The following is a 134,688-nucleotide window of genomic DNA, read 5'->3' on the forward strand; positions in this document are numbered from 1 at the left end:
TTCCAGGCAGGATCTCACTATTAAAAGCAGGGCACCTCCTAGAAACTACCATTTCTTGGTACACTCAAAAGCATATACTGGCATAACATCTTCCAAGTACACTAATGTGTAGAGGCCCCTTTCAGGGATACCTTTAAATCCTAGCTTTGTTTTTAATCTAAAGCAAGCCTGAGCCTGAAAGACAAGAGCTATCTATCTTTTACATGTAATTGTGAGCTTTATACAGCTCACAAAAGAAAGGCAAGATATTTATCTGACAGAAGCAAAGAGACAATTTCAAGGTGGGAATCTTTCAGTGATAAAAGGATGCCTCACAGTGTTGTCTGGCCAATAACCAAACAAACTCAGAGGTACTCCATTGGCCCCTCCTTAGATTCCATCTTAAATTAAATATATAGGAGTGGGTAGAGTTAGAAGGTATCTATTTGATATGATTTGAAGAGGCCTGAAATGTAATCACTAATCAAAATTACTTTCCCCACTGGCCCTGCCATGAGGCCCACAATTCCCCATTAATCATTTCTTTCAGGTCAACACATCTTTGAAAATATAAGTGCTACCTTTAGCCACTATACATTATACTTATTAGTTTATTACTTTCATTGTAATTGCCAGACAGGTATGGGATACAGGGCAAATGATTTTGAAGGGGAAGGCTGAGGGAAAGATTCAATGTAATGTATGATGGCATCTAGAGTCCAGTGGGGCCAAACTGAGACTCAAGTACTGAAGAGATAATGTTATAAGTCGTACGTGCCCATATATAATTCAAGATAAAGATATTACATGTAAAATAAGCATAAGATGGTTCAACAAAATCTGATCTTTCCCATAATCCTACTGTAATTCATTTTTATTGCCATACAATTCACTATTTAAAAGTGTACAATTTGGCCTGGCTGCATAGCTCGGTTGGTTATAGCATCGTCCCCATATGCCAAGGTTGTGGGTTCAATCCCTGGTCAGGGCATGTACAAGAACCAACCAATTAATGCATAAATAAGTGGAACAACATATCTCAACCTCTCTCGCTCTCTCTCTCTCTCACCTCTCTCTCTCTCTCTCCATTCCCTTTCTACCTCCCTTCTTTTCTCTCTCTTTAAAATCAATAAATATATCCCCAGATGAGGGTTAAAAATAAATTTAAAAATTTAAAAATTGTACATACAATTCAATGGCTTGTATTATATTGAATTACACAACCAGAATCACCACAGTCAATTTTAGAACATTTTCATCATCCTCCCCTCACACACACAAAAAAAGCTCTATATCAGTCACTCCCTATTTCTCCTGTCCCTTTCCCAGCCCTAGGAAACCATGAATCTACTTTCTGTCTCTGTAGATTTTCCTATTCTGAACATTTTACATAAATGGAATCATATAATATGTGGTATTCTATGTCTGGCTTCTTTCACTTAGTATAATGTTATCAAGGTTCTCCCATGTTGTAGCATGTATCAGTGTTTATTCCTTTTTTATTGCTGCATAATATTCCACTCTATGGTTATGCCCCCTTTTAGAAAAAATGTTTGTAAAATTTTATTTGAGCCATACTGATGACATATTTCAGGGAGCAAAATGTCAAATGCTCTGGAGAATAGCAGTTTTGCAGGTTTTTTTTATGCATTTGAAATTAAGATGGAAAAAAGCAAAGCAGGGATTGGATTACTGAATAGTTAACAAGATGATGTGTGTTCATTCATCATTTGATAGCCATTTGGGTTGTTTCCGTTTTGGGGCTATTATAAGTATTAGGGCTATGAATACCAGGGTACAAGCTTTTGTCTGAACCTATGTTCTCAGTTCTTTTAAGTATATACTTAGGAATGGAACTGCTGGGTTATAGAGTAATTCTATACTTAACTCTTTGAGGAACCACCAGACTATTTATCAAAGTGGCTCTACCATTTTATATTCCTACCAAGCCGACACTTATTATTGTCTGTCTCTTTTATTATAGCCACCATGGAGGGTATGAAATGGTACCGCATTGTGTCAATCCTTTTTTGAAATATCAAATATATAACTCTTTTAAAAAATCTTTAATACCCCTATTTAGCTGGTTTCCCAAGCATATGCTTGATCTGCCTAATATTAGGCCATCCATGACTGGAATCAGCTTGAATGGATCTGGTTCCTGTGGTTGAAGGGCATATTCAGAACAGCTTACTGTGTAAAACATTTCCAACACCAAACCAACGTACAAAGATGACTAATCCATACTGCCTGTCTACCAAAACAACTACAAAAAAGGAGAATAGAGAAGTGTTATAATAAGGTGATGGAAGTACAGAGTGGTGTTAGGGCACACCAGGCTCAGTTCTCCTAAAGAACCCTGCTAATCTGCCTCCAGTGCCTTCAGAGCAGGCCAGCCCTCCAGCCACAGCACAAAGCCCGAGTCTTCTCAGAAATGGCCATTAAAGCAGAGAACAAGGCTCTTAGAGTCATACTGTTCCATACTTTTCCTCATTTCAATTACTATTCATGCTTACTACCCACTGGCTGACTCTTTCAGACAGGGTCTCATCACATTTAGTCTTATGTCAACGTGTAGGACTGCACTGAAGAGTGGCTGTGAAGTGCTTTGTAATTCTAAAATGCACTGTAAATAATAATCTCCCACTACAACCTTCTTACCCACAACAAACAAATCCTACTCCAGTAGTTCCTCACTGCTGTTTCTCCAGTCTATTTTACCTGAATTGCTCCTACTACGCCTTTTTGCATCAGTGCACCTGAACTTCTAGAGATAATGCTTACCATCAGCTAAGTCTTCAGAGAGACTTTGCAGTCATAGAAGCACTGTGATTCAATATTTTGCTTTGGAAATAGAAAGGAAGACAGAGAGATTGCTCCCATTTCATCATGGAGATGCTGAGATTAAGTGACCCAATAATTTTCTTTAAAATCATGTTATCAGACTGAAAGTCTGAGTGTCTTCCCTGTATTACCTCTGCCTCTACCCATGAGGAAGCCGCAGCTATTAAAGTTGTGGGTTTGGTGTACCTACTCCCCAGGTTCCAAGCCTTTCTCCTGAGAATAGCAAAGAGTAAGCAGGCTTCCTGGGCACAGCTAACTCCTATTCAACAGACCAGAGAATGCAATTTCACTTTTGAACTCCTCTCTACTTTTCTGAAGTGGGACTCAGTTGTGCTTGAAAATGTCAAGCACAACCTAATTGTCCTCAACCATCTGTCTAAACCCTTCTTAGAGCAATTGGCTGGGGCCTTGTAAAAACACATGACTCTGTCTGAGGATGGACTGATTCCTCTAGGCAATGGGGTATTCTAAGTAGATGAAACATGATCCAATCCATGTTTACCATGAGAGCTATGATGAGTATGGAGGCTTGAGCGGTATAAGTAAGGAGATAATTTAGGAGGGTCTAGCAAAGGGCTAGATAATAAATGAGAGCCATTTCTAGGGTAGTGGTAGCAGGGAATGAAAAGTAATAGACTTGAGAGGAGTTGGAAGATGGCAGAGGAGTGAATGGGAATCACGCTGACCTCCTCTCAAGACAAAACTGGAATTGTGACTAGCTAGTGGAGAAATCACCTGGGAAACAACAGAATGATAGAGGGAAAGGAGACTTGGAGCCGCGAACAGACAGTGGAATCAACTTTCACACATCCAAACAGGTGAGAAGTGTGGTGGAGGCTCCAGAGGGTGGGCTGGGCACTCAAGAGCACCAGCACCAGAGGGACATTGAAACAGCCAGTTGGATCCCCCTGAGAAGAACAGGGTCTGAATTATAAACAGGGACCCCTAGACTACATCAGGTGAAACCAGGAAAACACACAGACAAAATGCAACTCTGAAAAGCTTAGGGGTACTCTCTGCCAGAGACAAGCAGCTGAAGATGCAAAGAGACATTTAAAGGGCCAATGCAAAATTTTGCAGTGGCAGCCACCTTCCTTGATCTCTGGGTAGAGGCGGCAGCAGAGTGGGCTGGTGCCTGAGGAAAGATTGGTGAGGAAAACTTTGTGAAGAGAACTGAGACGGTGGCCAGCAGAGCCCCGGTGATAATACACCTCCCACTCTGCAGCTACCATCTCACTCAGGCATAAATGAATCAATAAACCTGCCTTCTGCGTGCTCTGCACACAGCTTGCACACGTGTGGGCTGGGGTGCTGAGTGCAGAGTGGCTGGAAGAAATAGAGGATCCCTGGCCAAAGGGACACAGAGCTGCCTAGAGACCTTTGAGAGGCTGGAGATAGAGGCATTTGGGAAAGAACTGGAGGAGTAACCAGGGAGTCCCAGAGCTGACTCCTTCCCCTTTCCATAGTCTCCATTTTGTGCAGGCAGACCATGCCCCAAAAGAGGCAGCAGCGGGAAACAAAATAATAGCCCTGCCCTCAGGACAATCCAGCATGGACAGGAGTTGTGTGCTGGCATTGGTGCTGAGTGCAGAACTACCTGCAGAGATAGTGGACCCTCAGCTAAAGGGGACACAGAGATGCCTAGAGACTCTTGAGGAGAGACTGGAGACGGAGGTGTTGGGGAGAGAACTAAGGGAGTAGCCAGGGGGGATCCCGATGCTGACTCCTTCCCCAGTCCACGTTCTCCATCTTGCTCAGGTGGACCACTCCCCGTAGTGACAGCAGCCTATAAGGACAAGATAATCCCACCATCAGGAGGCACTGCTCAGCCCTGTAGCACCTAAACCGGACAGATGAGGACAGAGTGACCAGATTGACAACTGCAAGACATAGACACAGACAGTAGATTCTTAAAAGGCTCAAACAAATGGCCCAAGGTCAGACAGTGTTAACAACTGACATCATAACAGGCAGACCCAGAAAGAAAAGAAATAATAAATAAATAAAAAGACCTGCTTACTACCATAGAGGATTAATCCACAAAGTCAGGAAATCTAGACAGAGCAATTGAAGCAGAAGCAAAAAAAGATTCTCACAAATAACTGGAAGGAAAAGAAGTTCCCTCCAAATAAGGGGAAAGGAGGAATCTCCACACAGAGAGCTAAATGAAATAGAGACAAGTGCACTGTCAGATATTGAATTAAAAACAATGGCTCTAAGGAAGCTAAATGAGCTCATCCAGCTCAAAGATAACTATGAGAAACTGCAGGGAAACTACCAGGAACTTAGGGCAAATTATATGACCCTGGAAGAGGACATAGAAACTATCAAGAAGACACAAGAGGATAGGAAGAATACCATTTCTGAATTGAAGAACACAGTAGAAGGAATCAAAAGCAGGCTAGATAAAGCAGAGGATCGAATCAGTGAGCTGGAGAAAAAAGTAGCTCCTGGAAAAAATAAGAAATTGTAAAAAGACTCAAAAAGAGTGAAGAGGCATTTAGGGAAAGGCAGGACAACCTGAAACTCAATAATATGCGCATAATAGGGATACCAGAAGGAGAAGAAGAAGAGCAAGGGATAGAGAACCTGTTTGAAAAAGTAATGATGGGAAATTTTCCCAATTTGAGGAGAGAAAAGGTCTCATAGGTCCAGGAAGCACAGAGAGTCACATTCAAGAGGAACCCAATGAGGCCCACTCCAAGACACATCATCATGAAAATGGCAAATATCAAAGACAAAGAGAGAATCCTCAAGGCAGCAAGGGAGAAACAGGTAGTAATAACAAGGGAGCCTTGATATGGCCAGCAGCTGACTTCTCAACAGAAACACTACAAGCCAGAAGGGAATGGCAAGAAATATTCCAAGTCATGAAAAGCAAAGGCCTACAACCACGGCTCTTCTACCCAGCAAAGCTCTCAATTAAAATAGAAGGGGAAATAAGGAGTTTCTCAGACAAAAGAAGGCTAAAAGAATACGTCTTCACCAAAACAGCTGAAGGAAAAGAGTGAGAAAGAGAGAAACGCAGGTACAAAGACATAAAATGAATAATTTTCTATCAATAATAACTCTCAATGTAAATGGACTAAATGCCCCAATCAAAAGACACAGGGTAGCTGAATGGATAAGAAAACATGACCCACACATATGCTACCTACAAGAGACCCACCTCAGAACAAAAGACCTACACAGATTGAAAGTAAAGGGATGGAAAAAAAAATATTCCAAGCAAATGTGCAAGACAAGAAAGCAGGGGTAGAAATACTTATATCAGACTAAATAGATTTCAAAACAATGGCCATAAAAAGAGACCCAGAGGGACACTTTATAATACTTAAAAGAAGAATTCATCAAGAAGACATAAACATTGTAAACATATATGCACCCAACATAGGAGCACCCAAATATATAAGGAAAATCTTGGATGACTTGAAAAAAGATATAGACAGCAACACACTGATAGTAGGGGATTTTAACAACCCACTGTCAAAAATGGACAGATCTTCCAAACAAAACATCAACAAGGATATTGTCGAGCTGAATGATGCAGTGAATCAAATGGAATTAACTGACATATATAGAAACTTACATCCCAAAGAAGAAAAATATCCATTCTTTTCAAATGCTCATGGAAGTTTTTCAAAGATAGACCACATGATAGCACACAAAGCAAGCCTCAGCAAATTCAGGAAAATTGAAATAATACCAAGCATTTTCTCAGATCACAAGGGCTTGAAACTGGAATTCAACCTCAAAGAGAAACCTCAAAACCTTGCAAACTCATGGAAACTGAACAGTACACTATTAAACAATGAATGGGTCAATAATGAGTTAAGAGGAGAAATCAAAAAGTTTCTGGAAACAAATGAAAATGAACAAACAACAGTCCAAAACCTATGGGACACAGCAAAGGCAGTCCTGAGAGGGAAATTCATAGCATCACAGGCCTACCTAAAAAAAAAAGATAGAAACATTTCAAATAAAAGACCTAACACTACAACATCAAGATCTGGAGAAACAACAAATACATCCCAGAGCAAGAAGAAGGAAGGAAGTAATCAAGATCAGTGCAGAAATGAATGACATGGAGATGAAAAGAACAATTCAAATGATTAACCAATCCAGGATCTGGTCCTTTGAAAACATAAATAAAATCATCAAGGCTTTAAGCAGACTCATCAAGAAAAAAAGGGAGAGGACCCAAATAAATATCACAAATGAATGAGGAGAAATAACAACTGATACCACAGAAATACAAAGGATTGTCAGAAACTACTATGAACAATTATATGCCAAGAAATTTGAAAACCTCGATGAAATGGAGAAATTTCTAGAAAAGTATAATCTTCAAACACTGAAGGAAGAATAAGCAGAAAGCTTGAACAGACCAATAACAGCTGGGGAAATTGAAACAGTCATCAATAAACTCCTGGCACACAAAAGCCCTGGGCTGGACGGTTTCTCAGGAGAATTTTACAAAACATTTAAGGAAGAGCTAACCCCTGTCCTTCTCAGATTATTCAAAAAAATCCAAGAGGAGGGAAGACTCCCAGATTCTTTTTTCGAGGCCATCATCACCCTAATCCCAAAACCAGATAAAGACCCTATAAAGAAAAACTACAGACCAATTTTGATAAAGAACATAGATGCTAAAATCCTCAACAAAATACTGGCAAACCACAGCCAGCAATACATTAAAAAGATTATCCACCATGATAAAGTGGGATTCATCCCAGGAATGCAGCGATGGTTCAATATATGTAAAGCAATAAAAGTAATACATCCCATAAAAAAAAAGGAAAGACAAAAAGCACATGATCATCTCAATAGATGCAGGAAAAGCATTCGATAAGGTACAGCAGCCATTTATGATCAAAACACTCAACAAAATGGGAATAAATGGGGCATTCCTCAATGTACAAAAAGCCATATATGAAAAACCTACAGCCAACATCATACTCAATGGGCAAAAACTGAAAGATCTCCCACTAAGTTCAGGACAAGACAAGGGTGTCTGCTTTCCCCACTTCTATTCAACATAGCATTCGAAGTCCTAGCCACAGCCGTCAGACAAGAAAAAGAAATAAATGGCATCCAAATAGGAAAGGAGGAAGTAAAATTATCATTGTTTGCAGATGACATGATAGTGTACATAGAAAACCCTGTAGACTTCACTAAAAAACTAGTCAACCTAATAAGTGAATTTGGCAAAACAGCGGGATACAAAGTCAATATTCAGAAATCAAGGGCACTTTTGTACCCTTGAAATGAAATTTCAAAAATGAAATAGAAGAAGAAGAAATAAAAAAAATGCCTTTTGCTATAGCAATGGAAAAATAAAGTACCTAATTATAAATTTAACCAAGGAGGTAAAAGACCTGTATACAGAAAGCTATTGAAAATATTGAAAAAGGAAATTAAGGAAAACACAAATAAATATTGAAAAAGGAAATTAAGGAAGACACAAATAAATAGAAGCATATACCGTGCTCATGGATTGGAAGAATTAATATCATCAAAATGTCCATACTACCCAAAGAAATTTATAGATTCAACGCAATCCATATTAAATTACCAATGACATATTTCACAGAAATGGAACAGACATTTCAAAAAGTTATATGGAACCATAAGACCCCAAATAGCCGCAGCAATTTTGGGAAAGGAAAACAAAGTAGGAGGGATCACAATACCGGACATCAAACTCTACTACAAAGCCACCATACTCAAAACAATCTGGTACTGGCACAAGAACAGACCCATAGACCAGTGGAACAGAATTGAAAGCCCAGAAATAAGCCCAGGTCTCTATGGACATCTAATATTCGACAAAGGGGGCAGAAGCATAAAATGGAGCAATAACAGCCTCTTCAACAAATGGTGTTGGGGGAGCTGGACGGCTACATGCAAAAAATTGAAATTGGATCATCAGCTGACAGCATACACAAAAATAAACTCAAGATGGATAAAAGACTTAAATATAAGTCACAACACCATCAAAGTCCTCGAGGAGAACATTGGCAGGAAACTCTCAGATATCCCACGCAGCAATTTTTTCACTGATATGTCTTCTAAAGCAAGGGACAAAAATGAAAGAATAAACAAGTGGGTCCTCATCAAAATAAGAATCTTCTGCACAGCTAAAGAAAACATCAGCAAAATGAAAAGGGAGCCCACCATATGGGAAAATATATTTGTTAATGATACATCAGATAGAGGTTTGATCTCCAAGATATATAAAGAACTCACATGACTCCACTCCAAGAAGACAAACAATCCTATCAAAAAATGGGCAAAGGACCTGGGCAGACGCTTTTCCAAGGAGGCGATACAGCGGGCCCAGAGACATTTGAAAGGATGCTCGGCATCACTAGCCATCAGAGAAATGCAGATCAAAACCACAGTGAGATACCACATCACACTGGTCAGAATGGCCATCATAAACAGATCAACAAACAACAGGTGCTGGCAAGGCTGTGGAGAAAAGGGAAGCCTAGTACACTGTTGGTGGGAATGCAGACTGGTGCAGCCATTGTGGAAAGCAGTGGGCAATTTCCTCAAAAAGCTAAAAATGGAACTGCCTTTGGATCCAGTGATTTCCCTGCTGGGAGTATACCCTAACAGCACCAAACGCCAGTACAAAAGAACCTATGCACCCCAATGTTCATAGCAGCACAATTGGCAATAGCCAAGTGTTGGAAGTAGCCTAAATGCCCATCAGTAGATGACTGGATCAAAAAACCATGGTACATTTACACAATGGAATACTATGCAGCAGAAAGAAAAAAAGAACTACTAAACTTCATGACAGCATGGATGGAACTAGAGAGCATTATGCGAAGCGAAATAAGCCAAGGGGCGAGGGACAAATATATGATCTCACCTATAAGTGGAACCTAACCAAGAAAACAAAGATGCAAGGAAAATAAGACCAGCAACACTGAAAGAAAAAAGAAACCACCCGAGAGAAGAGGGAAGGAGGGAGGGGTGCATGAGGAAAAGGAAGGGAAGCATCAAGTCAAGGAATATATAGCAAGGACTCATGGACAAAGTCAAATTGGGGAAGGATTGAGGGAGGGAGAGCTGGGAGGGGGGCAGGGAAAGTGGTAGGGGGGAAGGCAGAGACAAATGTATTTGAAAAAACATACATACATACATACATACATACATAAATAAATAAATAAAAGTAATAGACTTGAAGGACACTGAGAAGAAACGGTGTGCTGGTAAACAACTGGATCTTTAGAAAATTTTTTTTTTAACTTGATTTATAGTTTGTTGATGTCCATTGTGTAAATACTTCCCCATGGCTCAAATCAAGCTACCAAGTAGACATCATAGATTGTAGAGTTTGGAAGAGATGTGATCAGTTGGCTCTCTCAATCCAATGTGAGCCAGAACGCTACTACAAAATGACAAAGTAGATGTGGAGAAAGAGGGAACAAAATTAAAGATGATGAATGTGTCTAATTTAGATGACTCATTAGATTTTAAGTTAAAGAGGACAGGGAACACAGAAGGAAAAATAGACATTGTTTATCTGTTTGGGGTGTGGAGGATTAAGAGGTAAGAGATATACCAGAAGGGAATTATGACTTTGGTTTTGGACATGTTGAGTTGGAAGTACTAGCCCTGAAATTTAATTATCAGTGAAGCTCTTTCTTCTAACAATAACTCACATTAATAACATATTTACAGTGTGCTAAGCACATTATGTAATGTTATGTTCTTTCAGCTTCACAACAATGCTATGGATTTAACAGAATAGCTGGCACATAGTAGTTGCTCAAAACATATCTATTAAATAAATTAATGAATTAGGCATTGTTGTTTTCATTTTACAAATAAAAGAAATGAGACACAAATTGATTAACTTGCACAAGGGCAAAGAGCTAGGGCTCAAACTCAAGTCTGCATGATTCCAGAACCACTCTGCTATATTGTACCTGTGTGCTAGATATAAACCCTGGCAGGGATCTTCTCTTTTATTTTTCTAACTCTAGTCTACCACAGTGCCTATGCATAGTGTTATGGACTGACTGTTTGCCCCCCCACTCCCATTCACATGCTGAAGCCCTAACCTCTAAAGTGACTTATGTAGAAATAGGGTCTTTGCAGAGGTGAATAGGGTTAGATGCAGTCATAAATGAAAAGGTGCCAGAGTTCTCTCTCTCTCTCTTTCTCCATGTGCATACACCCAGGGAAGGCCATATGAGGACAGAGTGAGAAGGTAGCCATCTGCAAACCAAGGAGAATACTCTGAACAGAGGTTGACTTGGCCAGTATCTTGATTTTGGACTTTCCAGCCTCCAGAACTGTGAGAAAATAAATGTCTGTTGCTGGAGCCACCAAGTCTCTACTATTTTTTTGTGGTAACCTGACCAAATTAATACACATAGTACAGGATCATTAAGTATTTGTTAAATGAATGAGGACTGATTCTAACATTTATATTGGAATTACTATTTTTCAGAGATAAGACCTAGTGAGACATCAGGAAGAAATACAAGTAAAAAGAGGCTCCACACTAGACTTTTGGAGGTGGATTTTTCTCTGATGGAAGCTTTTCTCTGTGGGACCAGTGAGAGGTTTCTTGCCAGGATTACCATAATATCACTAACCAAGGTTTTGATATTGATGTACGAAACAAGGTGTGATCTGAGGCTAAATTAATAAAGTAGGTAACATTAGGTAAAATATCAATGAACTAGAAGGCATGTTGTAAAGAATGATCAAGACAGTAATGGCTTAGTTGTTTACACTCTACTGGAAAGGAGAAAGCTTGGAACATAGAAGAAAAGGAGCCACAGCTGTCTTAAAATGCTTAAAGAACCACCATGTATAAGAGGAACTGAACTTATTCTCCACAGTTTCAAAGGGCAGCATTAGGACCAATAGGAAGATGGTATAAATAACTATATTTTAGCCATTGTGTCCTTGTATTCTTGTCGTTATCATCCTATAAAGTTATTGGAAACAATCTGTTCTAATAGGTAGGCTGCAGCAGTTTACCTAAATATGGACAAACTAAAATGATCTGTATGGATAGTTGCCTGAACCAAGTGTTTTTAAATTTAAAAAAATACATATAAAATAAGCTTTCTTTTGAGAGAGACCTTTCAGGTGGAGCAAACAGAGGCAAATCGATAGAAGTGATAGCCTAGGAAGTACAGTAGATATTGACAATATGAGTCATGGGTTCTAAGTAATATAAAGACTTCTGAATTGGAAAATTAAGATGTCATTTGAGTTTCACACAACAGGATTTTTTTTGTATCTTTTCCATTACCATTTAACACTTTATACCCTCTTCCACCTACACCCCCTCCACAATCACCACCTTGCTGTCTATGTCCAACAGTCCTTTTTAAATTTTTCTCAGTCCCTCCACTCTATAACCTGCCCATACCACAGAGCTGTCAGCCTCCTCTCAATCTATGAGTTTGTTTCTATTTTGTTTGTTATCTCAGTGTGCTCATTAGATTCCACATATGAGTGAAATCATATGGTATTTGTCTTTCCCTGGCTTATTTCACTTATGTAATATTCTTCAGGTCCATCCATGCTCTTGCAGAGGGTATAACATTCTTCTTTTTAATGGCAGAATAGTATTCAATTGTGTGAATGTTGCATAATTGTTTTATCCATTTATCAACTGATGAACACTTGGGCTGCTTCCATATTTTGGTGATTGTAAATAACACAACAAACATGGGATGCTTATGTTCTTCTGAATTAGATTTGAAATTCCCTTTGGATAAAGTTCCAGAAGTGGAAACACTGGGTAAAAAAGGCAGTTCCATTTTTAATATCTTTGAGGTATCTCCATACTGATTACCACAGTAGTCGCACCATTCTGCATTCCCACCAACAGTGAAAAAGGGTTCCCCTTTTTTGACATCCTCACCAGCACTTATTGTTCCTGGATTCGTTGATGATAGCCATTCTGACTGGTGTGAGATGACATCATATTGTGGTATTAAATGGCATTTCTCTGGTGATTACTAATGTTGAGCATCTTTTCATATGTCCACCAGCCATATGTAAATTCTCTTTGGATAAGTGTCTATTCAGTGGGTCAATAATGAGATCAAAGAAGAAATAAAAAAGTTTCAGGAAACAAATGAAAATGAACAAACAACAGTCCAAAACCTATGGACACAGTAAAGAGAGTCCTAAGAAGAAAGTTCATAGCAATACAGGCCTACCTAAAAAAGATAAAAGCATTTAAAATAAACGACCTAACCGTACATTTCAGAAACTGGAGAAACACCACCAAAAAAAGCCCAGAGCAAGTAGAAAGAAGGAAATAATCAAGATCAGCACAGAATTGAATGACATAGAGATTAAAACAACAATTCAAAGGATCAACAAATCCAGGAACTGGTTCTTTGAAAAGATCAACAAAATCTACAAGCCATTAAACAAAATCCTGAAGAAAAAAGGAAGAGGATCCAAATAAATATCAGAAATGACGGAGGAGAGATAAAAATTGATACCACAGATATACAAAGGATTGTAAGAAATTACTATGAACAATTATATGCCAAACAATTTGAAAACATCAATCAAATGGACAAATTTCTAGAAAAAATATAACCTTCCAACACTGAATGAAGAAGAAGCAGAAAGCTTGAACAGACTGATAATAGCTGGTGAAACTGAGCAGTAATCAAAACACTCCCAGCACACAAGCCCAGGGCCCAACAGTCTCATAGGAGAATTTTACATAACATGTAAGAAGAGCTAACCCCTGTCCTTCTCAGACTATTCTAAAATATCCAAGAAGAGGGAAGACTCCCAAACTCTTTTTATCAACCCACCATCATCCTAATCCCAAAACCAGATAGAGATACAACAAAGGAAGAAAACTATAGGCCAATATCGCTGATGAACATAGACCCTAAAATCCTCAACAAAATATTGGCAAACCACATCCAGAAATACATTAAAAAGATTATCCACCATGATTAAGTGGGATTCATCTCAGAGATGCAAGGATGGTTTGATATTTGCAAATTAATAAACTTAACACATTACATAAACAAAAGTAAAGACAAAAATCACACGATCATATCAATAGCTGCATAAAAAGCATTTGATAAGCTACAGAACCCTTTTATGATAAAAATACTCAACAATGTGGGAATAAAGTGGGCATACATCAACATAATAAAGGTCATATATGAAAAACGACAGCCAACAACATATTCAACGGACAAAAACTAAAAGCTTTCCCACTAATACAGGGAACAAGACAAGGGTGTCTGCTTTCACCACTTCTATTTAACATACTACTGGAAGTCCTAGCCACAGCGATCAGACAAGAAAAAGAAACAAAAGGCATCCAGATTGGAAAGGAGGAACTAAAGATATCATTGTTTGCAGATGACATGATAGTGTGCACGGAAAACCGCCAGACTCCACAAAAAAAACCACATAGCCTAATAAATGAATTTGGCAAAACAGCGGGATAAAAAGTCAGTATTCAGAAATCAAAGGCATTTTTGTACACCAAAAATGAAATAGAAGAAGAAGAAATCAGAAAAATAATACCATTTACTATGGCAACAAAAAAAGTACTGGGAAATGAACTTAACCAAGGAGGTAAAAGACCAGTACACAGAAAACTACACAACATTGTTGAAAGAAATTAAGGAAGACACAAATAAATGGAAGCATATACCATGTTCATGGATTGGAAGAATTAACATCATCAAAATGTCCATACTACTCAAAGCAATTTATAAATTCAAAGAAATCCCTATTAAAATATCAATGGTGTATTTCACAGATATAGAACAAACATTTCAGAAATTTATATGGAACCATAAATGACCCTTATAGCTTCAGCAATTTTGAGAAAGAAGAACAAAGTAGGAGGGATCACAATACCTGACATCAAACTATATTACAAGGCCACTGAAATCAAAACAGTGTGGTACTGGCATAAGAACACATAAATTAATGGAACAGAATAGAGAGCCCAGAAATAAACCCATGTTTCTATGGTCAATTAATATTCAAAAAAAGGGGCAGGAGTATAAAATGGAGTAGAATTAGCCTCTTCAACAAAGGATGTTGGGAGAGCTGGACACCTACATGCAAAAAATTGAAATTTGACCACCATCTTACACCATACATGAAAATAAATTCAAGATGGATAAAAGACTTAAATATATATCACGACACCATAAACGTCCTAGAGGAGAACATAGGGAGGGAACTCTCAGATATTCCACGTAGCAATATTTTCATAGATATGCCCCCTAGAGCAAGGGACATCAAGGAAAGAATAAACAAATGGGACTTCATCAAAATGAGAAGCTTTTGCATGGCTAAAGAAAACATTAGCAAAATGAAAAGGGAACCATCCATATGGGAAAATATATTTCCAATGATACCTCAGACAAGGGTTTGATCTCCAAAATATATAAAGAACTCATATGACTCCACTTCAGGAAGACAAACAATCCGGTTAAAAAACAGGCAAAGAACATGAACAGACACTTTCCCAAGGAGGTCATATGCAAGGCCCAGAGACATATGAAATGATACTCAGTATGACTAGCTATCAGAGAGATGCAAATTAAAACCACAATGAGATACCACTTCATAGCTGTCAGAATGGCCATCATAAATAAATTAAGAAACGACAAGTGCTGGCAAGGTTGTATATCAAAGGGAAACCTAGTACACTGTTGGTAGGAATGCAGAGTCATGTATTCCCTATGGAAAACAGTTTGGAATTTTCTCAAAAAGCTAAAAATGGAACTGTCTTTTGACCCAGTGATTCCACTGCTGGTATTGTAACCTACAAATCCCAAATCACCTATTCAAAAGAACCTAAGCACCCCAATGTTCATAGCAGCACAATTTACAATAGCCAAGGGCTGGAGTAACCTAAGTGCCCATCAATAAATTAGTGGGTCAAAAAACTATGGTACGTTTAAACAATGGGATACTATGCAGCAGGAAGAAAGAAAGAGCCACTACCCTTCGTAACAGCATGAATGGAACTGGAGAGCATTATGCTAAGCAAAATAAGCCAGGGGTGAATGACGAACACCATATGATCTCACCTGTAAGTGGAACCTAATTAACAAAACAAACAAGCAAAAGAAATATAACCAGCAACAATGAATGAAAAAACAAACCAACAGTAGTGAGAGGGAGGGAGAATGGGGGTAAAGGGGAACGGAAGGGAAAGGGTCAAGTCAAGGAGCACGTATAAAGGACCCATTGACAAAACAAAAGTGGGGAAGGATTGAGGGTGGGAGATGTGGGTGGGTTAGGCAGGGGAAAGTGGTGGTGGGAAAACGGAGACAAATATATCTGAAGAATTAAGAAAAAGAGAAGTGTCTCTTTAGGTCCTTTTGTCAATTTTTAAATTGCTTGTTTGTTCTTAGTGTTGAGTTTTATAGGTTCTTTATAAATTTTGGGTATTAATTCCTTATCAGATATATGGAATGTGTTCTCTCATTCAGTGGGTTGTCTTTTATTTTGTTGATGGTTTCTTCTGCTGCGCAAAAATTATTTAGTTTGATGCGGTCTTATTTGTTTATTTTTCCTTTTGTTTCCCTAGCTTGAGGAGATTATCAGAAAAAATATTGCTACAAGAAGTCTGAGATTTTACTGCCTATGTTTTCTTCTAGGAACTTTATGGTTTCAGGTCTAACATTTAAATCTTTAATCCACTTTGAATTTATTCTTGTGTGTGGCATAAGAAGGTCGTCTATTTTCATTTTTCTGCACTTCTGTCCAATTTTCCCAACACCATTTATTGAATAAACTATCTTTAGCCCATTGTATGTGCCTGCTTCCTCTGTCGAATATTAATTGACTCAAAAGTTTTGGGTTTATTTCTGGGCTCTCTACTCTGTTCCATTGATCTACGTGTCTGTTCTAATGCCAGTACCATGCTGTTTTGGTTACTATTTGTTGGGGAAAACCCTGCCTGGTTTCAGGGACTGTAGCTCCACCAACAGGCAAGAGGGCCCCAAGACTGGAGCTAATCAAGGAGGCCTTGGGAAAAACAGGCCACCAAGGTGATGAAACCTGTCCCCCTGGCAGGGGCACAGCCCCTGCCTCCCTCACATCACCCTACTTGGCCCTGGGATGGTTGGTTGTTGATGTCGGGTAAGTTCTCTCATGAGGAGAGACAACATAAGACAGACATCAGCCAGTATGGGCAGTGGGACAAGGACTTGGGGTGACAGGGAGAAAGGGAAAAAAGGCCTGCACCCCTCAGCTCGTCTTGGACATGGCCAGAATCCTCATTCTATCTGAAAGTATTCTCCTTATCTCTTGGTGGCTCTACCCCACCTGCCTGGCTCAGGCATGAAACAATACTAAACAGAGGCACAGCCCTAAACTGGATTGGCCAGTTCCTGGGGACAATCAGGCCTAGAAGTAAGTTCCTCTAAGCATGCTTTGTTCTTCCCTCAAAAGCTATGATAACTGGCTCATACTGGGAAGGAGATTTACATTATTCATAGACACTGACCTCAGGCAGATCTCTTGTGTTCCTCCAATTGCTATCCATGATCTCTATTTGTTTTCTGTTAACATAGCCTTTGACATTGATTGATGAGCTTTGCATCCATATCCCTGTGCATATGGTTCTCAATAAAAGCCTTAGGACACAGGGGTTCAGGGCCTTCTCCACTGGAGGGAAGAGGCATGTCCCCTCTCCTGGCAGACATAGAAGTGTTTGCGATGACTTGTGTTTATTCCACCCATCCGTGACAACCCTGGGATGGGCTCTGCAGGATTCAGAGTCTCGCTCCCTCTTCAGCTGGTTCTGGACAGTAACCCTCAGACCCAGGAACCCCCAGCATAGTGCTCCCCATGACAGATGGCGCCCGAACAGGGACAACTATGGTCTTATAGTACAGTTTGATATTAAGTATCATGATTTCTCCAACTTTGTTCTTCTTTCTCATGGTCGCTGTTGTTCTCTAGGGCACTTGTGGTTCCGTATACATTTTTGAAATATCTGGTACAGTTCTGTGAAATACATCAGTGGTATCTTGATAGGAATTGTGTTGTAGTATGGACATTTTAGTGATGTTAATTCTTCCTGTCCATGAACACTGTATGTGCTTCCACTTATTTGTATCTTCTTCAATTTCTTTCTTCAGCGTCTTATAATTTTCCAAGTACAGGTTTTTCACTTCCTTGGTTAGATTTATTCATAGGTATTTTACTCTTTTTGAAGCAATTGTGAACGGAATTGTTTCCTTAATTTCCTTTTCTGACAGTTCATTATCAGCATATAAAAATGTAACTGATTCCTGGATACTAATTTTGATACTAATCCTGCTACTTGCTGAATGCATTTATCAGTTCTAGTAGTTTCTCGCTGGACTCTTTAGGGTTCTCTATGTACAATATCACATCATCTACAAATAAACACAGTTTCATTTCTTCCTTTCCAATTTGGATGCCTTTTATTTCTTCTCCTTGTCTGATTGCTATGGCTAGGACTTCCAGAGTATGCTGAGTAAGAGAGGTGAAAGAAGACATCCCTGTCCTGTTTCTGATTCAGGGGAACACTTGTAGATTTTGACCACTGAGTAGGATGTTAGCAGTGGGTTTGTCATATATATCCTTTATTAAGTTCAGGTATATTCCATCTATTCACACTTTGCAGAAAGTTTTTTTTTTTTTTATCTATCATAAATGGTGCTGGATTTTATCAAATGCTTTTTCTGAATCTACTCATATGATCATGTGGGGTTTTATCCTTCATTTTGTTTATGTGGTATATCACATTTATTGATTTTCAAATGTTTAGCCAACCTTGTGTTCCTGGAATAAATCTCACTTGATCATGGCGTATGATCTTTTTGATGTACCACTGTATTTAGCTTGCTAATATTTTGTTGAGGATTTTAGCATCTATGTTGATCAGGGATATTGGCCTGTAATTTTCTCTTTTTTTGTAGTGTATTTATCTGGTTTTAAAATTAGGATAATGCTGGCCTAATAAAAGTGTGCTTGGAACTCTTCCTTCCTCCTGAATATTTTTGAATTGTTTAACAGGGCGAGGTGTTAGTTCTCAGAATGTTTGGTAAAATTCAGCTGTGAAGCCATCCAGTCCAGGGCTTTTGTTTGTTGGGTTTTGTTTTTTTTTTAAATTATTATTGCTTCAATTTCCCTAGGTATAATCTATCTATCCAGATTCTCTGATTCTACTTGATTTAGTTTTGTAAGATTGTATTTTTCTAGGAATTTATCCATTTTGTACAGGTTGTCTAACTTGTTGGCATATAGTTGTTTGTAATATTATCTTACAAACATTTATATTTCTTTGGTGTTAGTGATTTATTCTCTTTCACTTCTGATTTCATTTATTTGGGTCCTCTCTCTTTTTTTTCTTGATGAGTCTGGTTAAAGATTTGTCTGTTTACAAAGAGCCAGATCTTCAATTAATCGATCTTTTTTATCTTTTTTTAAGACTCTCTTTTTTTTTTAATATCTGCTCTGATCTTTATTATTTCCTTCCTTCTTTTTCACTTTAGGTTTTGTTTGATATTATCTTCAAGTTCCGTTAAGTGTAAAGTTAGGTACTTTATTTGAGTTTTTCCTTGTTGTTTTGAGATAGGCCTGTAATGCTATGAATTTCCCTCTTAGGATTGCTTTCCCTGTGTCCCACAGATTTTGGATTGTTGTTATCGGTTTCGTTTTTTAAGTGTATCTTATTAATTATGTTATTAAAATTGTCCCATATTTTTCTCCCCTGTATCGCCCTCTGCCTTGCACCACCCCCTGCCACCAATAATTCCCTCCCCTCTTAGTTCATGTCCATAGGTCGTACATATAAGTTCTTTGGCTTCTCCATTTCCTATACTATTCTTAACCTCCCCCTGTCTATTTTGTACCTACCAATTATGCTTTTTATTCCCTGTACTTTTTCCCCCATTCACACCCTCTCCCCTACCCTGATGATGATCCTCCATGTGATCTTCATTTCTTTGATTCTCCTTCTGTTTTAGTTGTTTGCTTAGTCTGTTTTTTTTTTTTCGTTTTTTAGGTTCAGCTGTTGATAGTTGTGAGTTCATTGCTATTTTACTGTTCATAGTTTTGATCTACTTTTTTTCCTTAGATAAGCCTCTTTAATATTTCATATAATAAGGACTTGGTGATGATGAACTCCTTCAATTTTACCTTATCTGGGAAGCACTTTATCTGCCCTTCCATTCTAAGTGATAGCTTTGCTGGGTAGAGTAATCTTGGATGTAGGTCCTTGCCTTTCATGACTTCGAATACTTCTTTCCAGCCCTTTCTTGCCTGCAAGGTTTCTTTTGAGAAATCAGCTGAGAGTCTTATGGGAAGTCCTTTGTAGGTAACTCTCTCCTTTTCTCTTGGTCCTTTTAAGATTCTCTCCTTATCTTGGGTAATGTAATTATGATGTGTCTTGGTGTGTTCTTCCTTGGGTCCAATTTCTTTGGGACTCTCTGAGCTTCCTGGACCTCCTGGAAGTCTATTTCCTTCACCAGATTGGAGAAGTTTTCCTTCATTATTTTTTCAAATAAGTTTTCAATTTCTTGCTTTTCCTCTGCTCCTTCTGGCACTCCTATAATTTGGATGTTGGGACATTTAAAGTTGGCCCAGAGGTTCCTAAGCTTCTCCTCATTCTTTTGAGTTGTGTTCTGGTTAAGTGTTTATTTCTTCCTTCTGTTCCAAATCATTTATTTGAGTCCTGGTTTCCTTCCTTTCTGTATTGGTTCCCTGTATATTTTTCTTTATTTCACTTTGCATAGACTTCACTTCTTTCTCTATTTTGCATCTGTATGTATTCATTTCTGTGAGCATCCTGGTTACAAGTGCTTTGAACCCTGCAACTGATAGGTTAGCTATCTCTTTGCCGCTTAGATCTTTTTCTGGAGTTTTGTTCTGTTCTTTAATTTGGGCCATATTTCTTTGTCTTGGTGCACCTGGTACATAGTAATGGGTGGAGCCTTAGATATTTTCCAGGGTAGGGCAATACACTTTGCTGAATTGCGGCACTGTATGTGGGGGAGGGGTCAGAGAGGGAACAGTGCTGCTTGCTCAGCTCTCACGTTGCTTTTGGTCACTTCCTGTGCTACCCAGAATCAAATTGAGCACTTCTGGTGTTGATTCCTGGGTGGGTGGATGGGTTTGTGTACATTCTAGGACCCCATGGGCACCTGAAACAGACTCTCCTATGAAGCTAGAGGTTCTCCTGCCACTGTAACTCCCACAGGTTTTTACAGTCAGATGTTTCGAGGCTTTATTTTCCTGCACTGGAACCCTGAATTGTATGGTCTTTCTTACTCTGCAGTTGTTCCTCCTGGCTTATCCACACACAAATGTGGGACTACCCAGTCCATCGTCTTGTCCTGTGTCCTCTGCAACAGGGCTTCCTGTCTCTGTCCCTCTTACCAGTCTTGATGAATATTTCTTCTTTAAGTCCTTGGTTGTCATACTTCCATACAGTTCAATTTTCTGGCAATTCTGGTAGTTTTTTTTTTTTGTTTGTTTTCAAATTTGTTGTTGTCTCCATTTTGGTTGTGTGAGGAAGCAAAGCGTATCTACCTACGCCTCCATCTTGGCTGGAAGTCTGTGTTTTCACTTTCATTTGTTTTGAGGTATCATTTGATTTCTTCCTTGATCTCATTGTTGACCAATTCATTGTTCAGTAACGTTATTTAGCTTCCATGTCTTTGTGTATTTTTCAGTTTTCATCTTGTGACTGATTTCTAGATTCATGGCATTGTGGTCAAAGAAGATGCTTGATATGATTTCAATCTTCTTAAACTTACTCAGTCTTGTTTTGTATCCTAACTTGTGGTTTATTCTAGAAAATGTTCCATGTGCACTGGAAAAGTATGTATATTCTGCCGCTTTGGGGTGAAATGCTCTGTAGGTATCAATTATATCCATTTGATCTAGTGTATCATTTAACCCTGCAGATGCCATGGGTCATCTGAGAGATACAAACAGACTCTTTTCTTAAATTTTGGAACATATATCGGGTGTATAAGTCCAAGGTCATGACTAGGTGTGCATTTGTACATGACTAATGTTAAGCTATAATGTTTAAGCTGTCAGTATGGTTATAACATGTTTTGTAAGGGTATATGATAGTCCATAGAAAATTGTATCTGAGAGATACCACAAACTCCGCAGTCAGTATTGGTATAGCGTGTTATTTCATGAACTTTAAAGTCAGTGTTGTGCTTTTTTTAAATTTACCGTTGAAGATGGCTGGGAAAATATATCAATTTGACCATCCAAGAGATGTTGGAAAACTTTAGGAAATGCTACTCAATGCCAATGATGAGCATGATAGACTCGAACGTGAAAATGAAAGTGATCTAGAAGATGAAGATTATGTGCAAGTTCAATCAGAATATTCAGATACTGAGGAAGATATTGCTCGTGAAGAAAGTGAAGATGAATTAGACATGAATGAAGAATATTTTTTTTGAAAGAATGAAGAATCAAAATGGAAGAAAAATCAAATAAGAAGACAAATTAGAAAACAGTTGCAGAATATTTTGTGACAACTTCTGTTAGTTTGGCCAAATGCAAAAATTGCCATGAACTTGAAACTTGGAACTGCTTTATCACAAATGACAATTTAGATTTAATCTTAATATATAAAAATACATCAATTCTATCTCAAGCCAACTTTCACAAGAAAAAGATGCTAAATTAATAGACAAAAACCAAATTGAAAGCGTTTTTAGGCCTCATATCTAGCTGGTATACATCACAGCAATTGGCTAAATTTACAGGATTTATAGGCTACAGATGATAGTGGGATTGAACTTTTTAGATTCATGATATCGTTGTGGAGATTTAATTTATTCATAATTGTTTTATTCATAATTGTATCAGGTTTGGTGACAAATTAGCTGCTTAGAACACCTGAAAGTGGATAAATTAGTGCCTGCAAGAGACATTTTCTCAGCATTTGTATAAAATTGTAAATTATGTTACTGTATGGAACTGAATGTAACAATAGATGAAATGTTACCTGGATTTAGACACGAATGTGGAATTAAACGACATACTCCACCCAAGCCCAGTAAATATGGTGTGTGTGTGTGTGTGTGTGTGTGTGTGTGTGTGTGTAAAATTTTTTTTGCTATGGTTGAATAAAACTTATTTTACACAGGAAATCTTGAAATACATGCCAGTAAGCATCCTGAAGGTCCTTACTTGATTAGCAATAAAGCAGCAGACATAATGAAGAGAACTGCAGAATCCATTTACTCATCAGGATGTAATATTACAGCAGGTAACTGAATCATTGATATAAATCTTATCTCCAACTTGAAAAAGAAGCAACTTTCATATGTGGGTACTGTTGGGAAGAATAATCCCCAAGTATCCCCTGAATTTGTGTTTTCTGAAAACAGGCCTGAAAAACTTCAATTATTTGCTTTTAGTTCAGATTGCGCACTTGTATCTGATATACCTGAAAAAAGGAAAAATGTAATTTTAGTTTCAAGTATGCACGTCAATGATGCTGTAAATTCAGATTTGCAAAAGCCTGATGTAATAGAATATTACACCAAATGAACTCAGGAGTTGACACTGTGGACCAAATGATAGATACATAGATTGTGGATAGGAACACCAGAAGATGGCCTATAGTTATAGTCTACACAATTTTGAATATTCTAAGAATAAATACTCAGACTATTCATATGCTGGAGAGTAAGTGAATATAAGGTGAATAATAATTATTAGAAATCTCATAATATGGTGTCACAACAAAAAAGAAGGCATTCAGAAATCTCTACAAGTGTGCACAAGCCTTTACACCTGAAACTTCATCAATTTCAAATACAAATTGGAGGAATTTCTAATGATGACATAGATACAGCTTCCTCAACAAGCAGAAAAAGAAAAAGATGAGTTAAATGTTGTGCATCCAAAATGAGTTGCTTATCAAATATCTTTGCAAGTATTGTGAAAAGTATTTTTGTCCTGAGTGTAGCAATATCGTTTGTGATTACTGTTACATTTTGCAAATCCAACTATTGAAGATTCTGATTAATATTAATGATGTTTTTGGTTGTACTTTTAAGCAATATCCGTTTCTGTTATTTGAAAGGAAAAATTTATATTCTTTCTGTTTATATTTGTTTAATAATTTCTAGATTGTAACTAAAATAAAATACCATGTATTTTATTATATAAATGTAATACATGCAAATGTGCAGTTTTTATTTATTTATGTTTTTTGCATTTCAGCAGAGTTGTAATGAATGAGTCTCTCAGATACATGCAACCTACACTGTATATATTTTTTACTGCAACTTCTGCTGGTTTAAGGCCATTGTCTTCTTGTTGGTTTTCTGTCTGTAAGATGTACCCATTGAAGTCAATGGGGTATTAAAATCACCTACTATGACTGTATTCCTGTTGCTTCTCCCTTTATGTCCATCAAGATTTTCTCTACATATTTAGGTGCTTTTATGTTGGGTGCATAAATATTTAGTAGTGTTATAAGCTCTTGTTGGATTGTTCCCCTTATCATCATGTAGTGTCCTTCTTTGTCTCTTATTATAGACTTGGTATTAAAGTCTACTTTGTCAGATGTAAGTATTGCTACCATTTTTTCCACTCATTTACTTTTAGTTTGCATGTATCTTTTGTTCTGAGGTGGGTCTCCTGGGGACGGCATATATATGGGTCTTGTTTTCTCATCCATTCAGTTACCCTAATATTTTGAATGGAGCACTTGAGCTATTTACATTTAAAGTGATGACTGATAGATTTTAATTTATTGCCATTTTATTTAACTTTTTTCTTCCTTTTTTTTTTTTTTCTTCTTCTTAAAGCAAGCCCTTGAACATTTACTGCAGTACTGGTTTGATGTTAACAAATTCCTTTAGCTTTTTCTTGTCTGGGAAGCTCCTTATTTCTCCTTCAATTTTAAATGATAGCCTTGCTTGGTAAAGTAGCCTTGGTTGTAGGTCCTTGCTTTTCATCACCTTGAATATTTCATGCCAGTCCCTTTTTGGCCTGAAATGTTCCTGTTCAGAAAACAGATGGCAGTCTAATGGGAGCCCCCTTGTAAGTAACTGCTTTACTCTTTCAGCTTTTAAGATTCTCTCCTTGTTCTTTAAGCTTTGCCATTTTAATTATGATGTGTCTTGGTATGGGCCTCTTTGGGTCCACTTTGTTGGGACTCTCTGTGCTTCCTGGACTTGTGTCTTTTTCCTTCACCAGTACAGGGAAGTTTCTGGTCATTATTTCTTCAAATAGGTTCTCAAATGCTTTCTCACTCTCTTTTCCTGGTGTTCCCATGAGGCAGATGTTTTTACGCTTTATGTTGTCCAAAATGTTTCTTAAGCTCTCCTCATTTTTTTAATTCTTTTTTCTTCTTGCAGCTCTGCCTGGATGATTTTATCTACCTTGACTTCCAAATCACTGATGTGATCCTCTGTTTCATCTAACCTACTGTTTATTCCTTCCAGTGTATTATTTATTTTAGATATTGCAGTCTTTATTTCTGGTCCTTTTTTACTGTTTCTGTCTTTTTTCATGTTGTTGAATATCCTTATAATCATTACTCTAAACTCTATACCTGATAAGGTGCTTACCTCCATTTCATTTAGCGCTTCTTCTGAAGAATTTTCTTGTTCTTTCACTTGGGCCCCATTTTTTTGTCTTCCCATTTTGGCTGCCTCTGTGTGTTTGTTTCTACGTATTAGGTAGATCTGCACAGGCTCTTGTGCATGCCTAAGTCAGATGCTGCCTGTGACTTGCCCTGGGCAACCTATTTGGAGCTGTCAATGATCCACAGCTTGTGGTTCCCCTGCTGGGTCTGGGTGTGTGCAGAAAGAATAAAGCTGCACATTAAAGGTGGATTTTTACCAGCACCAGGTCCAGGGGAAGTTTGGCTAATGTGTCAGAGCTCCCAGCGATTCACCTTGGTCTGCAGGCTTTCTGTTAGGCTTTGTCACTGAAATAACCTCCAGCTGTACTCATCAGCCCTGCTTAAGCTCCACAGGGCAGGGTGAGAAGGATTCCTGTGGGTGGGACTATTGCTTCCCTTCAGGCTGATGCTACATGGAGGGGAGTGCTCTGCCTGAGAAAGATGGCTTCTGCAGGATGGGGAATGACTCAGCACAGGGATCCTGGCAGCTGACCATTTCAACTCTCTCCTCAGAGCCACCAATCCCAGACTTCCCTCCCTCATCTCTAGTCTGCTCTGCCATCACTCTTCTGGAGCCCAGGGTAAATGGTTGCAATCAAAATTTTGTGTATTGGTCCTTTAAGAGGCTCTCTGCATCTCTAGCCATCTCTCCCTGGGAGACAGAAACCCTGCTGCTTTTCACGGCTGAATGTTATTTGTGTTACTTTTCTGGTTCTGGTGCTCTAGGCTAGGGAACGCAGCTTGGGGCTTAGACTCCACACTTCTCAGCAGGGAAGCCCCACCCCAGCTGTTGAAACATCCCTCTATAACTTCCCCCGCTGCCCATAGGAGCCCAGCCAACCCTCTCGCGCCTCCACTCTTCCTAGTAGTCTCATTGTGGTGGTGTTTTTTTTCTTCCATAAATTCTTGGTTATAAGGCTTCTCTGTGGCTAGTGTTCAGTTGGTTATTCAGGGTGATTTTTCTATAATTTAGTTGTAATTCCAGTTTGGTCCTAGGAGGAGGTTAGTGTAACTTCCACCTACTCCATTACCATGTTGGATCTTCTCTACACTACTCTTAAAAATCAATTACTGTAATAGGTAATGTTGGAAATTTTTCTAACAAAAAAGTGTCCTCAAATATATAAAGTTAGAGGAAAAATGGAGAAGACATTTCTCTGTGTGTGCATGTGTATGTAAATGTTATCTGTGTTATAGACTTATGAAGTTCAAACAAGATAAGGTAAATATAAGCACTTCAGAAACCCTAAGGTGCATTAAACTAAGGTGAGATTTAAAAAAAAACCCACAAAGTTTCAAAGAACTCTCAAGGAAATCAACCTGAAATCCCAAACCAGGATTTAGTTCAAATAATTTTTCAGAAATGAGACTCCTAAAAATGTCCTGGTTAGACTCTTGAACAGAATTAAAGACATAAGAAGATTTAACCTGAGGGAGTTAATTTTGTGAATAATAAATAAGCATTAAAGGGTATACAATTAGAGTTTAGACCATCAGGTCAATATTTTGCTAAGGATAACCCTCTTCTTGTCTACCACCTCCTTAAATACACTACCAGAGGTTTCCCTTTTATAGGTCTGCCAAAACACTAAAGGGATTGCTTAAGTGGTAATTGTAGAGATAACTGATAAACAAAGTGGTTTTGTTAAAATTTATTCCCAAATCTAAGCACACTAAAGAAAGAGGTATAGAATCTGATGTCAATAGTAAACAGTAGAAGAAAAAGCTCTCTCAAAGCCTTCAAATTCTAAGATTTTGGTAAGAATCTCAGTCATATATAATAATATGAATACAAAGATTTCAATTATACCTCTTTCAATTTCCTATTAGCCATACTATGATACCCCATTGTACTTATGTGTGTGGGGGGGTGATGGAGACAGAAAGAACACAGTATTTTTTAAACATTTCATTTCTAACAGAAAAACCAAGTAAATGAAGTTTGGTGTGTCATTTTTTGTGGGGTTTTTTTTTGAGGTTAGAGAAAATAAAAAGACAGAAAAGAAATAAAAGAATGTTATTTAAAAGTTGAAGACAGAAAAATCACAAAATATTGCTAACATAAAAAAAAAACCCTAAATAAGTAGATTGGTATATACTATGTTCATGAATTAGAAAACTCAACATTTTAATATGTTAATTTACCCAAATTGATATATAGATTCAATACAATCTCAATAGAAATGCCAACACTTCTATTGAGGAGTTTTATTGTGGAAATCAACAAGATTATAAAATTTATATGAAAATGCAAAGGTCTTGGAAGAGTCAAAGCAATCTTAAACAAAAACAAAGCTGGAGGGCTTACACTCTCAGATATCAAGATTTGCATTATTATGTTACAATGATTAAGACAGTGGGGCAGTTGTGCAATAATAGTCAGATAGGCCAATGGGAAGAATGATAGCAGCAAGATGGCCACGTAAGACATCCTTTGCTCATATTCCCCTCTTAACATCAATTTGGAATCCATCTATAAACCAAAGTGCCTTTGTGGGAGCTGTGAGTTCTAAATAAGAGACTGTAAAAGCCTTTTGCTGTCTAACAATGCAGAGAGCTGTTTTAAAAAGACAGGGCCACGCCCAGGCTGCTTATTTGCCTACCATGGCCCCAGCTATAGACCCAGAAACAGCTCTGTACTCCTGAAGACTTGACTACTGCCCCATTTAGCTTTGGTTCTGTCACCAGCACCATACACAAAGGGAAAGCTTTGCATTTAAACTATACTAAAAATCAAATAGACCTAAAAGGCATACACAAAACATTCTATCTAACAACGGTAGAATATACATTCTTCTCAAGTGCTAATGAAATATTCCCCATAATAGATCACACGACAGGTCACTAAACAACTTTTAGAAATTTAAGAAGATTGAAATCATACAAGTATCTTTTGCAACAATAATGGTATAAAATTAGAAGCCAATTACAGGAGGAAAAATGTAAAATGAACAAATGTGTGCAAATTAATGTATTCTGAACAACCAATGGGTCAAAGAATAAATGAAAGGGAAATCAAAAAATATCTTGAAACAATGAAAATGGAAACCCAACATACCAAAACAATGGGATGCAGCAAAAGCTGTTCTTAGAGAGAGTTAATAAATGCCTACATTAAGGAAAAAAGTGATCTGAAATAAAGAACCTAACTTTATGCCCTAAGGAATTAGAAAAGGAAGAACTAAGCCCAAAGTTAACAACAACAACAAAAAAGAAAATTACAAAGAGTAGAACCAAATGAAATAAAGGCCAGAAATAAACATAGAAAAGATAAAAAACTAAGAGCTGTTTTTTTGAAAAGACAAAATTGATAAACCTGTAGCTACACTAAGAAAAAAAAGAGAGAGAAGACTCAACTAAACAATATGAAATATGAAGGAAGAATCATTATAGCTGATACCACAGAAATATATAGGACCATAGAGACTACTATGAAAATTATATGCCAAGAAATTGGGTAACCTAGAAAAAATGGATAAATTCCTAGATACATACAACCTACCAAGCTGAATCATGAAGAAGTAGAAAATTCTGAACAGACCAATAATGAATGAGGAGATTGGATCAGTTATCAAAATCCTCCCCAAACAGAAAAGCCCAGGACCAGATGGCTTCACTGGTGAATTCTACTGAACACTTTCAAAAATAGAAGAGGGAGAAATTCTATGAGGTCAGAACTACCCCAATATCAGAAAAGACAAAGATATCCCAAGAAAACTACAGACCAATATCACTTATGAATACAAATGTAGTAAATCCTCAACAAAATACTAGCAAATCAAATCCATCCACATATAAAAAGTATTGCACACCATGACCAAGTGGGATTTGTCTCAGGAATGTAAAGTTGAGTCAACATACAAAAATCAATCAATGTAATTCACAGTGTTATTAGAATAAAGAACAAAAAATAAACCATATGATCATCTCAATAGATGCAGGAAAAACACCTGTCAACATTTAACCATCTTTTATAATAGGAGTTCAGTGACTGAAGGACAGGAGGAAACCTCCTAAACTTCATAAGGAGCATCTACCACATATCCACATCTAACATCATGCTGAATTCTGAAAGGCTGAAAGCTCCAGCCCTGAGATCATCAACAATTAAAGGATATCCTCTTACCCTATTTCCATCCAACATTGTCCTGTTGGTTCTATTAGCCAGGATAATTAGTCAAGAAAATAAAATAAAAGGTATCCATATTGGAAAAGAAGTTAAAATATCTCTATTTGAAGATGACAATCTTATATATAGATGTACAAATAAAGCCTGTACTAAACTATTTGAACTATTAAATGAGTTCAGCAAAGATGCAAGATACAAGGTCAAAATACTAAAGTCAGCTGTTATTGATATGCTACAACTCCATAGCAAAACAAACAAACAAACAAAAAAAACACCCTAAAGAAACTGACATTTCTCTAAAGAAAATATACAAATGGCTGACAGGTATATGAAAAGGTGCTCAATGTCACTAATCATCAGGGAAATGCAAATCAAACACAATGAAATATCATGTCACACTTATTAGGATGGCTATTATTTAAAAAATCCGAAAAGATAACAAATATCGTCAAGGATATGGAGAAAAGTGAACCCTTGTAAACTGCTGGCAGTGATGCGCATTGGTATAGCCACTACAGAACAGTATGGAGGTTCTTCAAAAACTTAAAAATACAATTACTATGTCTTCTAGAAATCCTACTTCCAGTTATATATCCAAAGAAATTAAAATTAGGATCTTGAAGAGATGTCTACACTTCCATGTTCATTGCAGCAATATTCACAAAAGCTAAGACAGAGAAGCAACTTAAATATCTATGATGGATGAATTAATTTTTTAAAAATGGTATATATATCATTAGTAGATGCATACATAAAACAACTATGTGACATTTACACAATGGGATACTACTCAACCATGAAAAATAAGAAAATTTTATACTTTGCCACAGCATGGATGGACCTTGAATGAAATAAGCCAATCAGAGAAAGACAAAGACCATGTGGAATCTAATGAACAAACTGAACTAACAAACCAAACAGAGACAGAAACAAAGAGAGCAGAAGGATAGCTATGGGTGTGGATTTAGGGGATGGAGATATTGAGCAAAAAGGAAAAAGGTCTCATGGACATGGACAATAGGATGGTATTGTGGGGGGAGGGGTGTTTAAGGGGGATAAATGGCAATGGAAAAACACAATATAAATAAATAAATAAATAAATAAATAAATAAATAAATAAATAAATAAAATGGTATATACCACAATGGAAATCATCCTGAATAACCAACTGAAGACTAGCTGGGGACAAGCCTCATAACTACAAACAAAAGAAACCACTTAACTATAATAAGACCGGTAGGGAGTTTGGGAGAGGCGCAAGAGGGCTGGCTGGGCTCCCAGAGTGGCAGCTGAAGTATAGGAGGGATATTTCAGACTGGGGGTTCCCCCTGAGAAATGTGGGGTCTAATCCCCAAGCTGGAATCCCCAGCCTATTGCACTAGAGCCAGAGAGGAACCCATATAACATGCAGTTATCAAAAGCAGCAGGGGTTCTGTCTGCCAGAGACCGACCACTGGAGAGGCAGAGAGCCTCTTAAAGGGCCAATGCACAAAATAACTTTTGCAGCCACTTACCCGTGGCTCTGGCAAAGGGGTGGCAGGGTGGAATAGAGATGCCTGAAGAGATTCTGGGGTCGGTGGCTCTGAAGAGAACTGAGGGAACAGCTGCCGGATCCCTGTGCTGAGTCATTCTCCATATCGCAAAAGCCATCTTTTTCAGGCAGAGGACTCCCCTCCCAGTGGCATAAGCCTGAGGGGAAGCAATAGCCTCACCCCCAGGAATTACTCAGTGTCACCCTGTGGAGCTTATGAGGGACTGCTGATTATACCTTGATTAGTTTAATGCCTGACTGGCTTAACAGCTGATTAGTTTAAAAACTAAGGGGAAAAATACAAAGCAGCAAAAATGGGAAGACAAAGAAGCAGACCACAACTGAAAGAGTAAGAGAATTCTCAGGAAGAACTAGATGAAATGGAGGCAAGCAACTTATAAGACAGAGAGTTTAGAGTGATGGTTATAAGGATATTCAATATCATGAAAAAAGACATAAAAAACAAACAAACAAAAAGGCCAGTAAGAAATAAAGAATGCAGCATCTGAAAGAAGTAATACCCTGGAAGGAATAAACAGTAGGTTAGATGAAACAGAGGATCACATCAATGACTTGGAAGTCAAGGTAGATAAAACCACCCAGGCAGAGCTGCAAAAAGAAAAAAAGAATTAAAAAAAATGAGGAGAGCTCAAGAAATATTTTGGACAACATAAAGTGCAACAACATCTGCATCATGGAAATACTAGGAAGAGGAGAGTGAGCAGGGGTTCAAGAACCTATTTGAAGGAATAATGACCAAAAACTTCCTTAATCTGGTGAAGGAAATAGACTCACAAGTCCAGGAAGCTCAAAGAGCCCCAAACAAGTTGGACCCAAAGAGGCCTACACTGAGACACATAATAATTAAAATGACAAGACTTAAAGAGAAGGCGAGAATCCCAAGAGCTGTAACAGAAAAGCAGGGAGTTACCTACAAGGGAGCACCAATTAGACTTTCATCTGATTGCTCAACAGAAACACTTCAGCCAAGATGGGAGTGGCGTGAAAGAATATTCAAGCTGATGAAAAGCAGGGACGAACAACCAGGGTACTTTATCCAGCAAGGCTATCATTTAAAAGCGAAGGAGAAATAAGGAGCTTCCCAGACAAGAAAAAGCTAAAGGAGTTTCTTAACACCAAACCAGTGCTGCAACAAATATTAAAGGGCTTGCTTTAAGAAGAACAATAGAAAGAAAAAGAAACAGAGGAAAACAGTCTAACAATAAAATGGCACTACATATGTACCTATCAATAATCACCTTAAATGTAAATGGCTTAAATGCTCCATTCAAAATATTGGGGTAGCTGAAGAGATAAGAAACCAAGACCCATATGTGTGCTGTCCCCAGGAGACCCACCTAGAACAAAAGATACACACAGACTAAAAGTAAAGGAATAGAAAAAGATATTTCATGGAAATGGAAAGAAAAAAAAAAAGCTGGGGCAGCAGTATTTATATCCAACAAAATAGACTTTAAAACCAAGGTGGCAGTAATAAGCAAAGGACAGTAGATAATGATAAAGGCAACAATCCAACAAGAGGATACGACCCTAGTAAACATTTAAGCACACAACATAGGAGCACCTAAATATGTAAAGCAAACCTTGATGAACATAAAAGGAGACGTCAACAAAAATACAGTCATAGTTGAGGATTTTAACACTCCATTGACTTCAATGTATCGATCTTCCAGACAGAAATGCAATAAGGAGACACAGCCTTAAACACCACACTAGATCAAAAGGATTTAATGATCTTCAAAGCATTTCACCCTAAAGCAGCAGAATATATGTATTTTTCAAGCATACATGGAATATTTTCTAGGATAGACCACATATTAAGACTCAAAATAAGTGCCAATAAATTTAAGAAGATTGAAATCATATCAAGCCTCTTCTCTGACCACAATGCTATGAAACTACAAATCAATCGCAAGACGAACACTGAAAAACACACCAAGACACAGAAGCTAAATAACATGTTAATAAACAACGAATGGGTCAACAACAAGAGCAATGAAGAAATCAAAAGATACCTTGAAACAAATGAAAATAAGGACACAATCCAAAATCTGTGGGATAATAGGAAAACAATCCTAAGAGGGAAATTCATAGCATTAGAAGCCTATCTCAAAAAGCAAGAAAAAGCTCTAATAAACAGTCTACCTTCACACTTAAAGCAACTTGAAAAGGAAAAACAAAAAAAGCCCAATGTGAGTAGAAGGAGGGAAAAAATTAAGATCAGAGCAGAAATAAATGAAATAGTCTAAAAAAATGGTACAAAAGATCAATGAATCCAGGAGCTGGTTCTTTGAAAATATAAACAAGATTGACAAACCTTTAACCAGACTCATCAAGAAAAAAAGAGAAAGGACCCAAATCAATGAAATCAGAAATAAAAGAGGAGAAATAACAACTGACACCAAAGAAATACAAAGGACTGTAAAAAACTACACTAATCAAGACTGGTACTGACATCAGAACAGATATATAGATCATCAGGACAGGCTTGAAAGACTACAGATAATCCTATAGCCAATTGATTTTTGACAGGGATGCCAAGATAATTTAAAGGGGGAAATCATAGCCTTCTAAATAAATGGTGTTGTGACAAATGTATCTCTCTATGTAGAGGAATGAAGTTGAATCTCTAACTAACACTGCATAAAATAATTATCTCAAAGTGGATAAGGGACCTAAATAAAGGAGCTATGGCTATAAAACTGAGAAGAAAATGGTGTAAATCTTCATGACCTTGGATTAGGCCAGTTTTTTATTTTATTTTATTTTATTTTTTAGGCAAGGTTTTTAGACATGACACCTAACGCACAAGCAACTAATGAAAAACTAGACTGGATTTCATCAAAATTTAAAATTTTTGTGCAATACATAGTGCACTATCAAGGAAGTATAAGGGCGACCCACTATTTGCAACTCATATATCTAATAAGTATATTGTATTCAGAATATATAGCTGTATTACAACACAACAACAACAAAAACAAACAGCCTAGTTAGAAAATGGGCAAAGGACTCAAATAAGCAGTTCTCCAGAAAAGATACACAATGGCCAACAAGACACACAAAAAATAGTCAACATCATAGTCCTTAGGTAAATAAGAAGCAAAGCCACAATGAGATACCATTTGAGACCCACTAGCATGGCCGTAACTTAAAATATGAAAAATAACAAGGGTTAGCAAAGTTGTGGAAAAATGGCACTGTTATACATTGATGATGGGAATGTAAAAGGATGCAAACACTTTGAAAAACAGTTTGGCAGTTCCTCAATAAGTAAAATATAAAAATACCATATAACTCTGCAATTCTATTTCTAGGTATATATCTAAAAGAACTGAAATACAAGTGTTCAAATAAAAAGTTGTATCTATAAATCTTCATTGCACCGCTATTCACAACTGCTAAAGGTGGAAACAACCCAAACGTCCATCAACAGATGAATAAATAACAAAATGTTGCATATTCCTGCAATGGTATACTACTCAGTCAAGAAAAGGAATGAAGTACTGATAAATGTTGCATATGTTAAAATCATTATGCTAACTGAAAAAAAGCCAGATACAAAAGGCCATATATTGTATAATTCCATTTATATGAAACAGTCAGAACAGGCAAATTCATAGAGACAAAAATGATTAGTGATTGCCAGGGGCTAGAGAGAGGGGGACTGTGGAGTAACTGCTTAATGGGTATGGGGTTCCCACTAGGTGTGGTGAAAATTGTAGAACTAGATATTGGTGTTGGTTGTAAAACATCGTAAATGTGTTTAACGCCTCTGAATTGTAAACTTTAAAATGGTAAATATTATGCCGTGTATACTTTACAAGAGTAAGAAAAAGTAACGGAATGTGGAGCAGTGTACAGTGAAGTGGAGGCAGAGTGGCTTTGCGAGCTCCTCTCCACTTTTCCATAGAGAAGCCCTGGCAGGCCACAGAGGGCGAGACACAGAGATGTTCTCATAGCAGGTGATCCTGCAAGGTGATTATCATATGACAAAGGCTTTGCTGTAGTTCATTTCCTCCTTGTGTACAGTCCATTTGCTTTCTGGGTTGGTAGAGAAGTAAGTGGAAGGGACCACTCTGTAATTACAACTAAATTGTGGAGAAATCATCCAGAATAAACAACTGAATAATAGCTGGAGAGAAGTCTTATAACCAAGGGTAGACAGAAGAAACACCTTCTCCACATGACTGGTACAGAGTGCAGAGGAGATGTGAGAGCTGGCTGGGCTCCCACAGGCAGCAACTAAAGACTAAAGTGCTGGAAGAATATTTAGTGGCCAGGGGCCTCCCCCTGAGAAGTGTGGGGTATAAACCCCAAGCTGGGCTCCCCAGCTTATAGCGCCAGACCCCAAAAAGACCCCAGATAACATCCAGCTGTGAAAAGCAGTAGGGTTTCTGTCTGCCAGGGACAGATGGAGTCACACACAGCTCTTTAAAGAGCCAAAGCATAAAATTTAATTTGCAGCCATTTACCCTGGGCTCCAGCAAAGAGGGGACAGAGTGGACTAGAGATGATTGAGGAGAGACTGGGGACAGTGGCTTGGGAAGTGAATTGAGGGAGCAGCCACCAGGATCCTGATGCTGAGTCAACCCCCATAATGCGGGAGCCATCTGGCTCAGGCAGACCGCTAACATCCAAGTGGCATCAGCCTGAGGGGAAGCAGTAGCCCCCTCACAGAATCGTACTGCCCCACTCTATGGTGCTTAAGCCTGACTGCTGATTACAGAGTAACTAGATTAACAACTGAGGGGGTAAGCCAGAAGCTGTGGATCCCTGGTAGTCTCAAACAGGCTGCCTAAGGCAAGACTGGGACATCTTCTGGCATCACCAGGGGAGGATCCAGAAAAGAAAATCTAGGTGCAACAGAGACGAAACCCACTGTGGTCTTCCCCATGATTTGCGATATATTCTTTCCTGCAGTTTTTTAACATTCATTTCTTGTCCTTCAAGTTTGTGCATAGTAAATCACTAAATCTTATATTATAGTTTATTTCAATTCTCATATTTTGCTTTTCCTGTTACCTCATTTTACCTTCCTTCCTCTTACAATTTTAAGTTTTCTCTCTTGCTAAACTTGTTTGCATTTTGCACTCTGTTTCTCTCAAAACAATTATTTTTGTCAATGGTCATGTCACATTCTTTTCCCCACTTTTAAAATACCCTTGTTCTCTCTACACTTTATTCAATTTTTGCTTGTTGGTTGTCGATAGGTTGGTTGTTGTTGCATTTCTTTAATTTTATCTCCAGACCTCCACTATTTTGATATTTCAAATCTCATATTTTACTGTTCCCCTCTCTTATTCCATTCTACCTACCTCCCGCCCTTTCTTTTTTTGTCTCAATTTTTAATTTTTCCATCTTAGCCTGGTTTTCATCCCTGACTCTTATTATTCCTTCTCCTATAATCTCAAAATCACTTCCCTTTCCTCTAGACACTTAAGCTTTTCTTTCTTTTTTTCCTCTTATTTTCATCCCACCTATATTGATCTTACCTCATTTGTTGTTAGTGCTGTGGTGAATCTTTTTCTCCAGTTTGGTTCCCATTTTTTTATTGATTTACTTATTTTTTTTCCTTTTTATCTCTCACGATATTTTTAAAAATTTCTGTTTAAACCTAATCCTATACACTTTCCTTCTCTTGCTCCATTCCTCTTTCCTCATTCCCTTTTTTATTTCTGATGTAAATTTTACTTTCCTTCTCCCATCACCTTGCCTTGATTCCCAACTCTTTCATTGCTCCACCCTCTCAAAGTAATTTTTCTTTCAGTTACTCATCTCATATTCATTTCTCCTTTCTTATAATAGTCTTAATCTCTTTATACCCTTATTAATACAGGCTTGTTTGCCATAGATAGTGTGATTGTGGGTATGGGTTATTTTTGTGGATGTGGGTTTGTTTCCTAGGCTGTGTGGTTTTGTTCTGGCAGCACCTGCACAACAATATACCAGATGTGATGGGAGGAGTGACTCTCAGTCAGCCACCCGGAAGGAAGGACCCAGCAAAGAATGACCCATTAACAATCAAAACCCAATTATAATCAGGGAGCCAACATAAATGGCATAAAGAGCATCCCAAGAGCATCAAGTTCAGGAGATCAAGGAGACTATACTAATGAATCCCACAGATTTCCTACCGCAGAAATTCACACCACAAAGACAGGGAGTCAAAGCAGATCAATCTAACAAGAAGAAACAAATAAGAAGAGTACCTAAAATGAGGAGAAAAATAATCAACCCTGATTTAAAGGAAAGAAGGAATGCCAAGAAAGAGTGTTAAATGAAAAATAGGCAAGGAAACTGTTAGACACTGAGTTGAAAATAATGGTTATAAGTAAGCTCAATGAGCTCAGTGAGAACTACAAAGAACTACAGGGAAGCTACAAGGAACTTCATATGAATTTTATCAGGATGAAAAGGACAGAGAAACAAACTATCAGTAAGAGCAAGGGGGAAATGAAAAATACAATTTCTGAATTGAATAAAACAGTAGAAGGAATTAAAAGCAGGCTAGATGAAGCAGAAGATAAAATCAGTGAGCTGGGGGACAAGGTAGAAAAAAACTCCCAGACAGAGCAACAAAATCAAAAAATACTCAAAACCAATGAAGAGTGTTTAAGGAAGCTGCAGAACAACATGAAAGTTTATAATAACTACATTGTAGGAATACCAGAAGAAGAAGAGGAGCAAGGCATACAAAACTTGTTTGACTATAAACAAGGACCAGGAAGAAATGAAGAATACAGTATCTGAAATAAAAAAAAAAAACAAAACACTAGAAGGAATTACAAGCAGGCTGGATGAAGCAGAGGACCGAATCAGTGAGTAGGAAGACAAGGCAGAAAGAAATACCCAGATACAGCAACAAAATTAAAAAAGACTAAAAAATATGAAGACAGCTTAGTGGAACTACAGGGCAACATGAAATGTAACAACATTCACATCATAGGAATATCAGAAGGAGAAAAAAAGGAGCAAGGGATGGAAAATATGTTTGAAAAAAATGACAACAGAAAACGTTCTGAACCTGGAGAGGAGAAAAGCCATGCAAGTTCAGGAAGCACAGAGGGTCCCAATCAAGATGAACCCAAAGAGGCCTACTCCAAAACACATCATAATTAAAATGCCCAATGTTAAAGACAGAATCTTTTTTAAAAGATATTATTTATTTATTTTTAGACAGAAGGGAAGGGAGGGAGAAAGAAAGGGAAAGAAATATCAATGTGTGGATGCCTCCCAAGCGTCCCCTACTGGGGACCTGGCATGCAACCCAGGCAATGTGCCGTGACTGGGAATTGAACCAATGACCCTTTTGTTCGCAGGCTGGTGTTCCATCCACTGAGCCACACCAGCCAGGGCCAGAGAGAGTCTTAAAAGCAGCAAGGGAGAAACAGATAACATATAAGGGAGCTCCAATAAGGGTAGCAGCTGATTTCTCAAGAGAAACACTACAAGCCAGAAGTGAATGGCAAAAATATTCCAAGTAATGAAAAGCAAAGGACTGCAACCAAGACAACTCTACCCAGAAAGTCTTTCATTTAAAATAGAAGGTGAAATAAGGAGTTTCCCAGACAAAAGAAGGATAAAAGAATACACCTTTACCAAACCAGCATGGCAAGACATGCTAAAGGGATTACTTTAAGAAGATGAAAGTATAGAGTGAGAGAGAGTGGAACACAGATAAAAAAGGAAAAAAATTGGCAATAAATAAGTACCTATCGATAGTAATCTTAACTGTAAATGGATTAAATGCTCCAGTCACAAAACATAAGGTAGATGAATGGATAAGAAAATATGACCTGCACATATGCTGCCTACAAAAGACCCATATCAGAAGAAAAACCTACACAGACTGAAAACAAAGGGTTAGAAAAAAAAAAATATTCAAAGCAAATGGACAGGGGAAAAAAAGCCAGGATAGCAATACTTATATCAGACTAAATAGATTTAAAACAAAGGCAATAAAAAGAGACAAAGAAGGTTATATCATAATTCTAAAGGGAAGAATATACCAGGAAGACATAAACATTGTAAACCTATATGCACCCCACATAGGGGCACTTAAATATATAAGGAAAATCTTGGAGGACTTCAAGAAAGATATAGACAGCAACACACTTAGAGGAGGGGATTTTAACACCCCACTGTCAACAATGGACAGATCTTCCAGACAAAGAATCAACAAGGACATTGTGGCAATGAATGATATGGTAAATCAAATAGGCTTAACTGATATATACAGAAACTTTCACCCCCAAAGAAGCAAAATATATGTTCCTTTAAAATGTACATGGAACATTTTCAAAGACAATCCACATGATAGGACACAAAACAAACCTCAAAAATTCAAGAAAATTGAAAGCATATCAAGCATTTTTTTGGACCAAAAGGGCTTGAAACTAGAAACCAACCTCAAGGAAAAAACCAAAGACACTCAAATACATGGAGAGTCAATAACAGGTTACTAAATAATGAATGGGTTCACAATGAGGTCAAGGAAGATATCAAAAGGTATCTGGAAACAAATGAAAATGAACACACAACAGCTCAAAACCTATGGGGCATAGCGAAGGCAGTCCTGAGAGGGAGGTTCATAGCAATACAGGCTTACCTGAAAAAGATAGAAAAATTTCAAATAAACCACCTAACACTACATCTAAAAGATCTAGAGGAACAACAAGAAACAAAGCCCAGAGTGAGTAGAAGAAAGGAAATAACTGAGACCAAAGCAGAATTAATGAAAGTGACTAAAAGAACCATCCAAAGAACCAGTAAATATAGGAGCTGGTTATTTGAAAAGATAAAGAAAATTGCCAAGCCTCTAACCAGACTCATCAAGAAAAAAAGAGAGAGAACCCAAATAAATAAAATGAGAAACAAAAGAGGTAAAATTAGAACCAATATGACAGAAACACAAAGGATCGTAAGAAATTACTACAAACAAGTATATGCCAAGAAATTTGAAAACCTAGCAGAAGTGGACAAATTTCTACAAACATATAATCCTCCAAAACTGAGTCAAGGAGAAGCAGAAAGCCTGAATAGACTGATATCAGCTAGTGAAATTGAAGCAGTAATCAAAAAACTTCCAGCACACAAAAGGTCTGGGATGGATGGATTCACAGGAGAATTTTACAAAACATTTATAGAAGAGCTAACCCCAATTATTCTCAAACTATTCCAAATAATCCAAGAAGAGGGAAGACTCGCAAACTCTTTTCATGAAGCCAGTATCATCCTAATTTTCCAAAATCAGATAAAGACACAACAAAGACAGAAAACTACAGGCCAGTATCACTGATGAACACAAATGCTAAAATCCTCAACAAAATATTTGCAAACCGAATCCAGCAATACATTAAAGAGATCATACACCATGATTAAGTGGGATTCATCCCAGGGATGCAAGGATGGTACAATATTTGCAAACCAATAAATGTAATACATCACAATAACAAAATGAAAGACAAAAATCACATGATCATGTCAATAGATGCTAAAAAAGCATTTGATAAAATACAGCAAACATGTATGATAAAAGCACTCAGCAAAGTGGGAATGGAGGGAGCATAACTTAACATAATAAAAACCATAAACGAGAAACCTACAGCCAATATCATACTCAATTGGCAAAAACTAAAAGCTATCCCCCTAAGATCTGGCACAAGACAAGTATTTCCACCTCCACCACTTCTATTCAACATAGTATTGGAAGTTCTAGCCATAGCAATCAGACAAGAAAAAGGAATAAAAGGCATCCAAATTGGAAAGAGGAAATAAAGATGTCACTGTTTGCAGATGACATGACAGTGTACATAGAATACTCTATTGACTCCACCAAAAAACTACTCAAGCTAATAAATGCATTTGGCAAAACGGCAGGACACAAAGTCAACATCCAGAAATCAAAGGCACGTTTGCATACCACAATGAAATATCAGAAACAGAAATTAGGAAAATATCCCATTTACTACAGCAAGAAGAAAATAAAATACATAGAAATAAACTTAACCAGGGAAGTAAAAGACCGTACTCAGAAAACCACACAACAGTGAAGAAATTAAGGAAGACACAAAAAATGGAAGCATATGTTGCATTCATGGATTGGAAGAATTAACATAATTAAAATGTCCATACTACCCAAAGCAATCTATAGATTCAATGCAATCCCTATCAAAATACCAATGACATATTCATAGATATAGAACAAATATTTCAAAAATTTACATGGAACCATAAATGACCCCAAATAGCTTCAGCAATTTTGAGAAAGAACAAAGTAGGAGGGATCACAATACTAGATATCAAACTATATTACAAGGCCACTGTAATCAAAATAGTCTGGACCTGGCATAAGAACAGACACATAGATCAATGGAACAGAATAGAGAACCCATAAATAAACCCAGGCCTCTACGGTCAATTAATAGTTGACAAAGGGGGCAGGAGCATAAAAATGGAGTAAAAATAGCCCCTTCAACAAATGGTGCTGGGAGGTCTGGAATTGTACATGCAAAAAAAAAAAAAAATGAAACTAGGCCACCAACTTATACCATACACCAGAATAATCTCAAAATGGATAAAAGACTTAAACATAAGTTGTGACACCATAAAAGCTCCTGAGGAAAATACAGGCAGTAAAATTTCAGATATCCTATGCAGCAGTATTTTCACCAAAACATCCTTTAGGGCAAGGTAAACACAGGAAATAATAAAGAAATTGGACTACATCAAATTAAATAGCTTCTGCACAGCTAAGGAAAACATCAACAAAAGGAAAAGGGAACCAACCGTATGGGAAAACATATTTGCCAACGATACCTCGGACAAGGGTTTGATCTCCAAAATATATAAAGAACCCCTATGGCTCAACACCAGGAAGACAAACAATCCAATTAAAAAATGGTCAAAGGACCTGGGCAGACGCTTTTCCAAGGAAAAGATATAGAGGACCCAGAGACATTGAGAGGATGCTCAACACCACTAGCCATCGGAGAGATGCAAATTAAAACCACAGTGAGATAGCACCGCATACCAGTCAGAACGGCTATCATTAACAAATCAACTAGCAGTTAAGTGTTGGCGAGATTATGGAGAAAAGGGAACCCTAGTACTCTGTTGGTGGGAATGCAGACTGGCGCAGCAACTGTGGAAAATAATATGGAATTTCCTCAGAAAACTCAAGATGTAAGCGCTTTTTGATTAAGCGATCCCTCTGCTGGGATTACATCCTAAGAATCCTGAAACACCAATTCAAAAGAACGTATGCAGCTCAGTGTTTATAGCAGCATTATTTGCCATAGCCCAGTGCTGGGAACAGCCTAAGTGCCCTTCAGTAAATGAGTAAATCAAAAAACTGTGGTATATAATGGAATTTACACAATGGAATACTACTCAGCAAAAAGAAAGAAGGAATTCCTACTTTTCAGGATAGCATGGATGGAACTGGAGGGTGTTATGCTAAATCAAGTAAGACATGCAGCAAAAGACAAATATCATATGATCTCACCTGTAAGAGGTACCTAATGAACAAAACAGATAAATGAGCAAAACAGAACCAGAGACATGGAAACAAGGAACAAACTGACAGGGACCAGATGGGAGGCAGTTGGGGATAAGGGAGGAAAGAAGGGGAAGAGTCTAGTTAAAGAGCAAGTATAAATGACCCATGGACATGGACAACAGGGTGGGATTGACGGTGGGGATGTGGGTGGGGCAGGAGAGGCCAACAGGGGAAAATTGGGACAAGTGTAATAGATCAATGATAAAACTAAATTAATAAATTTAAAAAGTAATGAAATGTAAAACAAAGAGTCATCTTATCAAAAGTCTCCTTAAAAAGTGCTTAAAGAAACTAATAGAAAAATACAAAATATGATGCATTTAAGAAATCAAAGTTAAATCTATTGGTGATAGAAAAAGAAAAAATGGTAAGAAAAAATTTAATGCTCATTAATGTCAAGGAAAAATTCAAGATCTAGACCAAAAAGAGCTAATAAAGTTAGTTATTAACTGATATATCTACTCTTATATAGGAGCAGGGTTTTTCAAGAAGTGTCGATCCCAGCAAGACTCAATTACTGCCCAACACCTAGAATCTAATTCATAGGCCAAGAATTTCCTTCAGCTCAATTCATTTCCCAACACAAGGGAAATGGCTCTTTGAAGTCAGGAAGGGCAGAAAACCAGAATAATTGTACTCTAGCCCCCTATTCAGCTCAACTTATTAATTTTCCCTACTCTGGTTTTCTCTGGACTCGCAAAGACTCTAGGTTGCAAAGGGGGGAGACTTACTTCTTTGTAGTGGTGTAAATGTCCAGCAGAGGGAGATGCTAAGGTTATCCTAGATTCTGTAGTAACATGGAATTCTAAACATGACTAAGATTTTTTACATAGAGCATATTAAAAACTGGGTTAAATTACTGAAATGAGCCTAAATTTTACCATTCTCACCTGAAACTAAATAGAATACATTTTTTACAATTATCCATTTAATACATGAAAGTTTCCAAATTCTATTTAAAATATTCAGCTCAGCTCTATCCTCAATTCAGAATAGGGGAAATTAACTAAATACTTTGTTAAAAATCTAGTTGTGCTTTATTTGCTTGAATATAACCATTATGGCTATATTGTATATTTTATTTTTGGTAGAAAAATATGCAGTTGTCTCTCAAAGCACACAAAAAACTTTTTAAAAAGAAATATTATGGTGATTTTTACCCACAATTTCAAAACCTACTTTCCTTTATTTACCTATATTAAAAAAAAGATTTTTATTTATTTTTACGGAGAGGGGAAGGGAGGGAGAAAGGAAGGGAGAGAAACATCAATCAGTTGACTCTCGCATGTCCCCTGGGGACCTGGCCCACAACCCAGGTATGTGCCCTGACTGGGGATTGAACAGGTGGCCTCTTGGTATGCAGGCTGGCACTCAATCCACTGAGCCACACCAATCAGGGATATTTATCTATATTTTAGAAAATCAGTACACTGTACTATTTTCCTTATTGACTCTTAAACTATCTCAAATAAATACGTAAATCTGTTTGCCTTTAAGAATTCTTAAAAGTACTTGATAGTGGCACAATGACATCATATAATTTTCTTTGCATATTCACTATTTCCTAGAAGAGGACAAAATATGAGATAGAAGAAAATGATTTTATGACTATAATTTTTCTAAAATTATGTCATTGTCTTGGCTAGTGTGGCTCAGTGGATTGAGTGCCAGCCTGCAATCAATGTATCCCTTGCACTTTGATGTTTCTCTCCCTTTCTTTCTCTCTTCCCCTTTCTCTTAAAAGTAAATAAATTAAATCTTTAAAAAAAATAAGTGTTATTATACAAGATATTCATTATGCAAACATAAGATCTGTAAGATTACTCATCTCATCATTTTCCAAAACTCTTCATATGCTTTTAACTTCAGTGACATAATAACATAAAATTCATCCACTTAAAATTAAATAAAATTCAGTGGCTTTTATTATATTTACAGCATTTACAAAACATTTATCATCTTTAAAAGAAACCTCATATCCATTGGCAGTCACTATCTGCCTTAGTCCATTGGGGTTGGTATAACAGAATACCACAGACTGGGTAACATAAACAACAAAAATTTCTGTTTTGGAGACTGGGAAGTCCAAAGTGTTGGCAGATTCAGCGTCTGGTGAGGGATGCTTCCTGGTCTACTGACAGCCATCTTCTTGCTATAACCTTTCTTGTTGAAAGGGGTAAGGGAGTTCTGTGTGTGTGGCCTCTTTTATAAGGGCATTCATTCCATTCATTAGGGCGGCTCCAACCTCATGACCTAATCACCTTCCACATGTCCTACCTTCAAATATCATCACACTGGACATTAGGTTTCAACATATGAATTTGGTGGGGGACACAAACTTTCAGTATATGGTACTCCCCAGTATCTGCCACTCTATTCCCCATGAGCCCTGGACAACCATTTAACCACTTTGTCTTTATAGATTTACCTGTTGTGCATATTTCATATAAATGGAACCATAATCTATGTGTTCTTTTGTGACTGGATTATTTCATTTGCATTATGCTTTTGAGGTTTGTCCACATTACAATATATATCACTTCTTCATTCTGTTTTTTTTTTGGGGGGGCAGTGTTCCATTATATGGAAATAGCATATTTCATTTATTTATTCATCCATTGGGCATCTGGGTTGATTCCACTTTTGGCTATTATGAATAATGCTATGAACATTGGTGTACAAGTTTTTGTGAGGACATGTTTTCATTTCTCTTAGGTATATACCCAGGAGTAAAACTGGCCAGTCATAAGATATTTCTATGTTTAAACTTTTGAGGAACTGCCAAACTGTATTCCAAAGTGGCTACACTATTTATAGCCCAGTCAGCAATGCATGTTTCAATTCTCCACATTTCTCACTTGTCTTTCTTATTATAGCCATTCTAATATGTGTGAAGTGGTATCTCATTGTGGTTGCTTTTTTAAAAGAGAAACGTATTTTATTTTTTATGAATATTTTATTTATTTTTAGAGAGGGGAAGGAAGAGAGGAAGAGAAACATAAATGTGTGGTTGCCTCTCATATGCCCTGCTACTGGGGACCTGGCCCACAACCCAGGCACTTGCCCTGACTGGGAGTCAAACCGTTGACCCTTTGGTTCACAGGCTGGCACTCAATCCACTGAGTCAAACCAGCCAGGGCTCACTGTGGTTTTGATTTGACTATCTCTAATAAGTAATGACATTGAGCATTTTTTCATGTTATTATCCATTCACATACTTTTCTGGGGAGAAATATGTATTTGGATCCTGCCTATGTTTTAACTGGGTAGACTTTTTATTATTGAGTTGTAAGAGTTTTTTTTTTAATATATTCTGGATAGAAGATGCGTATCAGATATTCTATTTGCAAATAGTTTCTCCCATTGTGTGCATTTTCTGTCCACTTTTTTGGTGGTCTTGTTGAAGCAGTTTTAAACTTTTGATGAATTTAAATTTGTTTTTCATTTATTGTTTTAGCTTTTGTTATCATAGCTACAAAATCACTACCTCAAGGTCGTGAAGAATTACTCTTATGATTTGTCTAAGAGTTTTAAAGTTTTAGATATTACATTTAGGTTTGTGATCCATTTAAGTTAATTTCTATATATGATGTGGCATAGGGGTTCAATCGGATTCTTTTGCATGGGAATATCCAGTTGTCCCAGCACCACTTTCTGAAAAGACTGTTCTTTCCTCATTGAACTGTCTTGGCGTCCTTGCTGAAAATCAAATTGACCCTAGATGAATGGATTAACTTTTAGACTCTGAATTCTATTCCATTGGTGTATGTGTATCCTTATGCCAGTACAGCACTGTCTGATTAGTGTAGCTTTGCATTAAGCTTTGAAATTGGGAAGTGTGAAGCCTCCAATCTTGTTTTTTTTAGAATTGTTTTGGTTATTTGTGGCACCTTGCATTTCCATTTTAATTTTATGATCAGCTTGAATATTTCTGCAAAATGCCAGCTGGGAGTAGATAGGGATGCACTGAAACTATAGATCAATTTGGAAAGTCTTCCGATCTATGAATATGAAACATCTTTGCATTTATTAGGTGTACTTTCTTTAAATATTTTGACATGGTGCATTGATGTTAAACCAACCTTGCATTACTCAGATAAACCCCAGTTCTTCACAAAGTATAATCCTTTTTATATGTTGCTGGATTTGACTTGCTGGTATTTTCTTGAGCTTCTTTAATGTGTAGGTTTTCATCAAATTTGGGGCATTATCAGACATTATTTCTTCAAAGTTTTTTCTGTTCCTTTGTCTCCTCCAGTTATACCCTTTATGACTGTTTGTGTACTTAATGGTGTACCACATTTTTTAAGGCCCTGTTCATTTTTCTTTACTGTTTTCAAGTCCAGAATTTCTATCTGGAGTTTATGTACTCTATCCTTTACTGATATTTTCTTTTTGATGAGTCATTGCCATCATACACTCCTTTAACATTGCTTCTTCAAGTTCTTTGAACATATTTATAATAACTGCTTTAAAGTCCTTGTCTACCAAGTTCAATTTCAACATCTGATTCCCCTCAAAGGCAATTTCTACTGTCTTTTTTTCCTGTGTATGGGACACACATTCCTGTTTCTTTGTATGCCTTATAACTTTTTATTTAATCTGAACAGTTTGGGTAATATATTGTAGCAGCTTTGGATATTTATTGTCCCTGCTGTGAGGTTTGCTGTTGTTTAGTATCTTGGCTAGACTAGATCTGTGAAATCTATTCCCCACAAGTGTGCAACCTTCAATTTTCCTATTAAAATTTTTTCTTGTTTTATCTTTAAACCTGGCTTCCTATGAGCCACCTTTTGGTCAGTAGTTTAGCCATCAGCCACTGATAGATCAGCATTATGATTAAGACACTGAATCCATAACATTTTCAGGTACTGCTGTTTGGTATGTGTGGCTTGGACACTGCTTTCACACTTCAGGGATTTTACAAGTTTGTCTTACATTTACTCAAGGATTAATATCAAAGCAGTTTTCTCTCCAGTTGCTCCTGAGAGTGTGGCCTTAGGTTTGTGCACATTCTTCCACATCACCAGGCCTCCTTTGCTATCTTTTTTCTCTGATTTCCCTGATAAGTTTCTGGCTGGTCTGGCTCTATCAGTATCATACCATGCTTTTGGCCTCTACTAATTGTTAGCTGACTTTTCTTTTGGACAATTCCCAGGAGGCATAAATTGTGCCATGGTCCAAATAAAGTTAGGCTCCTCAGGTAGAGCCAGGGTGTTGCCAATCTTTGAGGTGTTCTCTGACCCCATCCTTGGCAGAATCTCTGTTATTATGGAACCATACCTGGGAGAGAGGGGAGCTGTCACTTGGCTGCCAAGTCCACTGGAAAACCTCTTTTGCAACACAGAGTTGGGTGCAGAGATGGGTGTAGCCACTAGCTCAGTAGTTACAGACTCCTACTACTATTACTGGTTCTACAGATTGTGAATGAATTGTTTTCAATTCATTGCAAATCCTTTTAGCATTCTCCAGAGATTCAAATGACTCTTTCCTAATTTTGACCAAGTAGACAGATACTTCTCTGGGGAAAAGTTCTACTGAGCTCTGCATATTGCCATCCATCAGTTTACCACATTACAACTTTCCAGTGACTATTCAGAAACTGATCAAGTTTGTGCATTTAACTTGGTCTACGAAGCTGATTATAACAGAAAAATGATTCATATCTAATTTTTAAAATTTGAAATTAATATCTAATTTTTAAAAATTATATACTTTATTCTCCCTCATTACCTCAGGTACTAAAAAGTTGTGTACTGATAGATACAAGGGGAAAGTGCAACATATAAAAATTTCAGTATTAAATAACACATGAACACACATATTAACTGTGCTATTGTAACCAGGGCTGGAATAATCATAAATGCCCAGGATGTCAAACTATTAAATAGGTGCTTATTCATGCATACTTTCAGCACTTTTTCCAGAAAGGCTCAGGCAATCCCTGTTCACCCAGAGGGTAAAGTATAGAAAATGCACATTACCCCAGTGAGCTACTGCCTTCTGGACAGTTTTCAATTGCATTTCTTTAAGTTGTATTTTGATTGTATATACTTCAAAAGTTGGAAAAACTTTTATATATTTTTCCCTTTTTGGTGTCTCAATGAAATTTTACAGATTTCCTATCATTTTATATGCCAAACCTTTGAAAAATAGATATTAAAATAGAGATTTTACCAAAGACAGACTCAAAAGGCAAAGTACTTATGCAATTTCGAAGGTCATACAATTAATTAATGACAAACCTAGAACTGGAAACAGCAGAAGGACTCCTTGACATTGAGCCTTTAGCTCTGTATACCAAATCTAGTTAGATAAACTAATATTCTTCCTGGTAGGTTGAAAAAATTTGTTTTCCTATGACATACTCAAAAGCAGACTTTAATTTACATGTACTATTTTACTACTTGGGAAGATATCCTTTTCTGAGTATTATAAAAATAAGTCAGCCCTGGCTGGTGTGGCTGAGTGGGTTGAGCCTGTGAACCAAAGGGTCACCAGTTTGATTCCCAGTGTAAGGCTCATGCCTGGGTTGCAGACCAGGTCCCCAGCAGGGGACGCATGAGATGCAACCACACATTAATGTTTCTCTCCCTCTCTTCCTCCTTCCTTTCCCCTCTCTAAAAACAAATAAATAAAATTTTTAAAAAAGAAATAAAAAAAATAAGTCATTGATAATTCAGATTAACAATTTATTCTGTTAAGCACTGTTGCCAACTGTCTTAGATCAGGTTGCTATAACAAAAATGCCATAAACTAGGTGGTTTTAAAAAACAGAAATGTATTTCTCACAATTCTAGAGGCTGGAATTCCAAGATCAGGGTGTCAGCGTGTCAGGTTCTGTCGAAATCCCTCTTCTTAGCTTGTAGATGGCTGCCTTCTTGCTATATCCTCACATGGTAGAGAGATTGTATCTTTATTGTCTATTCTTATAAAGTCACTAATCCCATTCACAAGGGCTCCACTTTCATAATATAATTACCTCCCAAAGTCCTCACCTCCACATATCACCACACTGAAGGTTGGGGTTTCAACATATGAATTTGGAAGGACACATTTAGCCCACAGCATCCATATTTATTAGAAATAGATTTTTTTCACATGACCAATTTTAGAAAATATTTTTTCCTTCTAGTAAACCATTTTGTGATATAAAAGGTAAAGAGAGAATTTCTACTGTCAATAAAAGTTATGTGAGGACAAGACTTATCTACTTTCCTTTCCAGATCACCCCAAAAACAAAAAGGAAAAAGAAGTGATGTTAAAGAGGAAAATAAATGTTAGAAATCTAGGAACAACTTTAGCATTGAACATTTACTCAATATTTTAACTTCAACAATTTTACACAAATACTAGACTAGGTAAAGAGGGTATTATTTGGTACAACTCGGAAAATAAACAAATTTTCTATTTTTTTCCACCATCTTTTCCACCAAAGCAAAACAGTTATTCTTACATTAATCTTGTTTTACTTTGCCATGCCAGGTCTTCAAAAAAGAGTTTTCAAATAAGTAGGTTTGGCTTATATAGCCATGTATTTAACCTTAAATGAATTAAAACATTGATCGAGAAGAAAAATTGGGGGAAAAGGTGCCCAGAGAATAATTATTGAACAAATGACAAACTCAAGGGAAAGGTTTTTTCTTTTGGAACATAAACTTAAGTTTAAAAAAGTTTCCTTAATAATCTGATTATCATTGGTTAAATAGAATCCCTTCTCATTATTGTAAGTTCTGCATGATCTTAAAGATCAAAATATTAGGTTCTGAAAAACAACATGGAAAGTTATGTGAAGTACAAACTTAAAAACAAAATAGAACTCTCTTTATGAGGTTACTCATTGGGGAAGCTATCACATTTACTTTGAAGCAGCTAATGCTTTTTCCCAGATATACAGGCAACATTCCACACCATTAAGTACTCCTTTGAAACATTCTCTTCACTTGTGTTCCACCACACCAGTTCCTTACTTTCCTTCTAGCTCACTGCAGTCCTTCTCAGTATTTTGCTGGTTCTCCCCTTCTCTGCCTTATGTTTGCACACCTCCAGGGCTCAGTCCTTTTCCACCTTCTCTTTTCCAGCTGTACAAAGTGATCTCATCCAATGTCACAGCTATTCACTAATAACTCCCAAATTAATTTTGCCACTCGCAACTTACACCTAGAAATCTAGACTGGGATATTCAGCTGACTACTCAGTATCTCCAACCTGACATGGCGACGACAGAACTCCTGATTCCACACTCCTCCACATCTGTTCTTCTTCCAGTATGCCTCATCTCTGCATCCCAGAACTCACCCAGTTGTTCAATCCAAAACCTAGGAGCCGTCCTTTACCCATCTCTTTTCTTCTCCTGATACCAAAGTTACCAGCAGATTCTGCCTTCTCTACCTTTAAAGTAAAGCCGGAGCCCTGGCTGGTTTGGCTCAGTGGATTGAGCGCCAGCCTGTGAACGAAAGGGTCACTGGTTCGATTCCCAGTCAGGGCACATGCCTGGGTTGTGGGCCGGGTCCCCAGTAGGGGGCGTGTGAGAGGCGACCACACATTGAAGTTTCCCTCTCTTTCTCCCTCCCATCCTCTCTCTCTAAAAAAATAAAATACATTAAAAAAATAAAGAAGAGCTGGAATCCAATATCTAACCAGCTCCTCCTCCTCAACCACACTACTCTAAGACCCTTGCCTGGAAAAGTAAAATAACCTGACTACTCTCTCTGCTTTTATCCTAAATCCTCTTCAGTCTAACTTTCACACTGCAGTTCCATATAGTTAAGTCTAAATATTGTCACTCCTCTGTTCTCAACCCTTCTAATAGCTCCCCATTACCTATCCATTCTGGGCTAAAAGGACCTTCATGAAGCACTCTCTGGCTTTCCCGTTTCATTTTTTACCATTCTTCTCCTTTAATCACTATGTTTTAACCTTACCGGCCTCTCTACTATTCTTTAAACAGGCCAAGTAAGTTAGTATTTTTAAGCCTTTTCACTTGCCTTTACCTCTGCCCAGAATGCTATTTCCCCAAATATTCACATGGCTCATACACTTATTTCACAAGGGCCTCTGCATATGTCATATCCTCAAACAGGCCTTTTCTAACCAATTTATCTAAAATAGCCACTCTCTCAACATTCTGTCCCTATTCCTTGCTTTTTCTTCACAGCACCTTACTTTATATATTTACATTTTTATTGTATGTCTTCTCCAATGGGATATGGTAAATTCCACAAAAACTGGTACTTTGCATTGGTCACAGCTGCATAACCAGCAAACAGAAGAAAACCCGGGACACAGTAAGCACAACAAACATGTGTTGAATCCAAAAATGAATACATGGGATTCTATTCTGAACATTATCTAATAATATAGTTTAGGGTTTTGTTTTACCTTAAAAGAAAAAATAAATAAATACAAAAATGTGTCCTAAAGTCAAAAAGTCAGCTTGATTTCTCTCAAATGATACAAATTTTTTTAAAAGAGGGAGAGTCACTCAGTAGCACTGTAGCAAAATTTTATAGTAAATTTTCAGTGAGATACTCTAGCTATCATAACATTTTTTAAAAGCTTCAGAATTATCCCTGAAAATGAAGTTGCAGTTAGTGCCTAAATACTTAAAATGCAGTAAATACATATACACACACAAAATAGAGCAGTTCTATGAAATTAAACCAGTAATAGGAATGTTTTGTTATCCCATAATTCTCTTCCCTTCCTTCTCTCATCAAACTGCTACCAGTGAAGGCCAAGAAATCAACCAACTACTTGTTAACTTGGAGTTGGTGCTATTGTTCACAATCAGAAAAATGGCGATATTCATAGAGGTTTCATAGAGGCAGCAGAATATTTTACATAATTATGTCTGTGGCTTAACTGCTGCAGTATATTGCCTGCCGTCTTCCATCAGGGCAGATTATATATCACAAGAATGTGAAAAATCCCACCACATATGGATATATCTCTCTATATAATTTGGAGAAAAGCAGAGCCTGACAATTAAATCATTTTTCACCAGTGAATTAAAGAATCTAGATCTTGAAAAACAAAGCCGTATCAAAGCTCTTCTGGGCCATGATCGAAGGCCAGTCCAAGCACTCCCTGAGGATGGCAGTCTGTTGGGGAAAAGAATATGGAAACTCAAGGTGAGCCGCCTGGCCTCTTTGGCAACAAGAAAGGAATCTAGTCCAGTATACTTGGTTTACTTCTGTCAGCATTCGTTTCATGTTCATCATGGGGTTTTTGCTGTCTGATCAGGGGACAGAAGAACGACAAATACTACTTTGTATGAAATGTTTCAAGCCTTGTAAGCCCTCTGAAAATAAATAGTCCAAATACCCGTTCCATTTCTTTCCCTGTAGGCACAAAAAGCGGAAAATTACTTATTGAATATGTACTCTGCTTATTCTCTACCTTCTCTTTTTTGTCTAGGAAAAGGTCCCAATATCCAGGTGCACATACCAAGAATTAGCTCAGAGGAGATATATTCATAACTGAAACTCCATCACTAAGTAAGAGTCAAACCAGAAAGTACCCAAAGTTTAAGGGCTAAGCATTCCTTTTATTATGTTCACAAAAGATTTAGCCATTCTACTATGTAATTATTGGGAAATGAAAATGGGTCATCACTCCCACCCTCTAGGAATTTAGCATCTAAAATTGATGAGACAGGAGCAGTCATCATTTATATTACTGCCTATATTAAATACGTACACATCAGAATTTCTAAAATAATGAGTCAACTATGTCTGGGTTTGTTAAATCAGCCTTATCATAATCACACTTTGAATACATCGACTGTACTCTAAAATGAGACACATGGTCACAACAATAAGTCTAATTGTGAATAGTTATATTTTTAGAGAAGATTATAGGTAGGAGTGTCCCACTCGTGGCCTGCAGGCAGCATGTGGCCCAGGATGGCTATGAATGCAGCCCAACACAAAATCATAAATTTACTTAAAACCTTTTGTTTGCTCATCAGTTTTTGTTAGTGCTTGTGTACTTAATGTTTGGCACAAGACAACTCCTCTTCTTCCAGTGTGGCCCAGACATGCCAAAAGGTTGGACACCCCTGCAAGTGTATGTGCCAATAACTTCACATAAAGGTCATGGGAATGAATTCAGAAGGTAAACACTTCACTTTGAATTTGTGGAGGCAGCAGACTTAGGATCTGGGGAAAAGTTGAAGTATGAAATCTTTTGATGAAATGAAGCTGTATGAAGTCCCTAAACATGATAAAATAAGTTTATTTACCCGAATGGAGCTCACATTTACTGTCTTTTCTTCTGGCCATTCCTTAAAAAAACAAAAACAAACAAAACAAAGAAGTTGGGCCATATGAGGATGGAAAAACTTAATTAGCAAAATTACCAGAAAATTAAGATGGCTCTTCACTGATTTGTTTACTACATTCTATTCCTACCATCACTCTTGGATTCCTTTTGAATAAATACTTACTATAACCTTCCATATTTTTTTTCCTAGAAGCACAAAGAGAAGGAAAATAAAACCACAGTAGATAAAGTTGAGCACCATTTTGCTAACCTAGAGCCTCATTTAAAAAAAAAATTCTGTGTTCAGCCACTGCAGTGGAGACAGAAAGTATCAGAGAGAAGGCTTTTTCTGAGGAATGAGATAACTGAACTGAATCTTGAAGGATGAGGAGGAAGTATGGTGAGGCTGTCTATGTACACAGTAGATTCTAGAGAACTCTGTAATTCTTTATGAAAATTCAGATCATTGATTCCCTGGTCTTAACTATCACCTACTGTATTTCACTGAAAAGCCATCAATTCTAACAAACAATACATTTTATACACTACTAAGTGAAAACTTTGCTTATTAATCAACATATAACACAATGCCTTTTCAACACTTAGAATTTTTTATTTTGTAATGATTTAAAGAGTTTTAGATATAGGCAGATTTTGATCATATATCATTTTTATAAACCTGAAATGGTAAATGTATACACAATTAAGTGGTGAAAATGTTTCTAAAACTTCACATTCAGAGTGCAACTCTTCTGAATCACTTTTATATGTAAGAGTTGTGGATATCTATGTTTGTTCACCCAATAGCACCCTCTGTGCTAGAGGGCTCATGATGCAACATTTGTTAAACGGAACTTAAAACTACTGGTGCCGGGGTCCTAGTTACATAAAGCTAACATACTTTTGGAAAGTATGTTTCAAGAAAAGTCCAAAACATGTTTCACTGCTTCCCTCCCCTCTTCCTCCAAATCATTTGGTTTTTGAGACTGAAAATTGTGCTCCAATAGTCCCCAATTTTTTTCCCAAAGCTGCTGACAACCATTCTGCAAGGTCTGATTATGGCAATAATCACATTCTAAAACAGCAAATGACAACTATATCATGATTACTGTCTGGCTGACATCATCAAAAGCATCCTGATCTCTGAGAAGTAAAAGAAAAGGAAAAAAGTGTGTTTTTTCAACTGATGACACATAGTCCACACAGATGAATCCCATATTTACTTCCCTAGTTCCAACCTATCTCCTGAGCTCCAGGCTCCTATTTCAAATAGCCTGCTTAAATTTCTTCCTGGGTGTCTCACAGGCATCTCAAACATAAGGTCAGAACAGAACTTGGTTTTCAACTTGCCTTCTCCCAAAACCAAATAATCTCTTCTGTTCTTTCATCAGTATTCTTCTGATTTACAAATGGAGCCACCATCAACCCATATGCTCAATTAAAAAAAAAAACACTCAAAAGTCCTTTTCTTTTTCCCATTCCCACTTCTAATCAAGCTATCATCAAGCGCTGTCTGTTCTACCTCTACAGTATATCTCAAATCAGTCCACTTCTCTCCATCTCCACTACCACCACTTACATACAAATCATTATCAGTATCTCTTATCTAGACTTCACCAATACTCTCCCAGTTGTGACTCCGCAACTGGGACCTCCTTTCTTTTCTTTTATAACTCTATCCTCCACAAAATAGCCAAAGTGACCTCTATTAAAAATCAACTCGGACCATCCTACAACCCTTGCTGAAAATCTTTTGATTGTTTCCCATGGCACTCCTAATAGACCTGTGTCTCTCCAACCTTATTTCATTCCATTCTCATTCTTGTTCCTTAAGCTCTAAGCTAATCTGGCCTTCCTTTTCTCCTTCAACCCCTTGAGCTATTTTACTATTCCCATTGCCCGTAATCTTCTTTTTCCACCTATTCCTAGGCTGGTTTATTCTCATTTTTTAGAGGATATCTCAGATCAAATGTCATTACCTTCTTGAACACCCATCCACGACAACCCTTAAGTCACTCTCTTTCACTCCACCCTGTTGATGTCTTTCATAGCCTTTATCAAAATTTAAAGTGTCTACTTATTTCATTTCTTGCTTATTGTTTATCCCTATTAGCATATAAACTTCATTTGGGCAAATACTATATTCCTAGTGCCAGAAGCACAGTGGACACTAAATAAATATTTGTTGAATGAATAAACAAAGAAACAACTAGCTATTAATTCAAAGGTAATTTATGATAAGAAAACCTAGGGCTCCAGAATTTCCTGAAATGTAAGCTTTACAAATATTCAAAATATTTCAACTCAAAAAGTGAGCTGACCTCTGTGATACTGAGAACTGATTGGTCAAATTAAATTACTGAATTATGTCTCTAAATCTGGCTAATTTGAAATATTTACAATGTGACAATTCATTAAAACTGTAAGAATTAAATTGTACTAACATGGTATCAGAAATTATTTTTACCACCTCAAAAGTAGGATACTTAGATAGTGAACCGTTTGTTGGTGATAATCAGGGCTCAAAAGGCACTATTTTAAGAAAGGCTGGCATTAAAGCCTAGTATTTTCAGAACCATACTGATATATCGTTTACAAAAATGGCAGTTTCACCTTCTGCCAAATACACTCTGTGCCACTACAATTTAACCTTCCAGAACCAACTTTCCTTAAATATTTTTTAAAAACATTTTTTGATTTAAAAAAATACATCAATTCCTGATCACTCAAAATAAGTTTGCTTACCTATGTCCAAGTTGATAATATTTACTACTATAGAGACTGAGTCTTATAACTAAGACACACATGCACAGTTGAGAGGAAAAAAAAAATTATGGAAATGAATTCTACTCTATCTATGATTCATTATACTCTTTTCCAAATAAGAACTGGATGCAACTGGGTTGACAGGGTATGATAAATTGACACCCATCCTTTGATAGCAGTAATGTAAATCGATATAACTTCACTTGATGATACCAAACAAAATTAAAAAAATTTATACCCATTTGAAAGGAATTACACTTGAAGCACTTTTAACCAACATACACACCTGTGTATGTTTGAAATGATACATATAGTTCAAGAACATTCATTAGAGAATAATTTAATAACAAGATTAGAAAAACATTAAATGTTCAACTTATAAAATACATGCTTATCTTAGATCCATATAATGAAATACTAGAGACATATTTATGTACAAATATGAAACACAAGCCAAGATATTAAGTAAAACCTCAAGTGCAAGAAAAATATGTATAGTGAATAGTGTTTAAAAAGATCATTTACACAGTATAAAATATGTTCCTAGAAGGATATTCAAGAAACTGAGAGTAATTGTTTTATCATAAAAAGTGTCCCAATGGAGCTCCACTTCCAGGATGAGATCATAAGAAATTCTAAGGACCTATTTCCCAGCAAGAAAGCAAAGCTGGCAAAAACTATTTTTAAAAACCCAGCAGTTAAAGTCTCTGGAAATTGTCCTACAGGAATACAACAAACATGAAAATGTTTATTCAAGAAAATCTACTAAAATGCCATTAAGAAAAGCAAGTGTTTGGTTCATGTGAGCCATGACCTCTTCCTTCCCACTGAGTGTGGCTGAATGGTCAGGACCGCAAATGCCTACATTAAAAAAAAGAGGGAGATCTCAGTTTAATTGTCTAATGTACTGACTTAAAAAACTAGAAGCAGGAGAAAAAACTAAACTCAAAGCAAGAAAGCTGTAAATAATGAAGATTACAGCAAATATAAATGAAATCAAGAATATAAAAACAGAGTCTCAAACTTTCTGATTTAAAAACTAACTAAAAAGTGAGGGGCAAGAAAGCAGAGGAGCGAATGGAAGTCACACTGACCTCCTCCAAGGACCAATCTGGAATTATAACTACGCTGTGGAGAAATCACCTGGAACAAAAAACTGAACAATAGCGGGAGAGGAGCCTTGTACCTCAGACAGACAGAAGAATCAGCTTTAGGACAACCTAACAGGTAAAGAGTGTGGTAGAGACTCGAGAAGGTGGGCAGGGTGCCCATGGGCGGGAGCACCAGTTGGCCAGATGGATCCCTCTGAGAAGAGTGGGGTCTAAACCATAAGCGAGGATCTCCAGCCTACAACACCAGAGCCCAAAATGTACACAGATAACAGCCAGCTGCGACAAGTGGCAGGGTTGCTCTCTGCCAGCAGCAAGTGGCTGGAGACACAAAGAGCCATTTAAAGAACCAACACATAAATTTTTATTTGCAGCCACTTACCCTACGCTCCGGCAAAGGCGGGGACAGAGTGGGCTAGAGACGCCAGAGGAGAGACTGGGGAAGGCTTTGGGGAAAGAACTGAGAGAGTAGCTGGCAAGATCCTGGTGCTGACTCCTCCCCGTTACGGCAGCAGCCATCTTGCTGAGGCAGACGACACCCCTGAGCAGCAACAGCATTAGAGGGCCCAACAGCCCCGCCTGCAGGAGGGAGTTGGCCCTGGACTGGTAGTGCGAAGCCTAACTGCTAATTGCAGAGTGACAGCCACAGAGAGTATATCCTGGGCTAAAAGGGGCACAGAGTGGGCTAGAAACACTAGAGGAGACTGGAGGCGAATGCTTTAGGGAGTAAACTGAGAGTAGCCAGTGGAATCCCGGTGTTGAGTCATCCACCATACTGAAGCAGCCATCTGCCTAACGCAGACCTCTACCCTGAGTGGCAGCAAAGTGAGAGGACACATTAGCCCAGCCCCGAAGAGGGACTCTGTCCCACCCTATGATGCCGAAGACTGACTGCTGAGTGTACAGTGACTAGATTAACAACAGAAGGAGACAGCCAGAGACAGTAGATTCCTGAAGTTTCAAACAGACAGCCTAAGGTCAGACAAGGTCAACATCTGACATCATCAGAGGCAGATCCAGAAAGGAAAAATAAGGGTAAATACTAGAGGCTACTGAGACGAAATCCACTATGGCCTTCTCCATGATCTGTGATATTTTCTTTACTACATAGCTTTTTAACATTCATTACAAGGTCCATCAAGTTTGTGCATATTAAGTCATTAGATTTTACACTAATAGTTTATTTCTCTCCACTCTTGTAATACTTTTAATCACTTTACAGCCTTATTAATACTGGTTCATTTGCTGTTGGTAGTGGAATTGCAGGGGGTAGTTATTTTGAGGATATGGGTTTGTTTTCTGGGCTTTGTGGTTTCGTTATGGCAGCACCTGCACAAAAACACACAAACATGGTGGGCAGAGTGACCCTCAGTCAACTGGCTGAAGGAAAGGATCCACCAAAGAACAACTAAACAACAATCAAACACCAATGGCTTCCAGACAATCAACAATAAAAAGCATAAAAGACGTACAAAGAGCAGCAAATTCAGGAGATCAAAGAGACTGCACAAATGAATCTCACAAGCCTCCTACCATAGAAGTTAACACCACAAAGTCAGGAAATCCAAACAGATAAATTTAAGAAGCAGAAAAATAAAAGAAGACTGTCACAAAAAATGGGAAGAAAAAGAAACACCTGCCAATAGAAGGAAAAGGAGGAATCCCCAGAAGGAGTACCAAATGAAATAGAGGCAAGTAAACTATCAGATACTGAGTTCAAAACAATGGTTTTAAGGAAGCTCAATGAGCTCAGTGAGCTCAGAGAGAATTACGAAAAACTACACAGAAACTATGAGGAACTTACTGAAAACTATATCACAATGAAAAAGGACATAGAAACTATCAGTAAGAGGCAAGAGGAAACGAAGTATACAATTTCTGAATTGAAGAACACAGAAGGAATTAAAATCACATTAGAGGAAGCAGAGGATAGAATTATTGAGTCCAGGAAGGATGGAGGGTCCCCATTCAAGAGGAAGCCAATGAAGCCCATTCCAAGACACATCATGATTAAAATGGCAAATAGAAAAGACAGAGAATCCTTAAGGCAGCAAGTAAGAAACAAGTAGTAACATACAAGGAAGCCCCGATAAGGTGAGCACCTGAGCTCTCAATGGAAACACTACAAGCCAAAAGGGAATGGAAAGAAATATTCCAAGGAATGAAAAGCAGAGACCTGCAGCCAAGACTGCTCTACTCAGAAAGGCTCTCAATTAAAACGAAAGGTGAAATAAGGAGTTTCCTAGACAAAAGGCTAAAAGAATACACCTCTACTAAACCAGCACTGCAATATATGCTAAAGGGACTGCTTTAAGATGAAGAAAAAGAGTGAGAAAGAGAGAGGAACACATGTATAAACGGAAAAAAAGAATAAGTACCTATCAATAATAACTTTAAATGTAAACGGATTAAATGCTCCAATCAAAAGACATAGGGTAGCTGAATGGATAAGAAAACATGACCCGCACATATGCCGCCTACAAGAGACACACCTCAGAACAAAGGACCTACACAGACTGAAAGTAAAGGGATGGAAAAAAATGTTCCAAGCAAATGGACAGGAAAAAAAAAAGGCCAGGGTAACAATATTTTTATCACACAAAATTGATTTCAAAACAAAGGCTATAGAAACCTAGGATACTTCATAACTATTAAGGAGAAAAAAATTTCCAAGTCTCTCCCTGCTCTTGGAGTTTTTGGATAGAGGGTTCCTTAACTTTGAATCTCAAGCTTACCACAATGCCTGAAATTTAGCTGGTACTCAAAAAGGAATGACTAAACACGTCTTGTAATTCAAACACACTAAATTTATGGCATTTGCTATTTCTGCCATCACAGTATTCCTAAATAAAATATAAAAATCTTTTAACTACCCTTACCTTTAGCAAAAAGGAAATAGCATAACTCAGTAGAGCAGGGTGATGAACTAAATTTAAACTGGTTTTATACTTTGCTATTCCAATTTTTTTAAAGACTTCAGGGTCAAAATATGATCCTTTCTGGAAGGGTTTGGATGTCCACAGGCAACCAACCATGGCTGTCAAATAATGATTATATTCTTGATAGGTCTTGCTGCTGAATATGAACTCTGATTTTGTCTATTGGGAAAGAAAAAAAAATATTGTCATTACTTATTCTTCTTTCCCTTCTTATTCCCCAAAGACCACATATACTGACACTTAATTTTTAAACAATGGTGACTTAACATAGGTTTATCATCCATACCTTTAGTACCAACTCATTTTTCTTTGCAGCTGTCAAATTATTACGGTATCTAAAAGGGTGAACAAAAAGAGTGAAATATTTAATATTAAACACCTTTGAAATATAAACATAAACAAAAGTATACACTTTAAATATGCACATGTGCACATACACAAATATCTAGCTGTCTAGTTAAGGTTGTAAATCTTTTATGATACATTCTCCTCAAGAAATAAAAATCATTAGAGGCTCAAATAATGAGTTGTATTTTTAAGATATGCACTTGACTGTATGTAAATTATACTTCAATAAAAAATAAAATATTTTTAATATTTCACTATTAAAAATTAATAGAGAATCAAAAGCAGTCAGTCACAAATACAGAACGTTTTTTATTAATGTGGAAAAAAGATGCAGAAGGAAAAAGGGTAAACTTACAAATGTAATCTTTTTTCATGCCTGAGAACTATTATCTAATTAGTTTTTAAACATTTTAACTTTGGCACAGACCTGCTAGTTATGCCAGAAGAGTCTACATTTAAGGGCTAAAAAGAGTAATTTCAGTCCATAAGTTAAAGAAAGAATACTTACACCTTCATATAATTAGCAACAGATCCCTTAATCTCCCAGAAAATGTTCTTTTCACCAGAAAAGCTATGTAGATCTAAACCAGATGTCAGCAAATAACTAATTTTTCTTTAAGATACAGCAATGAGAATTAACAATGCTGAGTGTAGCTGTACCATTGCACAAAAGATCCTTAACTAAAAATTTTTTAATCTATATCCCCCACAATGACATTAAAAAAAATACACAGTTAAAATAGCCTCATACTGGAAGGTCATTCCCAAAAGAAAGCCACATTTCCTATTTCATAGCCCTAGCAGAAAAAATGGATAATAATTTTATTTTGTTTAATATTTTATTGCATTACATGCAATACATTCATAGTGGTGTATTTACAAATTATAGTTAATTGTATAGTTGAAAAATGAAGATAAAATTATAATGTACTAATTCACAAAATGGTAAAAAAGGCTTTGTACCTGTGCATAATGTAACAGAGTTGGTTCAGGATACTCGAATCCACACTGAGGAGCGCAACATAGAAGATCCCAGGAGGAAACAACACCACTAATGGAACGTTATAATTTATATATATGTCACACACCTTTTGGAGAGAATATAACATCAGTATATAGATTATTCCCCAAAACCACCAAACAAGTTTACTCAAAGAATCATCAGGAGAGAATAAGCAATAATATAACATCAAGTTGGGGTGTGCCTGACTCATCAATAGAATAGTAGTCACAAGCCTGTTTAAAAATGTACCTCACCAAATATCTACCTTATCATAGAGGATTATTTTTAAAAGATCATTAAAAAGAGTTTTTTGTTTGTTTGTTCGTTTGTTTTTCCCTGGGGAGAGATTCGGAGTTGGGGAAAAAGGGAACTTTTTTTTTATCTTTAAGTTCCATAAATATTGATTTATCCTATTAGCTAGCTGTCAACCTGGAAAACAAAAGAGCATGCAGGAAGCTAGGAAAATAGATTAGCGGCTACTTCCTGGATAATAGTTCTATCCAGGCCAAATACCATAAACTAGAAGGGGGCCAGAATCATAGGTACTGGGAGAAAAAAAAACACAGTTGAAAAGTGGGAGCAGAGAGCTGAAGAAACAGGAAGGTACTTTCAACTTTTTCCAGGGGATGGGGACATATAAAGGATGAGCAAAAAGTGATGCTAGAGACAGATTTCTGTCTAAGGCCAGCATTATTCAGGAGAATGTCTATTAAAGTCACGCCTGGAATTCTCAAAAACAAATTTGTTTTCCCACTTAGTTTTATGAAAGTCACTTATTCAGGTGAGACTATAATCATTAACTTCAAAATGTGTAGCTTATTTTAACTATGTTGTTGGGAACTGCTGTCCGAACAGGGACCCCTGACCCCCAATACTATGCTAATAAGGTCATAGTCCAACTTAAGGATTGTCAATAATTTGAAATAACAGATGAGTAAAGCAGAAAGCCATCACAAAAATCTAAATAGGGTAAATGGGATGTATACCACCTTCTCATAGAAATCCAAAACAAAATGCAGCAAGAAAGTACTGTTGCTTTCCAAGCGCATTGCATTAGTGGACAGCCACCCTACATAGTGAATTAGCTCAAACACAGACTTCATGGATCCACTGAAAGTTGTCTCTCTGCAATAAGAAATCATGACAATCAGATGCATATTAGCAAAATTCTTCACAATTTCCAAGCCAAAGTTGAATGATATATAACAAAAAGATGTTAGGTATTTCAGAAAATGATCAGTATTTCAATGTATAATTTACTTCTTTTAAACCACAGTGATTAATCACAAAACCACGCAACCCTCTAGGGAGCCATTAAGATTAATTCACAGGACATCCTCAGCAGTCAATCTAGTAAATACCAGAGAAATAAAGGATTAAGCTCCAGAGTGACTTAGATAATAACCAAAGTAGTTAACATATATTGTCCAGCAACCATACCTATCAGCAAATTAGTTACAAAGTACACAAATCACAACTCAGTTTTGTCTGAATTCCTGAGCTAAAATGCTGTTAAAAATATTTTCATTTTAATTTAACTGGAATCCAATTCATTCCTAAAACTGAATTAGTAAATATTTTGGCATTTTTCATTGTTTTAGTAAAAGCCATTTTTACATATTTTATATTCTTTCCTAATCATTGAACTGTGTTTCTTTAAATCATGGATGTAATTGTTCAATTCATCCATCTAATCATCCCTGTCTTTCAATCAACTGTTGAATAGATTAGGAGAAAACCTAGAAATGTCATTTCATAGCTTTACACCCTCATCTAGGTAGCCAACAATGGTTATGCAGATAAGAAAAGGAATAGTATATTATCTTAGAGCTTGAGAGATGATAACAACTTTACCATTTCCCACCACTATGATCCCCAGTGCCAGAGAGAGCAGCGAAAGACTAGACCTTTCAAATAAGTAGGCATCCCTGTAGTCAGACAGCCATTTGCAAAACTGTATCTTAACTATGACTTTTGGCAGCAGTTGGTAAATGCAACTGAAATAATTCGAACAATGAAGATTGCTTAGAAAAGCATCCTTTGAAGTGTGTCTCCACAGGACACTGCTGGCATTTCGGATGAAACAATTTAATGTTCAGGACTGCCTCCTACTCCCCACCCACTGCAGCGTTTTTAATATCTCTGGCTCCTACCTACTAATGATGGGAGCACCCTCATCCCAGCCACTGTGCCAACCAAAAATGTGTCCCCCCACCCAGAACCACTACTGAGAATGGGTTCCTACCTTTCGTTCCTTGTAGTTTACAACTACAATTTACTCCTACTTTTTGTTCCTTGTGATTTACAGCCACAATTTACTCCCTCTTTGACAGTCATATATCATATGGTCATATGATGGAGACACTGAATTACATCCATATTCCCAAAGTAGAAGGAATTACTAAGAACTTCTAAGAGCTATATTATATAATGACAAGTGGTATTATAACAAGCAAAGTTACTTACATTTATGTCCATTCACTTGTATTAAGAATTTTAGAAAGCAAAGCTCCTTTTAAAATGCCCTCCCAAAATGTATGACACTAATTAAAAAAGGATCCTAGGATTTTTGAAAAGAAAATACAGAAATTGTAAAGCATTTATACCAAGATGCCTAACACCTTACAAGTTGGCCGAATATTATAGATGCAAATATACTATTCTTAATAGAATTGAGGTGTTCAAAAAGGTGAAGCATTTAAATGAAATTTCTTTATGATACTGGTTCTCAAACTTTAGCTTGCACCAAAATTATGGAAGCACTTATTAACACACAGATTACTGGGCCCTACCACCAGAGTTTTACTTCAGTAGGCATAGGGTAGGACCTGAGAATTTGAATTTCTAACAGGTTCCCAAGTGATGCTGATGGTGCTGGTCCGAGGACGACACTTTGAGAAGCACAACTTTACAAAATGCTTCCACTACCCACAAATGCTCCATTTCCTTCTAAATGTGATAAATGATATATAGAAGCATTGCAGTAATGAATATGAAGAATTAAAATCAGTTTCCAAAGCTACTCCCAAGAAGCTTCTATTCTCCATCCTCGTATCAATAGGTCTGGGCTATTCTTTTAACCAAGCTAACCACTAGCTATTTGCGACTGAAGCTAAAGACTCCTGTTTGATAAAGAATGTGACTGATAATGTAGGGACTTTGAACACTGATTAGATATTTTAAGATATTAAGAACCATTAATTTCTTAGGTGTTATACTGGTATCATTTTTCAACAGTTGAAATGATGTCTGGGTTTTGCTTTAAAAAATCTAATATGGAGGAGGAGGAGGTAAGTGAGAGGTGTTATAGATAAAAATGTTAACTATGTGTTGATAATTGTTGAAGCTGGATGATGGGCACACAGGAGTAATATCATACTATTTTCTTTAATACAAAATTTTTAAAACAAAATTAACAATAACGTGGCTGATAACAGAGTATAGGAGAAGCCAAAGATTTTAGGTAGGGTCAAAACAACCTAATTAGGCAATTCTTTGAAATTCGGTCTTTTACTTTCACTTTGAGGGCAAAGCATACAGTGTTAACAATAATCAACATAATGGAACATTCAATACTTTTTTTTTTATTCCAAAGTGAAAATAAATTAATGTATGTAACCAAAATACATCAGAGAAACATAAAAAACAGAAGTACAGCAAAATTACAGATTTTCCTAGCTAGCATCAATATTGACTTTACATATGTAAGAATACATTTTATAAAGTAAGCTAAACTTAATGGATGCCAAAGTTAAAAGTTCTAACATCAGCTCTCCACTGTTTTGCTATATTAACATTTGCTAGGGTTTGCTTTCTGATTTATTATACTTCCCCTCAGGACTGTGGGGAGGAAGAATGAAAAGTAACAAAAAAATCTTTCAGAAAAATAGGACTAAGCATTTATATAAAATAATTAGGTATCATGCCATATTACTAAACTCCATATGCAAACATTTGTATACAGATCATCTGTTGTGGAGGTTTATAAGATAACTCACAGAGAACTGTCCGTCACAGTTTTCATGTGGATGTCCATAGAAAGCCACAGCAGCCAATTCTGCAGTAGCTCTTTAAGGTTCTCAAGAACACTACACTGAGGGGCAAAACAAAACAAAAAATCATTTGTAAAACCATTCAGACATACCATAGTGTTGAGAACTAACAATCTAAACCAGAGACTTAGAAGTGAAAGGGACCACAGATATGGCTGCATTCAATTCAGAACCCAATACTGCTGCTTCAACCTTGATCAGTCTCCAAGAGACAGATGAATACAAATATAGTACAAGCTTATTTTGCTATTTTCTTTACTGGACTGTCCACAGGTTATCAGCCCAGGAACAGACTCTTGTTTTTCTAAACTGCATTTATTTATAACATATATTACATCATCAAATACATCATCCCCACTCCTTACTGTCTCTCCTCAGAGATCCTTTGAAGTTGCTCCAGGTAAGGGTTTCCCACTCTTTTTACCTTGTGCCTAAAACTACAACTTACTCCTTTGTTTTTGGTGATAAAATGTATCTTGTCTTCTGTGGTGGGGGAAAACAAAAAGTTCCAATCTTTCTTTTTTCAAGCCTTGCCTTGATTTTCCAAGGCCTCACTGACATACACAAGTAGCTTTGACAGAAGTGTGCTTAGAGCATTAATGAGGATAAATCTTAATTATTTATAAGTTTGAAAGCAATCCATACCAACTCAGAACTTAATACAGGAAAGCTTTCTTGAACATCCTTAATAAATAATCCCCTAGATACTACCTGAGCACCTCCAATGCTCACTGCTACTTCACAGAAACAGTTCAATTAATATTTTTTAGAATGGGAACAAAAAAGGGGATATGTTGAGTTGGCCAAAAAGCCCATTTAGTTTTTTCAGTAAGACACATTTTTCATTTTTACCAGTAACTTTATTGATTTGGATATTTTGAATATGTCGGCTATCTCCCTCTATTGGGTAAAGGCCAGGGGGACTGCTAAACATCTTCCAATGCATAAGGCAGCCCCACAGCAAAGAATTATTTGGCCAAAATGTGAATAGTACCAAGAAACTCCACAGACCACTTTAGACACGTTCAATCAGTCACAGCACCTTCTCCATACAACACACTTATCTTTTTTGGTATTTCAGGTGTGTTTTTACCAAGAAAGCATAATACACTGAAAATGTTGCGTATTGTCTTCCATTTTCAATATTAAAATGGCCGCACAAAAATTCACCAATTTTGATAAGTTTTTTTTAATGCATGCTGTTATGACAGCTGTCACAATACAATCTAACAAAAATTGTTTCAAATGAAGTTAAAGACAACTAAGCACTACTAGAGCCATCCTGTGGAAAAAACTAAACTAACATTTTGGCCAACACAATAGAAGTTCAGTGACTGAAAGTAACCTCATAGGATGACCTCATCATAAATTCCTAATTGGGCAGGTCATGATGGGTAGTCATATCCCAGGCCTATAATTTCATTAGTAAATTTTTTTTTAACCTTGCAGAGGTCATGGCTGATCTAAGAGATAGAAACTTTTTTCTTAAATATTACTACATGTATCAGGTACAAAGGTTCAAGGTCATGACTAGTTGAGCATTTGTATGTGACTAATGTTAAGACATAGTATTTAAGCTGTCAGTTTGTTTATAACATGTATTTCATAAGGGTGTGTGATACTGGATAGTAAATTGTATCAGAGATATCGCAAACTCTGAAGTCAGTGTTGTGTGTTTTTTTTCCTCATTTACTGTTGAAAATGGCTAGAAAAATATATCAATTCAATAATCCAAGAGATGTTGAAGAACTTTAGCAAATGCTACTGGAGTTGCTTATCAAAATATTTTTGCAAGTGTAGTAAAAAGTATTCATGCCTTGAGTAGAAAAATATTTTTTGTGATAACTGTTACAAACGTTTTGCAAAGCCAATTGAAGATTCTGATTAATTAACATTAAAGACATTTTTTGGTTGCATTTTTTAGCAATATCCATGTTTCCATTATTTGAAAAGAAATATCTTTATTCTTTATGTTTTTATATTTAATAATTTCTAGATAGTGACTGAAAATAAATTTTAAAAATAATGTATTTTATTATATAGATGTAATAAATGCAAATGCAGTGTTTTTATTTTTTTCCCCCATTTCAGCACATCCTAGTAATGGATGTATCTCTTGGATACACACAATGTATGCTACAATTTTTTTTTGACAGCAACCTCCGCAGGGTTAAACAAGTGCTGCCTATTATTTTTGTGCATCTAGGTTAACATATCTTTGAAATGTCAGAAGTTATACTCTTTTTCCAGACCACCCTCCAGGGAGCACGCAATCTTGTCAACTATCCTGTAATCCAGTTCCTGTCTTGCTTTCTCCCACCTTCCTGTAATCTTCCTTAAATTCCCTCCTTAATTCCAAATGCATAAAAGACATTACAATACTGTCACTCTGGAGCATTAGATCTTGCTTCCCAGCATGTCATCAGTTTAGCTCCAATAAACTCTAACACAAATTCTGTATAGGTTTGGACATTTCAAAAAGAAATTGACATGTTACTTTCAGATGTGAATGCAAGCCCCTTTAGTAAGCTACTCTTTCTCCTACTCGGTATTTCTCTGTGCTTCCTTCCCCCCTTCATTGATTCCATCCTTCCCAAATCTTTCAATTGCAGTTTCCAGAACCTCTATCCCATGGTAATCTAAACCTACACCTTCATATTCTTCAAAGTATGCTTTCTCTGTTTTCTTACTCTCATCATACTCTGGCTCTCCCTTTCCACCCAGCCAGCATACTGCTTCTGAATACATTTCCATATCCCACTTTAACACTTGGAGGTAAGCCCTGCCCCCAGCTCCTCACCGCTAATATGGAAACAGAATGTAAGCCCCTTCTTTTAAAAGGTAAATACAAAATCAGAAATAAATCTCTCTTTAAGAAGGGAGTCAGCCCTGGCTGGTGTGACTCAGTTGGCTGAAGCATCGTCGCATCACTGAAAGATTGTGGGTTTGGGCGTGTACAATTCTCCGCCTGGGCACGTACAGGAGGCAACCAATCAATGCTTCTCTCTCACATTGATGTTTCTCTCTCCCTTCCTCTCGAAAAATGCAATGATTAAAAGTCCTCAGGTGAGGACAAAAAATAAATAAAAAATTAAAAAAGAAGGGAGTCACCCTTAAAAAATATTAAAAAATTAAATAGACCTTCTATTTAATCAGGTACCAGAGGAAAATAATGCCTTGTTTTAGAATATTTGCAAATATTTTGTGAGCTAGAGAACCTCATTAGCAGTAACACTAGCTAGTTTTTTTAGGCTAAGATCAAAGCCCCATTTCAGATTGCACTTGTTATAGTCAACTTTTCTCATGAATTTGAGTACATTTTGGTTTTCTGAACACAACACAAAAGCTATCCATCTCCAACACTATTTCCAAATTATTGCTCTTCCTTCCTTATATAAAAAAACCCTTCATCCCTTGATGTTTACACTATCCAACTATACTACCTTTTACTGTTTATCTTTCCATATCTCTGCTATGTACCTGCTGCAAACTCATCTGCATTCATTGAGAAACTTAGCGCACTCTGCCTCAAGTCCTGCCATCAATCCCTCAGTTGTTAGTGTCCATGAAGATGATCCACCGAATACTTCCTTCAGCTTCACAGTTCCTTGTCCTCAAACCAAATAACCTTCACCTTCACTCTACCTTAGTTACACACTAAAAACCACACACTAAACTTTATCATAACCTGAATTGAACCACTACCAAAATCTACTATTATCCTTTGTTATGACCTCCTATTTTTCCAGCTTTCTCCCACCCTCAACTCCAGCTAGTTAATCTTGCTCTTTAACTTCAGAGGCTTTCAATACCCTGATTCTTCATTTTTAATGTCACTTTTCCATCTTTTCAGCCTTCTCCTGGCCTCACCTACCTATCTACCCTATCTATCTGTCTACCGAACTTATCTATCACAACTGCCATTCACTACACTTCACTAGCAAAACCCTAATTGATTCAGCCTCATAACTCACTTTGCTCTTGCATCTGAGCTGAAGAAAAACATACAACTATACAGATTGGTACCACTCCAAATTTACGGTCTCCAACTTCATCTGGACCCTAAATGAATCTTAATAATCCTTTCACTTATCTTCAATCAGTTGTCTCCTATTTTTCTCAGTGGCTGTTCTAGGCACATAATGCCTTTGTGAACCCCGTATTCATTTCTGTCCTCTACAACTCACTTCTTATTTTGAAAAATGTAACATTTTTAGGAACAAAGTATTTCAATTTCTTGCCCTTTCTTCCAACTGTACAACTATATACGAGGGTGTACCCACCCATCTGTAAATCCCTGTCCCCAGTATTACCGAATGCGTGATATCTGCCAACCCCTCAACATCCAGTCAAGCAAATGCCTCTATCTAGACTTAAGCCAGTACCTTCCCGTATCCTCTGCAACCCTGCATCATCATTTATCCCCATCCTTCCTCCATTTTCAAACATTCTCTCTTCTCAACCGGCTCCTTCTATCTATAAACATGCTCAGGTTTCTCACATTCTGGAGACAAAAACAAAAGACAAAAAATACCCACAATCTTCCCTTGATTCAAAGCCCCACTATAGCCATCTCTCTACCTCATCTTTTCAGCCAAAGTTTATGAAACACAGTCTATACTCACTGACTTGTTTTCACTTCTCATTGACTCCTCAACTTTCACAATCTGGCTTCTACGACACTCCAATGAAACTATTCACAAAAGTGGCTAAAATCTCTGCATTTTCTATTGCAAAAGAAATTTTTTGATCCTTATCTTTCTAGATCTTCCTTGAATATATGGCAATAGTATTTCACTCCTTGATATCCTGTATTGTTTGCTTGGCACTACTGCTGTCCTGGTTCTTTTCATACTTTTTAAAAATTAAATTTATTTGAGTAACATTAGTTAATAACATTACATTTTAATACTTCTTAAAAATGTTCCTTCACAGACTCTCCTTTTCAGCTGAGAATTAAATAATGAGTAGTCTTGAGTTCTGTCCTTTGCCCACTGTCTATTTCCCTTTCTCCATCCCTTCCTCTCCCCACCTCCCACTCTCAAATATAAACACATACGAATGTGTTTATAAATGTATATTTACTTATTAGGCTGGACCATATAAAATTGCTAATTGTCAAACATCCCTGATCTACAAAAAGAGCAATTTCATATGGTTCAACCTAATATTTATAGTTAAGTAGCTCTTTAGACTGATGGAATAAGAGGAGAAATAAAGAATAACCAAATTAGAAGATCAGAAGAGAATCACAAAAAGCTGTAAAATTAAATCCTTGAAAATATATTAGCTGGGATAAGTGGTGTATATTGTCATATGAATTATATTGGCTTGGCAGTAAATTACAAATAATATAAACAAACTTCAAATCCAGGTTAATGTGATAGGTAATTTTAAAATGCCATTTCATTATGACAAACTCCTGAACAACATATTTTTTTCCTGAAAATGTGGCCAACAATAGGCGCCTTAAGGTGAAGAAAAGTTATGAAGGAAACATCCACAAAGGAAATGGAAACCACAGTGTTTTTTTTTTTTGGAGAATTCCCCAGAACAGTAACATAATTTATCATATATGGCTGAAATAATTTTATTAGCAGAAAATGACTGTATCTAAATATATACTATGAGTGTCAGAGGGAGTTTTGTTTTCTTTGGTCATTGCTGTATTCCCAGCGTCAAAAAGGGTGTCTGGCACATAGTGGGTGCTTAATAAATAATGGTGAAATGAGTGTATCCACAAATATATCAACCACAACAATCAAACTAAATATGCTTAAGTATTCCCAGTTCGTTTTTTCTTAATACTCATTTACAATCTGTTCATTCACTTTGTCATCTGCTACAAGAGGAAACAGTTTAAGAACACTGCATGCAACTAAACCCTTAAAAACAGAAAACTATGCATTAACTTTGACTTCAGTGATGCAGTACCTTAAGTCCAGGTCCAGCAGAATCCTATTAGAAAATCATGACGTAATGTGGATTTGGAATCATGTACCACTGGCCACAGGATAATATTCCCTATTGAATCTAAGCAAGACAGTTTTTTTTTTTTACCTTGAAATAAATGGTTGATGTAAAGAAGAGCTGTGCCAGACGGTCAAAAATAAATGGTTTCACCTCTAGGAATTTAAAAAAATGATTATTCAGAATCCTTTTAATTAATATTACATTGAATTACATATTACTCCAAATTTTCAAGATACATACCAGAGAAGCTAGTAAAAGGAATCCAGCTCACAAGTTGAAGGAACTGTGATCGACAACAGAAGCCATCCCAGAGAGGAAGGCTCTTACACAGGAATGCTTCACAAGAATAAAACCCCTCCTGTAACACAAGTTGATTAACAAAACCTTTTATGGAACTCTTCAGTCTTAACTGATCTCTAAACAACCAGTTTATTCTGTGATATAGAAGTTTTACTCTTAGACTAATTTTGTCATCAATATAATTAAAATCCTTGGGTTAGGTGTAAGACTTCCCCATAATAAGGCTCAGATGATTAATATTTGGATATAATATCAGTACATTGGTATTAATCACCATAGTTTTCAAATACTATAAACTTCATCAATTGGAAAGATGGCAAAGAATGAACTTATGAAATTGTTTTAAAGATAGATAAAAAATATATTATTTTGGAGTACATGCAGTCACTTGAAGAGCCAACAAAACGTATGCAATGCTATATAATAAGAGTGAAATTTCATTAGAGGCCATAGATCAAATCCAAATTCTAGGCAGCTCCAACTGGACTGAGTGTCTATGCTGTTTACATTTCCACCAAAGTGAGGATAAGGCTTTCCTCACTGTTGTCCTTTGTTGCCCTGAGCCTTAAAGAGTGTGCACCAGAACTCTATTCTAGACCTTCTTTTGACAACATGAATTCTCTGGACAATCTCATCCATAAGAGCTAAAACCACCACCTATATTATGAGGAGTCCTAATCTATATCCTTAGCCCAATTCTCATTCCTGCACACTCCAGAAGCCTTATTTAACTGTCTACTACTTATAATCTCTCAGATGTCCCACAGACATCTTTTAAATCAAATTTACCTTTCCTTCCAAGCCTGCTTCTCCTATATTCCCTTTCTCATTGAATACCAAAATCATCCTCACAAGCAGAAAACCTAAAAAGTCAACCTCAATTTATCCCTTCATCCTCACCAGCATCATCCACACCCAATTTCTGATTCAATAGTTTCAAGCCCAGTCCTTAAGATTTATTCAACAAACATTTATTGAGCATCTCTTTTGTACCAGTACCACGCTGAACACCTGTACAGGAAAAAAATCTACACATGGTTCCAACTCACCAGGAGCTCATAATGTGCAGAAAAATAGATGCTGAATGTTCCATGATACAGGTAACCACAAGAAAGCAAAGGAAGCACACCAAACAAGTATTTAACCCATATGGGGTATTGGGTAAAGGCTTCCTCATAGAGCAGATACATGAGTTGCAGCTCCAAGTACTCAGGGTTATCCAGGTCAAATAATTAATTGGCTGGGACATCTCAACATTGAAAAAATGTTTGTTGATTATAAGAACACAAGTAGTGACCCTATGAGGTTTATCTTAACTGGCTAATTCAATTAGTTGAACCCATCCATTTACATCTTCAGTTTGTTCTTTTAAATTATAGGCCATTCTCTCTTATTTGCATAATTTAACAAATCATTTTCTTCAAATCCAACCATAGAAAGACAAGCATCAATTCAATTCAGCTCTATTCAATTCAGCTCTATTCATGAGTTCTGAATTGAGCAAGAATTGTTTACAAAAGATGTCAAGCACTAAAGAAAATGTTTTCAATGGAAACCAAATAAATTTTATTAAGCGGGAGTGTGCACAAGTGGACTCTTACTTGTAAGAAGCACTCTGCCTTGATGATAGTGTCCAGGAAGCTGGTAAATTCTTTTCCACATTCATAATTATTCACCTTGTACCAAATACATTCTGGAGCATAAATATTAAACATAAGCATCTGGCAGCACATCAATAAAAACTACATGAAATATAATTATCATAACTCTAAAGTAACCAAAAAATGGTAAATATAAATAAGCCATCAGTATCTTACACCCTAGCCAACTCACACTATAGACTACAACAGGTATGTGGAGATGATAGTGAGACATTCCTCAAAAACTTGGTAATGTATGGGGAAAGCTTATAATTAAAAAATAAACCGTTAAAATTTACATGTAATCAATGTGATCAGCTTTATGTCACATAGTGATACAAGAACTATAAATGTATGAATTCAAATTTATGAATACCCTAAACTTCAATTAGAGTGACCTGGGGGTAATCTAAGAGTGGTAGGACTTTAGTAAGTGGAAATCCAATAAACTGTATCATATCCTACAAAGACAGACTCCGAAAAGAAAAAGGAGAATTAACATGGAATTGACTAAAACCGATTTTTAAACATTGGTAGTCAGGCATTGCTTATTCAGGAAAGAAACAATCTGGTAAACAAAATACTATCTTTGAGAAATTGACTCCCTTGGAGGAATGAAACAATCAAGATTTACTATGACTTAGATGAAAAACTCCCTCACTGTCCTTTCCTTCAATTCTATAATTAAGAAATCTTCTAATGACTAATTTGGTCCCCATCTATACTCATAGCAAAGAGGAAATACTCTAATTAAGAGACATGAACACTTCTGGTCACCAGAATCACTTCTAGTATGAAATAATAAGGTGACATTATGGCTTATACAACAGTCTCCCCCTGAGTTTGGTTAGCAATGATCTGTAGAATCTTGGGCTTAATAGCAAGTTTCTGGACATACAAAGATGAAGAGGCCTTGGGTTGTGGTCCAGGACTCAAAGTTCACTCATTCCTTTTTATAATTTTTTTAAAATTTTAAAATTTATTTTTAGAGGAGAAAGGGAGGGAGAAAGATGGTCATCAAAATGGAGCCATCCAGTAAGTTTTGGTGGTCATCCAGCAGTATTTCCTTACCAACACACCTCCTTTCTTACTGCCTTTAAAATTGCAACAAATATGATTTTTATCCGAAAAATAATTACAGCTCCTCCTGTCTAGAATTTGACACCCTTATAAAAGAAACCCACTCATAAACTCTCTTCTTCCTTCCTTAATCATCCAACTTCTAAGTACCAATTTTTACCTTCTTGTAATGTTTGATTCAACCAATGATATAGCCTCAGTAAGACTGATTCATCTCTGACACAGTTAATATAGTGAAGTAGCAAAGAATTGTTCAGCACTGCACCCATCTGAGAAGGCAGCTGCAAAGACAGAACAGTCAGTCAAGTTAAGTATGTAAAAAGTAGGTCAGAGCAGTAAGTAAATCATCACATAGGAAATATATAACAAAAAGAAAGGCCATGAAGAGCAAATGGAAAACGCAAATCAACACATGGTCCAATCACATACCTCTAAGCAATGAATGTTCTGTAAGAGTTGAGGGAAGCTTTTAAGGTGTTCTACTGGAAATGGCCTATTGCTACCGAGATAATAAGAAAGACACATTCTGTTTTTTCCATATTCTTTACTGTGGCTACTGGAATTTAGCACTGGTATAAGTGAATGAGAATTCCATTTCTAAAGAAGAAAAACAATAAAATAATCAACTGATGGACTAAACAGACTGCAAACTATAAATGTAAAAAAAGTTGTTAAGGTTGTTCAATGAATGGAGTTTGAATGTGGGTTGCATAGAATCTTAGGTAACAAAAACATATTTAAATATCTATAATATCTTCCAACATCTAAATGGTTATTGTTTGGATTTAATAAAAGAAGGCCTCACAAAGTCATCTGAGATTTTAGATACTTACTCTTTTTCTGGGACGGACATTGGCGGGACCTAACATCAGCTTTAGAGGTTCTGGAGAAGGTCCCTGATTCCTTTGCCTCACAGCAACTAGAGCTGTCTTCCACAAGTTCTCTGAATTCTTAAAATATATCTATAAATTTGGATGTAAAGTACATGAGAGTAGGTACCCATAAGCTGAAGAAACATAAAATACTAAAACTCGTTATTAAAAGTGTATTGATTATAAAATACTTTGGACCCATGCAAATCCATTTAAAGATGTTTTTACTTATCAAGAATCTATTAAATACATCAAATGGAACCAAAATGAAGTACCAATCCCTAAAAAAAAACCTTCCCAGAAACAGTGTCACAATACTAGATCTTAAAAGAGTATGCTGTAAACAGTTCAGTCCAAATCTGTAAATTAATAAAAAGTAACATATTTCAGTCTCAATATGATTGATCACTCTTCAATCCCTTACCCTCTTCTTTACAGGCAAAGATACAGAAATCAAAGTGGGAACAAAGAACTTATACAGTGACAGCAAAGCATGGAGATAAGGCTGCATTCCCTGAAATAAAATAAGAGTTTTTAATTTTTAATTATGCAGTCAATAAGAAAAAAGAACAACAACAGAATAAACAAACTAAACATATATTCAGACCCTAATTTTACTATGCAATATCACTATGGGAAGATGTTATAGAAAATCAAGGAATAAATAACGAGGCATTTAAACCAACTATCATAAAACAGCCTTCACCATTTTATTATCTTCTCTTTTATGACCTTTCTCCCTATTTTAATTTTCTCTTTTATTTTCTCTCTTCTTATTTGCCCATGCCTTAAGGTTACCAGTGATACCTGCTAACATAGCTCACTCCCACTGGCAGCATATTCAGGACTCAAAGTTCACTCATTCTTTTTTTTAAGATTTTCATATTTATTTTTTGAGAAGGAGAAAGAGAGGGAGAGAAACATCAATCGGTTGTCTCTTGCACACCCTCAACCAGGGAACTGGCCCACAACCCAGGCATGTGCCCTGACCAAGAATTGAACTGGAGACCTTTTGGTTCAGAGGAAGATGCCCAACCCTCTGAGCCACACCAGTCAGGGCTACTCGTTCTTGATTTGAACAGGAATGCACGAAGTCAAAAAGGGAAGCCAGGAAAATAGAGCAAAGTGAATATTAATCTATTGTTATCACAATTACTAAAAAATTGATTAGAAAAGCTAACAATTGGTATGTGGTGGCCAAGCTGCTTCCTGTAACTGGAACAAGTCTTAAGAAAAACATTAATTTTACAATGACAGAAGTCACTACTGCTGGATACTTGTGCTTGATGTACCTGGCTCTCTAGAGAAAGCATACCGCTAAAATGAATTCCAAGGAAGTAACCCAACTGTTATGTCACATTACTCTTTTGTTGAATCAAATACCATACAAAATAAGGAAGGCAGAAAATGGGGCTTAGGAATATAGTATCCCTGCCTTGTAATGGCTTCTTAAAATTAAATTTATTTTAACAAAACCAAAATGGCCCAATTTATCTATGCTGAAGTATCTTCTGATCTCTGCACTCATATCAATTAGTATCAGAGTGTTTTCTTTCAGTTGAAATGTTTTTTGATAGAGCAAAGACTTAGTAGTGGAACTTTAGAATTCATTGCCTACTTAACTGAAACTACCTTTGTTGTTACAAAGTGAACACTTTTTTTTTTAAAAAAAGGAGACTTTCTACAACTCTGTGACTATACTAAAACATTGAATTATGCACTTAAAATGGGTGAGTTGTGTATGATATGTGAATTGTGTTTCAATAGATCTTTTTATAAAGTCAATTATTTTTTTAAAAAGTTAAACAAGGCGTATTAAACATATTATGTGTTGAACTCTGAGTCCTCCCAAAGCCCCACTAAAAAGTAAGGAATGGAAAAGGCATAGAGCACAAGTTCAAAGAGAGCAAGACAGGAGACAATGGCAAATGAGAGATCTCAACAAGATTTTGGAATCTAGAGTGAAGATGAACGAATAGTAACCAGCTTAGCAAAACAGAGAAAAGGAAGCCTAAAGCTGCAATAGGAAAAAGCCTCAAAAGCATTAGGTTCATGCTTGAGAAATCCCAAAAAAGGCTCTGGAATTTTTAGAACCAGACACCTCTGAAAAGTGGAGCTGCAAGAGTGGCAAAAAACAGGAGGATCAGTTGAAAGCTTACATAAGAAGCAGTTAGAACCACAAATTCCCTCACTAATAAGCAAACATCAGGGTTTTACTCTCTGAAGACAAAGCTGGACTCAGACAGCAGGCACAACTGGGGTAGGTGTACCAGAACTTCTCTACACCTCTTTCCACTGCTTATGTCCCAGAGTCTTAGTGGTCAGGTTCCTATACCTGTGATGGTCCAACCTGGTTGGACCATGGGGCGCCCAGGCATTTGATCAAACATTATTTTGGGTGTTTCTGTGAAGGTGCTTTGTATGAACTTTTAAATCAATACGCTTTGAGTAAATAAGATTGCCCTTCATAATGTAGGTGGGTCTCATTCAGTTGAAAGCCTACGTAGAACAAGAAGACCAGCCTCCTGGAAGCAAGAGAGATTTCTCCAGCTGACTGCCTTCGGACTTCATCTGTAACACTAGTTCTTCCTGGTTCTATAACAGACTGACTTTGGACTCAACCTAGAACATCAGTTCTACTGAGTCTCCAGCCTGCTGGCGGTTTTGTGTCTCTAGAGAAGCCTGAATAATACAACTCTTAGGCAGGAGGCAGAATTCATCTCTGGGAAAAGTGACACAGTCATTGGGGGTGGAAGGCTCCCCAATGAAAGAAACATTACGAGCCCGCAATAAACAAGTCCTCACACACACCAGTTTCCAATCGCCATTTTAGTGCATTACAATGAAATATGGACAAAAAAGGTTTACCAGGCATTAGAGAAAAGCCTCAACCATGAAAAGAACTAAACTAAATAAAGGAACTCTGAGCAAACAGACAAATCTGAGAACAGGAAAAAAAAATCACAGCACAAGTCACACAGGCTTGTGCCTGGTAGACAGAATCCCAGAAACCATCTTCACCACCCCTTAAGATGAGACCTAACTCTGTGTCCTTCCTGTTGCAAAGATTGCTCTCAAAGGGCCCTGGCACTTATAAAATAACAACATCCTTGCTCTGCTTCCTACCATTCATGTTTGCCAACAGAAAGACAATTTCTGTGTTTTGTTTCCTCCATGGATCAGGAGTTAATGAGGCATGGAGTGTACAGACGGAATACATGCCTTTATAGGTACCAGAAATTCACAAATCCAATACATTTGTTCACATGTGCTCATTATAGCTGTTACCATTCCATATGTTAGGTTACATGTGAACATGGCTATGTCTTCTTGGCTTGGTATTATTGGATTTGAACAAATTCACCAAAATATAGTAATTCAAAACAATTTATGAATGCACCTTTATAAATGGGCATTGATAGTGGAATAATGTAGTAATGAGTTATATAGAATGTTGGTAATAAAGCCATACAATTAATGTTTGGGTTTAAAATTTTTAGATAATGATGTGCTAAATGATACACTTGAACATACACTCTTTCAGTTAATGCAAATCAGCAAGATCTTATTTATGGTAAGAATTTTCTTATTCTGTTAAAATGTTTTGCTGTTAACATGTAAAAAAGCACATCTCTTTCACAATTTTTATTAATGTGAAATAAAATTCAATTTGGATAAAAACATTATCATCAATATCCTCTCAGAGCTAAGATATTATGTCCATAAACCAAAACAGGAAGCTATAAAACAAGATCACTGAATTGTACTAACAGGAAACCTCACACTGGAGAAGCACAAATGTGCACATGTGTTTATGTTTTTCATCAAATCTGAATGCTCTTGGGTGGGTCACGAAGGTTTCAGCAGTTAGGCACAGGCACTATAACTACCTATTGCTTTACACCCAAAGCTTCACAGACTTCTGTTACCTGGCAGGTTTAGAGGATATAAAAATGCAAGACTGCTATAAGGGGTATCCAGAAGAGAATGCTTTCCTAGGTCACACTCACACACATACACACAAAATTAACTGGTCGCTTTATTTTAATAAAATAGTTGTTTCTGACTACTCCCTGACACTTATTTTCCAGCCATACCAACCCAGTTCCGTGTAACAGTTTTACATCTACACATCTTTGGTCATGCTGTTCCTTCTGTCAGGAGTGCCCTGCTCTTCCTTCTTGACCTTGTTAAATCTTACTGATTCCTTTAAAATGTCTCGCAAGCATCACCACTCCTCCTTAACCACAGTTTGATTCTGTTTTAGTTTGCTGACTGAGTTGCCTAGACATTAAGTTCCTTGAAGGTAATGACTCATTCCATTTTATATCTCCAAAGCCTCACCCAATAATTATCACAGAGTACACTGGCTAGTTCTGGGTCTTTGTGGGACTCACCATTTTCACCTGAAGATCAAGAAGTTTTCTCACACGAAATGGTTTGACTAGTAAAGGTAAAAAAAAAAAAAAAGTACTATGGATGTGGCACATAGAGCTTCTTCTTACAACACATCAGGAATATAAACACCCCAGTTAAGCCATTAAGCAAATGCTCTTAGATAAAAGTATTAAAAATGAATTCCCACAAAATCCTGTCATAGTACTAATACAAATAGTTAACTTTATGAAGGCCAATACAAATGCTAGTTCAACAGAGTGAATGTAATATAACTGGAATAAAAATACTCACCATTCTCTTTCTTGGTAAGTAAATATAAGAAATGGCAGACGTAAGGGCACTGTTAAAAGAGAAAAACTTTTAAAAAGAGAGAAATAACAATATATCTTGAATACAACATCAATAAATTCTTCTCAAATGTCAATCGTATACTGATTAAGTAGAAATGTTTCAGGACATCATAGGAAAATGGTTTTACAAAGCTTCTCTTTTTCATACTACCCAGTAGTGATACAAAACAACTGCTCTAATTCATATCGTGTGATGTCATTTTTAAACATATTTTAAAAATATAAAACACTGCATCTTGAAAGATAGAAAAACACCAGGGGAAAGTGGTAGCAGGAAAATGGAGACAAATATATTTGAACAATAAAAAAAATAAAAATAAAAATAGAAAATCTTCTTTTACCTAACAAAAATCCATAAATTCCTTCTAAAAGTCCATATTTATTAAGATAACAAACTTAAAACTTTTGTCCTGAATTCCCACTTCAAAGCATTTTCCCATGTTGTTTGGTCTTCAAAATAATCATTTCCAATGACCTTAATATTCCAATGAGTGAATATAATACCATAATTTAATTTATCATTTAGTGGGTTTGGCAAATAGCACACAATCAATAAATCAGTTGCTTAATTTGCTAAATGATTGTCTCCCTTATGCCATTACATTTTGAGTGTCCACTTGTTGAGGTTTTATTCTAGATCAGGAGTCAACAAACCTATTTTTGTAAATCAATTTTATACCTGTTTTTGTAAGTCAATTTTATTGGAACACAGCCACACTCATTCCTTTATGTACTGTCTATAGCTGCTTTCACTACACCAGAAGAGTAGTTGTGACGGAGACAGTATGGTCCTCAAGCCTAAATATTTACTACCTAGCCCTTTCAGAAAAAATTTGCCAACAAATTCTCTAGATGTTAGGAAATTGAAAAATAAATCGTTTAATGGAACTAGAGAAGGTAACAAAAGCAGACTTTTTATTTTATTTTTTAAAAGATTTTATTTATTTACTTTTAGAGAAAGGGGAAGAGAAGGAGAAAGAGAGGGAGAGAAACATCAATGTGTGGTTGCCTCTCATGTGTCCCCCGATTAGGGGACCCAGCCTACAACCAGGGCATGTGCCCTGACTGGGAATCGAACCGGCAACCCCTTGGTTCGCAGGCCAGCATTCAATGCATTGAACCATACCAGCCAGGGCAAAAGCAGACTTTTTATAAACAAACTTGTATTTTGGTAGTCAAGAACTAAAGTTTAAAGACTAAAGTACAATATTCCATATTGCCTCTCCTCTACTTAGCAATAGATTCAGAAAGACTCTGAACATAACTCGTAAAAAGAATGAATTTAGATAAGGGATTCTTTTAAAGGGATGAATAATATTATGACGCATCTGCCATATTTGACACAAAATACAATTACCTTAAAAAAAATAAGAAAAAAGAAAACTCATTGTTTTGTCCTGACTAGTATGGCTCAGTTGGTTGAGAGTTGTCCTGCAAAGCGTAAAGTTCACTGGTTGGATTCCTGGTCAGGGCACATGCGTAGGTTGCAGGTTTGGTCCCCAGTTGGGGCACATATGAAAGGCAACTGATCAATGTTTCTCTCTCATTATTTCACACCCTTAAAATATGAAGCATTAGTAATACTACTTAACATGCTGGGTATAAAATGAGTCTCACACAATCATTTGTACTAGGTACCAACAGCACAGAAAATCTGACATTTTCTTTAAATCACAATTAGAAAGGAAAAACTCATAAGTGCCTAGGACTTTACAATTGTCTTTCTGGCAAATAGCTAACTACCATGTCTGACTCAAGCCAGAGTCAGGCTTCCACCAAATTATATGAAAATGAATTTTCTGAAGTAATGCTTTCAAAAGTCAGGCTCCCTATTTCTTGATGTGGGTGATATTTTCCCAACTGTTTTTAGTTTATAAAAAGTAACTGAGCTGATAACTTATGATATAGGCCATTTTCTGCATGCATATTATACTCCAATAAGTATTTTTTTAAATATAGAAAAAAGGGACTTCCGGTGAAGATGGTGGCATAGGTAAACAAATTACCCACCACCTCCTCCCAAAACCCCATCAAAATTAAAACTGAACTATAAAACAACCATGATTTAGAACTGTCAGAAATCAGGACTTCTGGTCAAGATGGCGGCATAGGTAAACACAACTAGCCTCCTCGCTCAACCACATCAAAATTACAACTAAACTACACACCAAAGATCACTCAGGATCATCAGATATCCAGCTGAATGGAAGCCTGACAACTATGGAACAAAGAAAACCACATTGATCCAGAAGGGCAGGAAACACGGAGATGCTGAATGCAGGGAAGGCGTCCCCACACCCATGTGTGCCGGACAGAAATCCAGGAGTATCTCAGGAGGGAAATTTCCCAGACTCCCCAGCCCATGGTAACAGTGCCAGGAAGAGAAGCCCCCATAACTTCTAGCTGCAGAAATGATCGGGATTGGAGTTGGTCAAAAATATACTGGACTCCAAGGCAGTTCCTCTTAAAGGGCTCCTGCTGAACTTGCACAGATGCACTCCCTCTGAGCTGCAGCAACAGGGTGGCAGCTTGAATGGCGCCAGTGGCACACAGGGAGGAAATGAAGTGTCTGGCATCAGAGCAAGTGCTGAGGGACGGCTCTCTCCCAGACAGAAAGGTGGGAGAGAACACTGTGCCTTTTTTGAGCCCTCCCCTAACACAGCCACAGAACCAGCAGGCAGGAACCATATCTGAGACTCCATCAATGTGGCTTACACTGTTTGTCCAACCCTGGAGTTTACCTGAGGCTCCACCCCACCCAATGAGTCACCCCTAGCCCTATACCTCTTGCTAAGTGGCCCTGGACCTGGCACCAGTAGCAGCCTGCCTGGATTCACAGCTAAGCTTCACCTGGGAATCTCCAAGGCCAACATAAGTAGCAGCCATCTCAGGTTGCTTTATAGGTCAGGCAGGGTGGCCCCAGTGCTGACCATGGCCTGACTGGGGAAGCCCCGGAGCCTGTGCACCCAGTGGACAGCTACAGACCACATCGCAGCACTACCACCCTGCCCCTGCACAGCTGATACTCAATGGAGAGTGGAGGTTGGTGGTCAGTGGTCACAGCCAGTCCTTGCAGTGGACTGGCCTGGGTAAATCCCTCCCATTGACCTGCCAACAGCAATCAAAATTCAACTACAAGAGGAGGGAGTACTTAGCCCACCTGAAGGGTGCATGTTGAGTGCCCAGCTTGGGTGACAGGGGAGGCTGTGCCACTGGACAATACAGGACACCTACTCTATTAGGCCATGCTACCAAGACAGGGAGTCAAAGAAGCTCTACCTAACACACAGAAACACAGGGAGGCTGCCAAAATGAGGAGACAAAGAAACATGGCCCAAATCAAAGAACAGACCAAAACTCCAGAAGAGAACTAAACAAAATGGAGACAAGCAATCTGTCAGATGCAGAGCTCAAAATATTGGTTATAAGGATGCTCAAGGAACTTAATGAGGACCTCAGCAGCACAAAAAAGACCTAGTCAGAAATAAAGGATACACTAATTGAAATAAAGAACAATTTACAGGGAAACAACAGTAGAGTGGATGAAGCCAAGAATCAAATCAATGATTTGGAACATAAGGGAGCAAGAAAACAAAAACAAAAATACCACAACGTGACTGGTACAGAGTACAGGGGAGACGTGAGAGGGCTGGCTGGGCACCCACAGGCAGCAGCTGAACTGCTGGATGAATATTTCAGTGGCTGGGGGAATCCCATTGAGAAGTGTGGCGTCTAAACCCCAAGCTGGGATCCCCAGCTTTAACATCAGAGCCCAAAAAGTACCCAGATAACAACCAGCTGCTAAAAGTGGTTTCTCTCTGCCAGGAACAAACAGATGGAGATGCAGAGAGCCTTTAAAGGGCCAACACATAAATTTTCATTTGCAGACATTTACCCTGGGTGCCGGCAAAGGGAAAGCAGAGTGAACTAGGGACGCTTGAGGAGAGACTGGGGACGGTGGCTATGGGGAGAGAACTGATAGAGCAGCCACCAGGATCCTGGTGCTGAGTCATCCCCCATACTGCAGGAGCCATCTCAAACTACCCTCCTCTGAGTGGCATCATCATGAGGGGAAGCAATAGCCCCACCCACAGGAATTACTTCGCCCCATCCTGTGGTGCTTATGCCTGACTGCTGATTACAGAGTGACTAGATTAACAACTGAAGGAGTCCGCCACAGATGGTAGATCCCTCGTAGTCTCACACAGGCCGCCTAAGGCCAGTTGGGACACCACTTCACATCACCAGGGGCAAATCCAGAAGGAAAAAAAAGTGGTACGTACTACATGCTACCAAGAGAAATCCACCATGATCTTCTCCACCATTTACACTATTTTCTCTCCTGCATAGTTTTTTAACATTCATTTCTTGTCCTTTAAGTTTGTGCATATTAAGTCACAAGATTTTATACTATATATATAGTTTATTTCAAATCTTATATTTTGCTCCTCCCTTCTTTTACCCCATTCCACCTTCTTCTCTCCTCTTCTTATTTCTGTCTCAAATTTTCTTTTCTCTCTTGCTACACCTTGCTTCCACTCCACACTCTTACTATTTCTCCCCCATCCAGCCTATCAAAACCATTTTTCTTGTCATTGGTCCTCTCATATTCATTTTCCCACTCTTAAATACCTGTGTTCTCTCCCCACCTTTAGCAATCTTTGCTCATAGGTAGTGGATAAAGTGGTTGTTGCTACGGTTCCTCAATCTTATTTCTAGATAGCGACTATCTTTGTATTTCAAATCTTAAATTTCACTGTACCCCTGTCCTACTCCATTCTGCCTTCCTCCTGCTCTTCCCTTTTTTTGTTTTACATGTTAATTTTTCCCTGTCTTAGCTGGGGTTTCTTCCTGCACTCTTAGTATCCTTTCTCCCTCTATCCTCTCAAAATTACTTCTTTTTCCTCTAGACATCTCCTAAGCTCTTCTTTCTTTCTTTGTGCCCTCTTATTCCCATTCCACCTATATAAATCTTAACTCATTGGTTGTTGATATCTCTGTGGTGGAGATTTTTCTGCAATTAGGGCCATATTATCTTTTATATACATATTTTTGGTTGTTGTTGTGGTTGTCTGTTTTTTCTATCACTAGATATACCCAAATATATGTATTTTCTTTAAATTTCAGTTTTAACCTAATACTACACACTTCTCCTCTCTTACTTCAATCCACCTTTCATCCTCTTTTTTTTAGATATGAAGTAAATTTTATTTTCTTTCCTGCTTTGCCTTGGCTCTATTCCCTAGTCTTATTATTACAACTCCCTCTACCCTTGCAGAATCTCTTTTCTTTCAGTTATTCATGCCATAATTCATTTTTCCTTTCCTACAATAGTCTTATTCTGCTTACACCTTTATTAATATTGGCGCAGTGGCTGGGGATAGTGTAATTGTGGGTGGAGGATACCTTTGTGGGTGTGGGCCTGTTTCCTATGCTGTTTGGCCATTCTAGCAGCACCTGTACAACAGTATACAAGACATGGAGGGCGGGATGACTCTCAGTCATTCAGCCAGAAGTAAGACTCCACCAAAGAACGACCCAACAACAACCAAAACCCAATTAAAGCCACATAAAAGGCATAAAAGGCACAGTAACAGCATTGAGCACAGGTGATCAAGGAGATTGCACCACTGAGTCCCACAGCTCTCCTACCACAAAAGAGCATACAACAAAGGAAGGGTGTCAAAGCAGATCAATCTAAGAAGCAGAAACAAACAAGAAGAGGCACCTAAAATGGGGAGACAAAGAAACAATCCCCAATTGAAAGGAAAGGTGGAATCCCTAGAGAGAATGCTAAACGAAATTGAGGCAACCAAACTACCAGACATCGAGTTCAAACTAATGGTTATAAGGATGCTCAAGGAGCTCAGTGAGTTCTTTCACTGAGTTCTTTCAAGAACTCCAGGGATGCTTCAAGGAACTTACTGCAAACTACACCAGAATAAAAAAAGGACATAGAAACTATCAGTAAGAGACAAGAGGAAATTAAAAATATAATATCTGAAATGAAGAACACAGTAAAAGGAATCAAAAGCAGGTTAGATGAAGCAGAGGATCAAATCACCGAGCAGGAGGACAAGGTAGAAAAAAATTCCCAGACAGAGAAAAGAAATGAAAAAAGAGTCAAAAAGAACGAAAAGGGGTTTAAGGGACTTGCAGGACAACATGAAACATAATATCGATATCATACAGATACCAGAAGGAGAAGAAGAGTAGCAAAGGATAGAAACACTGTTTGAAAATGTAATGACAGAAACTTCCCTTAACTTGATGAGAGGAAAAAAACATGCAAGTCCAAGAAGTACAAGGGGTCCCAATGAAGATGAACCCAAAGAGGTCAACTCAGAGAAACATCAAAATAAAAATGGCAAAATTCAAACACAAAGAGATTATCTTAAAAGAGCAAGGGAGAAACAGATAGTAACATACAAGGGAGCTCATAAAAGGCTATCAGCTGACTTCTCAACAGAAACACTGCAAGCCAGAAGGGAATGGCAAGATATATTCCAAGTCATGAAAAGCAAAGGCCTGCAACCAAGACTGCTCTACCCAGCAAGGCTCTCAATTAAAATGGAAGGTGAAATGAGGAGGTTCCCAGACAAAAGAAGGCTAAAAGAATACACCTCCACCAAACCAGCATTGCAAGATATGCTAAAGGGACTGCTTTCTGAAGATGAAGAAAAAGAGTCTATGAATACCCAGTTCCTTTCACAGTCACCAATACTTGATATTACCAATATTTTTAATACTTATTAATCTGATTGTGACAATGATGTATTATTTTAACTGTTACTTTATTATTTGTTGAAACTAAATCTGTTTTTGAATATTTTTTGCCAATTTCCATTATTATTTTAAAAAGCTTTAAATTACTTTTTGGTATTCTTTATCCATTTTTTGATTAAATGTAGATTTTTTTCCCTAAAAAAAAACATATTAACCCTTCTTTAGATGTGTGGGCAAATACTTTCCTATTCTATTACTTGTCCTTCTGGCAGGAAACTCTCAGATATCCCACGCAGCAATTTTTTCACTGATATGTCTCCTAAAGCAAGGGACATAAAGGAAAGAATAAACAAGTGGGACCTCATCAATATAAGAAGCTTCTGCACGGGAAAAGAAAACATCAGCAAAATGAAAAGGGAACCAACCATATGGGAAAATATATTCGCTAATGATTCATCAGATAGAGGTTTCATCTCCAAGATATATGAAGAACTCACTCAACTCCACTCCAAGAAGACAAACGATCCAATCAAAAAGTGGGCAAAGGATCTGGGCAGACGCTTTTCCAAGGAGGAGATACAGAGGGCCCAGAGGCATTTGAAAGAATGCTCAGCATCACTAGCCATCAGAGAAATGCAGATCAAAACCACCATGAGGTACCACCTCACACCGGTCAGAATGGCCATCATAAACAGGACAACAAACAACAGGGGCTGGCGAGGCTGTGGAGAAAAGGGAACCCTAGTCCACTGTGGGTGGGAATGCAGACTGGTGCAGCCACTGTGGAAAGCAGTGTGGAATTTCCTCAGAAAGCTGAAAATGGAACTGCCTTTTGATCCAGTGGTTCCCCTGCTGGGACTATACCCTAAGAACACCAAGACGCCAATACAAAAGAGCGTATGCACCGCAATGTTCATAGCAGCACAATTTTCAATAGCCAAGTGTTGGAAGCAACCTAAGTGCCCATCAGCAGATGATTGGATCAAAAAATGATGGTACATATACACAATGGAATACTACGCAGCAGAAAGAAAACAAGAACTACTAAACTTCGCGACAGCATGGATGGAACTGGAGAGCATCATGCTAAGCAAAATAAGCCAGGGGGCAAAAGACAAATACCATATGATCTCACCTATTCATGGAACCTAACCAACAATGCAAAGATGCAAGGAAAATAAGACCAGCAACACTGAAAGAAAAAGAAATCAACAGAGACAAGAGGGAAGGGGGGGCAGGGAAAAGGAAGGGAAGGGGAAAGTCAAGGAACATATAGCAAGGACTCATGGACAAAACCAAAGGGGAAGAGCTGAGGGAGGGAAGGAGGGAGGGGGCAAGGGAAAGTGGTGGGTGGGAGGCAGAGACAAATGTATTTGAAAAATTAAACTAAAATAAAATTAAAAAAATAACTTTTTAAAATATGTATATTACCCTATAGTTTTAAATGTTTAATATAGACATATTGTCAATATTTTACTTTATAGCTTATGGGTTTGAATATGTTACTTCAGGGTAAAAAACATATGAGTTTGTATTTTCTCATAAAACTTCATAGATTTTACATATTGATTTTTAACTCACCTGAATATCTTTTGTATAATGTGTCATATAGGGCTCTATGTTTGTTTTATTTCAAGTAATAGTCGTCCATGCACCTTATTTGTTGAATAAGCCTTATTTCACCCATTGATTTGACATATCAATTTAATCATATATTATATTGTTAGATATACATATTTGTTTCTAGAATGCTCATTTTATTTCATTGATCTACTTGATTATTTCCGTGCTGGTGTCATGTTTCAACTGCTGAGACTTTATAATGGATTTAAATTTTTTAATGTTTTATAATGGATCTTGACATTTAAATAAATAAGTAAAATCAATCTGCATTTAAAAAGAAAACAAAAGAAAGAAGGAACTCCTACCTCTTGCGACAACATGGATGGAACTGGAGAATATTAAGCTAAATGAAATAAGCCAGTTGGTGAAAGACAAATACCATATCATCTCATCTATAAGTAGAATCTATTCAACAAAATGAACCACAGGCATGGAAACATGGAGCAGACTGAAAGTGACCAGAGGGGATGAAGAAGGAGGACAATCGTGGAAAGAAGGAGAAGGGACTAAACAAAGAACATGTATGAATGACCCATGGACACGGACAACAGAGTGGGAATTGACTGTGGGAGAGGGGGGTGGGGGGATGGGTAGAGGAGGGTAAAGGGGGAAAAATTGAGACAACTGTTACTAGAATAAACATGATTAAAAAAAGAAAATAAAGGAGAAAAAAAAGGAACCCATGAATACATAAGTGCAACAACAAATTCCCTCCCTCTCCCTCTCTCCCTCCCTCTCCCTCTCCCTCTCCCTCTCCCTCTCCCTCTCCCTCAAAAAAAAAATTAGCCCTGGCTGGAGTGGCTCAGTGGATTGAGTGCTAGCCTGCAAACCAAAGGGTCGCCTGTTGAATTCCCAGTTAGGGCAACAAGTCTGGGTTGCAGGCCAGGTCCCCTGTACAAGGCATGCGAGAGGCAACCAGACATTGATGTTTCTCTCCTTCTCTTTCTCCCTCTCTTCCCCTTTCTCTAAAAATAAATTAATAAAACTTTAAAAATTTTTAAAAAAGGAAATGTAGAATAAGTGACCCAAATGACCCCGCTTAAGTGATTCAAAAAAGAAAAGATGGCAATCACTGCAAAGAGACTCCAATGTAGAGTTAACTCTATTTGCAACATTTTATTTCCTTGAAAGATATAAAACTAATAAGGTAAAAAAGTTGTATATTTGTTCATATGAGATAGAGGCAATGGTGTAATGTTATTCTTTACACTTTTCTATATGTTTGATACCTTTTAAAATAAGTAAAAAAACACATTGTGTGGCACTTTGAAGCACATGTGGTACATCAATATACAAGCACATACCAGCTGATCGATACATGATGCTGTTCAATTTTTACTTACCAGTGCATCATCTTGCAATGAAGCAAAAAAGAAGCCATAGAGCAAGTTAATTTTCTCCTTGTGATCAATGAAGTCAAACATTGCAACCAGCCAACGATAAAATAGTATCTATTGAGAGACAAAATGTTTATCTTTAGAGAAGTATAACTGGCACCACAGAACTTAATTCCCCACTCAGGGTTGTTCTAGAAGCCTCTAACAGGGGTGGTCCAACCTAAGAGCTCCAGGCTGCATGCAGCCCAGGATGACTGTGAATGCAGCCCAACACAAAATCATGTATTTGCTTAAAACATGAGATTTTTTGTGATTACATGTTGCAACGTATTTAATGTGTGGCCCAAAGACGCCAAAAGGTTGGACACCTCTGCCTAGCACAAGGCAGAGTAATAGATTTTTATCTCTCAGTAAAAATTTCTGTTTGAACAGAGTCCTTGCATCAAGCTACATTGTTCCAAATCTATAGGCTTTGCCCAGAAGGTCAGTGCCATTACTAAGTGGCTCTTCCTTGCCAGTCCTTAAGTGGTTCTGAAGAACTTATCATCAAAGTGTTTAAAAAGGTTACCTTAGACAACTTCCAGTCAAGATGGCAGCACAGGTAAATGTCACTTGCCTCCTCACACGACTACATCAAAATTACAATTAAACTATAGAACAACCATCATTCAGAATCATCAGAACTCGAGTTAAACAGAAGTATGACAACTACAGAATTAAAGAAACCACATCCATCCAGACTGGTAGGAGGGGCTGAGACACAGAACGGGCTCATCCCACATCCACGTGTGGTAGATAAAAATGTGGGAGGGATATCTTGGGAGCAAGGAGACGAACCTCCACACCAGGCTCCCCAACCCAGGGTTCCAGTGCCAGGAAGATAAAACCCCATAACTTCTGGCTGCAAAAACTAGCGGGGATTGAGTTAGTGGAAGAAACTTTCGGAGCCCTACACAGTTCCTCTGAAGAACCCACACACAGACTCACCTAGTCAGACTCACTCCCTCTGAGTTCCAGCACCACCAGAGTAGCAGCTTGAAAAGCACCAGTGACATACAGGGAGGAACCAAAGTGTCTGGCATCAAGGCAAGAGCTGGGGGACAGCTTCCTCCTAGTCAGAAAGGTGGGCAGAGGCCATTGTCCCTTTTCTGAACTCTCCCCCTAACAAAGCCACAGAGCCAGCAGGCAGGTGCCATATCTGCGACTCCATTAACCTGGCTAACACTGTTTTCACTGCCCTGGAGATCCCCTGAGACTCAGGCCCACCCAAGCTGTTCACAGTGACTTTTCCATACGATTGGCTGGTCTTGGATCATGCTTCACAACTTCCTAAATCCTCTAAAACAAGCAAAAGCCAGCCTCAGTGAGCCCCTAGGTCCTGCACCTCTTGCTAAGTGGCCCCAGGCCTGGCACCAATAGCAGCCAACCTAGATTCCAGCTTGGCTTTGCCTGGTAATCTCCAAGACCAGCACAAGTAGCAGCCATCTCAGGTTGCTTTCGAGCTCAGGCAGGGTGGCCCAGGGAAAACACAGGTGGGGCTGACCTTGGCTGGCAACACCTGGGAAACCCCACGGCCAGTGCACCCAGTGGACAGCTACAGACCAGGTTGCAGTACCACTGCCCTGCCCCTGCACAGCTGATCTTCCTCCAAAAGAGATGGCTGGTCGTCAGTGGTCACAGCCAGTCCTTGCAGTGGCCTGGCCTGGGTAAATCCCTCCCATTGACCTGCCAACACCAATCGAGGCTCAACTACAAGAGAAGGATGTACTCAGACCACACGAAGGGCGCACCCTGAGTACCCAGCTTGGGTGATAGGGGAGGCTGTGCCACTGGACCCTATGGGACACCTATTACATTAGGCCCTGCAACCAAAACAGGGAGTCATAGCAGCTCTATGTAATACACAGAAACTAACACAGAGAGGCTGCCAAAATGAGGAGACAATGAAACATGACCCAAATGAAAAAGAGATCAAAACTCCTGCCCTGGCTGGTGTGGCTCAGTGGATTAAGCACCAGCCTCTGAACCAAAAGGTATCTGGTTCAAATCCCAGTCAGGGCTCATGCCTGGATTGTGGACCAGGTCCTTAGTTGGGCATTTGTGAGAGGCAACCAAGTGATGTTTCTCTTGTATATCGAAGTTTTCTCCCTCTCTTTCCCCCTTCCTCTCCCTCTTTGTAAAAATAAATAAATAAAAATCTTTAAAAAATACTGCAGAGAAAAAAACTAAACAAAATGGAGATAAGCAATCTAAAGATGCAGAGTTCAAAACACTGGTTATAAGGATACTCAAGGAACTTAGTGAGGATGTCAACAGCACAAAAAAGATCCAGTCGGAAGTGAAGGATACACTAGTTGAAATAAAGAACAGTTTATAGGGAAACAATAGTAGAATGGATGAAGCCAAGAATCAAATAAATAATTTGAACCATAAGGAAGCAAAAAACAGCCAATCAGAACAACAAGGAGAATTAAGAATCCAAAAAAACAAGGATAGTGTAAGCAGCCACTGGGAGCACTTCCAACGCTCCAACATTTGCCTCATAACAGTGCCAGAAGAAGAGAAAGAACAAATTAGAAATCTATTTGAAAAAATAATGAAAGAAAACTTTGTTAATTTGGTGAAAGAAATCAACATTCAAGTTCAGGAAGCACAGAGTCTCAAACAAGATGGATGTGAACAGGTCCACACGAAGACACATCATAATTAAAATGCCAAAGGTTAAAGATAAAGAGAGAATGTTAAAAGTAGCAAGAGAAAAGCAGTTAGTTACCTACAGGGGAGTTCCCATAAGGCTGTCAGCTGATTTCTCAAAAGAAACTTTGCAGGCTAGAAGGGCCTGGCAAGAAATATTTAAAGTCATGAAAAGCTGGGACCTAGAGCAGAGACTGCTCTACCCATCAAAGACATCATTTAGAATGGAAGGGCAGATAAAGAGCTTCCCAGACAAGAAAACACTAAAGGAGTTCACCATCACCAAACTATTATTATATAAAATGTAAAAGGGACTTATTTAAGAAAAATAAGAAGATCAAAACTATGAACAATAAAATGACAATAAATACCTATCTATTAACAACTGAATCTACAAAACAAACTAAGCAAATAAGAAGAACAGAGACAGAGTCATGGATACAGGGAGCATTTTGATGGCTGCCAGATAGGAGGGGGGAGTGAAGGAACAGATGAAGAGGTAAGGGCATTAAGAAATACAAATAGGTAGTTATATAATAGCCATGGGGATGTAAAGTACAGTATAGGAAATGGTGTAGCCAAAGAACTTATATGCATGACCCATGGACATGAACAAAGGTGTGGAGATTGTCAGAGGGAGTGTGCAGGGTCCTGGGTGGAGGCGGGCAAAGGAGGAAAAATTTGGACAACTGTAATAGCATAATCAATAAAATATAATTTAAAAAAGAAAAAAATAAATAAAAAGTTTACCTTGGTGCTATCACAACACTTGCCAACACAAAGCCAGGAGACTGCCTTAACCACAGAATCTTCTGATATTAGATTTGCTGGAATCATGCATCTCAATATCCGAGAGCTTACAGCACTCCCTGGAAAGCAGACAAACTCTATATTAAACTGCATTTTGGTATCTTGATTGTTCCCCTACTATTATTCACTCTTGCTCCAAAAAAAAAATCTCACTTTACATGAAAGGCAATAAAAAAACATGAGTAATATTTGACATTTCTTATCATCATTACAAAACACAATTTGAAACAAAAATATACCTTAAACTTCTAATATAAACTATAAAGCAAATTCTTTGGCACTAATATTTCTATTTCAAAGGGGAGGATATATTCAGGGTTTCTTTTTGGGTGAAGATACGTTTGGGAATTAGAGTGGTGATGGTTTCACAATTCCGTGAATGTTAAAAAAACAAACCAACCCCGAATTGGATGCTTCAAAAGTGTGAATTTTATGGTATGTGAACTACACCTCAAAAAAACCCTTTACTCACAAGAAAATTTCAAGGATTATTCTTTTGTTATTATGTTTTGTAATGGCACAAGAGATTCTGATTTATTTAAACTACTGACAGGCATCTTACATGGGCTACCATATTTAAGAATAAATAAATATATTTTTACTCTCCATCCTTCCCCAAAAAGTAAAGAGGATAGTAGAATGGCACAGCTATCCTTGGAATTAGATGGCAGTAATATTCTATACTGGTTCAATTTTTCCATCATACTCTCTGGTTTCCATGATATCCTTCCATCTGGTATGAGAAGTGGTGTTGCAAATAGCTTTGTATACACCCTCTATCAACTTCTACGTATTAAGGCTTCAAGAATTAACTAGGAATCTCATTAATTCCTTCTTTTGTATTTAAACATTGTTTTATTTGCATTCTACTGTGGTGATCACAACCATTTGCTGAAAAGACACTGTTCTCAACTTGTCACGCAAGTAGAATTCGCAAAAGCACCTTCGACACCTGTGTCTTTAACCACTGTTTTATATGCCTGTAAGTGTGGCAATCATCTCCATTCCCTATAATAACACTTTTCTCTATTTCTCTCACAAGTAGCATTCTTAAAAACACCTAAAACATCTTTAAACACTGTTTCATATGCATTATAGCATGGTGATCACATCCATTCACTGAAATAGTGCTGTTCTTAACTTCACGTGTAAGTAGCATTTTCAGAAACATTTTATACACGTCGTTTCTTTTCCCCTGAGGGTAAAACTTCACTTTATATTTCTAAATAAAAATAAGAAGCTTCTGCACGGCGAAAGAAAACATCAGCAAAATGAAAAGGGAGCCCACCGTATGGGAAAATATATTTGCTAATGATACATCAGATAGGGGTTTGATCTCCAAGATATAAAAAGAACTCACTCCACTCCACTCCAAGAAGACAAACGATCCAATCAAAAAATGGGCAAAGGACCTGGGCAGATGCTTTTCTAAGGAGGAGATAGAGAGGGCCCAGAGGCATTTGAGAGGATGCTCAGTGTCACTAGCCATCAGAGAAATGAAGATCAAAACCACCATGAGGTACCACCTCACACCGGTCAGAATGGCCATCATAAACAGATCCACAAACAACAGGTGCTGGCGAGGCTGTGGAGAAAAGGGAACCCTAGTCCACTGTGGGTGCGAATGCAGACTGGTGCAGCCACTGTGGAAAACAGTGTGGAATTTCCTCAGAAAGCTGAAAATGGAACTGCCTTTTGATCCAGCGATTCCCCTGCTGGGAATATACCCTGAGAACACCAAAATGCCAATACAAAAGAACCTATGCACCCCCATGTTCATAGCAGCACAATTTACAATAGCCAAGTGTTGGAAGCAACCTAAATGCCCATTAGTAGATGATTGGATCAAAAAATGATGGTACATATACACAATGGAATACTACGCAGCAGAAAGGAAAAAAGAACTACTAAACTTTGCAACAGCATGGATGGAACTGGAGAGCATCATGCTAAGCGAAATAAGCCAGGGGGCAAAAGACAAATACCATATGATCTCACCTATAAGCGGAACCTAACCAACAATGCAAAGATGCAAGGAAAATATGACCAGCAACACTGAAAGGAAAAGAAATCAACAGAGACAAGAGGGAAGGGGGGGGCAGGGAAAGGGAAGGGAAGGGGGAAGTCAAGGAACATATAGCAAGGACTCATGGACAAAACCAAAGGGGATGAGCTGAGGGAGGGAAGGTGGGAGGGGGCAAGTGAAAGAGGTTTGGGGGAGGCAGAGACAAATGTATTTAAAAAGTAAATAAATTAAAAAAAATTAAATTAAATTAAAAAAAAACAAAGTGCTACATCTTACTGTGTATTGATATTTAGAAACCTATAAAATCAACCTGTCAAAGGAAAAAAAATTGTATATATTTAAGATATATGACATGATGATATGATATAAATATACATAATAAATTGACTACTACAGTCAAGTTAATTAACATATTGTCTCCTCACACAGGTACCACTTTTCATGTAGTAAGCATCTCAAATCTACTCTTAGAAAATTTCCAGTATTTATTACAGTATTATTACCTATAATCATCATGCAGATCTCTAGATTTATTCATCCTGCATAATTTACAATAATACATCTCATCAGTTTTTACCTATCATTCTGCAGAGAAGGAAGCAAGCAGTGATAGCAAGTAATGAGTCACAGGAATAAAAACCTCTCCTTTCTATTCCTGTGGTTCTTGTTTTTTATTTTTTTCTCCCACACTTTCACCCTTTAACCCTTCTAAAGTTTAAAACAATCTGACCACTAACACTTTACACATGTACCAAATTCAAAGGGGGAATTCAGTACAGACTGTATTCTTACTTCCCAATGACCTTTTAATTAATTTCTAAAGAGTCTAGTTTCTTTGCACGTAATTTCGACATTTGTGGCACACCTGCCCCTGAATATGCATTACGACTCAGCAGAAGAGCTACATATAAAAATCTAGTAGCGATGAGGAATATCATAGAAACAACTAAAAGGGCAAAAAGCAGTTGAAGAGGTCACATTTCACATCACCAAATTCCAGCTTAACAGAAAAATTAAAAGTTATACTAAAAAGCTAGAGATTGTATTTTACATAACGTATTCAAGTTTCTAAATCAGAGGCATGCATTTTGAGAGAGGCATACATTTGCCACGAGACCTGACAAACATCACAAAAACATTAATTGCTGAGATATAAAAAAAGAAAAGAGAAATTTCAAAATAGAAAACACCTGTACATTCCATGCCTGTTTTAAGAGGAGAAGGGAGGGAGAGAATTGTTCTTGATAAACATTGATCAGTTAAACATAGGTTCCTGGAAAGATATTAGAACCACACAACCTAAAACCACTTAAAAGAAGAAGAGCCTTGCCCTTCTGACTGGTGTTGCTCAGTAGGTTGGGTGTCGTCCTGCAAATTCCAAGGTCACTGGTTTGATTCCTGGTCAGAGCACATTCCTAGGTTGCAAGCCAGGTCCCCACCCCACACCCCCCCACGCCTCGCTGTGGGCATTCAAGAGGCAACCAATGTTTCCCTCACACATCGATGTTTCTCCCCCTCTCTTTCTCCCTCCCTTCCCCTCTCTCTAAAAATAAATATATAAAACCTTAAAAAAAGAGCTAATTTTATTATGTTAAATTTAACTTTCTAGAATATACAAGGAAATAATCAGGTAAAAGCAGAGAAATAAAATACCTAGGACTCATACATTGAATTCAGCTGGTAATGTTGTTGCTTCAAACACACACACACACACACACACACACACACACCACACCCCCCCCCCCCCGTAAACATGCTGCTAGGGTATACACAAAGGTACCTAATATGCAAGGGCCAGTTTTGACAGTCTTAATTTGAAAAAAAAAGGTAGAAAACCCGATAGCAGTGTGGTACAGTGCAAACTCTAGAAGGGGAGTTAGAAGATCTGAATTCTCCAGTTCTAGCTCTGGCATTTAAGCAAATCTCTTTAACCACTGTGGGCCTCAGTTTCCTCACTTTAAAAATGAAGATGTACAGAGTCTAAAATACCTTCTAAGTTGCAATGTGGATAAGAGTAGGTTAAAACATTTTTCTCAAGTAAAAACAGTACTGGCCAGATGTTATTTCTTCCTAAGAACTCCACCCCCACGCCCATTCCAAATTAATTTATAACAGGAAAGGGAGCATTCATACAAAAACTAAAACCCATCTTGACTGTTATGGTCATAGATGCTGGAATGGAAACAGCATCAACAAGGACCTGTTATAGATAAGTGAACCTAAAAGCAACAAAGTAGACCAAGTGATCTCTTAAGGTGTCTTCCAGCAACATTATTTAAATTATATCCATGCGCCCTGGCTGGTGTGGCTCAGTGGACTGAGCACCAGTCTGCAAACCAAAGAGACTCTGGTTCAATTCCCAGTGGGGGCACATGCCTGGGTTGCTGGCCATGCCCCCAGTAGTGGGCATGAGAGGCAACCACACATTGATGTTTTTCTCCCTCTCTTTCTCCCTCCCTTTCCCTCTGTCTAAAGAAATAAACAAATAAAATCTTTAAATTATATCTATGCTTCTCAAAAGAAATACTGAAAATGACTCTCATGTATTCGGTGACAAGAGTATATATATTTTACTTGTGTAGATAGGTGATAACTAGCTATTTTCATCATACACACAGAAGCTTTTGGCTCATAAAGTAGCCTGAATATAAAAAAGTCCCATTTTGGTTTTGTAAATAGAATAGTAAAAAAGAACTGCAACTGATTCCATGAGCCATGTAATTCAAAGTCTGGGAGGCCAAACTAATAGCAAACTATGACAAATGTATCCTCTTGACATACCAAATTTGCCACTGAGTGCCACATTTAAGAGAATGTCAATCCCTTCTGGAGCTAACCCATTCTTCCAAGCCATATCTTCCACAGTTTTCAAGTGTTTTTCCAAGGTTTTATCTTTACTCCGTGAAGTTTTAAAGGGACCTGGAAAAAGGAACCATATTAAATAGTGGGATCTTTAAAATTCTTTCAGCCTCAAGCCTCAATGATTACAACTTGGGATACTTTAAAGGAATAGCTTTATCTATAAAAGGTCTTCCTAAAAGCCCTTCAAAGCCTTAAAACTCTAGAATATTTAACAGCAATAGCAACTTCAGGGAGGAAAACTGAATCATGCCTTGGCATCTCTGCTCTAAACTAATGAAAAGCACTGAATTTAGACAATAAGCTGTGTCAATACTAGGGCAGTGGTCCCCAAACTTTGAAATCACCTAAGGAGTCTTTAAAAAAATCCCAGTGCCCAGGTGGTATCCCCTACCAAAAAATCATATTGTCTAATAATAGATGCCAAGCATTAGTGTGTTTTAAAGATTCCTGGGCAATTCCAATGTGCAGTAGTTTGGAACCCGCTCTGCCAGGAACAGCTTTGCTGTTGCATACCTAGTACCAAGTATATTGATATGTAGTAAGGCAGGTGCTGAATAAAGGAGCAAAAATATGCTCTCCTTTAAAGTTCCTTAACAAAACAGTCTAGAATATTTTGACAGACGTAGGACTTTTATAAGGAAAATAATCTCTTACCTTTCTCAAAGTATCTCATTGCTATCTGCAGAGCATCTTCTGCTTGCTCATCAGAATCAGCATGTTCAGAATCTTCCACTGGACTGTTTTGTCCATGTTTCAAGATGCTCTTTGAGTTGCTTAGGTTCTCTTTCAACTTCCAGGCCAAGAGATTAGTCTGATAACTATTACTACATCGTGAAGTTCTCTTTGGTGTCTGAGAGTTCTTAACTCTCTTCTGAGGTGACATTACTGCACATGTTCTATACAGAAAACAAGTGTCATTACCATTAATCAACCAAACTGTCCCTTTTTACCCAACAAAGACAGAGACAGTATCTCCCTATATTCCCAAAATTTAGTATACAGTACCTAACATACAACCAGTAAACGATAAATAACCTGACAAAAATCTGGGCAACAAAATCTGTAGGTTATCTTTCTCGAAAAGCCCGTCACCTAAATAGGAATAAAGAGAAACAGCTCTCCAAGGTAACATTCACCAGATGAACTGGCCTTCCTATAAGAGAGAAAAAAAAAAAACAGTGAGAGTGCAGGTAACATAGCAAGTTCTCTTAAAATGGCTATGTCACATAAACGAGTCCAAGACTAAACCATCTCATGAACTCAATCTTACTTTCTTCAATCACTCCTATTTTTTTCTACACCTCCTTGATTTTGCTTCTCATCTTTTATGCTCCCTACTTTGTCAGTGCTAGGTTAAAACTAGTTCAGAAGTCAAACTAGGGGGGAAACTAAGGTTCTCAGAACAGAAAAAGTCATTAATTAATTCACTTATTCAATAAATAATTACTGAACATCATCTATATGCCTAGCACAGTTCTAGTTACCAGGATAAAATAATAATATAGTCAAGGTCTCTTCTCTCATGAGACTTACGGGGGTGGGGTGGAGTGTGACAGTCAATACTAAATAAGTACCATATTTTGCCGTGTATATGTGCATCCACATTTTTAGCCCAAACTTTTAGAAAAAAATTCTTCCATTTTAATTTTTAATTCAATTACTTATTTATATTTAGATACTTGTTTTTTGTATTATAAAGGAATTTTAGCATCTATTTTTGACCCTATTATGGTATAAGAAATTTTATGTAACAAATAATTACAAAACACAAGAACAGATACAAGGTATTTCAGGTACTACCCATGCATAATGTGCAGCCTTTCTTTCTCTGCAAAAATTTGGGCAAAAAAGTGGGCAGTATACACGGCAAAATCCGCTATATAGCTAATAGGGAATATAATACAGTAATGTGATAGAAACGAGGTAGGGGTGAGAAGCTACTTTGGAGTAAGTGTGCAAAGAAAGCATCCCTGATTGACCTTTAAACTGACATTTGCATGCCAAGGAATCAGATACATGAAGATGTTCTTCTGTAAGAGCATTCATGGAGACGGAAGAGTAAGATTTGCTAAAACCTTAAAACAAGAGCTTTGCATGTTAGAAAAACAGCAGCAACACTGGTGGGAGGAAGGTGGGGTACTGACATGAAAGAGGCAGAGGGTAGTGGGGGATAAAGTCAGAAAGGTAGTCAAGGGCTATCATATTGAGACTTGTAAACCAGAGTAGTGTTTGGATTTTAAGTATCATGGCAGCTACTGGGGAAGAGTGAAGTGTTAGGGAGGGGAGTGATACCATCTGACTTAAGTTTTAAGCCCATTTTAGCTGCGGTGTGAAAAACAGAATACTAGGGATCAAGGAATGGAAACAGAGCAATTAAAAGGGTCTTGCTAAAGTCCAGAAGAGAAAATTGTAAACTGAACTACGCCTAAAGTACAGCAGTGGAAGAGACAAAAATGATTGTATTCGTGATACGTTTTGGAGGTAGACTGGGAAAGACCATGACAAAATACTAGATGTAGGGAAAAGGGAAGAGAGGAACCCAGAAGACTTCTAAATGTTTGGCTTCAAATCAGAAATATAAGGGAATGATCAGAATGACATTCAATCCCACCTCCCTAGAACAGATGAGGCCAAAGCAGGAGAGCACCTACACGTGTCTAACCCAGTGGGAGGTTCCAGGTTCCGAGCAGTTTCCTAGTTTCCTACCAAAGGGCTGGCGAGCAGCTTCAGACCCCACTCGGTTGACCGGTCCCCTGGTTTCCCAAGACTCTCCCCGGCTCTTCCTGGGCTAGGGAGGAAAACCGGACCCCAGCCACACTTTGCAGGATAGTCCTGCTCAGAAGTCAACGAGATCCCCTTCGATCTCGGAGCAACCCCCTTTCGCGCGGTATTTAAAAGTACCTTACCCACTGCATTCTTCTATCCCTGAAACTCCGGAGTCAAATGATCCCCTCCAAGATTCAAATAACCAAGCCCCGCCCCACGCATGCTCTTCCGCTGAGACGCTGGAGGCGGCCTGGCAGAGCGGCGCGCAATGCTGAAATCTGATTGGTTAGGTTACAGTTTAACGGCGCGAGGAGGTACGCGCGCGCGCCGACGCTGACGCAGACCCAATTCCGTTTTGTCGTTTGCCCCCGGGACTTGCGGAGAGTGGACCGTTGCAGCGGGAGCTAGCTGATTGGCTGGCGTTCCAGCTGTCCTAAAAAAATGTTCGCATTCGTCCTTTTGCTTAGAACAGAACAATCAGCGTCTGGATTCTTGAATTTAACAAGATTAATTATAGTGATCATTTTGCCCAGATTGATCCCAAATGTGGAGACTTGGTAGGAAAATATGAAACTGCAAACTTTGCGATAAAGACTGTCTCTCCCATGCTGGGCAAGAATTTTAGGTTAAAGGGTCTGTGACCTCTAAAGCTGTCCCTTTTCTCATGTGAAACTAGGAGATGGGAGGGAAAAACGGCTAGATCTGCCCTCCTTTTACCGAAGATGGTAAAAGGATTTCTTCCAGGGTTGGCTAAAAACGTGCCCTAAGCCAGATGTAGCACGTTGCACATAACCCGCCAGTCGACAGGTATGTAAAGATTCCTAACTTTGAGGGGTGATGGACCTTAAAGAAATTGGGAAAAACAGTAATACGGGCTTAGTGTGAGATCTCAGCTTAGTCCGTAGTTTAATCTCCTACTGGAGTAGGAACCGGAGAGAACAGATAGAAACAGCTCTCGCTAATTTTTGAGACCAAAACATACCCATAAACTATAGGCAAAACTATAGGAAGAATCTTAGAGAGAGATGAGGAATCAAAGATTAAGTTGGTGTATTTGGGAGACTACAGCGGAAATGACTGTTTTACCACATTTTATATTTGTACGGTTTTTCAGCACACTTTCATGAACTCTTATTTAATCGTGCATGAAAACTGGGTGTTCAGTATTTTCATGGCAGCTGATCTTTTTCTACAAGAACTGAACATTTCTCAAGTCACTTATATTTTTAATCATTTCATAGACTCAGTTGTAAATTGGAAGGGGTTTTAAGCTTTCAATCCCCTTCTTTTTTGTAAATGATGAAACTGGGACCTTGAGTGGTGAAATAACTCACCTAATGTAACAAGACTGTGACACTGGAACTTGTGCCACTTTGTGGACACATATAGTGAAAGACTGACTGGCTCACTTTTATTTAATATACCTCCAATTTTCTCTGAACTCATTCTTCTACCTTCTCTTGACATCATCTAATGAAGCAGAATTCTCCAAATCTAGAAATTGTATTGGGACCCTAATTCAATAGCTTTCTATCAATATTTTATGTGCTGACATCACAGAACTGTGGAGGAATTTAAATGAGATTGGAAAGTTGGTAGCCTCATTAGTATATTAAGTGGTTATAGTCTTCATTTTCCTCCCTCATCCAGACAGAGAGAAAGAGAGAGAGAGAGAGAGAGAGAGAGAGCGCGCGCGAGCGCGCGCGCGCGCGCCTGAGTCTCTTGATATGATCTTCCCAGATTTTCATTATTTGTTCCAACAGTTTCCTCCAAATTTCAAAAATTTTTATTTTGAAAGAATGAGAGAAATAAGACACAGGGGTATCAATTAATGAGAACAATGACAGTGAAGAAATACAATAATTTTACTACACACACACACACACACACACAGACACACACAAAACACCCCCACCCTTTTCCCCATCCCTGGCACAATAATAATAAAACCATCAAAGCGCATCTAACAAGGAGAAACACCGGTACGTAATGAAGAAAGCAAATTTTCATACTGCTGGATCCAACTAACCCATATCAAATGTCCTTCCTCCAGCTAAACTCCACCCACCGGAATGATGAAGTGTAGAGGAGACAACTTTGGGGGTAGCTTATATCTATGTTTATACTTGCAAAGTTCAGTGAAGATTCCATAAGAGTGGTAAATCTATTTGTCAGGGAAATGCTGGGTACAGCTCTTCAGTCAAATTTCAGATGATTTAAGAATATTTTAGATTCACAGTCTTCTAACAGGAATAATCATTGCTACCTCAATCACAACACTGGAGAAGCTGCCAAACCCTGGTTAGTTGCTGAGAATGGTGGAAGTGAGGCAGCTTTTGGCTTAAGAAAATTTAAAAAAACAAAACAAAACAAAACAGAAACAAGTTTACTTCTTCAGTTTCAAACTGGGTAAAGGAGCTTAGTAGGTTGGGGTTGGACAAAAGCAAGGTGAAATTTCCAATTTCATTACTTGAAGAATTAGATTATCTATTGACTGCATAGATTCCTTATTTTAATTAAACTCAATATGGAGCATTTAAAATTTAAACAACTGTTAAAAGTAGAGGCTAATTAATTTTACACACAAGTCACTGCCTAAAATTGAAGGAAATTTTTCTAAGTGGTAGGTTCACGTTTCCAGCTTAATTTATCAAGGGATTCCCCCATCCCATGGGAATTCATAGTTTGTTTTATATCAAAAGTGAGATTCTCTTTATAATGTTTATTTTATTGTCTTCACTAGACTCAGTCCATAAAGGGAAGGATACCTGTGCAGGGTTAGTTCAAGGTTAGAGCCTTCTCCTCCGCATGTGCATGCACACACACAGTAAATACATTTTCCCACACTCAGTCTCACAGTCACATGCTTCCTGGAGTCCATCTCACAAAAGTACTTCAATAGTTAGCCATATACATGTACATGCAGCAAGATGTGAGAATTGCCCCCAGAGTGATTAAAGGTGGTACACATATGTCTACGTGGGGAGGTCATTTCAAGGTATAGGCATACACAAGCCAACAGGGCCATTAACTTGTAGATTATATTTTTCCCTTTCTCCCAAGATAAATAAATCAAATGAAAAACATATCTTCCTGGGTGTCATGGAGGCAACTGCCTGGAAGGTTCACTTTTTACACTTCCAACTTCCTATGACAACTTCATTTTGCCCTGAGGGGCCTTCTCATATAAGGAAGGCTGCTCCTCAGCTTTCCCCGCATTTCCCACGTTTCCAAGGGGTGAGGGCTTCGTCTCAGAAGAGCGGTCTTCAGGCTTGCGGGCAATCAGCAGGCGGCAGGTGAGCAGGATTCCAAACACCAGGGCATGGGCATAGCGTTTGAGAGGATCACCGACTAGCTGGTGGAAGAAGAGCACAACCAACACCAGCAAGAGCAGGAAGAAGTTGGCTACATCTTTGGGACGTCCAGGCACAAGGGTCATGACAATGCCACAGGCCACCTCAAGAGCACCAATGCTTTTACGGAGGAGAATGGAATTGATCCCCATTTTCTTCAGCAGAGGAAGGGCTCGGACATAGGTCTTGTAAGCACGTTTCTGGAGTAGAATACCATAAGGAAATCACTGCATTAACTATGATTTTAACATTAGAATGAAGAAAACATTCCCTTTCCACACCAGCCAATGGTGTCCCATTTTTACTGTTCCCCTAAATAAAAGCCTTGTAATTAAGATAAAGAAAAAAAGCAAGCAATCTGCTGAGATCCCTGTGATTTAAACCTTAGTAACAGTATGGAAGGTAAGAGAATTTGACTTCATATTTTAAATTTTTTTCTGATTATCAGTCACAAACAACATTAAGAATTTAAAAGAAAATTCATCAGGCCCATAAAATGGGTACAGATTAGCCACATCCACATTTTCTAGTGCCTGCCTTGTCCAAACCTAAAGGCATAAGAATATCAACAAAAATGAAACAGGGCAAGGCACAGTATGCTAAAGCCTCACTAATTTGGGCTTCCCTAATTTGGAATCTGTGATTATTCAGAAACTTCAGCTGAGCTGGAGTTTATATTTGTGGAATTTGTAAAAAAAAAAAAAAGTGTGCTAAGCAAGTAGAAAATTAAAAATATATGTAAACATTAGCCCCTTTTGTATCTTTAAAATATAGTAGGACAGAAATCATTCTCATGGTCATTGAGATAAACCCCCAGGCCTTTATAAGATACTACTTTGATTTGCCTGGTTCAGGTTCATTAATTTTAATTCAACAAATATTTATCGAACACCTACTATAGATTATTTGATGGAAATATATGGATGAATACGACCAGGTCAAGGAGCTCTTGGTCTAGCCTAGGGAAACAGATACATAAATAGCATTATAAAGCAGCATGATAAGTGCTTTATAATAGAGGTCTGTACAGTGTCTAATTGTAGCCCAAAGGGAGACATTATAGGACAGAGGAGGGAGTCACAAGATATATTACAAAGTAATAGAATTATATGGACCTTAGAGTGATAGATAATCGTATTTTTCACTATTCAGAGTGGCCTGATCCTTATATTGTACTAAATTGATGGGATTTCATTAAGTGTCTTATTGGGTTGGCCCACTGCTTTGTTTTCATTAAGTATCCATTTGTCCATTCAATATTTATTGTCTCCTTATGTGAGGCACTGAACTAGGTACGTTGAATACAGATATCAGTTATTCAAAGGCCCTGTCTTCCTGAAGCTTGAGTTTATAAGGGGAAAACAGTTATGCAAATACATAAGTGCAATAAACTATTATGGGTGCTGAATAAAATTATGTAAGTGGGTACAGTGGAGGCACACCAGAGGAAATGGTCAAGTCTTCCTAGATGGAGACTGAGAAAAGCTAGAGTCGAATCTTCACAGAAGATTGGATGTTTGCAAGATCAATAAGGGAAGGTTATTGCAGGCAGGGAAATCTGGATGAGCAAAGACCTTTAAAAACAAATTAGATTGGTGTGTTGTGAATACTGCCCTAGTTCAGAACAGGTTGGGGAAGAATGCAGTGACATGAGACAGGGGTGATGGTTATAAATCAGATCACATATGTTGTGTTGTGGAGCTGGACTTTATCCCATAGTCCAGGGGAAGCAACATAATTTGCTTTTAAGGAAGCTCCCTTTGGAAATAATGTGGAGGATGGAAGCAAGGAAACCAAGTGAGAGACCTGGACTAGAGTAATGACAGTAAGAATACAGGGAGGGGAACGAAGTCAAGGATACTTTGAATGCAAAATTAACAGAATTTGATGTCTTATTGGATATGGACATTGAAGGAAAAAGAAGTCAAGAAAGATTATCTGGTTTCTGGCTTGTGTGCCTGAATAGAAGTTTGGGAATGCACACAGAGGAAATAGTTGAGGGTGGCAGAGGGAAGGAAGGAATTAGGAATTCAATTTGGGTTTTTTCTGTATTGAAGTATCTCTAAGACAACAAAATGGTGATGTTTGGTAGGCAGTCAGTAAGTGAGGTCTGGGATAAAAATATAGAATTGATAGTCATTGGCATGCCCATGTAGAATGTATACAGTGGGGAAAAAATGTGTGACAGACATTTAAGGAATGGAGAGAGGAAGAGTGTCCACAAAGTAGAAGAAAGTGTAGTCAGAAAAGTATGAGGAAAACTGGTAGAGATCGGGACATGGGGGCCAAGAGAGGTTTTAAGAAGAGATCAGTCAGATAAATATCCAGAAGTTGAACTGTTGGGTCATAGGGTAGTTCTATTTTTAATTTTTTAGCAACCTCCATAATACCAGCTTCCATAGTGACTGAATCAATTTACAATCCTGCCAACAGTGCAGAAGGGTTCTTTTTCTTCACATCCTCACTAACAAAATTAAAACACTAATTTGAAAAGATATATGCACCCCTATGTTCATTTACAATAGCTAAGATATTGAAGCAACCTACATGTCCATTGATATATCAATGGATAAAGATGATTCTCATTCTCTCTCTCTCTCTCTCTCTCTCTCTCTCTCCCTCACTCCCCAATATAAAAGAATGAAATCTTGCCATTTGAAATAACATGGATGAACCTAGAGGGTATTATACTAAGTGAAATAAGTCAGACAGAGAAAGACAAATTCCATGTGATTTCACTTATATGTGGAATAGAAACAGACTCATAAATATGGAGAACAAACTGATGGCTGCCAGAGGGGAGGTGGTGGGAGGATGAATGAAAAAGGTGAAGGGGAATAAGAGGTACAAAATTCCAGTTAAAAAATAAATAAGCCATGGAATATAGTGTGTAAAATAAAGCATATAGTCAGTAATATTGTTAATAACTTTGTACAGTGAGAGATGGTTACTAGATTTACCACGGTGATCACATTGTAAGGTATATAAATGAAGAATCGCTACATTGTGCACCTGAAACTAATGTAATAGTGCATGCCAACTATACTTTAATGAGTTTTCAAAATTAAAATAGAAAAAAAGAAGAAGAGTCAAAAGTGCCAGATGCAAGATAAGTATTATGAGAATTGGACAGAAAGCCAAATTGACCTCTCAGAAGTATCTGGCACTTAGAATAATGTTCACACTCTCTAAGTTTGAAACAAATGTTAAGTAATTTTCCTCATTTCTGGACAAGTGAAAGCACCCTTATTTCATGGGTTAATTAACATGAGTGGCACAAGATAATCTATGAGGACTGTTAAAAGACTGATAGGTTAGCCCTGGCTGGTGTGGCTCAGATGGTTGGAGCATCATCCCGTAACCAAAAAGTTGTGGGTTTGGTTCCTGGTCAAGGCACATAACTAGGTTCCGGGCTTGATCTGGTCCAGATCCCCAGTCCGGGCATGTGCGATCCCCGGTCCAGGTGCGTATGGGAGGCAACCAATCGATGCTTCTCTCTGGCATCGATGGTTCTCTCTCTCCCTTCCTCGCTCTCTAAAAGCAATGAAAAAAGATGGTTTAGCCCTAGCCGGGTGGCTCAGTTAGTTGGAGCATCTTCCCACACACCAAAAAAGGTTGCCGGTTCTATCCCTGGTAAGGGTACATACCTAAGTTGTGGATTGGATCCCCAATCAGGGTGCATACAGGAGGCAACTGATTGATGTTTCTCACATTGTTGTTTCTCTCTCTCCCCCCCTCCCTTCCTCTCTCTCTAAAATCAATAAACATATCCTTATGTGAGGATTTTTTTTTAAAAGAAAGACTTATGGTTTAGTGAAAAGAGCATGTGTTGGATTCAAACAGACTTGAGTTCAAATCCCATCTCTGCCCCTTTCTAGTTGAGTATCCATAGGCAAATTATTTGACCTCTCTGAGCTTCATTTTCCTTAGCAGGGCTGTGACTAAGGTGAAGTAGATAAGGCTATTTGCCTTGAGCACAAAATTTAAAACAGTACCAAAAATACTCATTGATCTAGATAAATAATATTCATGACAAAAAAAATGTCAATTTTTTAAGTAAAGGTAGGATCCAACTCTGCACTTGCACCCTGCCTCACTCACCTCTTCTTAATTATATTCCAGTCAGATTCTGTCTTTATTTAAAATTTCACTTTACCCTACTCCCTTCCCTGTTCCTGAGCACATAAGGAAATACAAAATGTTAGTCATTTTTCCTTCCTCTTTCCATCTTAGTTTAAATCAGGGATTTTCAGAGAGAAATTAGGAGAGAGGTTGACCAGTATGTAGAGTAACACCCTGGGCTGAACTGAGCCAGACCCATGTGGAATGGAGCAGAGAAGAGCTGAGAGTTAGGTCACCTGGTAAAAGGGAGAAGCCTGCCCATTTTCCATCACTATTAATCCAGATGCAACCTGCCCAATCTCTCCCCCTCTACATTCTGGTGACAGTAGCAGGGGGACATTAGTGAAAGAAATCTAGACCTAAGAGGCTTATTTAACACTCTTAAGTAAGGACCATGTCTAATTAGTAGCACAAAGCTCCCCAAGAAGCAATTCCTAAATCCTAGGTGTAAGCTTTTGATATGATGAACACAGGAGGGAAGAAGAATTTCTTACTGTCTTTTTAGAACCAAGCCTTCTGGATGCTGGCTTAGTGGCTTCTGGAAAGCACTCCTTTTTTGGTTAAGGCTAACCACACATTATTCAAGAACAGATTCTAATCTACACTACAGTCAAATCTGTAGCTTGAGGCCAAATTCTGGGCCTTTAAATCAAGGTCCTATAACTTCAGTGGACTTTTCCTCTCTATTTGGTGTTACTCCATATTACTTTTTCAGTTGTTTTACTGAATTACTTGTTCAGTTACCTAACCTCTTAAACTGCAGCTGTGGATATTCTTGTGCATCTAGCTGTTGCCTCTTTCCTCCTTTTCTCAAGAAGAAACTGCATGTGGGTAAGCCATGTCATCAAATCTTTAGTTCAAAGCTGAGTACATACAAATAGCATCTGTTCTCCAGGACTCTAGGCAGGGAATGTTGAAGTTGTTGATATAGAACTAAGCTTAGATGGGGTTTTGACATCATAAAAAGCCCTTTATTCTTTCTCCTGTGGAGTAGGATGGAGACAACAAAAGATTGCCAGTTTCATCAATGCTTAGTCTGAGCCACCTCATTTCTAACAATAGAAGGGCCACATGTAACTATAGAAGGGTCTATAGCAACTAGATCTCCAAAGACTTTCATTGTTTTCTGATAATAAGAATAAAGAGAGTTAAATGAGTGGCTCTCCTAAAAGGCTCTTGCAATTCACTTTCTTAGGTCTGTTGCCTTTCTATTGCAATGACCCAGACCCTGTAATTACCATTTCCTTTTAGGGGAAGAAAGCAGAAAAAAGAATGTTTCAAATCCCTTAATCAAAGGCAATCATGCAGCAATATCCTTGACTGGGATTCTTAAGATAAGCTAAATTCCAATTTTCCTTTTGTCCCTAAATTACTTGGAGGAAATTACTACGTATTTTATTACCTCAGTTTCCCCTTTTGTAAATTAAATAAGCATTTTGGAGAGTTAGTCAAAGAATCACAGTATCATAGCCTCAACCTAGGTCCACAGGCACACATTTTATCATTAATGAACTACACAATTAGAAATCCATGTTTGCAAGCCAAAGTAATTATTTTAATGATAATAGCATTGAATCAAGCAGGTCCATTCTTATGGTATGAAGAGATAAGATTCACACATGAGTCAACAGCATATGGAGTCTTTCTTTAGTCAAACCTTTTTTTTGGTCATTTATTCCTTCTTATTTTTTTTTAAAAATATTTTATTTGTTTATTTTTAGAGGCAGGAAGGGAGGAAGAAAGAAAAGGATAGAAACATTCCTGTGTGAGGGATACATAGATTAGCTGCTTCTCACATGCCCACAACTGAGGACCTGGGCCACAACCCAGGCACATGCTGTGACTGGGAGTCAAACCAGTGACCTTTCAGTTTGCAGGCTGGCACTCAATCCACTGAGCCACACCAGCCAGGGCTTGTCATTTATTCTTCACAACACCCCAGGGTTCATGATCTCAAATTAATAACATTAAACTTGAACAGCTCAAAACCATTTAATAATATTCATCTTTGATTATAATTAATAACAGATCCAACCAAATACCAGGATAAAATGGGAATGAGGGCACGTCGTTTGGTCCACTTTAATTCATTTATGCCAATTAAGTAAAAGAAATACTAGTTTGGCTGGTATACATCATTATCCCATTTATGTAATGGTCAAAAGCATGTAAAACTAACCTATGCTATTAGAATTCAGGATACCAATTACCCTTGGGGAGGTAGTAACTGGAAGGGGCCATAAGGGGGATTTCTGAGGTGCTGATTATATTCTGTTTCTTAATATGGGTGCTGGTTACACAGTAGTGTTCTGAAAATTCCTTGCACTGTATACTTAATGTGCACATTTCAGTATGTATGTTATACTTCAATAAAATTTACAGGGAAAAAACTATATAAAAACAAAAGAGGATATTGACAAAAAATGTCGTATATATCATTAAATACTTATCAAAGCCTATATAATGTACAACACAAAGAGTGAACCTAATGTAAACTAGAGACTTTAGTTAATAATAATGTATCAATATTGGCTCATCAATTGTAACAAGTGTACTACACTAATGCAAGATATTAATAATAGGGGAAAATGGGGGTAGAGGGGTATATGGGAACTCATTACTTTCTGCTCAATTTTTCTATAACCTATAAGTGCCCTCCCCAAAATAAAGTTCATTAATTAAGAAAAAACAACACAAAAACTCAGCCATAAAGCCTACATAAGTGCTGCAAAATTTACTGACCTAATTATGATTTCCCTGAATCTCTGTAGGAAAAAATGCCACATGTGAATCACAGATCCTTTCTCTTTTTTTAATCCTTACCTAAGGATATGTTTACTGATTTGAGAGAGACAGGCGTGTGGAGCACGCACACGTGCAAAAGAGAGAGAGACAGAGAGAGACAGAGAGAGACAGAGATGTGAGAGAGAAATATCGATCAGTTGCGTCCCATATGCACCCTGACAGGGGATGGAACCCACAACCTGAGTATGTGCACTGACCAGGGATCAAACTTGCAACCTTTTTGTGTTCAGGATGACACTCTAACCAACTGAGCCACGGCAAGATCATTTCTTAAATGCAATAAAAAGCTATCACATGTTTAAGTGCCAAATGTCCATATGAATGATAAATATTTTTAAGCACTAAATATAATATATAATGTTATATAATATAATATAGATAACCATTGTAATATAATGCTCACTTAAAGAGGAAGCTGGGAAATATGGTCCTACTAACAAAGGTGGATCCCTTCCTGATTACATTTTAGGGCAAAAGTCTGACTTCTACTGTCAGTCAAAAGTCATTCTGAAACAAGCACAGTTGTTGACCACTGAGGAGCAATGAGCTCCCTGGCATAAGTGCCAATGTAGTTTAGCTTGAGATGGCTAGCTGTGTGAACTAAGCAAAAGCAGTTCACATCTCAGGGTCACCTTCCTCTCTGAGGGAATAAATGTACTGTGCCACCTCAGAGAGCAGTCTAAGCATCAGTGAATTACTATCTTATTGCCTTGTTGGAAAGCAATTAGTGGCAGTGATCAGAAGCATAAAATATTACCTACAGACATTAAATAAACTGCCCAAACATATCTGGAGTGTTTCCCCAGAGCTACACAAACAGGAGGACACTTAACTATAGGTTAGCATATTTATCAGTCAAATCAACAAACCTTCCCTATGAGGGGATTCAAAGAAGCAGAGACTTGCCCTATCGTCCTGAAGACCAAAAATCTCTTGCCTTCATTGTGACAGGATTTTTGGTGTTTTCTTACTATTACATATGTGGCCCCTTGTGCTTGTAGGATGGAACCTCTGCTAGAAAGAGCTGAATACTAAATTACAGCAAGTGAACCATTCATATTTTCCTCATCACTGCACCAGAAATTGCTTAGCAGCATTTGTAAGTGCTCATTCCCAATTTCAAGTGAATTAATGAAGGCATTTAGTCGAGGGAACATTGGTCGTGTTTAATTCACATGGACTTTAGAATACTCCAATGACAACTTGCTAAATCTGGAGGAGGTATGGCACAACACACACAAAATGGGCCATTCAAGAGAGGCATCTGGAAATTCTTCATGGGATCCAATGTGCATTACCCAGCAGCAAGTCTGAAGTTGTCAATATTAGCTGGTTGCATAAAGTCTATTCACCAGGGCAAATGAGAATAGTATCTTGCTCTTTTACATGCCTGATTTCTATTCCTTAAACTAGTCTAAATGCATGATTTCAATTCCTTAACTTAGTCAGGAATCCACTGCAAAAATAGAATTAATTATCATTACCATGTCACTTAGCATTTTTTGAACAGCTAAACAGATGCTCCCATATGTAATCTCAGTTAATATTTACAACTACCTTCTGAGGCAGGTATTATTATCCTCATTTTACAGATGCAAAAACTGAGACACTAACAATACCAGGATTTGAACCTAAACATATGTGACTCAATTTCCACTAATTTCTTTTGGCTTCTCCAGTAGAGACAGGAAAGAAGTTCATAGTCATTTCTCTGTTTGGTTTTTAACAGTGATTCTTCAGAGAGGTGATAACACCTGAGCATAGCACTAATAATGGTTTTAGAACAAGGAAAAAAAAGTTGGCAGAAAAGGAAAAAATCTGAGTTTGAAAAACGAAACCCCAAGGTATGGATTGGGGCAGTTGAACTGATACAAAATAGGAGAGAGAATATGCCAGATATTTTTAAGAATCAGTTGTAAATCCTGACATCCAAAAAAGCAGTTGTAACCATTTAATGACTTCTCTGAGAATACTGAGTCACAAACTTGTTTTCTAACATCTGCTCCAACAACAGCTTACCCTATGATCTTGGATCAGTTAACAATCAGTAAAATAAGAATAAATAAGAAAATGCATCTACCTCACAGAGATGTTTTGAAGAACAAATAATATTGCAACAACAACACTTGGGGCCTTATAAGAAAAGCCACTGCAGTCAATACAAGGCTAACTCCATCAGTGCAGAGGAATCATTCCTAAATGGAAAACAGAAAATCCCAGATAAATATGCCAGCTGATCTAGGGTTGGGGTCCTGAGGGGCTGTAGTTACCTTCTAAGAATCCAGAAATAGCTCCTAAATTATATAACTGAGAGTCATCCAGAGAATTCTGAAGGGTGATGACCAGACAAAACAGTGTTACAATGAATCATTCATGCACCCATCCATCCAAAAAATATCAATTGACTACCTTCTTTGGACTAGAACTGAAGAACTGAATTTTCCCTATTTCCTATGGGTTCAAGAATAAAGCTAGGCCAGCCCAGGCCCTATTCAGTGGGCCCTATCCCAGACAGCCATCTCCAGCCTGAGGCCCAGTGCTCAATGAAAGAGGAGACCCTAGGAAAGGGCAATCTAAAAATCCCCCCTCAAGCTTCAGACTACTGTGAAGTCTACCTCTCAGCTACATATAGTTCTTGCATTTCTTCCAGGTGGCCCTAAGGAGCACAGAAGCACAGAATTGTGCATATACACACACAAAGTTTCTGTACTGCTATACTAGATTATACCTACTTAAATGTGTTCCTTTGTATGATATGAAATCATATTTGTTTATTCTGCCTTTTATTAGACTGCAGTAGACAGCTCTACTCCCTAGGAAGAAACCTACTGTAAACCCATTCTGTGGTTGGTCCTCTTTGTGAGCACCTGCCAAGCTGGTAGAAAGCTTCCCGGTGACTCCATCTTAGTTGGATTGCGTGCAGAGCCTACACTGCACTTAGAGTGCCGCTTGGGGGCCTGTAAAGCAGCAGAGCAGGGTCTGGGACGTAGGGAGCATACTGAGGAAGGGTACTGTGTCCCCAAGGAAAGAGAGCTTAAAAATACCTAAGGTGCACACACACAAATATATAAATATATGAAAAGTAAAGCAAGAGCATATCCATTTATTTATCATCTAACACCACAGTACTACTGCCAGGACAAAAATGTAGTGGCATTTTCCCTCTACCCAGTCCCTCTGCCTTTGGTGGCTTCTGCTACATCACCTCCCCCACCCACCCACCCAATGCAGGCAACCTTGGATACTCATTTTGACCTTATTTAAATTCCATCTGGTCAAACATGTTGGGCAGAGGGGAAAGGAAAAAAAGAAACACATTAGAATTTGCCACTGGGGCTAGACCATGGCCCTTGAGTAGCAGCCACCCATTTCCACCCCAGGGGGATCCTGTGGTGAGGGAGACATGGAAAACACCAGCTCGATCCCTGAGACAGAAGCCAGAGCTGCCCGCTAACATTTTATGAGCATCTACAATTTGCCAGTCTCCATCCATTTACAGCTCATGTTGAGGGGCCCTGGAAGGCTCTGCAGTGGGCTCCAGGATTGCTGTGCATTCCTATCAATCTGTGGGGCTATTCCTCCTTGCCAGGGCCCAAAAGAGGAGTCTCTCTTGCCTTTTTTCTCTCTCCCTTCTTGTTCCTACCCTAAGCTCCTCTCGTTCTTTATCTTGAGAGCCCAGCAATGGGCTCCCTCTTATTACTGGCAGTATAGCACAAAAAAAAAAAAAAAAGTGAGAAGCAGGCTCCCTTCAGCTGGGGTGGGGAAATAAAGAGTCATAGTGATGGAAAGAGGCAAGAGACCAAAAGTGCTGGAAACATCCCCTGCCATCTCCTCGTACTCCACAGCAGAGGAACAAGTCCTCTTCAAGCCCAACTGGGAAGAACAGCCCAGCCCCCATGTTGCAGAGAAGATGTTTTGACCAGTCACCTTACATGATTTTAACTCTGCAGAGGGCCTGGCCCTGGGCATCCACAGGAGGCAAGGTGGAGATTATGGTCTATTACAGGAGAGAAAAGGCAGACTTTGCAGATTGTGCAGATTAGCACACAAAATAAAACAAAACAGCCAGCTCTACCTTGAGAAAAGGGGAGGAAGCAAGCTCTTGGTGACCTTTATTTGGGCCAAGACTGCTCTCCTCAAGGATAAAGACACGCCCAGTCTGCTAAGGGAATACCATCAGCTGTCCACCTGTGATGAGGAGTACCTTTCCTGCCCCTAAAAATTGTTCGTTCTAGTAGCTCATTCTCCCCCAGCCCTTTCCCTTCTTCCCCTTTGTTCTTCCTGAAGATAAATAAACTAAACTCTCCAGCTTGCTAAACACTTAGCTCCAAGGGAAGGAATCAGATTTGCAGACTGGTTGCCCCGACTTTGGGTGTGTTGAAAGAAGAGAAGGGTTCCTGCCAGTGACAGGTGTTACGCAGGTCTCAGCCTTCTGAATTAGTTGCGGGTGTGGTGTACTCGCGGGCAACCCCTCCCCCAACTGGCATTCAGTGGCTCCAGAACAGTTGCTCGGTGTGGCCCACAAATGAAATCGCTGTTGTCCAGCTGCTCCTTCCGAGCTGCAAAGTTATTGGGGAGACTGAAGGGTCTGGGTGGGGGTGGGGGTCAAGGAGATGGGACCGTGGCCTGGGAAGGAAAGAAGGGGAGAGGTATTCGCTATCCCTTGGGGGTGCGCTCCTCATCACCCGTTTGCTTCACTTACCATCTCATTGTAGGCATCCTTGCTGAGCCTGGGGGTCAACTTGATAGTCCCCATAAAAACAAAGAAGAGTCCCAGGGCCACCGAGAGGGCCACGACAGTTACGGTTCTGGGGGATGCCATGGAGTCACCAAGGCGGGTCCCAAACAATCCTCTGCTTTGCGCACCCTGTGTGTCTGTCTAAAGCGCTGGCAGTTATCGCAGAGATAGCGAGAGGGACGCTGCAGAGGCAGCAGGCAGCTAGAATGACAAAGGGAGAGGAGGGAGCTAGAGAGAAAAATTGAAAGATAGAGATTCTACCTCTCTCACTACAACATTCGCTGGGTCCTAATGCCCTACTCTAGCTCCTCACTGGCCAAAATCACAGTCTCCAAAGTTAGAAGAAGCCCTAAATTGAGATAGAAACTTCACGTCTTAAATGGGGAAAAGGTAGGTTAGGCTTCGAGCTCAGTCCCTGAGCCTCTAGCATGAAGATTAGGGAAGACATCATTTCTACCACTTCCCACCAGGCGCATTTTCCATCTCTGTAATCCTCTAATTATCAGTCCCTTTTTTCAACCTCTCTCATTTTCTCCCTCTTCCTGCCCTTCAATCAAATCTTTAGTCCTCAGAATTGCCCACTGGTTTAACTCCAGTGTTTTAAGCTTGGCATTCAAGACCCTCAGCTTATCTTCCAATAGCTCCTACTGCCACGTGCCACCCCCTCATCTCCTATCTACTCATGGCCTCTTACGACCTGAGCTATTCCACCTCCACTACATTCCTTTCCGTATTCCATCACTCTTCACTAATGTCCAACCTTTTCTTCAATGTCACCTCCTCCATAAAACCTTCCCTGATCCATTCCCAGCTGGATCTGAGTTCTTCCTCCTCTGATTTCCTGTAATAATAACCAATATTTATTGACCATTTATTAAATGCTAGACACAGCATTAGTTTACTTGTATTAACTAAGTTATCTTTACAGCAACACTGTGAGCTAGGTATGAGCTCCTATTTCAAGCATGGAACACTGAAGGACAGGGAAGTTAAATAAGTAACTTGCCCAAAAGTATACGCTAATAAATGGAAAGCCAGAATCCAAACCTAGGCAGTCATTTCCAGAGCCTGGGATCTTAACCGGCTCTTTGTATAATACTTTACATTATTAGTATGGTACTTACCTGATACTGCTTAGCATTGTGATTATACATATACACACACACAACATTTTTGAGAAGCAGTGTTCATTAAGGGAAAGAGAACAATCTGGAGTCAGACTCAGAAAGTGCAGGGTTTAAATCCCTACTCTGTCCTTAAATCTGTGAACTTGGATAAGTCCTTTATCTGAGCCTCCATTTCCACATTTATAAAATGTGGATGAAAATTCTGCCTCAAAGGTTTGTATAAGAATTCCATATAAGTCAATTGCCTTAACGGATGTAGTTCACTTCTTGCTCCTTCTGGCTTCCAAATCTACTTTGCAATTAGTTTATATTATAAACATTTAAAAGGTAGGAAATATATATATATAATCTCCCCATAGTACCTAGAGCAACACCTTTAGTGCATCAGACCTTAATAAATCTTTTTTGGGAAAAATTGATGAATTTAAATGCAAATATCCCTGAGAGTGGAATACTTTAAGATTAGCAATCATGTATATCTTATGGTGGAAGAATTTCAGACCATTTTCTAATTGTAATTCATCTTGTAAATTATTAAGTGCCTACAATGTGCATACGAAATATTAGAAACTGTAGGAATACATAGATAAATGAGTCATAGACTGTTCCCAATGTGCTTCTTGTAGAGAAGAAAATAGGGTTTATCAGAGAGGAGAGAATTTCTTTATACATACAAGAAAGACTGGAAAGAATAAACCAAAATGAAATGTTTGTTTTTATCATTTGTCTTCCAAATGTCCTACATTGACTGTTGCAGTAAAATGGGCACTTAAGGAAATCCATTTATATAGTTAAGTAACTGATCAAAATATAGTACATACTCTTTTCCCTTTCAAATTACATGATAATGGGAATGATACTATCCATTATAAAATGTGTGTAATACTGAATAATAAATAGTATAAGGAAAATAACTTTTGATCCCAACCTAAAGAGAGATAAACATTAATAATATTTTGGTCAATATTTTAAATTTTTTTAAAGATTTTATTTATTTATTTCTAGAGAGGGGAAGGGAAGTAGAGAGGGAAACATCAATGCATGGTTGCCTTTTGTGCACCCCCTACCAGGGACCCGGCCTGCAACCCAGGCATGTGCTCCAACCAGGAACTGAACTGGAGACCCCTTTGTTCACAGGCCAGCACTCAATCCACTGAACCACACCAGGCAGGGCTATTTTGGTCAATATTTTAATTGACCTTTTTCTTAAGTACCTCTCTACGTACAAAATAGATACAAATATTTTTTTCAAAATTTGATCTCACCATAGAATCAGTTTTATACCTTGCTTTTTTTTTTACTTGTTAGCACTTTTCTGTATCATTAGACTGTCTTCAAAAATAAAATCTTTTAAAATGATTGCATAATATTTCAGCATCATTTGCATGCACTATAATTCATGTAACTGTTCTCTTTTTGGTTAGATATTGATGTTGTTTCCATGATTGTTGCTTGTGCAAGTGAAGATCTGATGCATATCCTTGTATAATAATTTTTCTGAATTCCTGAATTTTTCCTTAGGGTAATTTTCTAGAAGTCAAATGGGTCCCAATTGCAAACTTCTCATTTCATACATATGAAATATATATTAAGAGCTAACATTTACTTATTACTAATAGGATGCCAGACACTATGCTCAGTGACTTGCATATATTGTAAGATTAGTACTGTTGATTCTTGCCATTTTATGCATGAGGAAATGGAGGAAATAATGAAGCAGGTCCCTGAATTCAGATCAGGGCTGTCCCCTTTTGGGGTATTCAACCTAAACCTGTGTTGTTGCTCAGTATGCTGTTGCTGTTCCTTTAGTTCACTTAAGAGATATGAATGTTTTAAAGGTTCTCTTTTAATTTTTTTAATTTTTATTTATTTGAGAGAGAGAGAGAAAGGGAAAACATCAATTTGTTGTTACATTTATTTATGCATTCATTGGTTGATGCTTGTATGTTCCCTGACTGGAGACTGATCCTACAACCTTGGTGTATTGATACAATGCTCTAACTAACTGAGCTGTGTGGCCAGGACATAAAAATTCTTTTAAATATTACTAAGATGTTTTCCAGAAAGGAAATTTATCCTCCCATCAGCAGTATAGAAGTGTGTGTACTTCACCACATCAGATCTGCATTGAGAATTTTAGTTTTTCATCTTCACCAATTTTATTCATTTAAAAATTTGTATTTCATGGAATATTAATGTGTTAAAACATTTTCATACATTTATTGTTATATGTATCTCCTCTGTTTATGTCTTTTTCTATTTTAATTTTGAGTATTGGTGTTTTTGGTTCTTTCAAAAGAGCTCTTTATATCATACTGACATCAATCATGTTTTAAATATTTGCCCCCATTTGTGTTTGCCAGTAAATTTGATGGAGTCAACTCTAGCAATACTTTTATGATGTTTTCCATATTTTTGTGCTTAGAAAGTTTTTCCTAATCTCAAGATTAAACCTTTGCCTACATTTTCTTAAAGCGGTTTTATGTGATTTTTTTTTACATTTAATACTAATGACTAATTCAGTCCTCATTGGTTCGTGATGCTTCCTTTATTGTATATCAAGTTCTTATCTTTTTAGTAGGTCAGTCTCAAGGTTTTCTTTTCTGTCCCACTGATTCCTTTGTTGATTCTTATGACAACAATATAATGTTTTAGATATTATAACTTATGTATGTATTTTAATGTTATAAACCAAGTCTCCCATTATTATTATTCTTTTTCAAAAATTATTTGCCATTCTCCCCTATTTGTTTATTTATTTATACTGCAGATATTTTTACATTTATTTATTTATTTATTTATGATTAATTAATTAATTTTTTCAAATACATTTGTCTCTGCCTATCCCCCACCACTTTCCCTTGCCCCCTCCCTCCCTCCCTCCCTCCCCCTTTGGATTTGTCCATGAGTCCTTGCTATATGTTCCTTGACTTTCCCCTTCCCTTCCTTTTCCTCTGCCCCCCCCCTCTTGTCTCTGTTGATTTCTTTACCTTTCAATGTTGCTGGTCTTATTTTCCTTGCATCTCTGTATTGTTGGTTAGGTTCCACTTCTAGGTGAGATCATATGGTATTTGTCTTTTGCCCCCTGGCTTATTTTGCTTAGCATAATGCTCTCCAGTTCCATCCATGCTGTCGCGAAGTTTAGTAGTTCTTTTTTTCTTTCTGCTGCATAGTATTCCATTGTGTAAATGTACCATGGTTTTTTGATGCAATCATCTACTGATGGGCATTTAGGTTGCTTCCAACACTTGGCTACTGCAAATTGGGCTGATATGAATGTTGGGGTGCAAAGGTTCTTTTGAATTGGCATTTTGGGATTCTAGGGTATAGTCCCAGCAGGGGAATCACTGGATCCAAAGGCAGTTCCATTTTCATGTTTTTGAGGAAATTCCACACTGTTTTCCACAGTGGCTGCACCAGTCTGCATTCCCACCAACAGTGTACTAGGGTTCCCTTTTCTCCACAGCCTCGCCAGCACCTGTTGTTTGTGGATCTGTTTATGATGGCCATTCTGACTGGTGTGAGGTGGTATCACATGGTGGTTTTGATCTGCAATTCTCTGATGGCTAGTGATGCTGAGCATTCTTTCAAATGTCTCTGGGCACTCTGTATCGCCTCCTTGTAAAAACGTCTGCCCAGGTCCTTTGCCCATTTTTTGATTGGATCATTTGTCTTCTTGGAGTGGAGTCAAGTGAGTTCTTTATATATCTTGGAGATCAAACCTCTATCTGATGTATCATTAGCGAATATATTTTCCCATATGGTGGGCTCCCTTTTCATTTTGCTGATGTTTTCTTTAACCGTGCAGAAGCTTCTTATTTTGATGAGGTCCCACTTGTTTATTCTTTCCTTTATGTCCCTTGCTATAGAAGACATATCAGTGAAAAAATTGCTGCGTGGGAAAGCTGAGAGTTTCCTGCCAATGTTCTCCTCTAGGACTTTCATGGTGTTGCAACTCATATTTAAGTCTTTTATCCATCTTGAGTTTATTTTTGTGTATGGTGTCAGCTGAGGATCCAATTTCAATTTTTTGCATGTAGCCGTCCAGCTCTCCCAACACCATTTGTTGAAGAGGCCATTATTTCTCCATATTATGCTTCTGTCCCCTTTGTCAAATATTAGATGCCCATAGAGACCTGAGCTTATTTCTGGGCTTTCTATTCTGTTCCACTGGTCTATGGATCTGTTCTTGTGCCAGTACCAGATTGTTTTGAGTATAGTGGCTTTGTAGTAGAGTTTGATGTCCGGTATTGTGATCGCTCCTACTTTGTTTTCCTTTCTCATAATTGCTGAGGCTATTCAGGGTCGTTTATGGTTCCATATAAATTTTTGAAATGTCTGTTCTATTTCTGTGAAATATGTCATTGGTATCTTAATAGGGATTGCGTTGAATCTATAAATTGCTTTGGGTAGTATCGACATTTTGAGGATATTAATTCTTCCAATCCATGAGCACGGTATATGCTTCCATTGATTTGTGTCTTCCTTAATTTCTTTCTTCAATGTTGTATACTTTTCTGCGTACAGGTCTTTTACGTCTTTGGTTAAATTTATGCCTAGGTACTTTATTTTTCTTCTTGCTATATCGACTGGTATTTTTTTCTGATTTCTTCTTCTTCTATTGCATTGTTAGTGTACAAAAATGCCTTTGATTTCTGAATGTTGACTTTGTTCCTGCTGTTTTGCCAAATTCACTTATAAGGTTGAGGAGTTTTTTGGTAGAGTCTACAGGGTTCTCTATGTACACTATCATGTCATCTGCAAACAATGATAGTTTTACTTCCTCCTTTCCTATTTGGATGCCTTTTATCTCTTTCTCTTGTCTGACCGCTGTGGCTAGGACTTCCAATACGATGTTGAAAAGAAGTGGTGAAAGTGTATATCCTTGTCTTGTTCCTGACCTTAGTGGAAAAGCTTTCATTTGTTGCCCGTTGAGTATGATGTTGGCTGTAGGTTTTTCATATATGGCCTTTATTACGTTGAGAAATGTCCCATTTAATCCCATTTTGCTGAGTGTTTTGATCATAAATGGGTACTGTACCTTATCCAATGCTTTTTCTGCATCTATCGAGATGATCATGTGGTTTTTGTCTTTTCTTTTATTCTGTGATGTATTACGTTTATTGACTTGCATATATTGAACCATCCCTGCATCCCTGGGATGAATCCCACTTGATGATGGTGGATAATCTTTTGAATGTATTGCTGGATGCGGTTTGCCAATATTTTGTTGAGGATTTTAACATCTATGTTCATCAGCAAAATTGGCGTGTAGCTTTTTTTCTTTGTAGGGTCTTTTTCTGGTTTTGGGATTAGAGTGATGCCGGCCTCATAAAAAGAGCCTGGGAGTCTTCCCTCCTCTTGGATTTTTTGGAATAGTCTGAGAAGGACAGGGGTTAGCTCTTCCTTAAATTCAGATTTTTTTTTATTTCTTCAAATTTTAGTTTATCAGGAGTGACTGAAGTAAAACAATATAATCGAGTCCCACCATCACCATGGAAATTACTTTAAGAGAAACCTGGTCAGATGAATATTATTCCTTCCCATTTTCAACCAGTAAATACTTGCCATTGATAAAGAGACAGCCAACAACAGTCTGTCAAGAATGCTCAAGATATGCTACATAATGCAATATGCTTGTTCATGGGTTCGGGGGAGGAAGGGTATGAAATAATTTATGTGAACTTCTTGATTTCATCATAGAAGACAAGCACAAAAGCACTACCCATCCCTCCGAGAACATTGGACCATGCACCCTTGAAGAAAGCTTTGCTTCCTTCGTCACAAGCAATTTTCCTCCACAGGCACATTTCCTCCAGTTGAATGTGCCTGTGTACATATCAGTTCCTTTGTGCCCTGACTGCATCATCATGAGATGATGAACAGTGTCAAACAGGTAAGATGTCAACCCAGCCACTGCTGTGATGGACTGTGTGATCATCCAGCTGATGAAGATGTGAGTATTCTTGGGATCTGGAAGCATTCCCTTTGCAGTGTCATAGATACCAAAGTAGGCAGCTCGGTAGATGATAATACCCTGCACAGACGCATTAAAGCCTTGGTACAGGCCTTTGATTCCATCAGATTTATAGATCTTAATCAGGCAGTTGCCGAAGCCTTTGAATTCCCTTTCAGCTCCAGCTTAGGCCACATCAGCTGCTAGATGGGTATGGGCAAAATCAAGAGGATACACAAAATACAAGGAGGTGGGCCCAGCAGCACCACCTGAAGCCAGATTTCCTGCAAAGTAGAGCCAAAAATGGGTTCTCTTGCCCACACCACCCAGGAAGATCTGCTTGTATTTATCTTTGAAGGCAAAGTTGAGAGCCTGGGTGGGGAAGTATCTGATGACATTGGCCAGGTTACTGCACCAGAAGGACAGGACTCCCTGCTCCTTGGGGATATGAACCACACAGTCTATAATGCCCTTGTATTGCTCATCTGCGGTGATTTGTTTGCTGGCATGCTGCACCTGCAGCAGCAGGTTGACCCACTCGATGGGTGCCACCACTGTCTTGGAGATAACTGTGGCCACTCCACCTGCCAGAAAGTCCTTGGCAAAGGACACAGCAGCATCTGTCATGTTGAAAGGAAAGAAGGAGCAGGAGAACACAGGATTTGGTTTGTAACCTGCTGGGATTCTGGGGCTCTAGGGTCCCTATTTATTCTTTTAGGTGAACTTTAAAATCACTTTATCAAGGTAAAATAACTTTGACTTTTGACTGGATTTAATTAAACATGTAATTAATTTTTAAAAGTTGATCTCTTACAAAATATAGCTTTCCCATCCAGAAATATGGCATTAATTTCCATTTATTCAAATCCTGGTTGCTGAGAGATATACAAATATCCTTGTTTTCTCTTAGAATAGCCTATTCATTTTTAAAAGTTATTCCTAGTGATTTTATGCTATTTTCTTTTCATCATGAATGGAGTTTTTTTTCTCTGTATTATATCTCTAACTGGCTGCTGCTAACTTACAAGAAAGTTATTGACTGGTATTCAGCCACTTTGCTGAACTCTTTTCTGAACTCTCTTGTTAAATCTATGAGTGTTTCAATTGATTCCCTTGGGTGTTCTCTGGATAGACAACTGAATCAGCTGCAAACTGATGATATTATCTCCCTTCCAAGAGTTATACCACATTTCTTCTTTCACAGTTTACTGTCTTAGCTACAGACCAGCTTCTAATATTTCCCTGGTCTGGGGCAAGAATACGAATGGAGGCCCACTTACCACACTGTCAAGGTACCATGAATTGGAACACAAAGAGAAGCAAGCAACTATTGGGAAATAATCATTGTTATGGGAGAATCTATCACTATTGAGAGAGGAAGAACTTGACAAATTAATTTGTCTTTTCTCTTACTAAACACTTCTGCTTAAGTTCTTCCTGAACATAAAAGCAGTGTCTAACTTTAGCAGCAGCATAATTCACAAACCTTTATGTCTTTTGGATGCATTTGGCTTTTGTTTCAAGCACACAGGGCAAGAGATATGAAGTATTCCCCTTACAGTTGAATGATGTTAATCATGAGAGCAGAGGTTTAGGGTTACATGTTGTGTACTGGATCCCGAGTGACACAAGTGCCAATGTCTCCTTTAATAAATTTGTTTTTGCATATTTGTAACACGAGGGATCATCTAAAGGAGGAGTGTCCTACCCGCAGTCTGTGGGCTGCATGACACCCAGCGTGGCAATGAATGCGGTCCAACACAAAACTGTAAATTTAATTAAAACATTACTTAGCTTTATTACTAGATTTTATACTAAGTTTTATTACTTAGATATGTACATTTTCTATAATAGTGATCACAAACTTGGGACCTGCTCAATGGTTTTAAAAGATTATTGAAAGGGCCACTGCATAGTTAGGGTTATTATGTGAGGACTTTTTTGCTTATCTGTGGTGGCAGATATCATGAAAACTATGCATGGACCTTTTCTCTGCTCATCAGTTTTCATTAGTGTTCGTGTATTTAATGTGTGGCCCAAGACAACTCTTCTTCTTCTAGTGTGGGCCAGAGATGCCAAAGGATTGGACACCCCTGCTCTAAAGCATGGGTACCACAGCAGAAGCCCATCTTACCTAGTTGTTAAGAATAATATTTGTTACTCAGAACACTAAGTACTTTTAAATGGCGGCAGCCTAGCATTGTCTTTGACTCCGGTAAAAGAGCAATTTCACCCAATAAAGTTGCCTACATCAAGTGAGTGTCAGAGAAGGTCAGTCATCTGCCCACCTCCTCCCTCGCCTGTCTTTTTTGCTACTTATCCCTGTCACTCCGTATCTGTTGGGATTCCTTCTTCCAGCCAAGTTTTTCCTCCTGCTCATCTCAAGAGCTCAAGATTCTCCCTGGGTACAGGTGAATCCTTGTGCTTTAAGATCTTCAGGGTTCACCCCTGGATCCTGCAGCTCCTTGCATCCAACCTATCACTGAGTAGGGTGCGCTTGTATGAGGGGGGTAAGGTGTGGTGGAGACCCTGGTGCTATTGATGGTTTTGTTTGTAGCCACCAAGCTCAGACTGTAATGAGGTACAGCATGGAGATCTTCTGAAATATTCCCCACAAATCTTGATTGGGGGAAAGGGGAGCAGATGATACTGGTTAAGATACTTTGTATAACAATGGCAAGTTAATAGCTGTGCTGCTGCCCTGGGCAAAAGATGTACCAGACTTTCAGAGAGAATAGTGACTCATAGGCTGATGCCCCTGCATCACAGGGAACTCTTGCCCTGAAAAAAGATGGCAGCTTCAAGAAGGTAAAAGATACAGGGCAACTGGCAAAAGTAGCACACCATAGGAGGGGCTCGAAGTGAGCTCACATAGGAAGTTCTGGGCTGAGCATTTAAAATAAGGGCAGTCTGGAAGAGAAGGGGATTTTGCCCTGCGGCTGGTGTAGGAAGAGCAGCAGGCATGCAGTCTGTAGTGAAGTAGTAGAAGCTATGCAGAAGGAAAGGGCATAAGGAGAGAGCTAATGGAGCTGTGCAGGGAACTGCCTAACCAAGCACAGATTCCTGGGAGATGCTTGGAGTTGAACTGAACTATGACTAGGAATGCAGACTTCTGCTTCTCTGAAGGACATAGAGAAGCCAGCCACTTGGGATGTGTGCCTCCCTAGACTACACCATGATCCAGTGTAACACAGCACATGTTTCCCTGAACCACTTCATGGAGGCTGAGAGCATCTAGATCCTGAAGGAGAGAGCTGCTGCGAGAGGATGGCAACACTGAAACCCACAAGAGCATCTTCCAGAGAGGATGGAGATCTGTTTGTGCATCTGGTTTAAGAACAGTTAAGGATATGGGGAACTTCTAGTCATATTGGCTGATAGCCTAGTGGGGAGCAAGGGAAGTGTTGGATCTAGTGGGAGAACAGGACTCTGAGTAGGAGTGCTCGCAGCTTCTCCGAGGTTGGAATCCTGTAAATAAAAACCTGTACCTTCAACACTAATTGTTGGGTCATGCATCAAGGTGTCACATGGATGAGCCCCAATTTGGTTGATTACAAGACCACATGCTAGGACAAGAAGGTGGAGTTTCTGTATAGGGTGGATATCTACACAGCTGCTTTTGTTCCATAAGAATAAAAGGGAATCACATTGATCAAGCAGGTGGGTAAATTGAGACAAATGTACTTGAACAATAAAAATAAATTTAAAAACAACAACAACAAAAAACAAAACCAAGCAGGTGGGGATGGAAGTGAATGCCTTGTCCTTCCTCCAGCAGCTTCCTTTCATTTCCCCTCTGCACCTTTCTTGCCTGGAAGTTCTACATATCCCATGGACCATTTTATCATTACATCAGGAAATTATGCTTATAGATGTGAACCAGACCTGCTTTGAAAAACAGTTTAGGGTGTAATGAATGTGACTGTCACGTACCTTATCTTTGGCTGCTAACAGAGAGTCACCATGAGACTGCAAATTTTTTCTTTATTTGGCTCTGGAGGTGAGATAGAATACTAGATTTTTAAACTTGACTTGAAACTGAACTGAGATCTAATAACTGATCCCTAGGAAGAGGTGGTCCTTTTTGATGTCTCCTGGGCCTAAGAATTTATGTTCTTGATACATCTCTTTCGTTACATCCTTCCTACTGCTTGGATATTTGTAGGTTTTTGCTTCAACTGTCAATTTCTCTGGGTAGTTTCTGCACCAGGAATCACAAATTCACATGCTTATGGAGGGTGAAGAGTTAATATAAATGTGTAAATCTGGTAAGATATTAGGCAACAGATATTAAGTTTTTTTGTATTGTGGTCTCTGAATACTCTAGAAATTCTGGGGTAACAGCTAATGAGGCTACCAGTTACAGTGTAGACCATCTTGCATTCTTCGGTGGTTCTCAAAATGTAGTCTGAGAACTTCAAGTGGTCTATTATTTCCTTGAGTTACTTTGTGGGCTTGTTTCTTGGAGTATTAGTGTTACTTTGTTTTTGGTTTGCTTTTACTTGGTATCTTATCCAAAGAAGAATCATTTTCCCCATTTGTTATGGGAGAGGTCGTCAAGGTAGATGTTCTTCAGAGTCATTTGCCTTGTCATAATGGTCCTAATTGAAAGATTGTAAGATCCACAGCAGATTTGGTACAACACCCACACCTCACAACTTGCTCTGTAGGCTGAAGTGCGATGACTTAATTTTATCAGTAGTTACCATTTAGCGAGTGATGACTCTGTGCTAGGCATTGTATAATTATAGTGCATTACATACACCGGCCCATTCAATCCTCAAGACAGCCCAATGAAACAAGTCCAGTGGATTCTATTATTATGCCAATTTTTACAGCTGGGAAAATTGAGCCTTTGAGAGGGTAGGCCATTTGCCCAAGGTCATCTTCTCATAAGTGGCAGAGCTAGAAATGAAGTCTGCAGAACAGCAGAACCTTTTTTTTTTTTTTACCATTATTGATTCTTAACCTTGCCTGACATTAAAATCACCTGAAAGTTTGTTTTTACTGCACATAAGCATGGCCCAGAATGCAGAGATTCTGATTTAATTGGTCTGGATTAGGGTTCCCAGCACTTGTATTTTCGAAAAGCTTTCCAAGTGACTCTAATGTGCAGCCACACTAATGAGCACTGCACTCTCCTTTGTTGCCTCAAAACCTAGTGACCTCAGCTGTATCTCGGGGAAATATAAGGTACATGGTGGGAAATGAGTAAAACATGAAAAGAGAAACAAGGGTATGGTGGAGTGAGTGTTATGTTCAACTTAAGTCTCTCTCTGTCTCCGAAAGGCAACATACATTCTTTATGAGATAGGTGTGAACAACAAGCTCTGAGGAGAGTTTGCACGTAATGACTCTTTCCTTAGCTTCACAGTTAGTGCTAATTGAGACCCTCCATGGCATTAGACTGAATGTATCAGTTATATCATAATCCCAACTGACAAGTAGCTATACTCAGTTAATACTGCTCTTCAGCTTTAACTCTTTGAGTTGTTTACAAAAGAAAACCAAGATAATACTGTACATACATCAGCTCTTTGTAGCTGTCAGGACTAAGCTGGAATCTGACCCTAACCCAGCTCTTTCTACATATGTTATGTTTTGTGAGCACTGCCTATGTGTTGTGTTCTCTTCTGCAGTGTAGTCTCTAGCCAATTGTCTGGCCTTCCTGGAGAAGCAGAGGCAGTGGCTGAAACCCATACCTCAGAACTTGCCCAGGATCCCTGAGCACTGAGCCGTGAGGAGACAGCAAGGCCTGTGTGCTTCATTATAACTATAGTCTCTTTGCCCTTGACTGGAGGCCACGGAATATAGAGTGAAGGTCCTGCACCCCAGCAACATCAGCATCACCTGGGAACTTGTGAGAAATGCAAATTCTCAGGCCCTGCCCCAGAACCACAGAATCAGAAAATATGGAGATGAGAGCCAGCAATATGTTGTAACAAGCCCTTCAGGGAATTTTGATGTACACCAACATTTGAGAACTGCTGGTTAAAAATTAAAAGATTTAAAGTGGAGACACAGGCCTCAGGCAGCCAAATTCAAGTTCTGGTTCTACCAGTTACTATGTGACCTTGGCCAAGCTATTGATCCCTAAGTCTCAATTACCTAATATATAAAATACAGTTACCAACATTGTTATCTATAAAATAGGTACTTATATAGGATAGCGCACATAGAGTACTGAGCACAATGCAAGGCATAGAGTAGGGATTCAATAAATGTTTAATCTGTATTTATTATAAGGGCTGTCCTGGATAATCACTTTCACTTCCAATGTGATTGAGTTTATTTAGAAAATATCTTTTTCATAGATCAGAAACCAAATAGCATGTCTTAAACTACTCAATGGCTATAGAGCAGACAGTATTTCATCTACCAGTTCCTTCACAGAATTGTTGAACGTAAGTCGGGGGGGGGGGCGTCTTGAAAGCAATGTAGTCCTACCACTCCATTCAACCTAATAATGGCTCTTAAAAATATAGGTGCATAGTATCAGGGAAGAAAGTAGAGATGAGCAGCTGAGGATGGTGATTTGGAGAGGATTGGAATTATAGCCTCTCGGTAGTTGTAGAATTTGTAACCTTGATGCTGAATCCAGGCATGAAGCTGAAGTTCATATACTGATGGCATTCTGGTGTGGAGCAGGGCATGGTATAGGTGCGCCCATGTTATTTCTCTATATCTAGCTCTGAGGGATGAGAAGCTATGATTGGAATGCCATTGATCTTGAATTGCAAATTTCAACGCTATACAAAGCAAAGGGTTGGGACCTTATTAAGTGGAAAAATGAATATCAGCACCATCCATCTAAATCTGATGTAGAAGACATCTGTTACCCTAGAAACCAGAACATAAAGGCAGCTAGGTAGTTTGGTGACAGTTTCCAGGGTAATTCATCCCACATACAACATAAGAGCTTTCTTATTATATTAACTCTTTCTCCACATGCCCACTGGACTTTCACTTGATGCTCCACTATCTTCTCCCTCTTCTGAAAGACTCCCTTTCTGACTTTCTTATTTTTAAGTGCCAGTGCCATTCTCTTAGGTACTATCATGAAAACCCTTGATGTTTGTTGTGAAACTGAAGGGCCCCAAAAGTAATATGTATCTCCAAACCAAAAAGACACACTTTGCAAAATATTGGACACATAAATCAAGAAATTATAGATGCTTCAAATGAAAACAAGTTTTTTTAAAGCTCACAGTGGATGCAACTAGCCATCTGTAACTCTTCTCCGAAGTGACTTCTTGTAAATATAATTTGTAGATATACTGCAGATGAAATTAAGGTGCTTTCCAATATCTCACCTAGGAGCTACCAATTTAGAATGCAATTCATATAAGATGAACTGTTACCTTGGCAACTGTAATGTATAATGAGGCTAGGACACAGGTAATATTGTAACGATAAAAAATTCTGTTAACTAGTTAGAGATGGTAGAAAAAAGAACATGGCAGAGTCCATGTTTATCCAGTATTGTTCAAGTAATAGGAACAGTGATCTGGTCGATGTGTTACAAATAACCTAGTCAAAGAGCCCTTAAAACCATTCAGCTCCATAAGCTCAAATTGCAAGTGACCTTTTCTGATTTCTAGTTTTGTTTCTCAGGTACATTAATGGCTGGTAGGTATAACCTCAGATAGAAGATAAGAATATTTCAGTCACTAGGAACTACATTCTTCATCAGCACTTGGCTTGTAAGCCAGTTTCCTATAAATCCTCTTAGTGTAAATTAGTCCCTAAGAGTCTAAATCGCTTCCAGGGGAACTGATAAAATCTAGTTCTCAGTTTCACAGTCTGGTCTCTGGGGCTTTCACCAAGATTCATCAATTCATTTTTTTCTCTGATATTTTGCTTTTTTTCTTATTATCAATGTAATGTCTGCCCATTCTAAAAAATTTGGAAAGTATAGAAATGGAAAAGAAGCTGACGAATGAATCACCCCCAAGCTTACTACCTAAAGTAAAGAGTATCTAGATTAAACAGTTGGCATATTGCCTTTTAATGCATTTTTATTTACAAATCTCAGATCATACTGAATGCACAATTCTTTATCCTACCCTTTTCACTTAAGGTTGCCTTCTTCACATATTTCCATATCATTACAAACTTTTAAAGGACACAATTTTAAGTTAATTTTTTTATTGAAATATAACATGTATAGAAAAGTGTACATATCCAAAGAGTACATACATTTCAATAAATTTTCACAAAGTGAATACACCCATATAATCAGAACCCAGATAAAGAAATATAATATTATGAGCTCTCATAATATTCTCCCCTAATGCCCTGTGCCAGCCACTCCCCAAACCTTAAAGGTAATGACATCCTAACTTCTAACACCATACTATGAATGTAATTTTAGTGGCTTTGCTATAGTCTATGGATAGACCATATTTTATGTAACAGTTCCCCATTTTTCTGATATTGGACCTTGAAAATGCTTTATATTTTTAATTCTGAAACCCTTTGGCATATATCTTTGTTCACATCTTTACTTCTTAGAATACATTCCTAGATTGTTACAATCACCTAGCCAATTATATTGCAGATGGGTCCCATCCACATTTTGAGAAATTATTTACAGAATGTAGTATGGCCTGCCTTAGTTCATAGAGTTGGCACCTCCCATCTTGATGACTGCAGCAGTCTTTCTCAGCTTCCAGGTCACTGCACCTTAAAACCCATCCTACACATGGATCTTAGAGTTCTCTCCTAGAAACATCTCATGAAGAACTCTTTGTTAGCTGCCCTTTGTTAAAGGAGTGCTCATCCCAGCACTACAGGAACTTCATTATCTTCCTTAATCTATTGATCTGATCAGCTGGATCTCCAATGACTCCAGAACCACTCTCCCATTTAGCTAGAACTGCCTCTTGATGGGCCTGGGACACATATTGTTCATTTACATTTTCAGGTTTCAGCCTCCACCTCCTTTCAGTTATTCAAACCCTATGCATTTAAGTCACTTTTCACATTTTCTTCCAAGAAGGTCACTGCTTTCCTAGAATTACCAAAGCCCATTTTTGTGTATTCTCACTTTTGCGTCTTATCTTCCTATCAGGTCACACAATCTCAAGGGCATGGCCTGTGTGTCTATCCCTCATAGCTTTTAACACAATCCTAGATGAAAGGAAAGCACACCTGAAGAATGTGGTTAACGAATCAAACCAGCCCTAACTGCCAAGTGATTTTAATATGTTATTTCTGAGGGCTAATGCTGTAGCCTCTCAGAAATGTTTTCCTTGGACCAAAATGAGAATGACAAATTGCTAGATACTTCACTTTGTTGTGATTTTATTTGCTGATGACAAAGTTAAGCAAAGTTTATCTTGATTTCAGTTCTTATGTAATTTAACAACTGCTTCTCAACTACGACATGTCCATTTATTAACTTTCTGGTTGAAGAGTCTAACCTTTTCTATAATATGGGATATTTCTTTCCCCTCTTACATAAGCAATGATTTCTCTTTTATAGAAGAACATGCTTTATCTGATTAAATAAATATAAAAGGGTTAATGGCTAAAGGATTACAGTATAGCTTCCTTAATCTCTTTTCTCTCTTTACTCTTCGGGGTCTGCCTTCTTCAATGACAGACCTGCTTTAAATAAGTTTGCTTGGATGCTCAGAACAGGTGGTGGTGTGGTGAGTGAAGATAAGCCCTCTCCCTTTCAGTAGACAAGGTGGTATTCAGTTTAACTCACCAGATCTTTATTGAGCTCCTGCTAGGCACCTGGCTCTGTGCTAGGCACAACAAAGAAAGCCAAGATGAGAAATGATAAAGGAGCAGAAGGACAAGGGGAGAAGAAATGGAAAGAAGAGACAAGGAAAAGAATAGAGCTTGTTATCCCTGTAAGTGGAAACTAAAAGAAGAGAAAGGGAAAAGAGAACCAAAGGTACATTTTCTAGCCTCGTCTTACTTGATAGGGCTGTGCAGGCTAAGAAACCCAAAGCAGTGGTTTGAGCTCAAATTTTGCTTAAGGGCCATGAGAGCAGTTAGAATAACCACAATTTGTGTTAAGCATTTACCAGCTCCAGCCTTCAGAATGGAAAGTAAAAGATCTCTCCCCTTTTTAAAGGCATATATGCATGTGTCTGCATGCATAAAATTATATAAAATTACTTTGAATGTTAATAGCCAACATTTATTGTGTGTGCTTACTGTGTTCTAAGCAGTTTGTATGTATTAAATTATTTAATCTTCATCACAACTGTGAGTAAGGTGCAATTATTATGGACATTTTTTATATTGAGGAAACTGAGGCACTGAGCAATTAAGTAACTTGCCTAAGTTCACACAGCTTACAAGTGGCAGATCTGGACTTTGAGCCTTGGTCTAGATGACAACGTTTGCTGTTATTTGAGGTACTGGTCCATGTTTAATTTACTGCTGTACTCACTAGGGCTAATGCATTGCCTAGCACATAACAGGCATCTTATACTCTGAATAAATAACTGAAATGCTGACTATAAAGTGCTTTCTTTTTAAGCCCAATTACTATGAGGAATACAAAGTGTAATTAAACATAGGTTCACTCGCTGTAAATTTTATTCTATTAAAGCATCAATTTTTTACAACACATACATGCATGCATTTTTCAATATTCTCTTACCCATTTGGCTGGGCTAGTGCCCCCTCGAAAAATGAGAGGAATCATTGAATGTAGTCCAGGAGGTGGTAAATGAACTAGTGGTGTCTGGCCTCCCTCTGAGTTCTGTAGTTGAAAAGAATTCTTTCCCTGAGGCTTTAATATTTAGTAGCCTTTTCCTGAGATCTGCTTAAGAAACCAGGTTTACCTTGTCCTAATAACAATACTTATAGAATTAAATATCAAATAGAGGGTGAAAATGCCTGAAAAAATCCTATGGCCCAAAATAGGGCTGCCTTTTATAAAAGGTCGCGTTTTGAGAAAATCCCCTTC

The 134,688-nt window shown here is 38.0% G+C and overlaps 2 protein-coding genes and 1 pseudogene across 2 annotated transcripts; all 3 read right to left on the reverse strand.

The window, feature by feature from the left end:
* Positions 1–52,956: 52,956 nt before the first annotated feature.
* On the reverse strand, positions 52,957–99,771 carry CENPI (centromere protein I). The gene is made up of 20 exons (XM_054572263.1): positions 99,543–99,771; positions 98,808–98,945; positions 93,941–94,059; positions 90,503–90,610; positions 80,752–80,800; positions 80,460–80,506; positions 76,487–76,576; positions 76,024–76,152; positions 75,620–75,787; positions 75,351–75,471; positions 74,072–74,163; positions 72,411–72,528; positions 72,258–72,322; positions 66,144–66,238; positions 63,135–63,270; positions 62,106–62,230; positions 61,081–61,129; positions 60,735–60,953; positions 53,961–54,002; positions 52,957–53,058 (listed from the first exon to the last, which is right to left on the reverse strand). Exons 1-20 carry the CDS (start codon positions 99,769–99,771, stop codon positions 52,957–52,959), a joined length of 2,241 nt encoding a protein of 746 aa, XP_054428238.1.
* A 3,735-nt stretch (positions 99,772–103,506) lies between these two features.
* TMEM35A (transmembrane protein 35A) lies at positions 103,507–116,863 on the reverse strand. Its single transcript, XM_054572264.1, has 2 exons — positions 116,637–116,863; positions 103,507–105,207 (listed from the first exon to the last, which is right to left on the reverse strand). Exons 1-2 carry the CDS (start codon positions 116,754–116,756, stop codon positions 104,803–104,805), a joined length of 525 nt encoding a protein of 174 aa, XP_054428239.1. The 5' UTR covers positions 116,757–116,863; the 3' UTR covers positions 103,507–104,802.
* A 6,611-nt stretch (positions 116,864–123,474) lies between these two features.
* LOC129069605 (ADP/ATP translocase 2-like) lies at positions 123,475–124,382 on the reverse strand (annotated as a pseudogene).
* Positions 124,383–134,688: the final 10,306 nt, after the last annotated feature.

Source organism: Pteronotus mesoamericanus, unplaced genomic scaffold (assembly GCF_021234165.1).
Source record: "Pteronotus mesoamericanus isolate MK-2021 breed Mesoamerican mustached bat unplaced genomic scaffold, CSHL_Meso_final contig_227, whole genome shotgun sequence".
NCBI lineage: Eukaryota > Metazoa > Chordata > Mammalia > Chiroptera > Mormoopidae > Pteronotus > Pteronotus mesoamericanus.

Bases quoted from the DNA above. Each gene is read 5' to 3' on its own strand.
- TMEM35A (XM_054572264.1), bottom strand. From the start codon at position 116,756: ATGGCATCCCCCAGAACCGTAACTGTCGTGGCCCTCTCGGTGGCCCTG. The intron at 105,208-116,636 runs GTAAGTGAAGCA...ATTCTACTCCAG, and splicing joins AGGATGCCTACAATGAGATG to AAACGTGCTTACAAGACCTA.
- CENPI (XM_054572263.1), bottom strand. From the start codon at position 99,771: ATGTCACCTCAGAAGAGAGTTAAGAACTCTCAGACACCAAAGAGAACT. The intron at 72,323-72,410 runs GTATGTATCTTG...TTAAATTCCTAG, and splicing joins TCCTTTTACTAGCTTCTCTG to AGGTGAAACCATTTATTTTT. The intron at 60,954-61,080 runs GTATGGATGATA...CTTTCCCAATAG, and splicing joins AAAATGAGTTGGTACTAAAG to ACAAAATCAGAGTTCATATT.